The 122,819-nt window shown below is 46.6% G+C and overlaps 3 protein-coding genes and 1 long non-coding RNA gene across 8 annotated transcripts; 2 read left to right on the forward strand and 2 right to left on the reverse strand.

Moving 5' to 3' along the window:
* The first annotated feature begins 10,286 nt into the window (after positions 1-10,286).
* Positions 10,287-45,018, forward strand: FAM107A (family with sequence similarity 107 member A). 2 transcript variants are annotated; one of them, XM_080995922.1, is made up of 4 exons: positions 10,287-10,589; positions 31,151-31,325; positions 38,899-39,055; positions 42,514-45,018. In XM_080995922.1, the coding sequence occupies exons 1-4, from the start codon at positions 10,511-10,513 to the stop codon at positions 42,619-42,621; spliced, it is 519 nt and encodes a 172-aa protein (XP_080852048.1). In that variant the 5' UTR covers positions 10,287-10,510; the 3' UTR covers positions 42,622-45,018. The 2 variants fall into 2 exon arrangements, 1 of the variants encoding a protein (XP_080852048.1); XR_013983041.1 differs by lacking the exon at positions 10,287-10,589 and having other exon boundaries at positions 42,514-43,806; positions 43,943-45,018.
* On the reverse strand, positions 30,620-107,305 carry LOC308471670. The gene is made up of 5 exons (XR_013983052.1): positions 106,714-107,305; positions 40,601-42,344; positions 34,838-37,464; positions 32,670-32,796; positions 30,620-31,065 (listed from the first exon to the last, which is right to left on the reverse strand). It is a non-coding gene; the product is annotated as an uncharacterized lncRNA (long non-coding RNA).
* Positions 57,008-87,794, forward strand: ACOX2 (acyl-CoA oxidase 2). Of its 3 annotated transcripts, none has more exons than XM_080995737.1 (16): positions 57,008-57,222; positions 57,807-57,876; positions 59,756-59,916; positions 60,765-60,927; positions 63,662-63,813; positions 64,554-64,661; positions 66,951-67,070; positions 67,979-68,094; positions 68,559-68,731; positions 70,084-70,246; positions 71,824-72,014; positions 74,488-74,649; positions 76,279-76,384; positions 78,068-78,285; positions 81,395-81,527; positions 84,720-87,794. In XM_080995737.1, the coding sequence occupies exons 3-16, from the start codon at positions 59,757-59,759 to the stop codon at positions 84,780-84,782; spliced, it is 2,028 nt and encodes a 675-aa protein (XP_080851863.1). In that variant the 5' UTR covers positions 57,008-57,222; positions 57,807-57,876; position 59,756; the 3' UTR covers positions 84,783-87,794. The 3 variants fall into 3 exon arrangements, with proteins under 3 accessions (XP_080851863.1, XP_080851864.1, XP_080851862.1); XM_080995736.1 differs by having other exon boundaries at positions 57,009-57,222; positions 59,738-59,916; XM_080995738.1 differs by lacking the exon at positions 57,807-57,876 and having other exon boundaries at positions 59,738-59,916.
* KCTD6 (potassium channel tetramerization domain containing 6) lies at positions 89,436-111,202 on the reverse strand. 2 transcript variants are annotated; one of them, XM_080995910.1, is made up of 4 exons: positions 111,082-111,183; positions 98,291-98,437; positions 97,992-98,099; positions 89,436-92,076 (listed from the first exon to the last, which is right to left on the reverse strand). In XM_080995910.1, exons 3-4 carry the CDS (start codon positions 98,016-98,018, stop codon positions 91,390-91,392), a joined length of 714 nt encoding a protein of 237 aa, XP_080852036.1. In that variant the 5' UTR covers positions 98,019-98,099; positions 98,291-98,437; positions 111,082-111,183; the 3' UTR covers positions 89,436-91,389. The 2 variants fall into 2 exon arrangements, with proteins under 2 accessions (XP_080852036.1, XP_080852035.1); XM_080995909.1 differs by lacking the exon at positions 98,291-98,437 and having other exon boundaries at positions 111,082-111,202.
* Between the last annotated feature and the right edge of the window lie 11,617 nt (positions 111,203-122,819).

The following is a 122,819-nucleotide window of genomic DNA, read 5'->3' on the forward strand; positions in this document are numbered from 1 at the left end:
GAAACCAACAATGACCTCCCTTCTGAGATGTGTCTTACCACAGCACTGCTTCTGCTTCACCTACAAGTGAGGACACACCTTTCTGCCCAGGCTTTTGGGGTGGGTTCAGGTGCATGGATGGAATGAGAGCGTCTTGTTTGAAGAGTTTGGATTTGATATCCCGCTTTATCACTACCCGAAGGAGTCTCAAAGCGGCTAACATTCTCCTTTCCCTTCCTCCCCCACAACAAACACTCTGTGAGGTGAGTGAGGCTGAGGGACTTCAGAGAAGTGTGACTGGCCCAAGGTCACCCAGCAGCTGCATGTGGAGGAGCAGAGACGCGAACCCGGTTCACCAGATTACGAGTCCACCGTCCTTAACCACTACTTCTGATGCAGTTGCTTCATGGTGTTTTAATAATCTGCTGTTTCACTGCAGATTTTTACAATGGTACTCGCTTAATTTTGCATTTTTAAATTTTTTTTCTTTTGATGCACATGTGCTTCCTTCCTGGGACCATCAGGAGGAGAGTAGATAATAAACTCCTCAGGAGTGAGTGAGACTTGGGGTGTTGGCCCATCAGTTTCCACCTCCTTCTCAAAATGCCACTCTGGCAAAGAAAATAGTTACTGACCCTGGAAATTTTGAATTGAGAGGGATTGGATAGGAATGTTTTAACTAACTAAGTAGAAGCAAACAGGCAGGGAGCAAGTAAAGACACAAAGGAATTGCAGGATCAGGAAGGAGCTCACAGAAGAGGCAGGAGCAAGGCAAAGCCATGGAAAAAACAATCTGGGCAGATTCAGGATTATACCTTATATAGAGACAAGGTAGCATAGTGGTTAGAGTGTTGGACTAGGAATGGGGAGCCCAAGTTGAAACCTCCCCTCAACCATGAAAAATACTAGATTAAAAAGAATGGACCTTAAGTTCCTCATAAGAACAGTGGAATATAATGCAAGAGCAAGAGCGTCCAACCTAGGATGGCCGTGAGCCTATGCTAGAGAGGGGGGTCCTCTATTTGAAGGTCTGTCTAGTCCAAATATCAATCAAAGGACCATAAGAAGGAAGACAGAGATGCTGAAGCAACCAATCATCACTTAGCACCTGGACAGCGGACAGTGCAGTCACCTACTTATAGTCTTCCCCACTATGGTGAGATGCATTGTATTTCGATTTGAATTATAGTAATAATTTCTACATTTACTTCTATACTAGCACACACACAGGATTTATGCAAATTGGGGCTCTCAGTTTTTAGCGAAGCATCAGAAAAAAGAGTTATTTTATGGCAGTGCATAAGTGAGCATCACCCAAATGCCAACCTCTGCTTTCTAGTTCCTTTTACAGGTGTTTCCGGTGGGCAGGGGGTTTATTCCCAGGCCGTGCAGTTAGTTCCAGCCGTACTTAATCCAGCCTCAGAAGGAGAGGCCTCAGGCTTGAAGGAGCAGTGAGGGGGGGAATAAAGAGGGAGAGAGGAGGCGGTCGAGTGTTGAAACAAGCTAGGAACTGTCTTCCAGAGCTCCGCAACTGTCGAGGACCAGGTCTACCCATTTGCTTATCACATTTATAACACCACATTTGTCCTACAAGGAGCTCAGGGTAGTGTAAATGGTTCTCTCCCCCCATTTTGTCCTCACAACAACCCTGCGTGAGGTAGGTTTGGCTAAGAGAAAGTGATTGGCACAAGGTCCCTGAGTGGCGATTTGAACCCAGTCTGACACTCTTAACCAGGGGTCAGCAACCTTTTTCAGCCATGGGCCGGTCCACCGTCCCTCAGGCCATGTGGTGGACCGGACTATATTTTGGGGGGGAAAGTGAACGAATTCCTATGCCCTACAAATAACCCAGAGATGCATTTTAAATAAAAGGACACATTCTACTCATGTAAAAACACCAGGGAGGCCCCACAAATAACCCAGAGATGCATTTTAAATAAAAGGACACATTCTACTCATGTAAAAACATGCTGATTCCCGGACCATCCGTGGGCCAGATTGAGGAGGTGATCCAGCCCACAGGCCTTAGGTTGCCTACCCCTGCTCTTAACCAATGCACCACACTGCCTTTCCGGTGTGTGTTCCCTCACGCGGAAGTTACCTATGAGTTCCCTTCGTACCACCAGATAAGAAGAGCACTCTGCGCCTGTGACGTTAGCTTGCATAATTCCTCCGATTTGAAAAGAAACTTTTATGGAACGTTCCATGCCTGGCAAATCAGCAAGGAGAAAGGGGGGAGGGGAGTTTGGCCAAGGTTGCTGCTGCTGCCATCTTGGGACCAAGCAGTATTCATGTTACAGCGTCTCAAGATATCAAGTGCAAGAATCCCAGTCTCAAGTACTATCGCAGGAAGGAGAAGTCCTCTGACTATGAAAAGCATTGTCCGAAGGAGCAGCACCAGATAAATATCACCTAGCAACCAGCAGCGCTGACACACAGTAACCTTCAGGGAGCCCTGAAGAAACACAAAGGCTTTTTGTGCAGAAGCCTTTAAGAGCATAGGTTGGGATTATTTTCCTAATTTAGGTGCCAAATTGGGGTCTTAGCTCGCACAACTTCTGGGAAAAAAAACTGGTTTTTGATCTGGAAACCCACCCCTGTTAAACTCTCTGCTCAAGGTTAAACAGGTCGAGGTAACATTCCTCGCTTTGAAGTGGTTATCCCGTGTAAATAAGTAGAATTAATCCAGTGTATGGAAGGATGAGAATTAAAGCTTCCTCTTTCTCATGTTACTGACAGGGGCTGTGGGTGACCAACACATCTGGTGAGATCCAGATATTGTTCACGCCAGCTCCACACCCCAATAATCACATTTACAGGGGGACACACACACCACCACACACATTATAAATAGAAAGCCCTCCATTTGATAGTAAACTACTTTTGGGTTAAGCAAAGACTTCTTAGTACAAGAAGTTGGGCCTACAACAAAATACTGCAGCATGGAGTATGCCTGTTCGTTTCTTCTCAGCCAGCCAGTCCCTTTTTTCAGATCACTCCATTCCATTCCGCTATTCTGCCATCGCTGTTTTCTGTTCCTCTTCCTCCACAGAGACACACACATGTTCTGTGACTTCTGGACATGCTGATTCCCCATTGGGCTGTTGGGAGGGTTCCCCCCTGGGATTTTCTTTCCTCCCAAGACTTCTCTACTTCCCAAATACTTTCCTTGTGTGTGGATGGTGCAGTTTTGGCCATCTCATTGGGCCCAGGCTTTCCCTGCCCCATAAGGTTAGATGTTTCTGTACGTGTTTGATTAACCTGACTTTTATATGTTTCAAATGTGTATCTATATCGCTGTTTTACTGGTTTTCAGTTTTGTTTTTTGTTTCACTGTTAAATTGCTTGTTTTAAACTGTGCACTGCTTAGCTGTTTGGTTTTTTAAAAAAAAAATTTAAGAGGTATATGAAAGCTTTTAAGTAAAAAAAATGAAAGGCACATGGGAAATGAGTTTGTTGTCGGTATACATGACGGCAAACCAGCTGCAAGCTTCTCCCTAATATTTTGGTTCCATGCCAGGGAATTTTTGCAAAAATAAAAGCTACAATCCTAAACAAACTTGCTAGGCAGCAAGCCCCGTTGAACACTGCAAGATGTACTTCTGAGCAAACATGCATAGGATTGCACTATGAAGCTGTGATTCTCAACTCACCCATAGGAGACTAAACCGCACCGACCAGAGTGCAACCTCTGAGTCAACATATTTACTAATGCACTTTAACTCAGGTGCATAACTTCTATTCACAACTCGGAATTCACACTTAGCAGAGCAGATACATTATTTGTATACCTTAGGGCAGGGGTAATCAGTGTTGTGATCTCCAGATGTTGTTGAACCACAGTTCCCATCAGCCTCTGCCAGCATCAGTAATGCTAGCTGGGGCTGTTGAGAGTAGAAGTCCAACAGCTGGAGATCACTGTACTTACTACTCCTGAATTAGGGTTTCAACTTTTGATTTACTTGAATGAAAGCCCTGTAAAGCCCTACATGGCCCTGCAGATGTTAGAACCTGATTTAGAATAATGAAACACAAAAAAGCAATCATTAAAAAAACAATTAAACATTGATAGAATTAAAACTATATATATATAATCTATTAAAACCATACAAAACAGCATGGCACCAGTCCTTTCATTAAAAGCAGATAGTTCTCAAAAGCCTGATGGAATAAGAACAACTTTAGCTGCTGGTGCAAGGGCAACAAGGAGGGAGCCAGTCTAGCATCTCTAGGGAGGGAGTTACAAATCTGGGAGCAGCCACTGAGAAGGCCCTGTTCCTTGTCCCTACCAAGTGTGCCTACCAAGGCATACTCATTTGAGGGGATACGGTCTTTTAGGTAGCTTTCCTTTCCCCACCTCCCCATTACATCCCCCCAAAATTCTTAGATCTAGCAAGAACATCCTATAACATTTGGATCAAGCTCTTACCATAACAATGCAAGGAGGAGGCTACAATTCAAAGGTTTAAATAAATGTAAACTAAACAATAAAATTATTTCCCTTTTTCCTAGAAAGAATACTCCCTCCAGCCCAAGTGTCACAAGGAAAACGGGAATCATGTTATCAATGGCTCAGGTGAGTGTTTGAGATAAGTACGAGCCCAGGTAATGGGGACTGCTTCTGTAGCTGGGCCAAAATTTCTGAGACTTTTTCTTCACATAAGTGTCCTGCCCCCTTCAGAACTTTGGATGTGGTGTTATACTGAGCCAGACCATTGTTCCATCTAGCTGAGCATTGTCAACCCTGACTAGGAGTGGCCTCGCCAAGATTTGAGAACATAATGCTGAACTCAATCTCCGAATGGTGTGAGATTCTGGAGGTTCCAGGCGTGTACCCAGGGATCGATCTCCTTGGAATGAGGGACAGCAGAGACTGTGGTGTCTTTGGAATATCTGGTTTATTTATACCTATATGAAACCTGAAATATACTCAGAGTCCTGTAGTGATTTCATGCTCTTTATTGCAGCTTGTAAAACAGTGATTGATTTGCCCCCCCAAACCTCAGGCTTTTATATACATTATTTACACAATGAGTCCCGTCCGACTGGCTGATTCTGCTTCCCTCCTGGAGCCTGATTGGTCTTTTCGTGCAGGCCAATCGGATGTTGCATTCTACGATCCTACCAGCCTAATAGGCTGGTTAACTTAAGCTTGTTGCATTCTAGGATCTTACTTGCCTTACTTGCCTATTGTTCTAGGATCCAAGGTTAGTACATAACAGAACCTGAGCCTACAGTGGAGGGGCTCACAGCATTAACACCCCAAGAAGGCCCTGCTTCTCCCATAGCCACAATCTTGGATTCAAGCAACAATCAAGCATGTCTCCCTTCTCACGCTTCTGCCTGCGGCCTGCTTCCAGTTCAGCTCTCTCTCTCACACTGCCTTTTGTCTTTCTCACTACCAGCCAGGCGAGGGAGGGAGACCCACCCATTTGCCCTTCCTTTCTTATACCAGCGATCCATACACAGTGGGAAGGTAAACGGCGTTTCTGTGCGCTGCCCTGGTTCGCCAGAAGCGGCTTAGTCATGCTGGCCACATGACCCAGAAGCTGTACGCCGGCTCCCTCGGCCAATAAAGCGAGATGAGCGCCGCAACCCCAGAGTCGTCCACAACTGGACCTAATGGTCAGGGGTCCCTTTACCTTAGGTTAGTGGCTATCACTGCCTCCTGTGGAAACAAGTTCCATAGTTTAACTAGGTGCTGTGCATGAAGATGTGCTGTCTTTTATCTGCACTGAATCTTCTGGTGTTCGGCTTCAGAGCAGAGTGCAAGCAACCTCAGCAGAGCAGCCTTTCCAAAGTCAAAGTCTTCCATGATGTAAGATAGGCAACATTTTCATTTTCTGTTTCTTTCAACGTAGAGGCAAACACAGAAATGCCGGCAGTGGTTTAATCCCCAATGATGCAACAAGCTGATTGATACAGAAGTGCCTCACTGCCGATTAGCGCGAGAATAAACTCGCTTTCTATCTGAAAAGGCTGGCTGCATGCAGAAGGACCCAGGTTCCCCGGAAAAGTTCTCAGGTCTCAGGTGCTCTGAACTGCCTGAAACCCTGGAGCTGCTGCATGTCAGAACAGGCAATGGAACATTGGTAACTCGGAAAAGATGGCATCATCTCTTCATAGGCAACTACTGACTTTGCTGTGGAACATTAAATGTTGAGCTTTGGTGCTGGAAGTCCATTGGGGAGTTTCTTGAACCTTGTAGTATCATGACCTCACTCTGCCAACAAATGCTTCTGTTTATTTTAAGACATTTCAAGTTCTGCTTTTCTTGGAATGATCAATGAGGCTTGCACACATGCATAAAAGTAATGTCAACAACAATAAAGCCCCAGTAAGAAATCCACATTTTATCTTTTTTCAAAAAAACAAAACTACCCTCTTGAAATACAAATGGCGTTCAGTGTTTTCTAGAACAGGGAAGCCCAACTTTTCATATCAAGTAGGCCACAAGAATACTTTAACACAGAACCCGCAGGCTGAAGCCTGCCTTGTTGTGCAGTGGGTGGGAACGAGGGCAAAATTTGACATGCCGCCCCCAGCCCTGGAACTGCCTTGCCAAAGCCATCTAAGCACGGCGCCTAGCTTTGGGAAGGAGGCGCAAGGCTCTGGTGAGGCCCTAGAGCCCTCACCTCTCCTTTTCAAAGCTGGGAAAGCACTAACTAGGCTTTGGGACTAGCAATGACAAACCTAGACAGCGTCTTAAAAAGCAGAGAAATCACCTTGCCAACACAGGTCTGTATATTTAAGGCTATGGTTTTCCCAGTAGTGATGTATGGAAGTGAGAGCTGGACCATAAAGAAGGCTGATCGCTGAAGAATTGATGCTTTTGAATTATGGTGCTGGAGGAGACACTTGAGAGTCCCATGGACTGCAAGAAGATCAAACCTATCCATTCTGAAGGAAAGCAGCCCTGAGTGCTCCCTGAAAGGACAGATCCTGAAGCTGAGGCTCCAATACTTTGGCCACCTCATGAGAAGAGAAGACCCTGGAAAAGACCCTCCCAAATTGTTGGACTACAACTCCTATCAGCCCCAGCCAACATGACCAACAGACTGACTCGCCAGAGTGGTTTGTTCTCTAGTTATCTCCCGCTTGGACTACTTCAATGCGCTCTACATGGAGCTACCTTTGAAGGTGACTCGGAAACTGCAACTGGTGACTGGGAGCAGCCGCTGAGACGATATAACACCGGTCCTGAAAGACCTACATTGCCTCCCAGTACGTTTCCGAGCACAATTCCCAAGTGTTGGTGCTGACCTTTAAAGCCCTAAATGGCCTCAGCCCAGTATACCTGAATGAGCGTCTCCACCCCCATTGTTCAGCCCGGGCACTGAGGTCCAGCGCCGAGGGCCTTCTGGTGGTTCCCTCGCTGCGAGAAGTAAGGTTACAGGGAACCATGAAGAGGGCCTTCCTGGTAGTGGCACCCGCCCTATGGAATGCCCTCCCATCAGATGTCACGGCAGTAAGTAACTTATCTTACTTTTAAAAAACATCTGAAGGCAGCCCTAGTTTTTAATGTTTAATGCTGTATTGTGTTTTTAATATTCGGTTGGGAGCCACCCAGAGTAGCTGGGGAAACCCAGCCAGATGGGCAGGGTATAATAATAATAATAATAATAATAATAATAATAATGTAATGGATGATGGACACTGTAGTCCAGCAATATCTGGAGGCCACCAGCTGGGGAACGACTGCTTCACTCTCATAAGAACGATGGCAGCTAAACTTGGCGCCAGTTGCAGCTTCCAAATGTTTTTGTCAGTGAAGGGGGAATGAAGGATGCTTCCGTGTAGGAGCTGATCTTTAAATGTCCCTTGGCCATTCACATGGCATGTGAGGTATTGCAAAGCGTCATCTTCACTCGTAGGTGTAAATTAACAGAGAACATTATAAAAAGATCCATATTCAGCTCATCTCACTTCCACTCTGCAATGCAGCACCTTTGCAGCAGCTGTTAACACACTTCTTTTCAGGTTAAGTGGAGGGTAGTCATTGGTCCAGACCATGATGCTAAGCTACTGTTCAAGCTAAGAAGCAACACAGGAAGATACAGAGGGCTATGTAAGTCATTGCTAGCACCCAGAGGCACAAGGTTGCGCCCAACATTGGGGAGACCCATTGCACGTGTGTGACCTCACAAACTGGCGTATATGGCTATGGGAGAAACAAAGCCTTCTTGGGGTGTTAATGCTACAAGCCCCTCCTTTGTAGGCTCAGGTTGCATATAAACCATATATAAATAAATAAACCATGAATCCTAAAGACACCACTCAAAAAATGTGTACACAAGATGCTGATGAATTTTCACATGGACTGTAAGGAAGAAACAGAATGCCGACGGATGTGGAAAAATAGGAAACTGAGAGAAACCAAAATCGATTGATTAATCCATCCCTAGTTGTAAGTTACATTGCTTACTATTGCTACTAAACGGTGAAAGTTTGGGAAGAACCTGGAATTTGTACCCTGTACAACATGTGACCCAACAGGAGCTAAGGCAGAAAAGCGGGGTTGCCATATTCCAAAGCGCAAAAACCTGGACACATCTAAGGCACGCACCCCCCCCCACCATCCTGCATCTCCGTCGCTTGCCCCCTCCCTGCTGCTGACCCCTTCCTCGTCCGCCTGCTTGCGCCCTCCTCCCCTCCCCTCTCTTACCTTTGCTGTCTTTGCCCTCCTGCTCATGAGACACTGTGTCTCCAGATGATGGGAAGCCAGAGGCCCGTGCAAGGCCTGGCAGCCAGCGGAGTCATCACCAGACCTAGCGCAGCCCCCAAAATTTAAAAAGTTATTTAACGTAAAATACAAAAATCCACCCAGAGGGGCATGATGGGCCCCCAAAAGAAGCCATGTCCGGGAAAACCTGGATTTATGGCAACCCTAAGGAAAGGTCCTACCCTGCCCAATTACCTCAGTGATTGGGACCTAGCATCAGCCCACCACTTTCCTCACCTGTTGTTGTTGTTCTTGGTCGTTAATTAGCATTTATACCCTGCCCTTCTCCTATAAAGTACCCAGAGCAGCTTGCAGAAAAGAATAACCAGAAAAGTTAAGACGTTTAAAAAAATAAATAACGGATTTTGCTTACAGGTGACCAGACATGCTACACAATGCCCTCTTAATATGCCCAGAGGCACTTGTTTTACCTTTAACGGGCACATGAGGCAGCAGTTCTTGCCAAAGGATTGCAGGTAGGGCGGAGGGCCCAATCCAGGACACCAGACCTGGAAAATTCTGTCGGCACATAATTCCCAGTAAGCCTTGGCAGCCAGAGCTTGTCCCTCCCCCATTTATATATTTGCACATATAAATATAAATTATCACGTGTCACATTGTGTTAAGGTCCTGTGTATACCCAAACTCTTTTAAGCACCTAGCAGCACTCCACCTCAGTGGTGAGCGGGCTGTGACCCAGAAACAGGGACTCATCACCACTTAGCTTATTTTGACTGAGGACGGTAGGGAACCATCAGCTTCCAGTGTTGGGTCCCCAGCAGTTGTAGAACTACAACTCCCATCATCCCTGACCGCTGGCCCTGCTAGCTAGGGATGATGGGAGTGGTAGTCCAACCACAGTTGGGGGTTTGAGAAACACTGGAAAGGACTGCGGTTCAATGCCAAAGCACCTGTTTTGCGCGCAGAATGCCCCTTATTTACTTATACCCCAGCATCTCCAGATTGGCTCCTGCTATTTGCAGCCCTACAGAGCCACTGTCACTCAGTGTAGACAATAGTGAGCTTAGATGGGCCAGCAGCCTGAGTCAGGATGAGGCAAACTTCATGTGCTCCTATGGCTTTGCCCAACAACTTGATCTCTCTCTCTCTCTCTCTATCCTGAGGAACAGTCTTCAGAGTGCACCTGTAGAACAAAGCAGTCTCTGGCTGCTGTGACCTGGGTGCTAATTCTGACACTGGCACCTGCTATTCCAGGCGTAGGAGGAAAGCTGCAAACGTTCCTGTCTAAATTGCCATTCTAGCAACTCCTCAGCTCCTTGAAAGCCGGCTTCTATAACTCATTGTTTTGCACCACGCTACCCACTTGCTAATTTACTTTCCACCTCCCAATATGTGTGTGTGTATTTCCTGAAATAATAAACACAAAATATTCTATTTTAGCATTGAAGGCACTGACAAAGTTCACAGCATGGACAACAAACATAGTGCAAAAGGGAGTCTATAGTGGCCCCCTTCTTAAGAGGTGTGGGCTGATGTGCTTTCTCTTTTTTTGCACAGTAAGTAATGTAATATATTACAGGATCTGAGGGAAATGGTTTTTGTTAGAGCAGAATGTGCTTGTCAGCAGGGGAGGGCCGCAACTATAGAGCCGCTCGCAGGGTCACGTGACCGCTTATTCTCGTTGCCTCTGAAAAGGTCTTTGCAGAAGTGAAAGAGCTTAGCAGTATACTGCCAAAAAGTCATGCACGCTTAGAAACATGCCGAGGTGCGGGAAAGAGGGAGAGGCTTAAGGCAGTGCCAGTGAGCTGAGGGGGAGAGAGAGAGAGCGACCAAGATCTGAAAGCCTAAATGAGCCAGAGGATGGAAGACCAGGTGAGGATCCCACCTGGGGCGACGGGACTTTACAGAGCAATGCTAGTCAAATCAGGTAAGTGCAAACATGAGGGTGCTTTCTGAGCAGCACAGTGCAAGATATCTATATGGCACTGGGTTTGTAGCAGAGCAGGCACACACCCACACCTATTTTCTTTGACAACAGGGATTGTAGCTCTCACACTGCCTAGGAATTTCTCTCTTGGATTGCAGAATCCCTATTGTATACGAATGGGTCCCCCTTTTGTTTCTCGTCGTCCACTGAATTTCGCTATCCTGAGATGTCCGATTTTGGTGGCAGATTCTTTTAAATCTTTCTCAGCTGCAGAAGATTTCGCTGTGCATAGTTGTAGCTTGAAAACTTATCAATCTAATTGCATTTAGAAAGATATTTTCTTTCTTTCTTTCTTTCTTTCTTTCTTTCTGGAAGACTGCCAGCAAATAAACCCTTGCTGAACTTTCTGTGACAATTTGCTCTGCCCTGTCAGCTGGGGCTGAGGGAGTGAACCCTGTTTCTGCGAGGTGTCTAGTTAATTATCTAATTAATGATGACGCGATGATGCAAATCGGTAGTTTTTGTATTGTTCCCGGACAGCCGTCACCGCTTAGCAAAAGTAAATAGTTGTTTTGATCATTTAGATTACATAGTATTTCTTCATATTGAGTATATCGTATCAGCAGGACTGGAGAGATTTGTTTTATACTCTTTAGAGGTGGGGAATCAATATTGCTGCACTGCTTCGTTGCAGTTATATTTTTAGAAAAATATTGCTGGCTACTGGAGTGGTTTTGGTGAACAGTAGCATGCTTGACATTTCAGAGAGGCATTTAAAATCATTCGCTGTGTTAACTCATCAGGGGAAGGAGAAATATGTAACTTGGCGTGTTTATATGACTGCAGTCTTTTAGACCTTTCTTTTCCCAGAGAAGATGGAGCTCCGACTCACTTAAATAGGAAGTTGGATTGCACCTGTATTAGCTAAGGGTGGGTTCCCATGTGCATAAGCTGGTTTAGCCATGTGCAACAGAGTTTAATCTTCCTTTACCTCGAGATCTGATAAGGAGTAAGGACGATGACCCAAGATGAAGTCGGCCTCAGTTTCCAGACGCCTTGCTGCATTATGAATACGGGCAAATTAGATGTGGTTAATTATTTAATGTTTCACATGCGGACCACACAAAGGGGGCTTGGCCCTTCCTTCGGGAGCTTTTGTTCCTGAAAAAAAAGGGCATCGCCTGACATTCGGGTGAGTGACGGGAGAGCAAATGGTGTCCCGTCAAAAGTTATGCTCAGTTTTTTTGCTGGCAGATAACAGGCATGGTGTGGGAATCTCTGCACAAGCCAAACTCCCACAAGCTGCTGAAGCAAAAGCTCTGTGATTAAAGGAATAGTTCAGAGTCACTGTTGGCTTAAATGGGCATATCGTGCGAGAAGTTTGGAGATGATTGGATAGGCAATTAATTGCAGAGACAGTTGGTAGAAAAGAATTAAGGGTCACCAAGGTTTGCATCAGCCTACCTAATCCCCAAACTCATGCGACTCCATGCCTACAAGAAATTCCTTATTCAGGGAATTAGGAAGAGGAGTGAATGTACTTGCACAGGGCTGCCCTAGAATTGAAGTGGTCAGGGAAACCTAGGCATGTAGGAACTCTTCTGTACACACTGAAAAGCACGTAAAGCTTTGGCCTGGAGTCCATGTAGCTCAAGTTCACAAGCGTGGAATCTGGTTCCTCATTCAGTATCTGTCCGGAAAATCAAAGCTTTGGTTTTTTGTTTTGTTTTTTAAAAGAAAAAGAATCAAGGTCCTAGACCTCATGATTGCAAATAAATCTTGTGCATGGTACAGTGGTACCTCGGGTTAAGTACTTAATTCATTCCAGAGGTCCGTTCTTAACCTGAAACTGTTCTTAACCTGAAGCACCACTTTAGTAATGGGGCCTCCCGCTGTCGCTGCGCGATTTCTGTTCTCATCCTGAAGCAAAGTTCTTAACCCGAGGTACTATTTCTGGGTTAGCGGAGTCTGTAACCTGAAGCGTATGTAACCCGAGGTACCAACTGTATTTGATTAGCAAATACTCCAAAATTAGAGTAGGAATGTACCTTAGGAGACAAGGCATTAACAGTTTCTCCTAGTCCTTTATCAGGCTGAGTATACAAGGTACATTTAAAGCACATGTATCTCCCCCCCTTCAAAGAATCATGGGAGCTGTAGTTTATCCCTCGCAGAGCTACAACTCCGATCACCCTTAACAAACTCTCCCCATAGGTTATAGTGGCAAATTACCTCAGTCCTCATGCATTCATCCCATTGCTTTTCAAAATAAATAAAAAAGCTCAAAATGTTGGCTGTGCAACAAGGTAAGTAAACAAAAGAAGAAGTAAATTTATGCAAGTGTTCTTAATTTGCAAAATTTATTGGGGACAAAAACTCCAGGTTGCAATTCTGTTCGTCATCATCATCATTATTTATTAAATTTGTATACCACCTTTCTTCTGAAGATCAGAGGACAGTTTACAACATAAAAAAAAAAAAATACATAGCATAATAACAACAACCCCCACCCACAAACACATTTAAAAGGCCATATATGATTTAATCAGCCAAGGCCCTGCATGAAAAGCAGTATTTTCACCTGATGCCTAACTTTTCGTAACTTTTGAGCATTTGCAAACTCCTCCATGTTCACAGATTCTTTTGCTCGCAGAATACAACGGTTCCCCACCCGTGTTCCAAACCTCCTACCAGCTCCCTGCCTCTCTCCAGCACAACCCTGCGATCTTCTATATCTCCGTTTCCAAAACAGGACCACGGGGCATCCAGCTGCCAGAGGTCTGGTTGCAAAGGTTGCGTCCATTGCATGCAGCCTAATTAAGAGACTAAAAAGGGCCCCGTTTCTGGATCATACGAAAGGCCCATCAATTCCACCGTACAGTTCCCCACACGGTTGCCAATTAGATACCGCTGGGAAGCCCTCAAGCTCTTGCCGGCCATTGCTTCCCACTGAGTGATATACTAACTCTGAAAATGGAGGTTCCATTTTGCCACTGCGACTGACAGCCACCGATAGACCCATCCTCCTCCTCCACCACCACACATGTGTCTTATCCCCCTTTATAGCCATCCAAGCTAGTCACCAGCAGCAGCAAATTCTGTACATTAATTTGAAGGAAACAGGGCAACGTCAGATGTTGCCTTATAGCTCAATATTGCCCACGCTGACTGGCAGTGGGCATACCTGAAGGAGCGTCTCCACCCCCAACATTCAGCCCGGACACTGAGGTCTAGCGCCGAGGGCCTCCTGGCGGTTCCCTCATTGCGAGAAGTGAGGTTACAGGGAACCAGGCAGAGGGCCTTCTCGGTAGTAGCACCCGTCCTGTGGAACACCCTCCCTTCAGATGTGAAGGAAATAAACAGCTATCTTCTCTTTAAAAGACATCTGAAGGCAGCCCTGTTTAGGGAAGTTTTTAATATTTAATACTGTATTGTTTTTAACACTTGATTGGAAGCCGCCCAGAGTGGCTGGGGAAACTCAGCCAGATGGACGGGGTACCAATTATTATATTATTATTATTATTATTATTATTATTATTATTAGGCAGCTTTCCAGGGATCCAGCCAGGATTTCCCCAGACTTCCTCACCTGGAGATGCCAGGGACTGAACCTTTTTCATGCAAGGCAAATGCTGTACCACTGAGCCACACAGTCTCTATAAAATATTTCCACGTTAATAATAATAATAGTAATAATAATTTATTGGTACCCCGTCCATCTGGCTGGGATTCCCCAGCCACTCTGGGCAGCTTCCAACAAAGATTAAAAATACATTAAAATGTCACACATTAAAAACTTCCCTAAACAGGGCTGCCTTCAAATGTCTTCTAAAAGTCAGATAGTTGTTTATTTCCTTGACATCTGATGGGAGGGTGTTCCACAAGGCGGGTGCCACTACCAAGAAGGCCCTCTGCCTGGTTCCCTGTAGCTTTGCTTCTCATAGTGAGGGAACCGCCAGAAGGCCCTCGGAGCTGGACCTCAGTCTCTGGGATGAACAATGGGGGTGGAGATGCTTCTTCAGGTATAAGCGGCTCACCATGCAGATCAAGGGATATCTGCCATGTCACCCTAGGGATGGGGCTTTTATTGTTTTTGTTTGTTTGTTTTGCTACTTTTAATGATGTGGGGGGAATTGTCCCTTTTCCTCTGTATGTTAAGATCATGTTAAGACCTTCAGGTGGCAGCCCTAACCAGATAATGTGGTGATAAGCAGAAGTGGGGGGAGAGCAGGTTCAAGGAAAGGAGGCTGAGGCAGAATGTCTTGGCCTGTGGTGTGTGTTAGTTCCGCTGTTCAGTGCATTCGCCGTCTGAGGTAAAGAAACGCTGTTACTTATCCTCAGCCTTTGCTTTAAAAGGTCCACTGGTGCCATCCAGAGACTACAACTCCCATCATTCCTGAGCATTGGCCATGCTGGCAGGGGCTGATGGGAGCAGGGCCGTCTTAACCATTGGCACTTAGGGGTGCACAGCACCCAGGCGCCGGGCTCTCAGGGGCGCCAGGCTGAGAGTCTGGGGCTGAGCATTGCATTCCAGGGAAGAGCCACTGACAGCCGAGCAGAACCCGTCAGAGTGCCGCAGGCTCTTTTGCTGTGGGCTGCTCTTCCTCCAACACTCGCCCCCAAACTCACGCCAAGCCGCGCACAGCAGAAGAGCCCGCGGCGCTCCAACGGGCTCTGCTCCGCTCAGCTGTTGGCTCTTGCCCCAGCTGCATGACGGCTAACTGTTTCAGTGCAGTACCCAGAGCACTGTATAACGTTGTGGGCGCTGCATGGCGCATCCTGTTGCATGCGCCAAGCTGTGGGTTTCTTTGCTGGCTTTTCCGCTGTCGGCGCACTCTCCCAGCGCCACCCAACGTGGGGTGCCAGCGTGAGAATGCAAGTGGCAGCGGAGGAAACATCTCCAGACGGGATCTGCCGCACGCCAACAGTGCCGACGGCAGCAACAAATCCCGATGAATAGGAGCATGCGGATCCCGTCCAGAGATCTTTCCTCCACTGCCACTTGCATTCTGGGTGGTGCTGGGAGCATGCACAGACAGCAGAAAAGCCAGCAAAGGAACCCGCAGCTTGGCGCACACAACAGGATGCGTCTCAGAGTGCCCACAACGTTAAACGGCGCTCCGGGTGCTGTGTGCACAGCCGCAACAGCCGCCATGCAGCAGGGGGAGGGGGAGGCAGCGGTGAACCCCACCAAACAGCAACCTAGGGGCGCAGGGTGGATCTTTGCACCCCGGCGCCGCAAAAGCTTAAGACGGCTCTGGATGGGAGTTGAAGTTCAACGAAATCTGGAGGGCACCAGTTTGAAGAAGGCTGTGGCGCATTTCTGTTAGCATGCCTAAGACAGGTGTGTTACTGAGGCACTAAATGAAGCACAGAATATAAAGTATGTCTCTGGCAGCATACGCACCCTACCTTTAGAGCACATGGCTTCCCCCAAAGAACACTGGGAACTGTAGTTTAGTCCTCACAGAGCTACAATTCCCAACACCCTTAAAAAACTACAATTCCCAGGATACCTTGTGGAGATGCGCTTTAAATGTGCTTAAAAGTATGGTTTGTACACAGGTTCAATCTAACAATGAGGCTGGGCAGGAGGTTGCCTAGATTGCAGGTTATTTCACATTTCTCGCCTTCAGTATTCTCAAAAAGGCATTAATATTGAGGTTTGGGCATTATGCTAACTTTAAAAGCAAGGGGATTAATCGACTCTTCAGTTGGCAAACCACCCTAGCCCTAATCTTTCATTCAGAAATCCGACTCTCTTCTTTGCTGGTCTGCGAATACAATAAGGCTGCAATCCTAAACACGTTTTACTAGGCCGTAGGCCCCATTGTACAAAGCACGTTGGCTTGCACTGTGGAAACTGCAAAGCAGAACCTTCAGAAACAATGGGGGGGATTGTGTGCTGTGAGGTTTTGCCTCTTTTGTGTCGGCTTGCGGAATGGAAATGAAATAAATTATCAGCCACTCCTCGGCCGCATGAAAACTATCTCTTGGCATTTGGCTTTTTGACACAGTGGAATGTGTATCCTGTTTGCAGACTTGAAAACATGTCATAAGAGTCCAGATGCACTTGGTGCCCCCAAAATCATATGGGTTTTTATCACCAGCCCCCCACAGTAACCCACTTGCCTGACCACGAAATGTGGAATTAAGGACCAGGGTCCTGCCTTTGACCACATACTCAAAATTTGATTTTACAACCAAACTGGCCTCTTACCCAGTTGCAGCCTGTTATGTAAGGGCCTTGGCTCCATGGGGGGAAAGGCCTCTCCATCCTAGGCCGGGCTATTTGGGAATTCCCCCGACTGGCTGCAAAGGAGGGCAGGACAGCCCGCCATCAGTTGGAATTCAGGTTGGCCAATCATTGGCCAGAGAGGACAAGGCTTGGGTGACGGACCAGAATGAAATCCTCACCATCTTAATTTAAAAGGGGGGGAAACGGCCCTTTTTCATTTTGACCATCTCTGCCTTTATTCATTCATTAAATTTCCATCAAAGGATCCCAGGCTGGCAAACCTCAGAGCTGAAGGCAATTAAAACATAGTTAAAATAAAACATATTTAAAATATTTAGAACGTCTATGAACATTTAGAAACAATCACATACCCCCACCGTTACGAATTTCACAGTTGCCATGGCCTGTGTCTTATCAGCCGTCAAATGCCTGGGTAAACAGGAATGTTTTTAAAAACCACTTGGAGCCACTGCCAAGAAGACCCTGTCGCAGAGGAAATCCATCCAGGCCGTAACTTGAGGCATCACCACCAATAGGGCCTCTCCTGATAGTTGTAGGGCCTGAGGTGGTTGATATTTAAACAATCCAATTTGCTAATCTACTGCAAATCCTTTAGAGATCAGTCAGTAGATCCTGATCTACCCATACCATGGAGTGTGAGACTGAGCTGCTAACTAAACCAATTAGGAGTAAGCTCCATTGAATTTAATGGGATTTACTTCTAAGTATACATGGTTAGTTAGGATTGTGCTGTAAGTCAGCCATTCCCGATTGTACTGTAACTGAGTTGGGCTTCAGCAGACTTGTAAAACAGGGATATTCTCAAACACACACACACAAAAAAACAAGGTTCAACAATAAAAGAACAAAAAATATAACAATTAAAAACAATATCTCTTTTCCATTTCCGTTTTTTGATTACTTACTTTCTGGACTTCCTCATACCTCCCTCTTTTGTATTCCAATCCAAATTGTTTGTCCAGCAATTTCTTTTCCACTTTTTTAATCCCAATCTTTAGCTTTATTAAAATATTGAAATATATAACTTCAACTTCTTTAAACCTGATCTTTAGTCTTAGTATCATATAACATTAAAATTTTCCCTCTTAATATCAAATTTCCATTTCTTTAAACATCTTTAATCCTAATCTTTAATCTTAGTCTATCATTTAATATCATTTAACAGGGATATTCTTCTACACCTTCAAAATCTCCACAGTGCTTGGTATTCCTGCTTTTCAAGAGGAGGTGAGGCACTGTCCTTCATTCTCTCTCTCTCTTTTTAAGGCATTATTTCTAAAATCCATTTTATTTGGACAAGGCTTTTTTGACAGAGTTCGGAAAATATCAGATTTGGTCACCGAAACCTTGAAAAGGAGGAGGGAGAGTTCAAGTTGGCATGGAAACCCTTTTGTATTTAATATCTGTACTTTGGCAGGCAAAATGCTACTTTTGTTTAATGGCCCACTGTAATGTCAGCTTCTTGGAAACACCAACTGTGTTAGTCAAGGAGAAAAGATTCCAAGTCTCACTTCTCAGGGACGTATATTGTCTCTGTACTTGAAGTAATGCCCCTTTCTCTGAAAAGTAACCTGAGAGCTTCAGTTTGCTGTTAAAGGAGAACTGGGGCGGCTGTTTCAGAAAGCACTATTGCAAAGGGCTTTACGACAGCATCCGCACGCCCTTTTCAGCCTCCAGAGACTGAAACAGGAGCATGGGGAGTTGTCTTAAAGGCCTTAGCAAAAATGGTATTTGAAGCAGTCCCAGGCTTCTCCCTTAAGAGAGCAGGCAGGTACTGATGGTGGGGGAGAGAAGGCTCCTTTCTCCTCTCTTGTCACCCACCTACCCACTTGCTTAAAGCAGAGCTGCTTCAAAGAGTGCTTTTGCAAAGAGCTTTAACACCGATGAGTAGGGGTGTAAAATTCTGCTGCCTTGGCTGTTTCCTGCTGGGAACATGGTGTGCAGCTAATGCAGGACTAAACCCTGACCTCCCACCCATAAATTGACCAGTGATATCCGCTGGCGGGCAGGTGGGTGTGGTTTGGGGGAAATGGCCTTGCAGGCAAAATTGGACCCATTCTTGGGTAAGGACCGGCCTGTGGGATGATAGTTCCCCATCCCTAGTATACAGGATATCAGTGGAGGGACAGGGACTACTGGAGACATGAAAATAAACTAAAAATTAACGGACTGCATTCAAGAAGTTCATTGACAAAGTTGTGCAACAAGATTTTAAGGGGACCGACTTCCAATTTAAGTTATATCAAATGAAATGGTCTTGATTTTTGTCCAGTGGTGATGTATCGCCTCTCAGCGGGGGAAGTCCTTTTCCCTTTCTTTCTCTTCTTACAAATAATGGGGAAGATGCTCTGTCATAGCACTGTTTGCACTGGGTAATTCTGTTGGCAATGAGGAGCACCACAGCCCTGGCTACTTATTTTGGTTGCAGCTTTTTTTTAAGTAAGAAAAACTGTGAAATAGTCTGTTGTTTCATTTGATGTGGTAAATCCACTCCCTCCAATATGGTAATTCACTCCAACGTTAGAATTTCGCCTTTGAGGGCTACTTTTGCTTCACCCTCCTGAAGGCACTAAAAAATCGCTGTCCAATTACTTTAGTTTAGCGCTAATTTAAATTGTGGCTTCAGGCAACACAGCATATAGCGCTGAGTTACCCAGCAACACCCTACGCTGTGGCCAAAACCCTTCAGCATTGTTCAGTCACAAATAAGCTCTGTTCAGCCAAGGTCCCCTGAAAAATTAATTAATAGCTTCCTCTTTGTAGCTTCTTGCCATTCTGTTGCTTCCTGTTCAGTATGACTGTGAGGAATAATGATTAAGTGCCTCTTAATTAATAAGCTCCTCCACTCCGGTAGAGCTTTGACTACATCATCTTCCATTTCCCCCTTTTCTTAGGTAGCTAAAACAATATAATTTTGCTACAAAAGAAAGAAAACAAAATGGAATAAAAGAAAGCCAGCCGTTAAAGCTTTTCCCTGCAGTGAACAGAACCTGCCTAATTAAGGAGCAATTAGTCACTTATCGCCCAGCTATGCTGAACAGGAAACAATTAATGGAGCAGAAACCAAGCTTTTAACTAAAGAAAAGTCTGCCCTAAAAAATGTTAGCCTGAGAGACAAAGGATGAAATGGTGAAAACGGCAATGATCAATTGGGCTATAGATGTGGGCCACAAATATAGAGTTAGATTTGTGGGGGAAGCTACGGCGTGCTATGGCTCTTAAGGAAAATTATTGGGAAATGATTTACAGGTGGTACCTGTCGCCAAATGAATTAGCGAAAATGTATAAGTCAGACTCAGGTAAATATTGGAAGTGTACAGGTACAGATGGAACCTTTTGTCACATGTGGTGAACCTGTAGAGTACTTAAATAATATCGGGAAATGATATAAAATGAATTGAAAAAATTGTTTCGGAAGACCTTTCCAAAGATGCCATCCTGTTAGGAATAATGAGGTCCAAGGTACCAAGTAAACAAACAAATTTGTTTATGTATGCCACTACAGCAGCGAGAATACTATATGCACGAAAACGGAGAGAGGAGATCGTACCTACGAAGGAGGAGTGGCAGATGAAATGGAATATGCAGAATGAGCAAGAAGAGGAAAGATTTAAAGAGGAATGGAAGCCATTTGTAGACTACCTAAAATACCATTGTAAAGATGTTAGAGCTTTAGTCGGTTTGGAGTAAGCTCAGCAGTTATAGCTTATAGTGGTACCTCGGGTTAAGTACTTAATTCGTTCCGGAGGTCCGTACTTAACCTGAAACTGTTCTTAACCTGAAGCACCACTTTAGCTAATGGGGCCTCCTGCTGCTGCCGCGCCGCCGGAGCCCGATTTCTGTTCTCATCCTGAAGCAAAGTTCTTAACCTGAAGCACTATTTCTGGGTTAGCTGAGTCTGTAACCTGAAGCGTATGTTACCTGAGGTACCACTGTAATGAGAAGAATTTGAATGTTTAAATAGTTAGAAAAAATAGAATATGCAACAGGAATGGGAAACTTAGGGAGCCATGGAAGGATGGACAGGAAGTCGATGCAATAGAATAATGGATTGACGTAATGTATCTATTGTTTCTTCTCCAGTTCTATATTTTGTACTCTTATGAATTCATAAATAAATAAAACAGTCAGCAGCGCTTTGGTACTGGACAGACTGGGTTGCAATTACATTTTGTTGTGGGAGAAACATGGAAGGAAAGCATACACTGTGGGAAGAGCTGTAGCTCAGGGATAGAGCAGTTGCTTTGCATCCAGAAGGTCCCAGGTTCAATGCCCGGCTTCCTCAGGAAGGACTGGGAAGAAAGCTGCCAGTCAGTGTAGACCAGGCATCCCCAACCTTCGGCCCTCCAGATGTTTTGGACTACAATTCCCATCATCCCTGACTTCTGGTCCTGTTAGCTAATAATAATAATAATAATAATAATAATAATAATAATAAAATTTTATTTATACCATACCCTTGCTGGTTCAAAAACCGGGCTCAGGGCAGCTAACAACAAATTTAAAATACTTAATTATAAAAGCAGCATAAAACACAGTATAAAAACATGAATAACAATAAAATTCAAAAATCAATTTAGGGGAAATAAGCATTAGATAATCCCCAGGGCTAGCTGGCTGAATTGGTCCTACCTGGGCTAGCGAGGAGACCAGGGGAGAATTAGCTGTGGTGTCTCAGAGCAGGTGATCTTCATAAAAGGGGAGGGGGAGGGAAGGGAAGGGAAATAAAAGATCAGGCTGAATTCAAATTAAAGGCCAGGCGGAATAGCATTGTCTTACAGGCCCGATGGAAGGAGGTTGAATCCTGAAGGGCCCTAGTCTCATGGGACAGAGCATTCCACCAGGTCGGAGCCATCACTGAAAAGGCCCTGGCCCCGGTGAAGGATAGTCTGACTTCCTTAGGGCCCGGGACCTCTAAACTATGGTTATTCATGGACCCCCTAAGCCACAAATGGATCATGGGAGTTGTAGGCCAAAACATCTGGAGAACCGCAGGTTGGGGGTAGACAGTACTGAGCTAAAGGGATCGCCAGTATGACATAAGACAGCATCCTATGCTCCTAAAGCAGTGGAAATGCAATTTGACGGCCATGATGTGTTCTGGATTCTCCGTTAAAAAAGTTGAGTAAGCAAAATATAGCACTTCCAGAGTAAAGGTTAGTGTTGAAGCCACCTTCGTACCACAGTGCAAAATCCTGGTCGGCAGCACATTTCTAAAGATATTAGCAGAGCTGTCGGCAGTATGGTTTAATAGCTGAAAGTATCAGAGGAATTGATCGTCCTCCTAATTAAAAAAGATTTAAAGAAGTGGTGCTTTTAGCTTGGATAAAAAACATCTATTGATGGATATGAAAGATTTAGGAGATCAAGAATTAAATTCCCAGGTATCAGAAAAGGTTATTTATGTATGCAACAACTGTGGCCCGTGTTTCATTAGCCCCAAAATGGAAAATGAGCGAGGTCCCAACTAAAGAAGAATGGAAACTTCAAGTTGACAGAATATAGAATAAGAGAACAAGAAGAGCATACGTTTAAAGAAGATTGGAAAACGTTTATTGAATATATGGGAAATAATTGTGTACAGCTGAAAACGCTGGCAGCATTAAATTCAACAGTGTAAATAAGTTGTGTAATAATGGAAAACCAATTGGTATAGTTTTTGTAAAATATGCAGGGATATAAGATATGCAAAATGAACCATGGAAAGAGAAGAAGGGAGGTCATTGATATCTTAAGTATGTAAAAAAATTATCTGAAATTGTAAAACAGAAAATTTAATAAAAATTGTATTTATTTCTTTTAAAAAAGAATGGTGTAGAAAATTTGCTTAGGGAACATTTTTCATCCTCTGTCAAAGCACAAGAACTTGCGCTCACTTAATAGAATTAATAGGCAACAGCTTTAAGCAAATGACAATGCTTCTTTATGCAGCCTATTTTTATCTTGCCACAAAACATGGAAGTGGCCTTTTTAGAGTGATGCTTCTTTTTAGAAGGCTGGGGAAAAAATAGGTTCTAATTTTTTTATTTTTTTATTTTTAATTGAATTATCTGCTGCCAGTCTGCCATCAGCAGCATAGTATCCGGGGCTGTTCCTCACAACTGTGGAGAAGCAGTTGCTGTGACATCATCACTCATGGGTTGGGTTTGAGCACAACCCTTCTAATGCCTCAGTATATAAATATGTAGGGACGTGGGTGGCGCTGTGGTCTAAACCACTGAGCCTCTTGGGCTTGCTGATCGGAAGGTCGGCGGTTCGAATCCGTACGACGGAGTGAGCTACTCTGTCCCAGCTCCTGCCAACCTAGCAGTTCGAAATCACGCCAGTGCAAGTAGATAAATAGGTACCGCTCCAGCGGGAAGGTAAACGGTGTTTCTGTGCACTCTGGTTTCCGTCACAGTGTCCCGTTGCACCAGAAGTGGTTTAGTCATGCTGGCCACATGACCTGGAAAGCTGTCTGTGGACAAACACCGGCTCCCTTGGCCTGAAAGCGAAATGAGGGCTGCAACCCCATAGTCGCCTTTGACTGGACTTAACCATCCAGGCGTCCTTTACCTTTTTTACCTATATAAATATTTGTGTGGCAGCATGCAGAGGTTGAATTTGATTCAGGGCAGTGTGCAGCTGCCTTGCCATGGTCTGATTTTCCTGAAAACTCAGCACAGGCCAAAGACTCGGCCACACTGAGTGGTTCTTGACCAGAACACTTGGATGTGCACATGTGCTGAAAGAACCGCATTGGCCGCCAATCAGCTATTGGGCCATGTTCCGGGCCTTGTTGCTAACAAATAAAAGGCCCTGAACAGCTTTGGGACCAGGTTACCTGAAAGATTACCTGCCCCTGTATTGACCTGCATCAATCTGTATTAAGTCTGACCCTCCTTGTCAGATCTTCCTTCCCTAGCAGAGATCGTTCACATTTTAAAATGCTTCCCACCCCACCCCCACTTCTCCTCCAGTTGCCATGGAGTCTAAAACATTACCAAATACCCCAAACAGATTGTAAATGATTGCCAGTGTGACTAATCTAATTCTGTCAGATGTGGTCTTAAGACTAGTTTGAACTGCAATGGGTTTGGCTATCTCTCGGCATAGAGATCAGCATCGCCAGCTGCCCTGATTTTACTCTTGTGAGACAGGTGTGTAACAAGAAGGTGTTGCTGCCATCTTGGTCCGAGAGACCACGAGATGCCAAGTAAGAGAGGTCATTGATAGATCTGTTATTGGATTTAACATTCATTGGTGAAAAGGAAGGTAGGGCTGTTATATTAGGAAATAAGGGACTCGGCTATACAACTGCAAATGAAAAGTTTTGAATGCATTGTAAAGTGCAATATACAATTGTGGCACCAGATGGCGAATGTGAGTTATAGCAAATTCAATGAATTTTTCAAAACGGTTTTTAAAAAAAAAAACAAAAAACATTTCACAATGTTTTTAACGTGTGTGTAGATCCCACCCCAAACTGCGGAATGCTTTGTACACTGAAAAGTGCTGTAGTAGGAATAACGTTGCTCCTTTTGAAAAGCAAAAGTGAACGAGGGAACAACAAGGTTTTCAAGTTTGTCGGTAAGTGATCAGAAGAGGGGAAATCAGAGAAAGAGGAAAATAATCAAGCAGAGATTGGACGCAGGTTCCCTTTTCTTTGTTGGGCGTTCCTACTTCATGCTAGCTGTTTCTTTGCAAGATCGTCTGCATTCTAAAGCTAAACGTTGCATTTTATCAGCCCAAAGGTCGTGTGCTGAAGCTCATTATGTTTGCAAGCTGAACCGTCACTGAAATCAGTGAAGCTGACTTCAAGGGAGTTGTGCATAGGATTACAGCCACACTGATCCTAATAAATGGGGTATTATTATGTACTGCTACTCTTTGGTGTATGTGCGTACATATACATACAGTAGACCAACAGAGCTGGGGGAATTTCTGGACTCTCCTTGGGGACGTCATAATGAACTTCTGCACTTAAAAATGCCCCACTACTCCATGGCCTAATGATTTTGCCTTGTGGTTAAGGGCAGAAGCTATCAGGAGGAAGTTCCGGATCCAGGTGTAAGATTCAAAATGTTGATGACTACAAAAAAATGCCAAGATCCTAGTTACTGAGTACTATGTGTCCTGTTAGCTTTGCCACGTCAATATTCAGAAACTGTTCCCTTTGTTTCCAGAGAGAACCTTCCTTACGAAGTTCATGTTTCTGCAAGGTGAGGTCCAGCAAAAACCTGCTATACCTCTCCTTTTTGTAAATATTTGTCTGAAACTCACTCGGCTTGTTGAAGTATGTTCATGCTTCAGTCACTCTGAGCTCTGCACTGATCCATACAATCTTTCTGGCAATCCTTCTGAGCTGTCTCCAGGTCAAGATTCTGCTCTCCGTCAAGCCAGGCACCTGGTAACGTTTGCAAGTGCACCGTGCTCTGCGTGCTGCTCAGTGCCGGCCCTACTATCGGGCAGGATGAGGTGGCCACCTCAGGCAGCAGGTGTTGGGGAGCAGGGCAGTGTTGAGGGTGTTGGGGACCAGGTCTGTGTTTTCCACGCAGACTGTCTGCACCCTCTAAACCAGCCTGCTGCCCTCAGGTATGGTGGGAGATACGCTGTCCTGTTACCAGCATTGAAATAAGATTCAACCGGCCGTCCAGTCAGCTTCTGTACATGGAATAGGAGGAAGGGCGCCATCTTGCCTTTTGCCACAGGCGGCAAAATGTCTTGAGCCAGCCTTGGTACTGCTGCACAAGACAAAAGCCACTATTATTCTCATAGGCCGAGGTGGGAAACTTCTTTAGTCCAGCAAGCCTGATCCTTATCTGCCCCCCCCCCATAGGCCAGCTCTGGCAAATGGGCAGGACAATCCACCTGTCAATCACTTGATGTCATCACGATATTGGCAGGTGGTTTGTCCTATCAAAGCCCCTTGTTCGGCTCTCCCCAAGTGTCTGGCAGTGCCTTGGTTTTCGGGCACTTACGAACCATAGAGCAAGGAGATTTGACAGCCATCTGTCAGATGTTTGGGAAGCAGCATGCAAAGAGCACAGGAGTGGCTTTCTGCAAGTGTTGAAAAGTGCGCACTCTTTCACACAAGCCCTTGTACATGTGTAAAGACGGCTTGTGCCTGCATTCAGTGTAATGTGTGAACAAGCCTTTTGTTTCTGTTTGTGGCCAGAGCAAGGAGGAGCTCCCGACCTCAGTCTTGAGATACCTTCCTGTCCACTCATTGCCATCAATTTCTTTGGTTTCGAACATTCTGGGATGTCGGCAAATTAATTCAGCCTCTCTTTGTGAGAACAAAGTCCAGTCCTCTTCAGTGAGGAGCTCAGGGGTTACGTAAGAGTGAGAGGGATGAATAACAACCAGAGGCTGTTCCTTTCTCCTGACAGATTGCCCAGGAACTGGCGTCTCCCTGCTCCTCTCATTTTACACTCAAATATCCAAGTGGGAACACTTGTTTGTCACAAAGGCCGAGGGACCGCAAAACAAAAGGCTCTCCAGCTTCTCATTTTCCTTTACTTTAGAGGGCAAATTAAATAGGTTTTCAAGGTTGTTTCTTTCTTCCCCTGCCTCCAACGTTTCAAAAAATTCATTTCAATGTGACAAGTGGAGTTTTTTGGGGGAGTCAACAACCATTGGATATCAAAGCCAGTGTATGACTTCAGCAAGAGCATTTTATGTGGCAAAGGGACTTTCATAAACCAGAGAGGCAGTGTGGTGTAGTGATTGGTGCATCAGACTCTGACTGGCAGAAACTTGGTCCAGATCCCTACTCAGCCATGAAGCTCACTGAGCAACTTTGGCCCTATCACACCTCTCAACCCAACCTACCTCAGGGTGGGCATGAGGGTAAAAGTGAGGGGGGAGAGACTTAGGAACATAGGGAGCTGCCTTATGCTGAGTCAGACCATTAGTCCACCGACCCCAGTATTGTCTACACTGGCTGGCAGAGGCTCCGCAGGGTTTCAGACAGGGGTCTGTCTAAACCCCACCTGGAGATGCCAAGGACTAGACCTGGGACCTTTTGCTGATGCTCTGACCATGTGTGTCACCTTTTCCTTGGAACAAAGGTGGGATATAAATGTTTTAACCACATACAGTGATACTTAATTCGTTCTGGAGGTCCGTTCTGAACCTGAAACTGTTCTTAACCTGAGGCACCACTTCAGCTAATGGGGCCTCCCGCTGCCGCCGCATGATTTCTGTTCTCATCCTGAGGTAAAGTTCTTAACCCAAGGTACTATTTCTGGGTTAGCGGAGTCTGTAACCTGAAGCGTCTGTAACCTGAGGTACCACTGTATCGATCTGGCAACGAACAGGCTCTAGGTTCTTCCCTGGTTTTGTAGCAGCTCCCAACAAAATCCTCTGAGGGAAGAAAGTGGGACTGAGCTGCTTGATCTCACTGCACCCATGATGGAAACATCCTTCCCATAGAATCATAGTTGGAAGGGACTCTGAGGATCATCTAGTCCAAACCTCTGCAATGCAGGAATATGCAGCTGTCCTTTATGGGGAATTGAACCAGCGACCTTGGCATTATCAGCACCACACTCTAACCATCCAGGACCATTGCTGGCAACTTGGTAGTCATTTTGCAATCATTATCAAAACTTGTGGGGTAGGTCAATCTTATGGCCATCTTACAGATGAGAAACTCAGGCTGGAGATAACAATGTAATGCAGAAAGCAAGGTCTTGTGAATAATAATAATAATTTATTATTTATACCTCACCCATCTGGCTGGGTTTCCCCAGTCACTCTGGGAGGCTCCCAACAGAATATTAAAAACACGATAAAACATCAAACTTTAAAAACTTCCCTATACAGGGCTGCCTTCAGATATCTTCTAAAAGTCAGGTAGTTGTTTATTTCATTGACATCTGATGGGCGGGTGCCACCACCAAGAAGGCCCTCTACCTAGTTCCCTGTAACTTCGCTTCTCACAGTGAGGGAACCGCCAGAAGGCTCTTGGCACTGGATCTCAGTGTCTGGGCAGAACAATGGCGATGGAGACGCTCCTTCAGGTATACTGGGCTGAGGCCATTTAGGGCAGGCTTCCTGAAACTCGGCCCTCCAGATGTTTTTGGCCTACAACTCCCATGATCCCTAGCTAGCAGGACCAGTGGTCAGGGATGATGGGAATTGTAGTCTCAAAACATCTGAAGGGCCGAGTTTGAGGAAGCCTGGTTTAGGGCTTTAAAGGTCAGCACCAACATTTTGAATTGTGCTCAGAAACATACTGGGAGCCAATGTAGGTCTTTCAGGACCAGTCTCATGGAGCTCTCCCTCCACTACCTGGCTTGTAGTATTGCCATATAGCCTGCAAGGAAGCTTCCAGGTGACCTGTTCATTGAACATTCATCCTGAACTGTTTTGGCAGGAAGTTCAGATGAACTTGGCTATTCAGTGAACATCCATCCTGACTTGCTGGTGGAGATGTTAGACACCACTGCACCAAAGCAAGTTCATTTCCCCATTGCTTTGCTTGGAGAGCCAGTGTGGTGTAGTGGTTAAGAGCGGTAGTCTCGTAATCTGGGTAACCGGGTTCGCGTCTCTGCTCCTCCACATGCAGCTGCTGGGTGACCTTGGGCCAGTCACACTTCTTTGAAGTCTCTCAGCCCCACTCACCCCACAGAGTGTTTGTTGTGGGGGAGGAAGGGAAAGGAGAATGTTAGCCGCTTTGAGACTCCTGAAGGGGAGTGAAAGGCGGGATATCAAATCCAAACTCTTCTTCTTCTTCTTATCGCAAAAATGAAACGAAACCCAACCTTTTGGAGAAATTAGTTTGCTGTGCAAAACCTCCCAGTCAACCCAAATTTGCTGGCATGTGACTGAACCCCACCTGAAAATAGTGACAGTCTGGATTCTGGAATCACTCCAAGATTCTTGCTTCCAAAGCTGTGGAAGAAGCATTTAAAACCCACACACACTGTTTCTGAAAAAGTTGCACAAAGGAAAGAGCTGTTCCAACAAGGATCATTCTTAGATAGGGAGCTGCGCTTTTCTGAGTACAGCAGGTGTTTCTTGTTTCGTAAGAGGCCAGGGTGAGCCGCAGGTCTGTGTCTCAACAACGGTGGTCAAGCTAGACAAAACTAGCCAGCCTCTCTTTCCCTGCTAGCCGAATGGGGTTTGTGACTGCTGCAAAATAATTTGGTGCACGGAGCGGCTGGATCCGCTACCCTGCAGCGTTTAATTGCAGCATTGAACTTTTAGCCCCAATTATGCTGATGTAATCAGTTGTGATCTGTTTTTCTCCCCTTCCCTTGACCCCCCTGCCCCACCCCGGTGGGACGCTAGCCCAGTTAGCATGCGATGTAGCAGGAAGCCGCTTCAACACTGTGAATTCTGCTTTTTTACCTATATGGGTTTTATCAGGTTGTAATTCACTTAACGCTGCCCTGCTTCTTCTTCTCTGATCTCACTCTGACATTTCCAACGTTTGGTACAAGCATGCCCGGCAATATCACTATGGCATGCAGGGCGTAGACAGTCACAGAAGTGGGGGAATGGGGCAGAAAGGTGGGGGGAAATGGAGTTCGAGCTGAATATTTTAGGCAGCACAGCCCAATGGTCAAGGATGAAGGGAGTCGTCGGGGCTGCCATGCATCCGGATTTTTCCAGACATTGCCGGGATGTCAAAGGCGGAAGTGACATCCGGGGAAATTTCTGGAAAGCTCAACAATTTCGGGGTGTTTTAAGCTCAGCAATTCTGGGTTCTTACTAATGAAGAGCTCGACAACTTTCAGGGTGTCCTGGTTTTTTACTTTTTGAAAGATGGCAGCCCTAGGAGTTGTAGCCCCAGCATTTGCAGGGTACCATGTCGTTGCCTGGACGCAGGTGGCGCAGTGGGTTAAACCACAGAGCCTAGGACTTGCCGATCAGAAGGTTGGCGGTTCGAATACCCGCGACGGGATGAGCTCCCATTGCTCGGTCCCTGCTCCTGCCACCCTAGCAGTTCGAAAGCACGTCAAAGTGCAAGTAGATAAATAGGTACTGCTCCGGCGGGAAGGTAAACGGCGTTTCCGTGCGCTGCTCTGGTTCGCCAGAAGCGGCTTAGTCATGGTGGCCACATGACCCGGAAGCTGTACGCCGGCTCCCTCGGCCAGTAAAACGAGATGAGTGCCGCAACCCCGGAGTTGGCCACGACTGGACCTAATGGTCAGGGGTCCCTTTACTATGCCGTTGCCTACCTTGCTGGAGGGTCACTCAAAGGACCACCACTCATGCATTGAAGAAGGGAGTGGCACTGAGCCCGCCAGACCCACTCCCGCAGCACCCACATTGCCAACCAGCTCTAGGGATATGGGGCCCAGTGCACACAAGCTGAGAGCAGGAGGACCTAAGAACGTAAGAAGACCTCTTCTGGATCAGGTCAATATCGAGCATCCTGTTCTCCTGTGTCTGTGGGAAGTCAGGGAGCAGGGCATGAGCTCAACAGCCCTCTGCCTGCCTGCAATTCCCAGCCACTGGCCTTTAGAAGCGAATTACCTCTGACCAGTGGAACATAGCCATCATGGCTAGTAGCCACGGATAAATCTCTTCCATGCAAGGGGGAATCCTGGACCAATCAGGATTCCCATACCCTTGTATGGGGGGGGGGTGGAGCTCTATGCGAAGGGATGGTTGGTGAGCAATGTGGCTCATGTGTGCAATGCCGGGATACACAGCAATTATATATCACACACAGAGAGAGAGGAGAGAGGGAGCTTTTTTCCCAGCCAGAACTCAGTTCTGGCACCTCTCAGGTGGACGCCATTGCCATTATAAGAGAACAAGGGAGGTGTTCGTAGTGAGTTCCGGCACATTCTTTCAAGAGCTGAGGGGATCTGTGTGGAACTCTCCACACACAGAGTCAAAACATGAGTTAGTCCTCCGAAAGCTTAGAGAGCTCAGTTCAAACGCCATGTAAGAGGTCCAGTGGAAACTGCTTACAGTGGTACCTCTGGTTAAGAACTTAATTCGTTCTGGAAGTCCGTTCTTAAGCTGAAACTGTTCTTAACCTGAAGCACCACTTTAGCTAACGGGGCCTCCTGCTGCCGCCACACGATTTCTGTTCTCATCCTGAAGCAAAGTTCTTAACCCGAGGTAATATTTATGGGTTAGCGGAGTCTGTAACCTGAAGCGTCTGTAACCCGAGGTACCACTGTACTTACTGTCATGGAATGACATTGCTCAGGTAGTCTTTGTAATCCGGAAGGGCACAGACTTGAGATGATTCATATATACAGTATATATCTGGAAGAAGAAGAAATAATAATAATAATCCAGAGGCCTTCTTTCTTTCTTTCTCTCCTCCCCCCTCTTTCCCCCTCTCTCCTAGCATCTATGTATACTGAAATACAGAGAGAGAGGCCAGATATTGGGAATATCATGACTCATCCAGATTACATTGACGGAAACCCTGACCTTATCAAACCTAAAAAGCTGCTCAACCCTGTAAGAGCCTCGAAAAGCCATCAAGAACTTCACAGGGAGCTGCTTATGAATCACAAGAGGTGAGGAAAAAGATCCAGCACAGCTGTTTACTGCACCCTAACCTCAAAGTGAGTAGAATGATGAACTAGGAAGAAGCAGCAGGTCCCGTGTCTATGCACAGTTGTACCGCTGACCTGCATAGTTGATTCCACTTGTGAAAACTGGAATATGCCATGTCCTTCCACATCCCAAACTATGGATTTTTTTTCCTGTCAGGCCTTTGGCCTGTGAGCTGGGGGTTGGGGGGGATAGATTTTAAGAGTCTTTCTTAGAGCCTTATTTTTTTGTAAAAAAAATAATTGCAGAATAGAGGCCAGGAGTCATAATAAAGGGCAGGGATTGGTGTGAAGCAAATAGATCCTTCCCTCCAATTAGCCTGAGTCTCATTGGGAAATGGCACCTTTTGTAGCTTTTTTCCCCACAAGCCGCGAGGACTATGAAGTTGCTCTGTTGAATGAAAAAGAAAGCTGACATTTTAAGCACAGAAGCCTCCACGCACCCACATCCGTGCTAGAACAGAGCTATATAGTCATTTTGAACAGTTGTTGTTGTTGTTATTTTATTTTATTTATTTGTACCCCGCCCATCTGGCTGGGTCTCCCCAGCCACTCTGGGCGGCTTCCAACAAAGATTAAAAATACATTAAAATGTCACACATTAAAAACTTCCCTGAAGAGGGCTGCCTTCAGATGTCTTCTAAATGTCAGGTAGTTGTTTGTCTCTTTGACATCTGCTGGAAGGGCGTTCCACAGGGCAGGCGCCACTACCGAGAAGGCCCTCTGCCTGCTTCCCTGTAGCTTTGCTTCTCACAGTGAGGGAACTGCCAGAAGGCCCTCGGCGCTGGACCTCAGCGTCCGGGCAGAACAATGGGGGTGGAGACGCTCCTTCAGGTATATTGGGAGCAATTAGGGTAGTAGACCATAGCTGAGCAGTAGGGCATGTGCTTTATAATGTTTATATGAAGAAATTCCCTGGCGCCCCCGCTTTAAAGGATCAGGTAGCAAGTGGCTCCTCCACAGACCCTGGTCTGCCCTTGCTAGTCATGGAGCAAGATGGGGAAATAGATGCACCTGCCAGGATTCTGATAATCCATGCCAGATTCTGGAATTCTAGCCCTGGAATCAATGTGAATGTCTCCATAACTATTCCAATTAGCACAGGTGGGCCTTTCCTTTTAAAATTCATCCATCCTTACTCTTTCGTTTCCCCCCTTTTAACATTCACCTGCTGATTCAATGCACTACAATGTCCACAGCTCTTTTGTTTCTCTTAAAAAAATAAATAAATCATTATTTAAAATCACAAAGTCTGAGTGGACATGCACTCCTACACCAGAGGATGTAGGACACGTTTCGTAATCTCGCCTTGGGTTCTTGCAGCGTCAATAGAGCCAGAAGAACGTCAGCTCCCGCCCGAGATTTCCCCAAACTCTCCGAAGAGGTACATATATTTATAGATGAAAGGAAGACAGGGTTGCTTGCAAAGGTCCTCCTAGATAAAAGGAAGCAGAAGAGCTGGTAAATATCCTGTCCGCTTCCAAGCCACATCCGCTAGCATTGTTTGTTTTATGAAGCATGAATCTTGTTTGAAAAGTGCAGGCAGGGGGCAGTTAGGCTATGGAGTGAGCTGTTCAGATTGGATAATTAGCATATGTATTTATTCATGCATTCGTCCATTTATAAATTTGTATTCCACCTTTCAGGGCAAAAAAACAACAACACCCTCCTTAGCTGGCTTAGAACTAAAACAATCATTTGTGGTGGGTGGGTGTAGCTTAGAGGCAGTGGGTAGTAGCTTAGAGCTGTAGCTTAGAGGCAGTGGGTCTGCTTTGAATGCAGAAGATTCCTGGTTCTGTCCCTGACATTCCTGCCTAAAACTCTGGAGAGCTGCTGGCAGTCAATGTAGGCAAAGTATTGAGCTAGATTATCAGGGCCGTCTTACCCATAGGCACTAGGGGTGCAGGGCACCCGGGCGCCGGGCTCTCAGGGCATAGCTGTCAACTTACAGATTTGAAAATAAGGGACCAGCAGCCTCGAAACTAAGGGATCAGCAGCCAAAATAAAGGATTTTCAGGGCACAGGTATGTTCAACTTCTGAGCCCCTCCAAGCCAAAGGCAGAAAGCCCAGCCAGCAGCCAAACGAAGCCTCAAGCGGTGGTTCCCACAGCGCAGCAACCCAGCAAAGGGGGTGCAGCAAGGAAAACCACCGTCACCTCTCTGCTGGGAAGCGCTGAGCAAAGGTGAGTCCCCAGGCAACGAGGCCGATTTGATCGGCACAAGACATGCAAGCTCCACCCCCCAGTCGTTCTTAGACTCCTTATTGGGTGAGCAACGCAGCCAAGCAACACAGTTGGAGCCTCCCTGGCCGCAGGGAGGGAGGGAGAGGAGCTGCTTCCTTTCAAACCCAGGAAATTTAAGGGACATCATCAATAAGGGACAGCAGCGGGACATGGCGCTGGGATAAGGGACTTTCCCGCCAAATAAGGGACGGTTGACAGCTATGTCTCAGGGGCACCAGGCTGAGAGTCCAGGGCCCAAAAGTTGAGTCTGGGGAAGAGCCCACCCGTCGGTTGGGGCACCGCGGTGGGCTCAAACTCTGCACCACGAGTTTGGGGGTGACCGAGCCAGCGAGATGCTGAGGCGGCCGGCCAGCTCCTCCCTCCTGCGTGCCTGCGACTGGGGAACCTGGGGAGGGGCACCAGGCGGATCTTTGCACCCCGGCACCGCATATACTTAAGACAGCCCTGTAGATGATGGACCAATGGCCTGGCTCAGTTTAAGGCAGCTTCCTATGTTCCTCTGTAGATTTAAGACAGCCCCCAAACCCAGATAATAATGGCAGCAGCTAACAACCAGCATGCTTACCTGTGGAGCTGGGAGCTCTTTTTATTCCATGCTGTGTGTATCCTGCCTGCTTCCATCTGACAAGATTAGGATCCGCAACAGAATTCATCATCTTCACAATCTTAATACCTACCTACCTGTGCTGGAAGCGTATTGGTTTGAATACCAGTTTAATTGTCGCAACATCTTCGAAACGGTCTCAGGCCTGAAGCATGTTTAGTGCCCATCTAAATACAGCAGAGATCTTGGAGATCTGCAGTTGCCTCAGCAGGCAACATACCAGATCTGAAGGAATCTGCAGATCTGAAGGAATCTGATTCCTATCTCCAGGTTGAAAATCCAAGGCAAGTTATTGAGTGCCCTCTACTTAGGAGCAGATTTTTGCTCTCCTCTTCTGTGGGTCTTCAGCACTTGCTTTTAGCTGTACAGTGGTACCTTGGTTCTCAAACTTAATCCGTTCCGGAAGTGCGTTCCAAAACCAAGGCACGCTTTCCCATAGAAAGTAATGCAAAATGGATTAATCCGTTCCAGACTTTTAAAAACAACCCCTAAAACAGCAATTTAACATGAATTTTACTATCTAACGAGACCATTGATCCATAAAATGAAAGCAATAATCAATGTGCTGTACTATAAAATAAGTAAGATAGTATTGTAGATGATAAAAATTACAGGTTTTTTTCCCTTGCCTGTACTGATGATAGTCATTGTTTGGATGGGTTTTTTTATCCATTTCCACAGACACACAATCAATCAAACGGTAGCTGAACTGGGTTCCACACAGTCACAAAAACAAAATTTGAGGAAAAGCCTCAAAAACAAAAACGCAAAATAAATAGCAAAAACAAAAGCACCAAACTTAATCCGTTCCGGAAGTCCGTTTGACATCCAAAATGTTCAAAAACCAAGGCTCAGCTTCTGATTGGTGCAGGTGCCCTGGAAACAACAGCCGCATCGGATGTTCAGCTTCCAAAAAATGTTTGAAAACCGGAACACTTACTTCCGGGCTTTTGGTGTTTGAGAACCAAGGTGTTTGAAAACCAAGGTACCACTGTATATATTTGTTTCACAAGCTTGGACATAGAAGGGGGCGTCTCTAAGAATCCCATCTACACTATACTTTAAAAACCGTATCATACCTCTTTATCCAGTCAGGGCTTTCTCCGAAGAATCCTGGCATCTGTCATTTGTTAAGGGTGCTGTGAGTTTGCCTGTTTGCCTCACAGAGTTGCAGTGGTTTAACAGTCAACTCATCTTCCTAGGGAACAAACCACTATCCCCAGGGTTAGTTGTGGAGCGGGGAGGAGGCACGACTATAGGGTGCAGATGTTGCCTTATACAGAGAGACCATTGGTCCCTCCAGTCCAGACATGATTGACCATGTTCTCCAAGCTCTCTTCATTTCCATGCCAGTTCATTTGATGTTTGTTGTTGTTGTTGTTAAAAACAGTCAAGATCTTGATAAGCTTCAAGGGACGTCATCTGAGCAGGGTGACCAAAAGGTCAAAGAATGTAAACAGTAGCATTAGAGCAAAAAACCCATTCAAACACACCACACTGACTAAGGCCACACATCCGCACCATGCAGTTATAGCACTCTTATGCCACATTAACAGCCATTGAATCCTGACCCAACTTTGCTCAAGTCAGTATGAAGGGCAGTGGCCACTGCTCACAGTACTGAACTTAGGAGCAGATCAATTTGTGCAGGAACTATTTGCAGCAAAAACTGCCAGAGGTATTCTGGTGTAAGATTATTGGTTGAATTACTCCCCCTGCTGGTAGATGGTAAAGTGGCTGAGATTTATTATTATTTTTTTAAGTTGGTCAAACTTGGAAATGTCATGCTTAATTAAAACATTTCTTTTTACACTTTTTCCATACAATTTTAAGGGTACACCCAGTTGATCACAGAGAGTAGCGGGGCAGGGGATAATTTTGGATAAAGCTTTTGCGCTGATGCATGATTTGTCATACATAAAGTTGCCTCACTGATCAAATATTCTCAAATATTTTCCATTGTCATGAAGTGGGACCTCCAGGAATCTGTAACTTTCCTTTTCCCATTCATTCATTTATTATATTTCTATGCCGCTTTTAACTCTCATTAGTCACAAAGTGGCTTACATACGATAAATAACAACATAGCAGAACATCGCAATTGCAACACAGATGATATACAAATTGCCAAGTCATCAATAAAGTGACCACCTCCTATAAAACATTAACAAAACAACGTTAAAAAAATAGATAACAGCCCAACCACGAGAAAAGTCATATTATAAAGTTCACAAAGTGCTTACAATCCACAAAACAGTACAGTGGTACCTCTGGTTAAGAACTTAATTCGTTCTGGAGGTCTGTTCTTAACCTGAAACTGTTCTTAACCTGAGGTACCACTTTAGCTAATGGGGCCTACCGCTGCTGCCGTGCCGCCGTCATGTGGTTTCTGTTCTCATCCTGAGGTAAAGTTCTTAACCCGAGGTACTATTTCTGGGTTAGCGGAGTCTGTAACCTGAAGCATCTGTAACCTGAAGCGTCTGTAACCCGAGGTGCCACTGTATTAACAACAATATTAACAAACAAACAAGCAAAAAACAAACTAAGCAGTGCTGAATTCACACACACTCTCTCTCCCCCCCCCCCACCTCCCCATGACTCATAGTCTTCTACTCAGTTCATCAAAAAGCAGATTCACATTATGGTCACGGTAGCAACCTCCTTCTGAAATCTCTGAGGGCTCCGAAGGCTGGAGGGTGGGGCAAGGCAAGTGGGAAAAGCCCTTGCCTGGTGGCCAGCACAGAGTCTCCTTCCCCTTCCCATCCATGCTGCAGTTGGGTCATTTTTAGACTCTGAACTTAGCAGTCTTATGGGGTTGGGGAATGCCCTTTAGATGGCCATGTGCATTGCCTTGCTTACTCTAAAAAGTGGCAAGCCAGCCCTCCTCTGTCTTGGGGGTGGGGGCTCCTGCTTATTCTACTTGGTGGGGAAACGGTACCTTCTGTCTTAACCCCCTGCCCTGCCAGCAACCACAAATTCCCAGCACTTTCTTTCTGGCCAGTGGAACTGTTCCTGTGCCCAGTTACTCAGGAAGACGCCACCAGACACCTCCTGTCGTATCCTTGGCTGAGAGGAAGGCACAGCACATGGTTGACCACACCACTAACCCGCTACCATTCCTCCCCCCTCTTTTTTTTTAGGGTGGCCAAATTGTAAAAAGGACAGGTTTTTGTAGCACCTTTAAGCAACACCTGTTGAAATTCTAAGATACAGATAGATAGGTTGCCTCTCATCATCTTCGATTTCAGACCGCGTGCTGCACAAAAGAAAACAATATAATAAAACAAAAGAACTGAGCTAAAGCAGCAGGTTGGAGACAGCTGCATAATCAGCAAAGGGAAGAAATGTTTTCTTAAATTTCTGGGTAAATAACAATGTTTGTGCGGCACCTGAAGGGCATTAGGTGACTCTCTTTATGGAAATGATTCCATAGCTGGGGCACCTTTGTCCATAATCATTATACCTAAGTAGTTTTTAATAATAATAATAATAATAATAATAATAATAATAATAATAATAATAATTTTTATTTATATCCCGCCCTCCCCAGCCGAAGCCGGGCTCAGGGCGACTAACAACAGTAAAATGATAAAGCATTCTAAAATCATTTCATTATAAAATTAATTCAAATCAGATTAATGGCAACCAATTGGGCTAGAGTTCTGTGAGGATTGCCAAAGGAGGGAGTCAGGCTGTGCCCTGGCCAAAGGCCTGGCAGAACAGCTCCGTCTTGCAGGCCCTGCGGAAAGATGTCAAGTCCCGCAGGGCCCTAGTCTCTTGTGACAGAGCGTTCCACCAGATCAGAGCCACAGCCGAAAAAGCCCTGGCTCTGGTTGAGGCCAGCCTAACCTCTCTGTGGCCTGGGACCTCCAAGATGTTTTTGTTTGAAGACCGTAAATTCCTCTGTGGGACATACCAGGAGAGGCGGTCCCGTAGGTACGAGGGTCCTAGGCCGTATAGGGCTTTAAAGGTTAAAACCAGCACCTTAAACCTGATCCTGTACTCCACCGGGAGCCAGTGCAGCTGGTATAGCACCGGGTGAATGTGATCTTGCAGCGAGTACCCCGTAAGGAGTCTCGCTGCAGCATTCTGCACCCGCTGGAGTTTCTGGGTCAGTCTCAAGGGTAGCCCCACGTAGAGCGAGTTACAATAATCCAGTCTGGAGGTGACCATCACGTGGATCACAGTGGCTAGGTCAGGGTGAGAGAGGTAAGGAGCCAACTGCTTAGCTTGGCGGAGATGAAAAAATGCCGCCTTTGTTATAGCTGCAATCTGCGCCTCCATGGAAAGGGAGGTGTCGAAGATTACACCCAAACTCTTAACGGACGGTGCTGGCACTAATTGTGCCCCCACAAGAGATGGGAGTTGCCCCCCCAATCCCATATCGACCCAAGCCAGCCAAAGGACCTCTGTCTTCAAAGGATTTAACTTCAACTGGCAGTCCTTTACACACCTACCTGGGAGTAAGTCCCATTGAACTCAATGCGATGTCCTTCTTAGCAGTAGACATGTGTAGGATTGCAACACAAGGATGCAATTCTTTGCCCACTTTTCTTGTAGTAAGCACCATTGAATTCTGGGGATTACTTTTGAGCAGGGTTGCCCTGTTTGTTTCCCTCCAGAATGCAACCATTTGCACTTGGCAGCTCAGCTTTAATTAACCTGCCCCTTTTCCCTCCTCGTTTCACAGAGGCTTGGGAGTCGAGAGCAAACCAGAACTGCAGCGAGTTCTGGAGCATCGGCGGCGGAACCAGCTGATCAGGCAGAGGAAAGAAGAGGAAGAGGCGAAGAAGTTGAAATCTCCCTTCGAGCAAGAGCTCCTGAAGAGGCAACAGAAGCTGGATCAGGTAGGACGCAGTTCTGAAATCTTGTTGCAATAAACCGCATCAGAAGTGCAGAGAAATCCACCCTGTACTTACTCTAAACAATCACATGGCGCTCTTCAGTCTTTTCACAAGCAACTCTGCATTGGTAGGTTAGGGGAAAGATTTGTGGGTTTTTATGTGCAGTGCTGCTGTCGAGCTTCATACCAGAGCAGGTAAACCATCAGCAACTAATGTTTTGTGACCAGAGGGCTGTTTCCATCCTTAGCCATCCCTCTGGGCACCCCAGGCCAGCATTGGGTGTGGCCAAAAGTGGGCGCGACCATGTCACGTCTCACATGCATGCCCACACAAGACACGCAGAGGCATGCAGCCAACCCATGTCTCCCTCCCCACTCATCAAACGATCGATTAGATCGGTGGCTCCCGAACATGTTTGGTCCACCACCCCCTTTGTTCCATAAACTCATCCCCAGTGGCCCCAACCCTACAAGAAGTGCTATTCAGAACAGCAGCCTGCATGACCCGCTCAGGAAAAGGCTTACACAATAAGAATTTAAATCAGTAACAAATAAGTGAGAATTTATGCAGTATCCACTTAAAACGATTTAGTTTAACTGATTCAACAAAAATGGATGATTCAGTCATTTGCACCTCCAGTGCCCCCCTGCCATGCCTTTGATTCTTAGCACCCCACTACCTAATCCCACTGCCTGCCCCCTGGAGGCTTATACCACCCAGATTGGGAACCACAGAATTAGATCAGAGAAGTGAGGTTACAGGGAACCAGGCAGAGGGCCTTCTCGGTAGTGGCACCTGCCCTGTGGAACGCCCTCCCAGCAGATGTCAAGGCAATAAACAACAATTTTACTGTATTGTTTTTAATGTTTGGTTGGAAGCCGCCCAGAGTGGCTGGGGAAACCCAGCCAGATGGGTGGGGTATAAATAATAAATTATTATTACTATTATTACTATTATTGTTAATTTTTATTGGCTTTATTATTATATTTGTACCCCACTTTTTCCTCCACGGAGCTTAAGGTGGCTCCTTTGTATGCTCCCTACCCCACACTTTAACTGAACGGGCTGCCAAGATTGAACTGTGTTTTGCCACCAATCGAATCCATTTTTATTCTTAAACAAGCACCCAGCACTCAGCTCTTTGCCTTGTTGTTGTGCTGGGATGCACGCCAGCCCCTTTTGCAAAAGCAAGGGGAGCAGCCCAGACTCCCAACCAACAGTAGGATAACAACCAATGAGTTTGCCAGGTGACACTTTTCATGGCATGGGAAGATCAGTGTTATCACCTGTGAAGTTCAGTCTGCAAATCTTGTTGTCGGAGCCAATGGCAAGCGGACCCAGCTAATTCTAGTTTTGTGCCTTTGCTGAGACTAAGCAGGAGGAAGCAGAAAGGTCATGCCCTCTGTTACTTTGTAAGTAAGAAGACTGACAGAGAGGGCAGTCTGGGGTTGGTGTGGCAGGGGGCCCGTTCACTCGAGCAACTGGCCTTCATTGGCAAAGGGCCAAACCCCTACTCCCCAGTCCTTGACTTGACATCGTGCAATTTACCTTTGCTCAGGACTCACAGGAATATGCCTCAAGCTTTCACCTGATGATCTGGATAAACCCTTTCGATCCAGGTTCTGCCGTCCGTAATGGGATTGCAGCCACCAGGCCGCCTAAGCCTCCTGCCCCAGCAGCAGAGCAGCTGCTTTTCTATCCTGGCTTTAATCCCCAGATTTTAACACCACTTACAAGCCCTTCAATCCCCTTGAAGTCACTGAGAGCTCTAAGCTTGTAAACACCAGTTCAGGATTTCAAAATTTTTAAACCAGCCTGGCAAAACAGGGAAGGCAACCAAAACATTGCGCGTTGCACTCTTACCGGATAGAGATCTTAATTAAATTTTCGGCAGAGCGCCGCACACATCTCTTGAAGGCACAATTATCAACATGTTGCCATGTTCATCCTTCTTGTTTTCATTAACACAGGCTGCTCCCTTCTCTCACGCTAGCTGGTAATTGCAGACATCGCTTAGTGGATGTTCCATGGCTTGGAAAACGCGTAGCGTGAGCTTAGCTGGAAATCTGCTGTAATTAAGCTCTTTTATTTTTTATTTTTTTTTAAAAAAAACACATACCCCAATACAATTTAAACGAAATACTCTCCTCCTCAAGCATTTAATTAAGAGTGCTTAACTCCTTTTATTTTATTTTAAAGCCTCCTGATTATTATGATTATTAATTACTATTGTCTCAACTCAACCTGATTTCAGCAATTTCCTAATTATTCTGGCTTATTTGCGATTAAGGCTATTTGCTAGACAGGCAAAATACATGATCCGAGCATCCCTTTTTTCCCTCCACTTAAAGCTTTTAGCAGCTGGCTTTCATTAGAAAAAGGGGGGGGGAGTGTAGGTGGTGCAACAGCAGGACTTTCAATGGGAGGAGATCAAAATGCATTCTCCCCGTACCTTAGCGGTACAGCATCTGCTATACTTGCAGAAGGTCCAATGGTCAGTCCCTGGCATCACCAGGTAGGGCAGAGAGAGACCCTAGTCTGATCCCTAGGCTGGAGAGGGTCTGCCAGTGAGCGTATACAGTACTAAGCAAGGTGGACCAATGGGTCTGATTCCGTATAAGGAGACTTCCTATGTTTCCCCCGCTAGAAGTGTGGCAACATTCCAAGGAGGTTCGTGCTGCTAATCAGCCTTCCTTCCCATTCTACATCCTGTCTTTCTCAAACCAGAGAAGGGGATTATTTTGGCATAGGGTGGCAAGGAGGGCCACCCCTGCAAAGCCATCCCCCACTCCCCACCAATGAACCTCCTGTTTGTAGAAACCTCCGACTGGAATGTAGCCTGCTTGTACAGTGACCCCATGGACCAGAGCACACCAGGCACTCCTGTCTTCCACTGCCTCCCGCAGTTTGGTCAAACTCATGTTGGTAGCTTCGAGAACACTGTCCAACCATCTCGTCCTCTGTCGTCCCCTTCTCCTTCTTCCCTCAATGTTTCCCACCATCAGGATCTGTCCTTCCAGTGAGCACTCAGGGCTGATTTCCTTAAGAATGGATGCGTTTGATCTTCTTGCAGTCCATGGGACTCTCAAGAGTCTCCTCCAGCACCATAATTGAAAAGCATCCATTCTTCGGCGATCAGCCTTCTTTATGGTCCGGCTCTCACTTCCATACCTCACTACTGGGAAAACCATAGCTTTAACTATACGGACCTTTGTCGGCAAGGTGATGTCTCTGCTTTTTAAGGTATGCTGCTCTGCAAATCTTTTTTGGATGAAGAGTGGGATTAAAATATCTTTAAATAGATAATAATAGAGAGAGTGCTGGGGCCCTGATGGAGAGACACGGAGAGCCGCATTTCCACCATCCCAGCCTGAGGTCTCCCTCCCCTCCCCCTCTCTCTCAAGACACAAACACATACACAGTTTATTCACGTATATATCCTTCCTTTCTTCTCCCATCAGTTGGAGAGGGAGCAAGAGAAGCAAGAAGAAAACGCGCCAGAGTTTATTAAAGTAAAAGAGAACCTGAGGAGGACATCAACACTAACTGGGGCGGAGAAGGTCGCCTAGCAGATGGGAGCAGCTGAGACCAGAATGGAAGAGGAAGACCTTCTCTGCTCGCTTGAATACCTACATGCTGACATCTTCTTATATGGTGGACATTCACAGTTACGTCTTTGGGGCTGCTTACTGTTTATTAACGCTTGCTCCGGTAGAAACTCCCAAACATGGGCTTTTGCTGTACATCTGGGAAGGAATAACATCGGTGTGTGGGGGGCTGGGAAAGTTTGTGATGCTATGCTAGTAGAAGCGCTTGGGTGGGGAGTAATAATAATGGCCTGAGCCTTCCTCTCGAGTAAACAGGCAATGTTGATGCCCTATTCCATCCCTTGTTACCTCTGGGCTTAAACCTTGGAGATGCAACATGTGGGCGATGGTCTATGAAGACTAGGCCGCCATATCAATGCCAGGGCTTCAAGACGCTCAGCAGCAGAAACTAATGGTTGTAATAAATTTCATGTTCAGTCGAGCTAATCTTTGGAGTAGCTTGCTGGAAAACCAGAGAAGGGGGGGCAAAAAACAAAAGAAACGAAAAAGGGAAGAGGCTATCAGCGCCAGCTAACCGCTAGAGCTCACTCAGCTACGCTTTTGTCACTTTCTGCTGTGTCGAAGCAACACCCACCCAGAAAACGCAACCATGTCAATAAGCGTGTGAGTTTCTGTACTTCACTTGAAGTTCGTGAAAGGCTCCCAGGTCAAAACCCCCACTTGAAACCTCAGAAAGCCACGGCTGGCCTGTGTAGACAGTACTGAGTGACAAGCCAATGGTCTGACTCACAATAAGGCAAGCCTCCTATGTATTGCACCACTGAGATGGGGCGGGGGGGGGCAGATGTGGTGTCTCTTTGTGTCTATGAGGACGTATTGGTCGTCTCTTAGATTCAGTCGTAAAATAGCACTCGCGTTTCTTTCTGCAACTTAACATGTTACTACGGAAAGAGGAGGCCCAGGTTATATCATGCGGTCGGATGCAAAAACTTCTCAACCCTCGTGCTCTGACATGGGGAGCAGGGGTCGTATTCCAGAAGGGGCCTTTAGGAGCTGTGTGGAAGGAATAAGAAACCATGCCTACAAATGCGTGGCTTTCAGTATATGGAGGAAGAAAATGGCGGTCTCAGAGAGACGGGAAGTGGTGGCCTAATAAGAATCACATCAGCTGCATAGAGAGGGTGATGGGGCCACACAGAGGCTTGTGTGTGGACTCAGGTCAATGGCCTAACTCAGGCATGGCCAAACTTGGCCCTCCAGCTGTTTGGGGACTACAATTCCCATCATCCCTGACCATTGGTCCTGTTAGCTAGGGATGATGGGAGTTGTAGTCCCCAAACAGCTGGAGGGCCAAATTTGGCCATGCCTGCCCTAACTAGTCCAGCACCCTGTTCTCACAGTGGCCAATCAGATGCCTTAGGCAGGACCCGAGTTCAAGAGCGCTCTCCTCTCCCGTGGTTTCCCCGCCACAGACTTTCAGGAGCCGTACTGCCTCAGACCGTGGAGACAGATAGCTATTGTGGCTTGTAGCCTTCACCACGAATCTGCTGGATCCTCTTTTAAAAGCTTCTGAGTTAGTGGCTGTTGCTGACTCCCGTGTGAGGGAGCTTCATGGCTTAACTGCACTGCATGAAGAAGGAGCAGTTCTATTGCACATAAAAGTAATTCCCTTATCTTTATTTCTTTGTTTTAAAAAAGTAGGTCCCTTCCAGCTGTCAGATCGTAGTTCCTTTCCCCCTCAGTGGTACAATGTGAATTGGGTGGGGAATTCTTCTTAAAGCAAGAAACAAAAGTTGAGAAATATTTCCCCCATGGAAAAATTTAGAATAGTAATGAGAAGTTGGTTCAAAGAGAGCCTCAAAGTGCCTTCACACAGGAAGGCTTGGCTTGGGACCAATTAATCCATAATACAACCTCCTGGTAGATATTAGGAATTTGCGTGTGTAAACACTGGGGCTCGCCATTCCAAATGTTCTGGAACAAGCCAGGGGCACCACGTCTGAACGCTATGCAGAGATCTTTCTTGGGTAGTGTTTTAACAGCTCCTAGGGATCTTGTACTATATGAGTCATAATTCAGCCTATACAGAGGTACCGGAAACTGTGCTTCCCAAAATGTCTGTTACTTTTCCTCGAAAGCACATATTCTTATTTTTACCCCAAAGAAACTCATTCTGTACCCTACTTAGGTATACTGTGCTATATAAACATAGTGATATCTGTGCACCTGCTGCATGTATATTATTGCACATGTTCATATTAACAACTTAACTGCCACCATTGCTTTCTTGGGGAGAGAACATTTTATCAAGAAAAAAACCAGAACAAAACCTGAATTGATGAGTAATTGTATATTTTGCTAGATATTCTATGAATGAAAACAGCCGGCTACCAAAATAAACTGATTTCGTTTTTCTAAGGAATGGGTGATCTTTTAAATCTACAACTTCAGGCTTAATCAAGGCAGGTGCTTCAACTTTTGTGGTCTTCCCCCCAGGTGACCTCCTTTTAATTAAGAGTTGCACACTGGGATCTCCCTCCCAGGACCCATCTAGGAAGAAAGAAAGCATAGAGAAGGAGACCAGGAACCACATTCCTTTCTGGGCAATGTTCTGCTGGCGGTGGACACAATCAGAGAAGAAAGTGGACAGAGCAAAAATGTAGCTTTTATCTTCATATAGTTGGCTAATTTCTATGCAGCAGGGCCCCTGTGCTCCTCACAGAGCTACAATTACCGGAGTGTAATCAATCAATGCATCTTCAAGAGGAAATCTGAGAACTGTAGCCTCTGTGAGGGAAAGAGGGGCTTCTAACCAACTCTAACCAAGGGCAGCTTAACAAACTACAGCTCCCAGAATTCTGTGCGGAAAAGCCACAAATTTTTAAAGTTGTTGTTGTTATTTATTCCCCAGCCACTCTGGGCGGCTTCCAACAGAATATTAAAATACAATAGTCTATTAAACATTAAAAGCTTCCCTAAACAGGGCTGCCTTCAGATGCCTTCTAAAAGTCTGGTAGTTGTTTTTCTCCCTCTATTGGGAGGGCGTTCCACAGGGCGGGTGCCACTACCAAGAAGACCCTCTGCCTGGCTCCCTGTAACTTGGCTTCTTGCAGCGAGGGAACCGCCGGAAGGCCCTCGGCACTGGACTTCAGTGTCCGGACAGAACGATGGGGGTGGAGATGCTCCTTCAGGTATTCTGGACCGAGGCCGTTTAGGGCTTTAAAGGTCAGCACCAACACTTTGAATTGTGCTCAGAAAGTGGCTTTCAATGTGTGGTGTAAAAGCAGCCTTTGTCTAATTCCCTTTCTGTTTGTGTGTGTGTGCGAGGCAGAAAGAGAGGCTGCATCTACACAGCTCTTTTTAAAAAAAAATGCTCTAGAGAAAACCATTTTAAAGCTCGCAATGGAAAATTTCATAGCGTTCTTATTTCAGCTCTACACCACCACCTGGTGTTAAAACACATTTATAACTTCTTTTTCTTTTACTGTGCTAATGTAGCTTGAGCTTGAGCCCAAAGATCATTCTTCGAGAGAACCCATATACTGTTGCTGGAAAGATGCTAAACCCAGACAAACAGCTGCCCTCATTACTCTGGTCAGGTATATTAGCCTCTAGTCACTTATGGGTCAGGTTCAGGTCAGCAACATTGTGGAGCTACTTCCAAGGCCCCAGCCCTGCAAAGAATTCACAAAGCAATGCCACCTTCGCTATTTCCAAGTCGCTCGGTGGAAATCGTGAAATCTATTAGAGTACTTCACAATCCAAGGATGTATAATGCAGCCAGCTGTCTGGAACGAAACAGCAGGTCTGGATTTGGCCAACGTCTGGATAAAAAAGTGCCTGGGGACCTCATGAACGCTTCCACCTTGCTTTTCAGAAGCAAGATAGGATACAAATGCATTAATAATGATGGTGATGACATTTAGAATCTTTGAACGATGCAGAATCTCAAAAGGAGAATAAGGTCGCGAGATTAAGCTGATTCACTTCCCCATTATTAATTTTGGGAGGGAAAATCCTTTGATGTGTCTCACCTGTTCGTTGTTCACAATACAGTGGTACCTCGGGTTAAGTACTTAATTCGTTCCGGAGGTCCGTACTTAACCTGAAACTGTTCTTAACCTGAAGCACCACTTTAGCTAATGGAGCTTCATTAACGGAGCACTATTTCTGTTCTCATCCTGAAGCAAAGTTCTTAACCTGAAGCAATATTTCTGGGTTAGTGGAGTCTGTAACCTGAAGCGTATGTAACCTGAATCATATGTAACCCGAGGTACCACTGTATTCCCCCTGTGGCTGAGATACTTAATTAATGGGGTCCCATGAATACCTGAGAGCGTTGGCGATCCTTGCTCAATCCGGCCTCATTTCATAACAGCCATTTGGCAAGGATGCCAATTATCCTTAGAACACCTTGTCTTGGCAAAGAAGACAAAAGCAAATCCTGCCCTGGAGCAAAGAGGTTTCAACATCCCCAGGCAAGCCTGCCCTGTGTACAAGTTGCATATCGATGCCCACAGCCCAAGCCCTCCCACTTCAACCCACCTTCACCTGAACAGGTAAATGAACCACGAGGAAGCTAGTTTAGCACAGCATCCAAACCCAGGATCATGGTTTGTTTTGCACTCTTGCACCAAGGACAAGTTCTAGTGTCGCTGCTGCCAGAACTGCTTCGGGTCTGCTGTCTTCTAGTGTTTGGCTATAGCAAGTGCACCTGCAATTAATTTAACTTGTGGGTGAACATATCAGACGACACAGCGATTCTTCAAACAGCTCTTGTTTATTCACAGGCCAGAACAGAACTGAGCTGAAGGGTTCAGCCAGCCTGCTTATATAGAGCTCTACTACAATGCAACAGTAACCACTTTCTGTAACTATCCAATCACTGAACGTCACTTTCAATTCCTTATTTGCATATGTGGACCTGAGTGAAAACTATCTACAGGGTGAAAACTTCAGTACGTAACAGTTAATACAAGTATAGTTACATTCGCAGCGCTTCAGTGTGAAGTTGCACAAGGCTTTGGTCTAGACTGAGCCTGACAAAAATGTTTAAACCACTAAACACATTGGTTGGCATCCATCTGTCTCGGGAGACAATGGAGGGATGAGTTGAACTGTTGGAAGGTTGCAACGTCTGCTGTGGCTATAAAGATCAATAAGGGAGAGACATGTTTTGTTGCAGCTAGGGCAGATGAAGGTTTCTGGTTGTGCTACTGCAGCTGCACCATGGCATTTCTTCTCTCTGCACTCCTCCCAGAAGTCATTCCTACCTTGGTCAAGGCTGTGGATAAACGTCCTGGCTGGCTGTCTCTAGGCACTGCGGTCGTCTGCAAGGTATTCCCACATAGTGAGGTCGATGCTGCCCATAGCTGTCAACCGTCCTTTATTTGGTGGGAAACTCCCTTATCCCAGCGCCGTGTCCTGCTGCTGTCCCTTATTGATGATGTCCCTTAAATTTCCTGGGTTTCAAAGGAAGCAGCTCCCCTCCCTCCATCCCTGCCAGCCAGGGAGGAGGGAGGTTCCAACTGTGTTGCTTGGCTGCCCGGCCCGCCCCCCTCCAGCCTCCTCTCACCAGCCTCGGCCCCCAGGAGCCCCTCCCCACCGGGACTGGCAGGAGCCTCGGGCCCTTCCGCCACCATCGTCCTCACGGCCGCCAAACTGAGCGTCTCTGCCTGGGGCCTCCCCTCTGCCCATCACCGGCGCTCCTGCTAGGCTGTACTGCGGCTGCACCGCCGAAGGACCCAAATGAGATGGGCAGCCTGGCACGGCCTATGAATTGATGAGGAGCCTTGAGAGGAGAGCGAGGGCAACCATAGAGAAAGCAGTTCAGAGAGAGGAGGAGGAGGCGGAGGCAGAGGCACAGGCGCGGGCAGGTGTTCCAAGGGCTAACCATAGAGGGAGACAGCTGAGGAAGGACTGCAAGCGCTTCTCCCATAGATTTGTAGTAGTAGAAGAGCATAGATGGTCTGATCTACGGGTTTACTTCAGGCGCTATTTCCCCCCCCTTCCTCCCGCCCCGCCTGATGGAACTGAGAGCTGCAGATGGAGCACGAGAGAAAAGATACAGAACTGCAGCAGCATCTTCGTAGCTTGGACTTCGTTTTGCACGAAAAGTGGTCGCTGCTTGTAGTTATTTAATTACAGTGTTTCATCAGCTGGTGTCTTGAGCAGCAACCTCTGGAAACGAAGGGCTAAAAACCGGCGCTGCTCTCCAAAATTATCTGGTCCCTTTTAACTTTGTATTTCAGCTGGTTGTCTAAAATCCCTTATTTTGGCTGCTGATCCCTTATTTTCAAATCTGTAAGTTGACAGCTATGATGCTGCCAGACATAACCTATCATTTTCTAAGGGGGGAGGAATTTAAATCCCATTATATATAATTTACAGGCATAGACAAATCTGGTCCAGAACTGGGAGCCATCTTCCAAAGGTAGGAGCCAGGATCAATAATGGACAAAAGTATTCCCCTTGTCAGGATTTCCTGCTCTCTCTGTGTGTCTGGATTGGCTAAAAAAACCCCACAAGATTCTCCCACCTTCTATTTACACTTTGTGGCACTAGCTGGTGTTCAGGCTAGCTCTGCTCCAGTAGTGATAAAATAGCCCTACAATATTTCCACCCTGTTGAATGAGTCTGAGAAACAGACACAGACACATAACTTACCTGAGCTGTGCATATGTTCAGACATGACTCCCTTCCTTCTGAAAGGCTCATCCTTACTTCAGTTGTCAGTTTGCTCCTACCACCCCCTCAACTTTACAATGGTACTGGGATGTTTCATTTATTTGACAAGCAGATCCCATTAACTCAAAGGGACTGAGTAACTTTATATATATATATATATATATATATATATATATATATATTCACTGCACTAATCTCAATGAACTATAACTTCCCGCCCGACCACCAGTTCACACATGCACACAATTCCCAGCTCTCTTAACTTCCCTGTCCTAACTTCTTGACTAGACCCAAAAATACCCTTATTCTTTGGACCTACATTCACATTTGGAAATCTGTCATAGACAACAATACAAGAAAGCTGCTCCCCTATTTGTTGTTTTATTGTTTCCAGGTGGCGCTGTGGGTTAAACCACAGAGCCTAGGGCTTGCCGATCAGAAGGTCGGCGGTTCGAATCCCTGCAACGGGGTGAGCTCCCGTTGCTCGGTCCCTGCTCCTGCCAACCTAGCAGTTCGAAAGCACGTCAGAGTGCAAGTAGATAAATAGGTACCGCTCCAGTGGGAAGGTAAACGGGGTTTCCATGCGCTGCTCTGGTTCACCAGAAGCAGCTTAGTCATGCTGGCCACATGACCCGGAGGCTGTACGCCAGCTCCCTGTGTTGGGTTGAAATCACGACAGACGAGTGGTAGGTGTCATATGAGAGGCGTCTGCCGGGGCGAGCCCTGGGAACTCTCTTTTATTGAATATTACAAACATTGCCACAGGTGTGCTTGTGGCTGATTGGTTGATACAAACACAAAGCATCTTGTTGCTGATTGGTTAACATAGGTACAAGGCGGGAATTACATACAACCATTTATCACTGATAGATCAAAGGATGAGAAATGGAGCTAGAACTAGACAGGCATGAATCCTCCTAATTAAATTATAACTAAAGATTAATATAACATGACTAAAACAATTACTAATGATTGATCATAACATGAAAGAATATAATAATCAAGTTCCGTAGATGTGGTCAGCTATGCATTAAGAACAGACCAGAACAGACCATATTGTTTTGGTCATTGGTGTGTTAGGCTTGGTGTGTTTGGAACAGTATGTGCAGAAGCAGAAGCGAGACTTCCCAGAATGCAAGAGAAAAGAAGCAATAGTTCTAATAGCAAGACTTCCCACAATGCCACACAGTTATGTGCAGTAAGAGAACTGCAGAAAGAGAACTTCCCTTTATCCCTGGGCCAGTAAAGCGAGATGAGCGCCGCAACCCCAGAGTTGGCCACGACTGGACCTAATGGTCAGGGGTTCCTTTACCTTTACCTAAAATTTATACACTGCTTGATTGTAAAACAAACAAACACCTCAAAGTGGTTTATGACCCATGCCATAGAGAATAATACCAAAAAAGAGAAAGAAAGATTCCCAAAGGGTTAGGGTGCCCCCTGCCCCCCCCCCATCAAATCTTTTTTTTAATTAACTCTCAACCCAGCCTTTTTCCCTCTGCTCCCCTGGTACACTGCAAAGCACCATGCTCAAAAATGGCACAGAATATACTAATAAATATGTCAACTTACATCCAGTATCCACCTACTGCAGGCTCAGAAACATAATTTCACCACTGGGGGGTGCTTTTATACAATATTCTGAGAAGAAGTAGCACAAAGTTTACTCTAGCTCAGGGTTGAGAAACCTGCGGGCCTACATATGTTGTCGGACTACTGTCCTATTGCCAGTGTGGCCAGTGAGCATGGATGATGGGCATTGTAGTCCATCAGTATTCCAAGGGTTGCAGGCTTCCCACCCTTGCTCCAAAATACGCATGTAAATTCATCCCCGGTACAGGTATGGGGAAACTTTGGCCCTCCAGGTGTCGGTGAACCACACCTCCCACCTGCTCCAGCGAGCATGGCCAATGGCCGGGGAAGTTGAGTGTTGCTACACATGCCCCAATACATGTGGCCTGCATAACTCAGAAGTGAGCTGTCATTTTGCTTGGGAAACTGCAATTCCTGCAACCAGCTTAAGAGGGTGGAGAGGTGGAATGTCTTAAACCTAATCTGAGAAACACCTGGACAATCCTTGCAGAACACGCAATAAAGGATTTACCTTAATCTCAGCATTAAGGTGCCGATGGTGGAGGAGGAGGAGGATATTAAAGTAGTAGGGCATCACGGTGTTTTAAACATACGGTCCACGTCAAACGATTTCTGCATCTAACCCAGTATTTCCCACCAGGGCTGGCAGCAACTCTGTGGAGTCTCAGGCAGAGGTCTCTCCCATCAACTGCTGCCTGATCTGTTCTTGTTTTTTGCTGGAAAAGCTGGGTATTACAGCATGTGCTCTGCCACTGAAGTTTGATCTTTCCCCAGCACAACACACACCCAAGAAAATCCACAGATGCTGATTATTGATTATTGGCCAGTGAACTTCATTTAGGTGGTGTGCAACATGTTTCCTGATTTGCGGTTGAAGGCAGGTTGATGGCACATTAAATATGTCTATTGGTTTTTAACTGCGTTTTTATTGCTTCTTTTATTTCTTACATTGTCTTGCAATTTGAATTCTACAATGAAATGCAAGAAATAATAAAAGAAGCAGTAAAAATGCCATTAAAAATCATGCGGCAACTAGCACAGTGCATTATAGTGGCTACAGCAGGCAGAAGAATCGCTAAGTGGTCTAGCAAGACCCTTAGCGATCTCCCCTGATGGGGGGAGTTTGGAAACCACTTGCCTAGAAGCAACTTCCATTTAAGCTGGTTCATAAAGATTTTATAGCAGGTTTTTAACAGGTGAAAGTTATGGTGCTATGGGCAGAGTTCAGAAACTATTAACCACGCTTTCTGTCCTTGCTGAGCCTGATAATTAAAGGGCATTTGTTTCCACTTGCCTTCATCCAAATCCAGTTATAAAACAGTATCAATCCTTTGCCTTCTTATGAAGTGGGTTAGATTACCCGTGTAGAAAAAAATTGTCTCAAGAAAGGAGTAATGTTTCCCTTCCCTCTGTGTTGAAACTGTACCTAAGGGGAAACGAAGGCCTTGCGAAAGTGGGTGTCGCTGAAGGGCCATCCAATTTGTATAAACCGATCTTAGGGAAACTAGCAGGAATTTGCAGTGTTTGTCGACCTTCCTTTGTCAGCCAGTGTGGTGTAATGATACCACTCAGAAGGGTGGTGGGAATGGGAGATTGGCAGATAGCTGAGATGAGCCTGCGGACGACTCTTAACGACTGTAATAGGTCTTACAGGAAAAGGCAAGGGGCTTATGCAATCAGGAAAAGGCAAGGGGCTTGCCTTCTCACCCCTTGCCTTTTCCTGTAAGACCTATTACAGTCGTTAAGAGTCGTCAGCAGGCTCATCTCAGCTATCTGCCAATCTCCCATTCCCACCACCCTTCTGAGTAATACCCCTCCCCACCTTCTCACTATATAGAAGGATCTGGCAACTTCTGTTTCAGTGTATCTGAAGAAGTGTGCTTGCACACGAAAGCTCATACCAAGAACTAACTTAGTTGGTCTTAAAGGTGCTACTGGAAGGATTTTTTTTATTTTGACTATGGCAGACCAACACGGCTACCTATCTGTAACTACCTCACCCAGTTGTTGCGAGGATGAAATGGGGAGCAGGAGAACCATGTATGCCACCTTGAGCTCCTTGAGAAGAAAATGTGGCAGGTATATCAATGTGAAACTGAATCAGAGAATTGTAGGGTTGGAAGGGACCCCCTAGGGTCATCTAGTCCAACCCTCTGCAATGCTTGAACCCTGAGATTAAGTTCTTCATGCTCTTCCAACTGAGCTACCCAGCAATAAACCTCCACGCTGTTAAGGAACTTCAGCACACTGCTGCTGCTCCAGTTTCCGGGATGATAAAGCAGTCACATGCCCAAAGTCCAAACTGTTACAACCTTTCTTTAACCCCTCTCTCCCCGAGCTGGGTCTCTGGAACAACTGCACGACAGGCAAAAAATTCAGCGGTGCATCTTTTTCCTAACATGGGGGTGCAATGGTGGGGATTGCATAAGCAATTCCCATCTGATCCCAGGCATATGCTGATTGTTAAGCCCAGACACTGAGGTCCAGCTCCGAGGGGCTTCTGGCGGTTCCCTCCCTGTGTGATAGGAATTTTGAGGTCTAAGATATATGGCAATGTTGATAAGCGTACCAACCAAGCACGTACATAGATCAGCACAGGAAGACCAACCTGGAACCATTTTGATTCCTAAACTGACCAAATGTTTTCTCTGCAAGGTCAAAGTGGGAAACCTCCCATTGTCTCTTTCCTCACAAATCCTGTCTTAGGGGCACATTTAAGATATGAATAGGGTGTGAGCCTGTGACCTGGTCCAGGAACAAAGTATTTATCCTTGCAAAAGACTGGCCAGGCTCCCCAGGCAATCCAATAAAGTAACCTGCCAGATAGGAGATAAACAATGACAGGAGAAAAACAACATTCAAATTTCTATTTTAGACTGCCTTTTCTGTGATGTAGGTGCGATGTATCTGAGGGGTGGTCTTAGGTTACGCCCCTTCTTTGATGTATGTATGATGTTTCTGGGGGTGGTCTTGATCTACAGGGTGGCAATTTCAAAAGTCTTTATAAGGCCTTGCGTGCCATTGTTCTGGGTTCCTCCTCCTCTCCTGCGGGTGAGGGGAGCACCCTGTTGCAACAGATCAATAAAGATCAAGCTTACTAGCTTCTTTGCTTCTCAATATTCTCTGGTTGGCCTCTGTTATTTTCTCCTACCAATAGGAAACCTATGTAAGGACTCTATATGGGTTCTTGGATACCCCATAAAGGAAAAGGGCAATTTTTGTTTACAACACCTGCAAGAAGTGAGGTTACAGGGAACCAGGCAGAGGGCCTTCTCGGTGGTGGCGCCCGCCCTGTGGAACACCCTCCCATCAAATGTCAAGGAAATAAACAACTATCTGACTTTTAGAGGACATCTGAAGGCAGCCCTGTTTAGGGAAGTTTTTAATGTTTGAAGTTTTATTCTGTTCTTAGTGTTCTGTCGGGAGCCGCCCAGAGCGGCTGGGGAAACCTAGCCAGATGGATGGGGTATAAATAATAAAATTATTACAATTATTATTATTACAATTATTATTATCATCATCATCATTCGCATTTCAGATATGAGATGGAAGGCCACTAGAGGACAGGGCTTTCTCTTATTGCAGAATGCCCTCTGCAAGCATATTTGCCTTCTATAATCCTTGAAGGCCTAGTTCTTCCAAGATTCTGGTGGGATGCAATTGCGGAACAGTCCAAATAGTTTACCTGCTCCTCATGTTGATCAATCCTAGAGTTGGAAGGGATCTTAAATGTAACCTTGTCCAGCCTTTGAAGGAAATATTTTGATTCTGGCCCTGCTCATATGTCCCTCCAGACATTGCCTACCCTCAGGGTGAAAAGGGTTCCACGCTCCTATTCTGCACCTATTAACGGGTGAAAGATCCCTGGCCCTTTTAAAAGAAAAATCTGGCCAATCTGTTTCCAGCCCCACTCGAAGAAGCAAGGAATTGATTTGGGGCGGCGGCAGGGCAGTTCTGTGAAAAACATGTGATTTACCACTGAGCTATATAGTCTTTCCCTCAAGGACAATAGCCTAAGGCGCAATTTCACATACTCCAGCTGCTGAGGTATATGTTTTGAACCGCTGTTGATGCCTTATTGTTTTCCCAGTGCAACTTAAAACCCCAAGGAACATCACCCTCTCGTCTTTTGAAGTGAGCAGAGAACGAATGAATCCAAACACGCACACAAACCCAATAAAAACCACTTTTTAAAAACACACACGGATGAATCCAACAGCAGGTGGATTTAAAAAGAAACTCTTCAGTAACACGTAATTTTTATTTTTTTAAAAAAAATGTGTTTCCCCCCCCAATATTGGTTTTTCAATAAAAAGGGGTTTAACAGGAAAACAGAACTAGAGTCCAGTCTGCAGATTACAACGGCAATGGTACAGCTTAATTTGGTACAATAATGCATCCATGGTTGTGCATAAGCAAATCACAAATTCACAAATCCTCTCCAGAAACCTTCTTGTGCCTCAGGTGCAACGAGGATCGTTTTGCCTCTTTTTATATATGAAATAAATGGAAACCACGAATTCCATCGAATGTGCCTTTCTCTGTGAGTCTTTATATTACCTTCTGCATCTCGTGAGTCGCCCTGATGGTACTCATTCCAATATAGGGAAACGTTTTGCTTTGTTTTTTAAAAAACTACTGCAAGCTGCCCTGAGCAACAATTTTGCAGTGGAAAGGTAGGGTGTGAATAATAATAATAATAATAATAATAATAATAATAAATAGTGGAGCTGATGAAAGTTCTTAATGTTTGATGTTTTTCCGTATTTTTAATATTCTGTTGGGAGCCACCCAGAGTGGCTGGAGAAACCCAGCCAGATGGACATGGTATAAATAATAAATTATTCTTATTCTTATTATTCATACAGTATTCTTAATATTAAAAAAAAAAATGTAGTTGGAAGGGTCCCTTGAGGGTCATCTAGTCCAGACATCTCAACACGTGGCCCTTGGGTGAGAGCCAGGGCCAGATTGAGGTTTGATGAGGCCCTAAGCTACTGAAGGTAATGTGGCCCTTTGTATGTCCAGCTGTCCTTTGTCAACAACAAATTGTCGCTGAATATATGCTATATGGTAATTTATAGACCTAATAGGTATCTAAAACCATTTGCACATATTGCCATGCAACCAGTCCATGCAGAATATAGGCACCCTATATATAGAAATCAGCAAATCAGTGATATTTTAGGGAGCAAGCTAGCAGGCGGGGCCCATGACTTACATCCTAGGAGCCTACACAATACAAAACACTGTTGCTGTATATAGGTTTTATTTTATTGTTTTTTATTTTATATTTTGGAAATGTACATCCAGGTTTTTTTCCTTTAATTTTTTGGGGAGACCCCAAGAGAGTGGGGCCCTAAGCCATAGCTTGTTTAGCTTATACTGAGGTCCAGCTCCGAGGGCCTTCTGGCGGTTCTCTCACTGCGAGAAGCCAAGTTACAGGGAACCAGGCAGAGGGCCTTCTCAGTAGTGGCACCCACACTGTGGAACACCCTCCCTTCAGATGTCAAAGAGAACAACTACCAGACTTTTAGAAGACATCTGAAGGCAGCCCTGCTTAGGGAAGCTTTTAATGTATTTATTGTATTTTAATACAGTGGTACCTCGGGTTACAGACGCTTCAGGTTACAGACGCTTCAGGTTACAGACTCCGCTAACCCAGAAATAGTACCTCGGGTTAAGAACTTTGCTTCAGGATGAGAACAGAAATCGTGCTCTGGCGGCGCGGCGGCAGCGGGAGGCCCCATTAGCTAAAGCGGTACCTCAGGTTAAGAACAGTTTCAGGTTAAGAACAGACCTCCAGAACGAATTAAGTACTTAACCCGAGGTACCACTGTATTCTGTTGGAAGCCGCCCAGAGTGGCTGGGGAAACCCAGATGGAAGGGGTATAAATAAATAATAATAATAATTGTTATTATTATTATTATTATTATTATGTGTAATCTGGCACTGCTTGGTTGAGAGCATTTAGGAGAGGATAGAGTTAAGCATAAAGCCTTGATTTCATCATCTGTTACATGAGGATGAACTCTGATCCTGTTAACAGAGACAACCCCTCTGATCTGAGAAGGCAAAAAGAAAGAGAGAGCTTTCTTGGCCTTCTTCCTCTGTTCCCGGGAGCAGCTCGGCATTCCGGCCAGGAGAAGGCGGTGGCGACACGCGTCTGCCCGCTCAGCCAGTACGATAGAGACGGAGGAGAAAACACCATAGACGCGCATATGCAAAGAAGGGGAAAAAAGAGCATTCAAACTTAAGCAAGGCGCTCGGCAGTGGAAGTCTTTCCGTCCGCCGCTCGGATCAGGAAATAGCCTTGCGAGGGTTCCCCTTTGCGAAGGGCGGTAAGTCACTTTGCACGACCCACGTGTGCGGGGGGGGGGGGGGACGGGACCAGAGCTGTCAACCTTTCCCTTTCTAAAAGGGAAATTCCCTTATTCCGAATAGGATTCCTCGCAAGAAAAGTTGACAGCTATGAGGGGGACCTGACTGAAGCTGGACTCGCTTTCCCGGGAGTTAAACCCACACCCCACACCCCAATTCAGTGGGACTTTAACTTCTAGGTAGACTCTCCCGGCTGAGTTCACTTTGCCCGTCGGAAACAGCAGAGGTTTCACGGGAGGTTTTTAAGCATCTGTCACGGGTGCTGTAGTTGAGATGCATGCATTGCAGGGGGCTGGACTAGATGACCGCTAGGGTCCCCCCCTCCAACTGTACCCTTCTATTAATTTCTGATTGTGAGCGTGAATGGCCACACAGTGATCACCGCCCGTACTTTTCCGCGCTACATTTCCTCCCTGCCTCCCTGTTTACAACCCAGCAACGCTCAAAAACCCACACCTGCAACTGGGGATACGTTGCATGCATCTGATGGAGGGCGATTTAGTCCAGGGATGCCTATACAGTATAAATTTGTTCAACTTTAAAGGTGCCACGAGGGTCTTCGCTGGATATCGCCCGGGTTGTTCCTGTCTGAGACGTTTCTTTTGAGATCAGAGGTAGGGAAATTCCCCTATCAGCTTTATAGAAAGTGCGATTTTAAGGAAAGGCTTACTATTGCAAAATAATAATTCGCAGCTTTGAAAATGTTTAACCCATGTTCGGCGTGCGCAGAAGGAAAAACACGTACCTTGGGATGTGCAAGCACAGGCATTGAATTTGTTGTGCAAGAGGGTACAGTGTGAGATCTACAGCTGCAATCAGCACAAAGTTTGAGGTTTTGCAATAACTCCTGTGTCCGTAGGTACAAAGCAGAGGTTTAACGTACCGTGCCAAGGAAATGGAGGGGCGGGGGAGGGAGGCAAAGTAAGTACACTTGGCTTCATAAAGAGGACAGATCTCCCCAGCCCCCAGGAACAATTAATTCACAACAGCTTAAAATAGGGTTTGCAGAAAGTAGATTGTGATCTACTGGCAGATCTTTGGTTTGCAATAGATCAGCGAGGATTCTGACTGCCAATCGTTTAATAGCTGCAACAGCAAAAATCTCCCCCCCCCCCAAAAAAAAAGGTTGATGAAATGAAGGTTGTGGACCAGTAATCATTTTTTGTGTGTGAGAGGACTGGAAAATCAGTTCCAGTTCTGAAAACAAATTCCTGGGCTGAACATATGCTCAGAGGCACCGTGGTACTCAAGTCTCTCTCTCCTTGCCACTGTTTTGCACCTGGTACCAGTTGTTGGATCTTTGAGTTCTGTTATTCTCCAGCAGATGGTATTGAGAGGCATGGAGGCCTATGATCCCAGTGGTGGCATATTTAATAATAAGAATATTATTATTATTATTATTATTATTATTATTATCAACAACAACAATTTTATTATTTATACCCCGCCCACCTGGCTGGGTTTCCCCAACCACTCTGTGCAGCTCCCAACAGAATATTAAAACACGATAAACTTTATAACTACCAGCTGCCAGTACCAATGAATTTTTCCGATCCCTTTTCAAACCTAGTGGCCAGTAGCTCATTGGTGATTTCTGCAGTTGGGCACACGTTCAAGGGATCTCAGTGTTTCAGCCAATGATTATAATCAGGGGTCAGCAAACTTTTTCAGCAGGGGGCATTCCACTGTCCCTCAGACCTTGTGGGGGGCCAGACTGTATTTTTTTGGGGGGGGGAAATGAACGAATTCCTATGCCCCACAAATAACCTAGAGATGCATTTTAAATTTAATAACACATTCTACTAATGTAAAAACATGCTGATTCCCAGACTGTCCGCGGGCCGACCCCCCAGGCCTTAGTTTGCCTACCCATGATTATAATTATGAGCAGGCTCTTCCCAGATTAGCATATTCTCAAGGTGGTGCCAATTGATTTAAAGATTTGCTCACAGAGCGCAATCCTGTGCACATTTACTCAGAAGTAAAGTGCACATTCAAGGGCTGTCTTAAAGCAGCTTCAGTTCTGCAGACAAAAATATAAAACCCCACAACTTCATTATAAAGGTAAAGGTAAAGAGACCCCTGACCATTAGGTCCAGTCGCGGACGACTCTGGGGTTGCGGCACTCATCTTGCTTTACTGGCCGAGGGAGCCGGCGTACAGCTCCCGGGTCATGTGGCCAGCATGACTAAGCCGCTTCTGGCGAACCAGAGCAGCGCACGGAAACGCCATTAACCTTCCCGCCGGAGCGGTACCTATTTATATACTTGCACTTTGATGTGCTTTCAAACTGCTAGGTTGGCAGGAGCAGGGACTGAGCAACGGGAGCTCACCCCGTCACGGGGATTTCAACCGCCGACCTTCTGATCGGCAAGTCCTAGGCTCTGTGGTTTAACCCACAGTGCCACCCGCGTCCTCAACTTCATTATAAGACTTCTGCAAATGCTCAGTAACTAATATCCTCTGTCTCTTCAGCATTCCACCAACATTTAGAATGGCATCGTGGAATGCAAATAAAAACATCCAGAATTCCACTAGACAAATTGTGAACCCTGACCTTGACATTGAAAGAAAAACGGCCTCCTTCAGTGTTGAACGACTGACCAATATACTGGATGGAGGTGCTGAAAAGACACAGATGCGGAGGACAGTGGGTAAGTCGTCCACATGGAAATAAGTACCGGTATTTGTGTTATTTTGAACGTTGATGATACGCTATTTTAAATGCTTCCCCAACTATGCAACGTTTGCCTTTTGGTGTATCCTCCTTCGCAGCGCTTAAAAACAATTTTTGGAGCTGGATAATTTTGTTTGCAACAAAAGGCGTAGCCAAACCAATTGTATTTTTTGCAGTCTTCAGAAACTGGACAGGTGAGACGATTGATTTTAAAGAGGCTCTTCCAGAATGACTTGTTCGTCGCACATTCATCCTGATTAAGTTTGTGCAAAAGCTAAAACAGTGGTTGTGCAAGAACCTTGAACCTGGTCCAGTAATGTATGAACAGCTAGCACAAGCTTTTAAGCGCTGGAATTAACATGCTGGCAGTAGTCTGTCCCCCATCAACTTGTATGCATTAAATGATGGTGGATTTCATACAAGTTGTCAGCAGGCTGGACTAAGATGGCCTCTTTTGGGTCACCCCCGACTCAGTGATTCGGTGAAAAAGAACCTTAGGCTAATGTGAATGGCCTGGAGGTTTCTACTGCGTTGTAAAATGCTATAGATCAGGCTTCCTCACCCTCGGGCCCTCCAGATGTTTTGAGACTACAATTCCCATCATCCCTGATGACCACTGGTCCTGCTAGCTAGGGATCATGGGAGTTGTAGGCCAAAAACATCTGGAGGGCCAAGGTTGAGGAAGCCTGCTATAGATGCTTCACTGCCAGAACTGCATTTTCTTCTGTAAATCTCGTGGTGAACATCAGTGTAATTGCAGCTTGGTTTTCCTGTGTGTGATTCCTGTGCCTCGGCCTGCTTAAAGGATCATTGTGTACTCTGCAGAAACCATAATCCAGAGTGATCCGGTGTTCAGCCTAGAAAACCAGTACTTCATGAGCCAGAATGAAAGATACGAAGATGCTGTCAGGAAGTCCGTTCACCTCTCAAAGATGGCGGCCAAAATGGGATGGGCAACAGGCGGACCTGAACTGGCTTACTGCCACAGGTGATTTGAAAACAATAAAATGCTGCTAGAATTGTATTTTAGCTGTCTTAAAAAAGTGCCTGCTTTCACCTAAGCTAGGTGAGGTGGCCTGCTGCAGCCAAGGGAAATCTCTGGCTTCTGAGAGAGTGTGCAAATATGTGGCAGACAGAATTGCCTGTTGTGGATCCTATAACTTTTCAGAGTTGAGAGGACGCCACCTCTGATTTGAAAATTTACCTATAGTTTTATTATTTTTGTAAGCTGCTGCGAGGTTTCGTTCGGTTACAATCAAGCAACGTGTCAATGTTTCTAAATACACAAAGGAGCAGTTATGACCATATTGCCTCATTCTGGGCAGCCGTAGAATGTGAAAGGGTTTGGATTCAGGTTCAAAAAGCACAGGGGGAAAGGAGATGTATGGGGGGAGAGCTTGAGCACAGTAGTTCAGGCACCTGTGACTTCAACATCGGCATCGTGCGATGTAGGGATTCCTTTGCACTTGATCTGGAAACGGCAATTAGTGTAGAAAGTGAGCGAGAGTGAGACCCTGTCAACATGTCACCTGGCTGTTCAGAAAACTGCACTGGATGCTGATTGGTTACTGGGCCGGGTTCAAGGTGTTAGTATTAGCATATAAAGGCCATAGCAGCTTAGGATCAGCTTACTTGATGGGTCACCTTAACCCATATAAGCCCACTGGACCCCTTCATTCCTCAGAATGGGCACTGTTGCAGGTTCTATGCAATATTAGACCTATGCTTGCAATAAGTCTATCTCCTTGCGTGGCTGCACCTGCACATTGGAACTCCCTGCCAGTTGAACATCAGGCAGCCTCCTTCACTGTATCCTTTTCGGTGTTTGCTAAGGACATTTTTGTTCAGGCAAGCCTATCTGGACACCTAAAAGCTGACATGTTCTTCAATCTATATTTAGCTTAATTATTGATTTTAAGTCTATTTAATTCTTTTTTTTTTAAGAAAACACCTGCTTTTACTTCATTACCGTTTTGTTTTTCGTAAACCGCTTAGAGGTTCTAGTTGCAATCAGGGTGGTGTATAAATTTAAGCACATGAACAGAAAGTAAGGTTGCAGCCTTAATTTTGCTTACTTGGAAGTACACCTTGTTGAATTAAATAGGGACTTACCATACTTTTGAGTACACATGGTTAGTTAGGGATGGGAAACCCAAAGGACACCTTCCAGCCCTCCCTCTCTAACAACAACAACAACCACAACAACAACTTTATATGCCACTTTATATGAGTGGCTTCCGACAAACCATAAAACCACAGTAAAACATCAAACATTAAAAACCTCCCTTTACAGGGATGGCTTCAAGTGTCTTCTAAAAGTCAGATACAGTGGACGCTCAGGTTGCGAACGTGATCCATGCGGGAAGCACGTTCGCAACCCGCAGCATCCACAACCCGCAGCGACGCATCTGCGCACGCACGGGTCACGATTTGGCGCTTCTGTGCATGCGCAAAGCGCGATTTAGCGCTTCTGTGCATGCGTGACCGCCGAAAGCCGGAAGTAACCCGTTCTGGTACTTCCGGGTTTCAGCAGTCTGTAACCTGAAAAAACACAACCTGAAACATCTGTTACGCAAGGTATGACTGTAGTTGCTTGTCTGTTTGACAGCTGACAGGAGGGTGTTCCACAGGGCGGGGGACACCACTAACAAGAAGGCCCTCTGCTGGGTTCCCTGCAACCACACTTCTTGCGGTGAGGGAACCGCTCGGAGGTGGACCCTCAGTATCTGGGCTGAACGATGGGGATGGAGGTGCTCCTTCACGTATACAAGGCCAAAACTCCCCCCTTCCCTGCTCTTGGGATTTTCCCTAGCCCGCCCGCCTCACTGACTCTGCTCCATACCTTCTGTGGTTGCCAGGTTAGAACATGTCCTTGAACTTTGCTAATACCTCTTAATTGCCTTTACTGGTTGTAAAGAGCTCAGACATCTGCATAATTGGCATGTAGCCTACTGCATACAGGTGAAAGTTCCATCCACTGCTCCACCCATTGTGTGTGTGTGTGTGTGTGTGTGTGTGTTGCTGGCAATGCTCACCACTGGCACCTAACCCTCAAGCTGAAAAAAGCCCCTGTCCCCTTTCTGTGCACACTTACTATAAGTCCCGTTTGCATTGGACGGCAGTGTAGAACTGTACTGTAGAAGCCAGTGAGGTCAAATATATATTGTTCCATATTTGTGGGAGCCCCTTGGATTTATACTGCAGGAGGGAAAGGGCAGAAGCCGCTGTGGGAGTGAGTTAGCGAGGGTTGTCAATGGCTTTTGTGGGCAAACCGAACGAACGAGTAATGTTAGGCCATGTTGACTGGCTATTTCAAAATGTGCTTTTCTGACTTGATCTAAAAAAGCTAGATAAAGAAATCTTACAGAGTAAACAAAAAATGTATAAATTATTAAATAATATACAAACAGGTCAAGAAATTAAAAGTAAGAATATGTTAAGGTGGGAACAAGATTTAGGTTATGAAATTGAATACAAAGATTGGGTTACCAAGATTTTGGACCAAATGTGCTTTTCATCAGCCGTATCTACCAGGGAGCAGTACGGCACAAGGAGGAAGACGGGTGTCATGCCCCTGTTGTGAAGTTAAATGCCCCACTGAAATGTCACGTCCTCCATTGATGTAATTGCCCAGCGCTTTGCAATTTTGCATTTCTGCGCAGGGATCATACACTTAGGGACTAATGTCAAGGAGATGACAGGAATTGTATATCCTTTTGCAGGGCTCTTCATGCCAACCTAGCGTTCAACGTCCATGTGGTCTTTGTTAAGAGCCTTATGGGGTTGGCCACTGACGAACAGCTTGCCAAGTGGCTCCCTTTGGCAGAAAAATTTTACATCGTAGGGACCTATGCCCAGACCGAACTGGGTCACGGTAAGTTTCCCAGCTTATTGTGGCTCTTAGGGCCAGAATCCATCCAAATACCACAATGTCAAATTCCACTGTGCCAATGGGGCCCTAATGTAGCAATTGCTCCAGAGCAGTTGTGGGGAACTTTTGCTGTCAACCCCCCAGGTCTGAGTCCAGGCAGCTCCAGCTGGCATTTTACCTTGCAGCAGAGTGGGCAGCCCAGAGGACTCCGACCATTGGCAATTGTCTGGCAGTGCTTTAGGGGCTCTGGTCCCTGAAGGCCACAAGAAGAAGATGGCTGGTAGTCTAAAACTGTCAAGTTCAACACCTGAGTTTTGATTGCAGGGAAGAGCCCTATTTTTTGTTTTCATTTTTTGAAAGACAGCTGGAGAATAGAGGTCATGGGGAAATGGGGTTAGCCACACTCAGGGCTTTGTTTCCCCAGCCGGAACTTGCCGGAACTCGGATCCGGCAACCCTCAGTTGGGCGCAATTGCCATTATAAGAGAACAAGGAAGGCGTTCATGGTGATTTCTGGCACCTGTTTTTCTAGAAAAATACCACCGGCTGTACTGACCATGAGTCAAGGAAGCCCCAAATTAAAAAATTGAGATGCCTGTGAGGGTGGATCTTGCTTACAAAAAAGGAGAAGTTGGACCCAGTCTTGAGAACAGCACGGCTGGGATTTGTGGGCCTGACTAGTGAATGTTTAATCTGCTGGTGGTCTTGCGATGCTCTGAGAAACCATGTTCTTTGTTATTAAAGGAACTTACCTTCGGGGACTGGAGACAACAGCCACCTTTGATGCTGCGACTCAGGAGTTTGTTCTCAACACGCCAAGCATATCTGCCATGAAGTGGTGGCCGGGAGATTGTAGGTAGCAAACACACTCAGGGGTGGGGCCTTTTCATTCGTTCTGTGCTTTAGTTGTTTCCGAAATCTTTAAAGGGTGTGTTATAGCTGAGTGTTTTAAAAGTGTAAGTGGAACACTATGAATGAATCCACTTGGGAAACGTACAGAGGAAAACCCGCTTGACATTTGCTGCATTTCAGCAGGAAAACACTGGTTTTCCTGGGGTAAACGCTGGGACAGAAAACAAAACAAAAAACCATTGCTCGGGCACAGAACTTTAAATCCCGGATTTGTGTCTAGACATGCAGGAAGTCCAGATGAACCCAGAGTCCCTTCCCAAACCCCTGGTTACTTGTCTTCCCAATCTGCATTTTTAATTGCAGCTTTGAATATGGTCAATGCAGGAATATAAAGGTATCATAGTACCATTATACAGATCTATGGTGCAACCGCACTTGGAATACTGTGTATGATTCCAGTCACCCTACCTGAAAAAGGAGATTGTGAGCGTTAAAATCAAGATGTGAAAAATATGGAAACAACAAGAAGAGGCAGGACTGAGATTTGGAGATACAGTGGTACCTCAGGTTACATACGCTTCAGGTTACATACGCTTCAGGTTACATATGCTTCAGGTTACAGACTCCGCTAACCCAGAAATAGTACCTCGGGTTAAGAACTTTGCTTCAGGATGAGAACAGAAATTGTGCTCCAGTGGCGCAGCAGCGGCAGGAGGTCCCATTAGCTAAAGTGGTGCTTCAGGTTAAGAACAGTTTCAGGTTAAGAATGGACCTCCGGAATGAATTAAGTTCTTAACCTGAGGTACCACTGTATACCACTTCACCATAAATAAAACCTCTAAGTGGTTGGATGTTTTTATATCCTATCTAGGCTTGGTAGGCTTGCCTAAAGAAAAAGGTTTTCAGTAGTACAGTCGTATCTTGGAAGTCTAACGGAATCCGTTCCGGAAGTCCATTCGACTTCCAAAACGTTCGGAAACCAAGACGCGGCTTCTGATTGGCTGCTGGAAGGTCCTGCAGCCAATCAGAACCTGTGGAAACCACGTCGGACATCCGGGTTCCAAAGAACGCTCGCAAACCGGAACAATCACTTCCAGCTTTGCAGTCTTTGGGAGCCAAAACGTTTGAGTCGTAAGGCGTTCGTCAACCAAGGTACAACTGTGTAGTGAAGGCAACTGACTGATGAACAGAAATCGTGCTCCAGTGGCGCAGCAGCGGCAAGAGGCCCCATTAGCTAAAGTGGTGCTTCAGGTTAAGAACAGTTTCAGGTTAAGAGCGGATTTCCAGAACGAATTAAGTACTTAACCTGAGGTACCACTGTATGCTTCAAGGTCTAGATTATGGGAAGTCCCAAAAATTTAATAATTATAATTTGGATGATAATTTGGTCTTTTTTGTTTTAGCTTTTTTAGTTTAATCGGATTATGATTTGATATGTTAATTGGATGTTTTTTTATTGGAAAATAATAAAAATGATTTAACAACAACAACAAAAAGGAGATTGTGTAGCTGGAAAGGGCAACCAAAATGATTGGGGGGAAGGGAGCAGGTTTTCCTGTGAGGAAAAGTTGCAACATTTTTAGTTTAGAAAGAAATCAAATAGCAGGGGGAAGCCTAGCTGTGCGTAACATTATGTATAATGTGGAGAAAGCAGATAAGAGAAAAGTTTTCTCTTTAAGAGAGGTTTAGAGAAATTCATGGAGAATAAGACTCTCAGTGGTTCCTAGCTACATAGGCTATGTTCTCATGTCACTGTAGCTGGGAATGGCAGGTGAGGAGAATTGCTCTTGAGCTCACAGGCCTTTGGCCTCATCCAATAATAATATTATTTATACCCCACCCATCCTGCTGGGCCTCCCCAGCTACTCTGGACGGTTTCCAACAGAACATTAAAAGCATAACAAAACATCAAACGTTAAAAACTTCCCTAAACAGGGCTTCCTTCAGATGTCTTCTAAAAGTCAGATAGTTGTTTATCTCCTTGACAACTGATGGGAGGGTGTTCCACAGGGCAGGTGCCACCACCGAGAAGGCCCTCTGCCTGGTTCCCCGTAACCTCGCTTCTCACAGTGAGGGAAGCTCCAGAAGGCCCTCAGAGCTGGACCTCTGTGTCCGGGCTGAATGATGGGGGTGGAGACGCTCCTTCAGGTATACAGGGCCAAGGCTGTTTAGGGCTTTAAAGGTCAGCACCAACACTTTGAACAGGGCTGTTCTTATGTTCTGAAAATGCTGCTTAACTTTTTGAAGAATTGGTGACTTATTTTTCTCACCCTCCATTCACCCTTACAGTAGGACGAACGGCGACTCACGCTGTGGTCTTTGCTCAGCTTTACCTGAAAGGAAAGTCGTATGGCATGCATCCCTTCATGGTGCAGATCCGCAGCCTCCGAGATCATTCTCTGGAACCAGGTGACTTACTCCAGAGGGTCCCGAGACAATTCTACTGGGTGGTGTTTTTTTATCTGTTTCAAGCCCGCCAATGCTGGGCTTCGACCGTCAGAAACAGGGGTGCCTTGAAATCAGTGGTGCCATCAGGGCAGGCTTGGGAGATAGAAACATAGAACTGGAGAGTTGAAAGGGATCCTAAGGTTCAATCTAGTTCAACTCCTTGCAATTGCAATCTTGGGCCCCTCTCATCAGAATGAGCAAAGGGGCCTCTAAATGCAAAAATAAATCTGGCTTCCAACATTATTTTTAAGCTCAGAAAAATGCTTTCATGTTGTCATATTCATCACTTTTGGGGCTGTGCCATAATAATAATAATAATAATAATAATAATAATAATAATAATAATAGAGAGAAGAATAGCAGAGTTCATCAGACACCATTACATACAGAAATACATTAGCCAATCTATTAAAGTATTAAAATATTATTGACAGGTGCAAAAAATGAGGGGGTGCAAAGGAGGTGGACAGAATAAGGAATAACATTTAGGGGGAAAGGGTGTCCGGCTTACCACCATTTGAAGGTAATGTCTGTAGTCCTATACATGCTTACTTGGGAGTAAAGCCCCATTTGTCTCAATGGGGTATTCTGCTGAGTAGCACTGTAAGTGAAGTAGTACATACTGCCGTCTAATTTGGGGGGATTAATAAAAAAGAGTTCATAGATTTTTCAGTGCTTTCTGTTGGGCAGAAGAAACGTCTGCTTTCAGTGGTGGGCATAAGACCATTATGTCCAGAGTCTATTGTTACCTAACCACATCACTGTGCAGAATGCTGGGTTATATATCCTGATTTCCAAAAGAGACTTCAGTCTGCACAATCTTTTAAACCTATGTGTCTGTCTGAATCCTTGCTTGTTTTGCTCCGTAGGAGTAACGGCAGGGGATATTGGTCCCAAAATGAGCTTTGAAAATGTTGACAATGGCTTTCTCTTGCTGAAGAATGTTCGGATTCCGAGGGAAAACATGCTGGCCAAATTCTCTCAGGTAAACTTAGCTGTGGATATCAAACAGGTTTCATCAGTTGCACCATAGCAAAGGCCTCTAGTTATTCTCTCATGTGTGGAATTCCATATGGAATCTATCAGGTGGTAAAGACAGAATGTCAAGAATCTCCATGAACTTTCATTCTCTTATTTCATTTTTTTCAAGAGAATAGAAATGGTGATTGAGGAATATTTGAAAACAGTGCTTTTCAGGGTTGTTGTTGTTTTTTTTAAAAAAATGAGGGGCCAGTATTTTGATAAAAGTGCTGTGGGCGATAGCACAAAATGGCTGCCATGGGCAGCAAAAAAAGAGGTGACAGAGAAACCAGTGACAGGAAGGGGACAAAACCACTGTCTGAAAGACATTCGCAGAGTCTGTAAATGCTTCAGAGTTCTGAGTCCTGGACTTAAATTTTGCTTCTGCTAACACACACCTCCTTTTTTTATTTATTTCACAATTTCCAGGTCCTGCCAGATGGTCGGTATATGAAAAAAGGATCTGCACAAATTAACTACCTTACTATGATTGTGGTCCGTGTCCTCATGCTTCAGAATGAAGTTGTCCCCAATCTGATGAAGGCATGCACTATTGCGATCCGATATTCCGCAGTGCGCCGGCAGTCTGAGTTAAAGCCCGGGTATGGCGGGAATTGAGGGCTTGGCTCCAGGCAGGGATGCATTAAATGTCCTGCTCCTCTGTTGACTATTTTTATTATTGCTTTCCTCTTTTCACACCAACTCTCGGTGTTCCGGCCCCTAATCCCCACCCCTTGTTTTCTTGATACAGCTACTTAAACTATTAAGCAAGCAGATGAATTTGCAAATGTTGAAGAGGCAGTGAAGCTGATGGAGCCAGGAGTGGGGTGGGGACCGGAAAAAGGGGGGTTGGGAAACTAGTGTGAGGGACCAGGTGCCCCAAGGGTCCTGAAAGACCTACATTGGCTCCCAGTACGTTTCCGAGCACAATTCAAAGCGTTGGTGCTGACCTTTAAAGCCCGAAACGGCCTCGGCCTAGTATATCTGAAGGAGCGTCTCCACCCCCATTGCTCAGCCTGGACACTGAGGTCCAGCTCCAAGGGCCTTATGGAGGTTCCCTCACTGCGAGAATCCAAGTTACAGGGAACCAGGCAGAGGGCCTTCTTGGTAGTGGCACCCTCCCTGTGGAACACCCTTCCTTCAGATGTCAAGGAGATAAATAACGAAACGACTTTTAGAAGACACCTGAAGGCAGCCCTGTTTCGGGAAGTTTTTAATGTGTGACATTTTAAGGTATTTTTAATTTTTGTTGGAAGCTGCCCAGAGTGGCTGGGGAGACCCAGCCAGGTAGGCAGGGTACAATATTATTACTTTGGAAGGGGACGTTGTTTCCCAAACAGTTGGGGTGACCGTGTCTCTTTGTCTCAATATGTTCTTCCTCCTTCTGTGACCACAGATACCTGGCTGTGTGTTCATGCTGGCTCAGAATTTATTTCAGGTCAGGAAAGACACAAACATAGAGGGAACCCTGGATTCTGTGTGTGTACATTAAGGCTATCGAAAACAGCCTCTGTTTCAATCTGGTTCACTACCATTATCTTTATTTTAAAGGTGTTAGAATGTCCATGTGCAGACTTCAAGTGACCTCCATGTATTTTGACAAGGGATGTTTTCTGGAATGGGACTCGTGTCTGTGGCTTCCACTAGGGCAAAAACTTACTTGAATCAGCCCCTCTACCTGCCACATGGCCACCGCTGGCCCCCTAAGCTAGGCAGGTGGAAAATGCTGTCCTGTTAACATTGGAATAACATCTCACTGCTAAGCCGGTCACCACCTGTGAGTGGATGGTTTTGGGGCATGTGATTGGGTCAGTTCGTGAGACAGAAATTGGCCGCTCTGTGCTGGCTTCCCAGAATGAAAGAGGAAATGCAAAATGGAAACCCCTTCGGGTAATTGGAGGCTATTCATTTGCCGTTCGTTTTGGATAATCTGCAACATTTTCTCCCCCCTCAGTGACCGGGAGGCAAAGATTCTTGACTATCAGACCCAGCAACAGAAGCTTCTCCCTCAGTTGGCAACCGCCTATGCCTTTTATTTCGTTGCAAAATATCTGCGGGACTTCTTTGACAGGGGCTACATGGAAACCAAAGAAGGAAAGTTTGACTTGCTCCCTGAGGTAACGTGAAGAAAGATAAGCAATATCCCTTCAAGCCTTCCTTTAGAAACCTTTAAACTTTGAAAGGTGTGTAATAAAACAAACAAATGATCAGAAGAAGAAACTCAGAAGATTTTGAAATATTTTTAAAAAAAGAAAAGAAGTATCAGGAAGAGGGCTACTTCAGACATATATCCGCATTGCTTGATTTGCAATCAGATGTGTGAGGTGATATTTATCTACGTTTACAGTGGTACCTCGGGTTAAGACCTTAATTCATTCCGGAGGTCCGTTCTTAACCTGAAACTGTTCTTAACCTGAAGCACCACTTTAGCTAATGGGGCCTCCTGCTGCTGCCGCACCGCTGGAGCACGATTTCTGTTCTTATCCTGAAGCAAAGTTCTTAACCTGAAGCACTATTTCTGGGTTAGCGGAGTCTGTAACCTGAAGCGTATGTAACCCGAGGTACCACTGTACTTTAAAAATATTTACATGCAAAGCCCATCCAAAGCCGCTTACAACAATAAAAACTCTCCCCCTCCTTATAGAATATTAGTAAAACAATGCTAAAAACAATCCACAAGAATAAAACAGACTAAGAAAAAGTAACAGTTTATTTTAAAAGTGACACAAGTGGTGTGGCTGCTGCAGGATTTCCCTCCTAAACTGACGTATTTTTCCCCCTCAACTGACAAACCTGCTTGTAAAAACCTGGCTGTTGAAGCTGATTTTAGATATGCAGGAAAGGCAAGTGTTACATTCCCTTCAAACTGTGCTGTTTCAAGCTCTGGGTGGTGGCAAAGCCGAGTGCCTCTCCCACATTTCCAAAAACAACACTTGCTAGACGTGGAAAGCTAGACGGAAACCTTTGCTCCTGAGGTACTTCCCTTTTCACATGCAGGGTTCATTCAGACATGCGTCACCACATTAAAAAAACACTTTCGCCATCTTGAAATGGTCGAGTTTCAGTGGAGCATGTACTCGGTGCCGTCCTCCTGACTGAATTACCTGTTAAGTGAATTTTACCTTTGTGGGAATCTGCAGTTTCAGGGTTTAGTTCAGGGACAGTCATTGCGATGCCCTCCAGATGCCGTTGGACATTCCTGACCATTGACCATGCTGTCTGGGTCTGAGGGGAGCCAGAATCCACCAACATCCAGAGGCCGCCATGTTGGATATTCCCAGTATCATTGATAATGTGGCTAATTCCATAAACACAAACCAGAGTTTCTGACGTTGCACACAATCCAGTCAAAATCCAGCACTTTTAAGGGCTCACTGGTGTCCAGTAAAAGGTCTTAATTGGTTTTAACTGACTCTCACAGGAATCAACAAAACTTGCTCTAGCCGCTGTAGAGCATTGTCATGCTTATGCTTTGGCAAATAAGTTTTGTAACCTATCCCAAGAATTTAGGACAGGTAACACTCCCGCGGCCATAAAAGATGACCTATGAATTTAAGCTGAGGAGGAGGATAATAGGAAAGGATATAAACCGACAGACATTTCATATGTCACTGGTCCAGAGATGCTGTTCTGTAGAATGGGAAATGCAGAAGCGGTCCTCTCTTAACACTGTTCTTTCTGCCTTAATTCACAGCTTCATGCTCTTGCTGCAGGAATTAAAGTCATCGCTACAGACTACTGCTCGGCCGGAGTCGAGATTTGTCGGAAGGCTTGTGGGGGGCACGGCTACTCTCTTCTCAGCGGCCTGCCTTCCTTATTCACCAGGCAGGTGGCTGGTTGCACCTATGAGGGGGAAAACACTGTCCTCCTCCTACAGACAGCCAGGTAGCTGCACTGAAAACCTATCCAAATCTGTCTTCCATCTTGCTTCCAAGGCCCGTGCCAAAGCCACTTTAGATATCAGAAGCTTTTCCACGATACGTTTCACGTTTTATTTTCATGATTAAAACCTTTTATACAGGGGGGTCTGAACTATGAGTTAGACCTTAATTGTTTAATCTGATTATTTGTATTTTGTCTGTTACTTTGTAAGGTAAAGGTAAAGGGACCCCTGACCATTAGGTCCATTCATGACCGATTCTGGGGTTGCGGCGCTCATCTTGCTTTATTGGCCGAGGGAGCCGGCGTACAGCTTCTGGGTCATGTGGCCAGCATGACTAAGCCGCTTCTGGCGAACCAGAGCAGCGCACGGAAACGCCGTTTACCTTCCCGCCGGAGCAGTACCTATTTATCTACTTGCACTTTGACGTGCTTTTGATCTGCTAGGTTGGCAGGAGCAGGGACAGCAACGGGAGCTCACCCCGTCATGGGGATTCAAACCCCCGACCTTCTGATTGGAAAGTCCTAGGCTCTGTGGTTTAACCCACAGTGCCACCCGCATCCATCCCAATCTCCTTGTATTTGTATTGTTACTTTGCACTGTACCTTTAAACTCTACCACAGAGTACAGACATTTCATATGTCACTGGTCCATTTTCTGAAATTTGGAAAGTACAGTTCTCTACATGAGAACTGAAAACACCTAAAAAAACCTACTTGAAACTAGGCAGCCAAAGTTGTTGTGTCCCAAGCAACTTTATGCGGATTTATTTAAGGGAGTGCTTGACACTCCAAAATTCTGAAACAACAAGCTCCAAATTCGACAACTGGGAAAAACTGACATGTGTTGCATCCTTTTTTAGGTGTTTAACAGTTCTCATGTAGAGAACCTTACATTCCAATTCAGGGCACATTCCAATTGCTCAGCAGTCAATGCTATTGAAGCGTATTTTGCAGCCAACCTTCTGTGAGGGAAGGGAAAGTTGTCATTTTGGCCAGAACTAAAACCTCTTGCAGGCTCAAGAAACAGGATTTCCAAATTTCAGAAAATGGAAGGATTACATAATTTGGTTGTTGTTGTTGTGCCTGGGGACTAAGATAAGGATTAAGGAAATATAGAGGTGTGTGAGATGTTATGGGCCGAAAATCAGAATATGCAGTGCTCAAGTGTGCCAGTGTAACTCTTTTCTGTTCTGCAGACTCTGACTGGCAGAAGAATGAGTGGAAGAATGATTGACAGTGGAGGAATTGAGTCAAATGTTGGGTGGAGCTACAAGTGAGTGATAGGCAGATAACAACACTCTAGGATTATTTTTAATGAAGAGTGGGATTAGAAATCACTTAAGCGAATTGAGCGTTGATTGGAAAATGACAGTTGACTGACTGCAAGAGACAGAAAGAAATGGAGAATGAGATGAAAGAGATAGGAAGACAGAGAGCAAGCAACTGTAAAAGAGGATAGCTGTTTTTGAAATACCATTGAATATTCTGTATGCAATAACTGCTTGTTCTGGATGTTGTGTTCCTTAATCAATTGTCTGCTTAGCATTTAAACTGTGTTCTGGTCTGGGTGGATTCTAAGGTCCATACGTCTCATCCCATGTGGCTTGTGCAGATGTATTTGGGTAAGAATATAAAGGGAGAGGCCTGCTGGTGGCAGCAGGTATTTTGTGGGAAGTCTGTACTCAGTGGAGTCTTTGAGTGACTAATCTAGTGACCTCCTGGGGGTGGGCCTTTTAGGAGACTCTGGAATAGTGATCCTGACAAATATATTTTTTGTGTTTTCTCTGCAACAAGTAGGGTTGCAAACCCAGCACACTTAAGAATGCAAGATAGGAATTGCTGAGGATTCTGCAGCAGAGTCAATATCCTAAGATATAGCCATGATGCATGTTCTTAAATGGGACACGGGTGGCACTGTGGGTTAAACCACAGAGCCTAGGACTTGCCGATCAGAAGGTCGGCGGTTCGAATCCCCGCAATGGGGTGAGCTCCTGTTGCTCAGTCCCTGCTCCTGCCAACCTAGCAGTTCAAAAGCACCTCAAAGTGCAAGTAGATAAATAGGTACCACTCTGGCAGGAAGGTAAACGGCATTTCCGTGCGTTGCTATGGTTCGCCAGAAGTGGCTTAGTCATGCTGGCCACATGACCCGGAAAAAATGTCTGCGGACGAACGTCAGCTCCCTCGGCCAGTAAAGCGAGATGAGCGCCGCAACCCCAGAGTCAGCCACGACTGGACCTAATGGTCAGGGGTCCCATTACCTTTACCTTTATGTTCTTAAATATCTTTCTCCCCCTGGCCTGCCTATTAACTATCCTGTTTTCCAGTTATTTGTATCATGAGTCGTACAGGAACGTTGCCTTATCTGTGGCCTTGCTTTTTAACCGCTGAAAAATAAGTGTTTGGAAACAAGTCGTGTAGTTCAGCAAATGCCTCTGGGATGAGGATGTGGCTCAGTTTTCATTTTCTTTGTCATTAGGTTTCTGATCAAGTGCCTTGGGATGGCACAAAGCGGCCAGCCTCTTCCTTCATCAGTTGCTTACCTGACTTCTGAAAGCTTTGGAAAATGCCAAGCCCAGGAAAAGAGAGACTTCCTCAATCCTGACGTTTACACTGAAGCTTACAGGCACAGAGCATTCAGGTTGGCACAGAGATGCTGGAACCCAACAGTTTTGCTTGGGTGGTGTTTTTGTTTTTGTTTTTTTTTGGGGGGGGATTTCTTGCATGTCTCATCTTAAAGGCACAGGATGATAAACAACAGGAGATCAAATAAGGTGTATTCGTGATCAGGGAAGGCTGTGGGCTGTGGGCCAAGTTGTATCAGTCTAACCTACCTCACGGGGTTGTTTGGTGATCTTACAATTGCTCCCCCAAACTCCCTTGATGAAGGGCTGATTACATAAGCCCTATCTGAAGGCTGAAAGATACTGTTCCCCGTGACCCTGAAATTACTAGTTGAATGTGTTAACTGCTTTTAGAATGCTTTTTAAAATAGTTTATATCAGGAATTCTCGAACTGTAGTCTGTGCACCACAGTGAACTGCGAGTTTCATTCAGGCAGTTTGTGTCATGACTGCATTAAAAACATTTTTTTTAATTGTATTTTTATTGCTTCTTTTGTTTCTTATGTTGTATTTTATCTTGTTACAATTTCAAATCTATGGGGTGCAAACGGGTAATGCAATAAAATGCAATTTAAGAGCAAGATGCAAATGTTCTGAACGCAGGATAAATTCATCATATAACAGGGGACTTATTTGTACCGTATTTTTCGCTCTATAAGACGCACCAGACCATAAGACGCACCTAGTTTTTGGAGGAGGAAAACAAGAAAAAAATTATTCTGAATCCCAGCAGCCAGAACAGCAAGAGGGATCGCTGTGCAGTGAAAGCAGCGATCCCTCTTGCTGTTCTGGCTTCAGTGATAGCTGCGCAGCCTGCATTCGCTCCATAAGACGCACACACATTGCCCCTTACTTTTTAGGAGGGGGAAAAGTGCATCTTATAGAGCGAAAAATACAGTAATCTAGAAGCGGGGTAAGAGCTTCTGTGGAGAGAGGCTGGTACATGGGCATATTGCCCAAGCTATACATTCATCAAAACAGGGTGGTAGAGTTCTTAGGTAGTAGGGATTGCCATCACTTTAGGCCACATGACTTTTTGAAAAGAAAAGCTCCAACATTTTTTTCTAAGAGCTGTTTTAATTTGCATGGAGTTGTTTTTGTGCTTTGCATCATGGACCATTCAAAACTGTTGAAGACACCTGCGTGATACAGCCCAGATTTCTCTCACCTTCATTCTCCCCCATGTGCAGACCAGACCTTTGTTTCTGCTATTTAGGTGCATTTTTTTTAAAATAGCCATAAATATTTGCAAAATTGTTGACAGTTTTTTGGGTGTCTATAATAGTTACTGAAGGAGCGTCTCCACCCCCATCATTCAGCCCAGACACGGAGGTCCAGCACCGAGGGCCTTCTGGCGGTTCCCTCACTGCGAGAAGTGAGGTTACAGGGAACCAGGCAGAGGGCCTTCTCGGTGGTGGCGCTCGACCTGTGAAATGCCCTCCCATCAGATTTCAAGGAAATAAACAACTATCTGACTTTTAGAAGACACCTGAAGGAAGCCCTGTTTAGGGAAGCTTTTAATGTTTGATGTTTTGTCGTGTTTTTAATATTCTGTTGGGAGCCGCCCAGAGTGGCTGGGGAAACCCAGCCAGATGGGCGGGGTACAAATAATAAATTACTATTATTATTTTAATCTTTCCCTATAGAGTTGCAAGAAACGCAGCTGTCAAACTCCAGGGTTTGGTTCAGCAGGGAATGGCACAGCACGACGCTTGGAACAGGTGCTCTGTCCAACTTGCCCAGGCTGCCATGGTTGGTAAAAACTTTGTAGCTTCACCCACTACTGGCTCTTCTGCCAGGAATCCTGTCTCGTAAACTGCACTTGAAAAACTAAGCCAATAATCATCATCATCATCATCATCATCAGTACAGTGGTACCTCAGGTTAAGTACTTAATTCGATCCGGAGGTCCGTACTTAACCTGAAACTGTTCTTAACCTGAAGCACCACTTTAACTAATGGGGCCTCCTGCTGCTGCCTCGCTGCCGGAGCATGATTTCTGTTCTCATCCTGAAGCAAAGTTCTTAACCTGAAGCACTATTTCTGGGTTAGCGGAGTCTGTAACCTGAAGCATATGTAACCTGAAGCGTATGTAACCTGAGGTACCACTGTACTGATGTGTTGTGTTGCTTTTTTTTTAAAAGCCCTGTTTTGTATAAGAACATGATACTGATGTTTCTAGATCTAAAAAGCACCTTGTTAAAGGAGGAGTGGCTAACCTTTGACCCTCAAGATCTTGCTGGACTTCATCTCCCATAATCCCTGGCAACTGATCATTCTGGCCGGGACTGATAGGAGTTAGAATCCAGCAAATTCTGGAGGAGTCTTTTCGTAAACCGCTTTGAGGGTTTTTTATTTTTTAACAATCCAGTAGTCTATACATTTTATGAAACGGATAAATAAAAATAACCTTGCCTGGAGATGCCAAGGATTGAAGCTGGGGCCCTCAGATGATCTTCCCCTGAGCTACAACTTTCCCTAAATGGGTGTGTGTGATGATGAACAGTAGAAAGAACTGACGAGAGATCATTTTGTCTCACTGTAAATCATTTCGGGACTTTCTGCTGTGGGGAGCGACGCATAAATTCAGTCCACCTAACCCAGCTCAGGATTTCTTTTAAGAGTTGTGGAAGCAAGACCCCATAATAGACAGAGTAGTGGAGTGGAGGTTTTGGAAAAGGAGTGAGGAACGGATTTGCAGGCTTATGCCTTTGCTGTGGAAACACAGGCATGCCAGACACAGCCCCCAGTCATGTAGGAGCACACTAGAGAGAATCAGCTCCCACTCAGCTGGGGGCTGAGTCTGAAAGGCACTGCGGTCACCTTGATGTTGGGGTCATATCCGCACCAGGCATTTAAAGCCCTCTTCCCACAAACAAACCTGGGATCTGTCGTATGCTGAGAGTTGTTAGGAGACCTCTCACAGAACCATGTTCGAATCCCCACGATGGGGTGAGCTCCCATTGCTCTGTCCCAGTTCCTGCCAACCTAGCAGTTTGAAAGCACACCAGTGGAAGTAGATAAGTAGGTACTGCTGCGGCGGGAAGGTAAATGGCATTTCCATGCGTTCTGGTTTCCGTCACGGAGTCCCGTTGTGCCAGAAGCAGTTCAGTCATGCTGGCCACATGACCTGGAAACCTGTCTGTGGACAAACACCGGCTCCCTCAGCCTGAAAGCAAGATGAGCGCCTCACCCCATAGTCACCTTTGACTGGACTTAACCATCCAGGGAATCTTAACCTTTTTTACCTTTATAACGGTGCTGTGACCTCTAACAATTAGGCTGGAGACAATTCCTGGCAGCTGTGACCTTGAAATGAGAAACCACATAGCCCAGGAGTGGAACCCGGTTCCACAATGCCAACACTTCCCCCCCAAGGCGAGTTATCGCGCAGAGGTGAGTGGTGCTTGCTTCTAGCTGTTTTTACTTTGCCAGGCTCACAGCCAATACATCGTGGTGGAAAAATTTGTCAAAGCGCTGGAGACATTTGGAAAAGAGGCTGCCATCCAGAGGGTCCTTAAGCATCTCTGCGACCTCTATGCCCTGCATGGGATCTTTTCGGACTTGGGAGACTTTGTGCAGGATGGCTACCTTTCTACAAAGCAATCTGACATGGTGACCGAATCATACCTGGATCTCCTGGCTGTCGTTCGGTGAGGTTATCCTCTTTTTCTGCTAAGGGCTTAATGCCCTTAATGTTTGGAACATACGTTGTGTTGTAACAGTCATTAAACAATGCTGTATATGAAACTAGCAAGCTGCCCATCTTTAGGATGGGTGAAGAAGGAGACTCACAGAACTACAATTCCCAGAGTTCCTGGGAAGAGGGATGGAATGCTTAACCATGCTGAGAATTGCAGCTCCGTGAAGGGAATAGGGGTCTTCCTAACATCTGTCAGCATCCTTAATAAACTACACTTCCCAGGATTCTTTGAGGCTCAAGTGGTTTAGGATTGCTTTAAATGTATGTGGCCTTTGTCAATTTGGTATGCTTGAATGGCATTGAAGCTACAAAGCCATTATTCACCCGTCAAATAGAAAATGTCTCTTTGACCTTTTGGTCAGTTTCCTACTCCGATGACGTCTCTTGTGGCTTATTGAGATCTTGTCTGTTTTTAATAAAAACAATCAGATAAAAATATTGCAATAAGCGTTGGCGTTCCTGCTGGTTCTGAAATTTTGAAAAGCGCAGAAGCCGCGACCTCTCCGTTTCCCAACGGAAGCGGATGCCTCAGCACCATCGGGTGGTTTTGATTCAAAATCAGCTACGTGGGCTTTTTAAAGAAGTCAGAAATATTTACTCTAAAGACTTTTATCAAATCGCTTCCAATAAGGAGGGTGACTATGATGTCATGACTTCACCACGAAGCGTAAAAGCATTAAAAGATAAAGCTATCGTTTGCATGCCATTAACGGATTATCTTCGGGGTTTACCTTGGTGGATTGAAATTAAAGAGACACAATCTGTAACCGATAGATGGTAAAGTAAATTGTTCTGCTGGCTTCCCTGTGAAACTTACATTTTCTTATTATTTTCAATTATCCCATGTGTATCCCCTTTCATTTGTCTGGGATCACAATATATCTACCCAGCATAGAATAACACTACAGGGTTTATTCTGGGTTATAAAACCCAAAGCAACGGGTGCCCCTAGATATCAAAATAGTATCTTCCATACCTAGCTCTGAGAACAGATTTATTTGTGCAGTCAATAGACAAATTGATTATCTAGCGATGGAGGTAGATATAGCCAAAAGATGTAAATAAGAAGGCAGTAAAGACAGTCTCCTGTCAGACCACCCAACCTACCAGATATTTTGGCGTACAATTACTGTACTTTTCCATGTATAAGACTAGGGTTTTTTACTTTAAAATTATGTGAAAAACTGTGGGTTGTCTTATACAAGGGGCAATCTCCCCCCCTATTTTCTTAAATTGGAGTCCCTAAAAATAGGGGGTGTCTTATACATGGGGGCGTCTTATACACGGGAAAATACGGTAGTTCATTTATGAGAGGGGTAGGAAACTTATAGCCATCCTGCTGTGGCTGAATCACAGTTCCTATTATCCCAAACCATTGGCCCTCCTAGCTGGAGCTGATAGGAACTGGGAGCCCAACAACAACTGGCAGGCCACAGACCTGTGCTCCCTGATTGACAATGCCATTTGATCTAGGCTACCGCAATGCGCTTTACATGGAACAGCCCTTGAATCATAGAATCATAGAGTTGGAAGAGACCACAAGGGCCATCGAGTCCAACCCCCTGCCAAGCAGGAAACACCATCAGAGCACTCCTGACATATGGTTGTCAAGCCTCTGCTTAAAGACCTCCAAAGAAGGAGACTCCACCACACTCCTTGGCAGCAAATTCCACTGTCGAACAGCTCTTACTGTCAGGAAGTTCTTCCTAATGTTTAGGTGGAATCTTCTTTCTTGTAGTTTGGATCCATTGCTCCGTGTCCGCTTCTCTGGAGCAGCAGAAAACAACCTTTCTCCCTCCTCTATGTGACATCCTTTTATAGGCTGTTTGAAGGCTGTTTGAAAACTTCACTCAGGTAGCCAGCACAGGGCCACCCGGATTTTACAGACTACAAGCTTACCTTTGTGCTAAATGACTATGGGAACAAAAGAGAAAGCACCTCGCTCCAGTTTTGGCTGACTTGCACTGACGGCCAATTTGCCTGCAGTCCAGTTCAGGATCTTGGCACTTCCTTCAAAGCTGTAAATGTTCTAGGTCCTGCTTTAAAAAGAGGGCTCCTTCTGTCTTTGTCTTCATTAGCCAAATTATCAGCGTTGCAGCCCTGCTCGTGCTGTAGTAGGATATTGCTAGAATCCTAGAACTGTGGAGTTGGAAGGGACGTCATGGGACATCTAGTCCAAGCCCTTGAAATGCAGGAATCTCAGCTAGATCATGCATGACAGATGGCCATCCAACCTCTGGTTAAAAACCTCCAAGGAAGGAGAGTCCACCACCTCCTGAGGGAAACTGTTCCACTGTTGAACAGCTCTTACTGTCAGAAAGTTCTTCGTGATGTTTAAACGGAACCTCCTTCCTTGTAACTTGAATCCTTTGGTTGAGGTTCTCCAGAGAGGAGAAAACAAGCTTGCTCCATCTTCCATGTGACAGCCCTTTAGATATTTGTAGATGGCCATCATATCCCATTCTGCCAGGACACTGAGGTCCAGCACTGAGGGCCTTCTGACAGTTCCCTCGCTGCGAGAAGCCAAGTTACAGGGAACCAGGCAGAGGGCCTTCTCAGTAGTGGCGCCCGCCCTGTGGAACGCCCTCCCACCAGATGTCAAAGAGAAAAACAACTACCAGACTTTTAGAAGACATCTGAAGCCAGTGCTGTTTAGGGAAGCTTTTAATGTTTGGTGGACTATTGTATTTTAATATTCTGTTGGAAGCCGCCCAGAGTGGCTGGGGTATAAATAATAAATTATAATAATATTATTATTATTATTATCACCTCTCAGTCTCCTCTTTTCCAGGCTAAATATGCCCAGCTCCTTCAACCGTTTCTCATTGATCAATTTGGTCACCCTGCTCTACACACATTGCAGCATTTCAATATCCTCCTTAAATTGTGGTGCCCAGAACTGGACAGAGTTAATGTTTATGCTGCAGAAGGAACAAAAAAAAACCTTTCTGGCACTTCTAGGGTACAGAGCAAGTATTAGGGGTTTTATTTGGTTTTTATGGAATAGAAATTGTGACTCGTATATTGGGGCTCATTAAGATTCCTTTGCTCTTTTTCAGGAAAGATGCTGTGCCCTTAGTGGATGCATTTGATTTCTCAGACGCAAATTTAAATTCAGCCCTTGGCTGCTATGATGGTCAAGCCTATCAGAGGCTTTACGAGTGGGCCAAGAAGTCACCAACCAACCATCAGGTGAGAACAGCGCATGCCAAAGTCAACAAGCAGCCAGACAACTTAAAGGAGAGGCCTATCAGTGCTTCCCCGTTTAACGTGAATTAATTGTCATGCTGCACTAAAGGTAATTGGACCACTGACCATTAGGTCCAGTCGTGGACAACTCTGGGGTTGCGGCGCTCATCTCGCTTTATTGGCCGAGGGAGCTGGCGTACAGCTTCCGGGTCATGTGGCCAGCATGACTGAGCTGCTTCTGGCGAACCAGAGCAGCACACGGAAATGCTGTTTACCTTCCCGCCGGAGCGGCACCTACTGTATTTTTCGCTCTATAAGACGCACCAGACCACAAGACGCACCTAGTTTTTGGAGGAGGAAAACAAAAAAAAAAATATTCTGAATATCCCTCTTGCTGTTCTGGCTTCTGTGATAGCTGCGCAGCCTGCATTCGCTCCATAAGACGCACACACATTTCCCCTTACTTTTTAGGAGGGAAAAAGTGAGTCTTATAGAGCAAAAAATACAGTATTTATCAACTTGCACTTTGACGTGCTTTCTAACTGCTAGGTTGGCAGGAGCAGGGACCGAGCAACGGGAGCTCACCCCGTCGCGGGATTCGAACCGCCGACCTTCTGATCGGCAAGTCCTAGGCTCTGTGGTTTAACCCACAGTGCCACCCGCGTCCCCTGTCATGCTGCACTAGAGCAGGGCTAAGCCTGCTTTCCATACTGAGCCGAAATAAAATTTAATTATGGGAAGCACATTTGTGTTTAATCTATGCAGACTGAGCACAAATTAAACATTTGCGTTCAATTTGCATAACTTAATGCATATTAGCATTCCACAATGCATAGTTTGGATTCGCACGGTGCAGAATTCTGGACTGTTGTGACAGATTTAGCCCAAAATACAAGCAGCCCTGAGCATCGTAAACAGTAGATGGAACAGGGCAGGGAAGTGTTAACTGGAGCCAAAAAGTGCAGGGGGGGAAATGAGTTTGGGGTGGTTCGGGGCAAGCTTTATTTTTAGGGGGGGGGGCTGGCTGGAGCTTTGGAGAAGGCGGGGGAAATAAGGAGAGTTGAGGGGTGATATGGCATTAGCCACAAAAAAAGAGCAGTGAGTGAAAAGAACACAGATCATCTAACACAGAGAAAGATGGAGAAACAGGAAGAGAGTCAAGGCACATTTATATAAAGAGTTGTGTGTGCTCCACAATGCTGTGCAAAAAGGTGAGGGGGCACACCAAATTTGCTATGGGGCACATTTATTTTTAGGAAAGGCAATTTTCTACCTCTGGCGACTGCAGCGAGAAGCATGAAAGTACATTGTCAGCATCTAACAATCTTCAGCGCCGCAGTGGGAGCTTAATAGGACTCCCAGCAGCCAACAGGGTGAGCTGTTCCTTGGATTTCTCCCCAAGCAGCAAAACCAGAATCACAGGGAAGCCAAAGAGGGGCACAGCTCTTGATTAAAATCAGAGGGAGAAATGGGGCAGCAGTTGTGGGTTTCCTGAAACCATGATTCAAGAACTTGAGGATACATTCTGCAAAATAGGGAAATCATCTGCACGATTTGCTTAACTGTGCACTTAATAGAATCCAGGTTTTATTGCTGCAGAGTTTGGGCACAGGTATTAGTAATGTCGGTAAAATGCAGGCATGTTTCTCTCTTGCATATCTGCAAGGGAGAATGAGACAGCTCAGTGCAGAGCCCTGCTTATATGCAAGGCTCAGGAGCCTGACCCTGATGCAGTTGAAAGCTCCTGAGGGCCTTAGGAGGACACAGGTGACATGCTCCTAGTGGCAGAAAGAGGAGATAGAGCAGGAAGAGGCATCAGTAGTCTAAAAGAGCACCGTTTGAGAGCTTCAGTGTGGTGTAGTGGTTCGAGTGCTGGACTAGGACCTGGGAGACCAGGGTTCAAATCCCCACTTGGCCACGAAGCTCACTGGGTGACCTTGGGAGTCAGTCACCGCCTCTCAGCCTAACCTACCTCACAGGGGTGTTGTGGGGGATTAGATGAGGAGGAGCTCCTTAAGAGAAAAGCAGCAAATAAGTAATAGGCAATTGCTTTGCTAGCAGGTACAGGAAGGGCTGGTCTTGGCAAAATAATGCTCAGCACTTTGTTGTTATTTAGTTGTTTAGTCATGTCCGGCTCTTCCGGCTGTTGTTGTTTAGTCGTTTAGTCGTGTCTGACTCTTCGTGACCCCATGGACCAGAGCACGCCAGGCACTCCTGTCTTCCACTGCCTCCTGCAGTTTGGTCAGACTCATGCTGGTAGCTTTGAGAACACTGTCCAACCATCTCGTCCTCTGTCGTCCCCTTCTTCTTGTGCCCTCCATCTTTCCCAACATCAGGGTCTTTTCCAGGGAGTCTTCTCTTCTCATGAGGTGGCCAAAGTCTTGGAGCCTCAGCTTCAGGATCTGTCCTTCCAGTGAGCACTCAGGGCTGATTTCCTTCAGAATGGATAGGTTTGATCTTCTTGCAGTCTATGGGACTCTCAAGAGTCTCCTCCAGCACCATAGTTCAAAAGCGTCAATTCTTCGGCGATCAGCCTTCTTCATGGTCCAGCTCTCACTTCCATACATCACTCCTGGGAAAACCATAGCTTTAACTATACGGACCTTTGTTGGCAAGGTCTCTGCTTTTTAAGATGCTGTCTAGGTTTGTCATCACTTTTCTCCCAAGAAGCAGGCATCTTTTAATTTCGTGACTGCTGTCACCACCTGCTTTGATCATGGAACCCAAGAAAGTAAAATCTCTCACTGCCTCCATTTCTTCACCTTCTAATTGCCAGGAGGTGATGGGACCAGTGGCCATGATCTAGGCTTTTTTGATGTTGAGCTTCAGACCATATTTTGCGCTCTCCTCTTTCACCTTCATTAAGAGGTTCTTTAATTCCTCCTCAGCACTTATTTGCAAGGCTTTATTAGGTGATGTATGTGGCCTGCATCTCAGCCACTGCAGGAACACACTGCGCATAAGCACGTCTCCTACAGCGCCTTTTCCAAACATGACCTTCATACTGGTTCCGTTGCTGAACTCTGCAGCTGGGCAAGAGCCCATAAGCCATGCCTTTACCCTGTTCGGTCTTGACGCTAAAGAAGGAAGCACAGGGTTAGACAGGAAATTGACTCCTCCACAATGGCTTCTGTTTTCTGCCCTGAGTAGCTGACTGTCTATGTGATTGACACTCACTTTCTGTCTCCCCAACAGGACAACCGGATTTTTGAGACGTATTTGAAGCCGCTTTTCCGGAACGCCCTCTCCAAGCTGTGAAAGGAGGAAATGAAGCAGAGAGGCAGGTCCTCCGCCCCCCCCCCCCCCGCTGCTCTCAAAGCAACACCAACGTTTATTGATTAATGTAAACCCATAAAATGTAGTGGCCGACTGCCTTTTGAGTTTTGTCCATCAAAACATTCTCTTGAGTTTTCCTGGCAAGCGGAAGGAAGCCAGCGAATCTGAACAATTTGCTTTGGCGGTGGGGAGATGCCTTTTAACTTCACCAAATAAGCCAAGTTTTATTTTATTTCGCTGTTCACAGCAGCCCTTGCTGACATGTATGTGCCAGCTCAGTCCACCGGAATTACTGCCATGAGATCAGTCCACCAGCCGTTTTCGGGCTGGGATTGGGGAACCTGTGGCCCTGCAGATACAGCTGAATTACAGCTCCCATCATCCTTGACCATTGGTCATGCTGACCAGAACTAGGAGGAGCGTCACAATTCCCTCCCTTGCTTTAGGATCCGGACCAGGACCAAGGGGGTAACAGTTATACAGAACCCCCAGAGAGTCGGTGTGGTGTAGTGGTTAAGAGCAGTGGACTCGTAATCTGGTGAACCGGGTTTGATTCCCCGCTCCTCCACATGCAGCTGCTGGGTGACCTTGGGCTAGTCACACTTTTGAAGTCTCTCAGCCTCACTCACCTCACAGAGTGTTTGTTGTGGGGGAGGAAGGGAAAGGAGAATGTTAGCCGCTTTGAGACTCCTTCGGGTGGTGATAAAGCGGGATATCAAATCCAAACTCTTCTTCTTCCCTATAGCAACTTTATTGATGGCAGAATTCTGGTGATGGCAGAAGGGATTGCTATGGCTCTTCTCAGGGCCTGGCCACACCCACCTGTCACTCACTTGATGTCATATGACCTCAGGTGAAGCCGCGACTGCAAAGGAGCAACTGGGAGCATTAGATTGGGGCTCCCAGTTCCTTTTGCAAGCAGGGCTTGCAATGTAAATCTGGAGCAGAATGCAAGCTGCACCATTTCAGCCAGGTCAGATCCACTTGATGTCATGATTTCAGGTGACTGGCAGGGGGACCTGCTTGCCCACCTAGGACTGGGTGCAACTTGAGCCAATCAAAAATGATTCCGCCCCCTTTTCTTACACACACGTTTCCTGCGTGGAAATTTGCCTGCACTAATGTAAGAAGAGGCATGGAATGGTCCATAATGAAGATTCTTGTTTTTAATACTTTCAGGGAAACGTACCTATTCTCCAAGTGCCTAACCAGTAAAAAAAAGAAACTCGGCAAGATGCCTTTAAGAACCACCAGACCCTTAGGATGTAATTGTAGGTCTCTCAAACCCACCTCGCAACCTCTAATTTAAAATCTCACTGTGGTGACAGAGCTTGCACTAAATTAAAGATCCTGCACAGGAAAGACAGGGGTATAGATGTTTTAAATTAATTTCACACAGGCACCAGGCTGGCAGAAGCACACAAGCTGAAATTAAGCTAATGATCAAGTTCCATTTAATCAGCTTGCAAGTGTGCAATTTAGGAAGAGCACTTTTAAGCAAATAAATTGCAATTCAGATGCTTCGAAGTGGGGAAGGGATGCAAGTTCGTCCCCTGCCTAAAAAAGGAACAATGGCCTCATCCACGGGCACCTCTGCTAACCTACCAGTGAATTGTTGAGGATAAAATGTGAGGAAAGCTATGTATGCCATGTGAAGCTCCTTGGAGGACGCAGGGGATACATATGTATCTCGCCCCTTTTTTTTTAGTGATAGACTGCTACAATGCACCCCATGTGGGGCTTACCTTGAAGACTGTGCAAAAGCTGACACTACTGCTGCTGCCAGGTAAACACATGGGGCAGCAAGAGGGGCTCGTGTGTCACCAATCCTTAAAGCGCTGCACAGTCTGCCTATGAGCTAACTGTGCCCGATTCAAGGGATCAGTACAAAACCCCAAGTGGCTTGATACTCAAGTACTTAAACCAAGTGCCTTCTTCAGTTTCTGTCAGTTGGGGCTTTGAGATGGCGAAGCTGTGCTTGTAGTCCCTTGGAGAGACATGGGTCGTGGGGCCATGATGCAAAGCAGAGACTTCTCGGTGGTGTCTCCCTGGTTGTGGAATTCCATCCTGGTGGAAAGCTGGCTCCCCCCCCACACACACACACACTGTTATCATTCTTGAAAACTTAGAACATACTTTAGTACAGAGCTGGACTGGAGTTCAGCAGTCTAGGTATCGCCGTCTGTTGAACTGTATTTCATTGCTGATAAGGGTTTTATGGTTTTATGCATATTTTATTTTTATGATTATTGTGCAGCACTTTGAGCTTCTACAAGAGGGGGGAAGGCTGAGGAACAAAGAGCAATAAATAATGATCTTGTGAATAAATTAAAGGAGCACTGTAAAGGAATGGGGGAATCCTCTGCTGGCGTTTAAAGTTTAAGAGCAAGAGGCTGCATGTGCAACTGTGGTTGGAACGTGAAAACTAGGACTGAGGAGTCTTGGATTCAAATCTACACTCAGCTATGAAGCTCATTTGGTGGTCCTTGAGCTGTCACCTTCCCTCATCCTAAACTGCCTCATTTGTTGTTGTTAGGATAAAGTGCAAAGGGGGTGGAGGCAAAGAACCATGGAGTCCCGGAGGAAAGGCACATAATAAAAAGGTAATACCCTCAAGCTGAGGTGAAGATGAAGGAGGGATCGTAACAGCTTGACAAAGGCCACCTAATGAGTTTGTAATCAAGCTACAAGTTGAATAGAGGATTTGTTTCCTCACACTTAAGTCACTTTGCTGTATCTGTAGCTCATTAATGCACTACGTCAATGTAGCTCCATGGCGTCATTGAGATGAGTACTTTAAACAAAAAGAAAGTGTCATTTGCAAGTGAAGCTGTTGCCCTTGTATAGTTTCCTTCGGAATCCAAGAGGTGATGGGTCTATCTTCCCCACACAATGTTGTTCTATTTTTAAATGGTGCCGCTTATTTTTTTTTTAGATTCTGCTATTCGTACGTTGAACAATTCTAGCCATTGCAAATAAAAACATGTAATGCCACGTTGTCTTATTGAAATGATTGGTGTTGTTGGTTTGTCAATGGAGACATATATGAGGAGAGAACAGCTTTTGGGGAGGGGTGCAGGATTTATTGGTGCTGGAACCCTCCAAATCTACTGCTAACCCAGACTGAAATACTGGAAAGGGTTTGAGTAAAGAATTAAGCGAACCTTGGATGAAGCTAGCAGGGCCTCTGCTTGATGTTTAGAAATGTTTTTAGTCTTGAGTTAAATTTTGCAGGCCTCCGTTGTCTTCAAATTCCACATTCCCCCTTCTTGCATTCTGTCTTCTGGGATTATTTTATTTGGGAGAGTTTGGTAAAACGGCCAGCTAATACAGGTCCACTGAAGCAGCCTCTTACTTATTGAAGTCGTCTCACAAAATTAATGAGCCTATTTGTAGTAACCAGGCAGCTGTTGCAAAGCAGAGGGACAAGCAAGCTATTTCGCTTTAGTAGTGAAATACAGTGGTACCTCGGGTTACATACACTTCAGGTTACATACGCTTCAGGTTACAGACTCCCCTAACCCAGAAATAGTACCTCGGGTTAAGAAATTTACCTCAGGATGAGAACAGAAATTGTGCTCCAGCAGCGCGGCAGCAGCGGGAGGCCCCATTAGCTAAAGTGGTGCTTCAGGTTAAGAACAGCTTCAGGTTAAGAACGGACCTCTGGAACGAATTAAGTATGTAACCAGAGGTACCACTGTACATTAACAACCCTCTGCCGCTATTCCAGCAACTCCTGCATCCAAGCTGGTGCCAAATGTATTGCTCTGCTTTCCTTTGGACCACATCAGTGAGGACGAGAGGGCGGTCTTGTTGTCTGGGCAGCCCAAGACCTCCCTACACACTGCCCATTATCATTTATCACCCCCCCTTCACTCTAAGGCTGCAGGATGGGTTACAACACTTGAACACAATACTGAAAACAGCTGAGAACATAACCAATTTTAAAAAACCTCTTATACCTAAACTTTCCCGAAGTTTTTAGCAAACTTTATTGAACTTTTTTGTGCTTTTACTGCTTTCATATACCGTATTTTTCGCCCTTTAGGACGCACTTTTTCCCCTCCAAAAATGAAGGGGAAATGTGTGTGCATCCTATGGGGTGAATGCAGGCTTTCGCTGAAGCCCGGAGAGCGAGAGGGGTCGGTGCGCACCGACCCCTCTAGTTCTCCAGGCTTCAGGAGAGCCCCACCGCCAGCCCCACAAGTTCGGGGGACAGCGGGGAGGCGCAGCGCGCCATCCCGCTGTCTCCCGACGTGGTTTGGAGGCTGGCGGAGGGCTTCCCCCTCCCCCAGCCGCGCAAACTCCCAGAGCGATGCTGAAGCTGCCCGCAGCTTCGGCATCGCTCTGGCTCCTGTTCTGGGGGCTGGGGTCGGGGGAAGCTCGGGCTTCCCCCGCCCCAGCCCCGCGCCTGGGGGGGGGAAATAATTTTTTCCCCTTTATTTCCCCCCCCCCATAGGGCGAAAAATACGGTAATAGGCTGCTTAGATTTCTTTCTCTCTTTTTTGGTCTTTAACTGAGCAAAAAACAAACAAACAAACACTGTAGGGGAAAACACGCTGGCGCAAGCCTCCTTTATCTGCCTGAGGCAGAAACCTCCCTCCCTCCCTCTGACATCACTAAAGAAGCAAAAGCAAGACTTAATGACTTTTTAATTAAAAACCCTTCAGGCCGTTCGCAAGCAAGGTTGCAACAATTATTGAATGAATAGGTACGCACACAAACACACACACCTGAATGCCATGTTCCAGAACTGCTTTCTGTGCGAGCTCTAAAACATGACCTTAAAGGCATCTTATGTTGTAATATTTATAATACTGTTTCTCTCACGTTTCTTGACCTCGTGTATTTCATCGTATAAGGGTCATATCTGTGTTACTACAAGCCCCATGCACAAACACAAAGCGAGAGAGACTGCTGCAATTGTACATTTCTAAATGCTTTAAAAAAACCGTTTATCTGCATCCACGAGAAACAAGCTTTTTGTTTGTTTTAATGGCAGAGAAGGTCGGCTCCTGTGTTCTTAAGAGAACCCTCTGTTGTCCCGAGTGCTCATCTGGAGGCTGGAGAATGCAAAGGGTGTTCTGGCATCTATTAGCGCTAAGCAGACGCAGAACACAAGCGCTCAGATGGTATGAGGTCATAAGCCTGGGAGGGGTGGGAAGGCTTCGTGAAAGATCCCCGAATGACGGGAGATCAGCAGTGGCATTTGTGCATCTCCACAATGCAAATGCAACAGCAATACAATAAAATGCATAGGAAACATATGTGCAGACTCACTACTACTTCCCCTTACAAGCAAAATTGTAAAGCAAGATTTGTTTTTTAACCCCATTCAAAAAGCATTTGGTAGGGCCTCAGAGGACCAGATCAAATTGTTTCAAGGGCTAGATCTGGCCTGCAGCATGCCAGCTGGCCTTCTTTATTCTACGGGAAGATGCAATTCTTCACAATTATATTCCTCTTGCCCAGCCCAGCTGCCCTGTGTAATATAGATCCCTAAATCCTGACGAAGTTCACTGCAGCGCTGTCATTATTTTGCTTAGAAAATTCCAACCAGTGATTCTAAAAAGTTTTCTTTCTTCATTTTCATTTACTCCTATGTATCTTGGAATAATTTCGAGAGAGCAAAAAAAAAAACCCCAAATCTGTAATTTCCATTTTTTTTTATTAGCTTCTTGCTGGCAAGCATTACACCTGGGAATAATACTGTACCAGGCATTTTTTTTTTAAATTCTGCCACAGGTATTATTATTATTTCATTCCAAATCCAATGAAAATATTTCTAACTGTATTTTTATCGCCGTGGGTAATATTTGGTTGCTTGTTTTATAATGCATAGAAAGAAAGAGTTCTCATAACTGTAAAATGCTGTACTGCTGACAATAAAACCAGGGGCAGAAGAAGCCTGATGGTACCTCAATTATTTTAATACTGCTTGCTTACCGATTTATGAAAACTAGGTTAGATTACATGATGGTAGCTTTTCCTCTCCCCAGCTGCACTTTAACAAATCTGGGTACAGCCCAGAGAGAACATCTCCTACACAAACTTCTCTTGTACTGTTTCTTATTCGTTTTGGTGTAGCTTACGCATGAGATAATTCACACTGGACTGGAGCCTCTGGAGTGGTTTGTAATAGCACTGGACGGGTTAAACACAGGTTAAAAACCAGGAGACAATTTTTAGCACTTTACATTGTACGGTGTGAACACCACGGAAAACGTGTCCTAAATGTAATTATTCCACAGTCCTTCCAAAGATGCCCTCTTGCTTCATCCTTTGAGAAAATAAAAAAATAAAAGTTTCTTTGATGGAAGGAGCAGGAACATGCAAACATTTCCTCACGACATGACGGAAGATTAGAGGCCGGAGCATGCCCATTCTCCGGTCCTTAGGAATCCATAATAAATATTTAAAACCAATATATATATATATAATCTATGTATATATGGAGAAAGGGAGAGATGCAGAGATTTTCTCCAATGTTGTTTAATTGGAAGCCAGTCTCCAGTCTCTTAATACCTTGTCCTGAGAAGCTGCTACATAGCTTCTGGACGGTAAACAAACGGGGAAAGAAGGGGTGAAATCAGTCGTCCGTTTTCTGTGCCAGTCTACAGAAAGTCCAGTTGTGTTCCACCGTATTTTCATTGGCTCGTTCGCTCATGTGGTGGACCCTGGTGTTTCGGATGGTGAAGCCTTGCTTTGTGATGTACTCCATCAGGTGGACCCGAAGGGAGACTTCTTGGTGGTAATCGCAGGGCCCAAACGTGAAAGAAACTTGGCAGTCCCTCGTGTCCATCATATGCTTGTTCCACTTTGTGAAATAGTTGGAGATCCCTTCCAGCAACGAGTGGACCTTGGTCGTGATGGTCAGCTGCGTTATGATCACCGCTACCGGGTTGGAATATTTCGAGAGTTTGCGAGTGCTGGAAAGCTCCACCACTTCCTCAAAGGTATCCACGGGATACAGAGGTTTGGGCTCGTTAAGACACTGTATCAAAGGTTCGATCTGGTAGAAGTCCGCTTCTTTACGAAGCAGGTCAAATTCCTTGAAGTCCAGAGGCAGAGTCAGCTCTGATGTCCGTAAAAAGTTGAGGACATACCGGAAAAGCGGCCCGTCCCGGTCAATGAAATAGTTGCCCTGGGAGTCCCTGGCGGTGGGGAAGCCTCCCCGGAACATGGCTCCCAGCATGGAATCGGGGTACCTCGTGAGCGTGGTGAGCGACGTCGTATACAAATGTCCACCCACATTCAGAGTGACCGGCTCAGTCATCTGCGGAAGGGGAGAGGAGAAGTTTCAGAGCTCTCACAAGCCAACATATGAATACCCCGTATGTACCTTAAACAACCATTTAAAAAACCACTGCTTGTACAAACAAACAAGCAAGCAAGCAATAAGAACTGCACTTTCCCCCTGTATGACTTAGCATGGGGCATTATTATCCAAAGTTAATTAGGGTAGAGCCCAACTTGCACTCACGGAAGGGGTTGTGATCCAGAAGAACAGAAATGGAGGGGAGTTTTGCCCTTCCACCTGCAGCCATAGCTGTCAACTTACAGATTTGAAAATAAGGGACCAGCAGCCAAAATAAGGGATTTTCCAAGCACAGGTATGTTCAACTTCTGAGCCCGTCCGAGCCAAAGGCAGAAAGCCCAGCCAGCAGCCAAACGAAGCCTCAAGCAGTTGTTCCCACAGCGCAGCAACCCGGCAAAGGGGATGCAGCAAGGAAAACCACCATCACCTCTCCACTGGGAATCGCTGAGCAAAGGCGAGTCCCCAGGCAATGCGGCTGATTTGATCGGCACATGGCATGCAAGCCCAGTCGTTCTTAGACTCCTTATTGGGTGAGCAACGCAGCCAAGCAACACAGTTGGAGCCTCCCTCCTCTCTGGCCAGCAGGGAGGGAGGGAGAGGAGCTGCTTCCTTTGAAACCCAGGAAATGTAAGGGACATAATCAATAAGGGACAGCAGCGGGACATGGGGCTGGGATAAGGGAGTTTCCCGCCAAATAAGGGACGGTTGACAGCTATGCCTGCAGCTCGCCCTCTTGCCACCTGCCACCCTGTTCTGGAGGGTCCCTAGCTCAATTTTTAGGTGGCACAAAGAGGGAGCAGGGGAGAGAGGACAACCCCCCCCCCAAAAAAATTGCCTGTCCTCTTAGTAGAGGCACCGCCTGAATCAAAAGCCCCTCGTCTGAGCCCAAAGCCATCAACTGGATTCCTCCCCGATAAGGCAGAACAGTATTTATAATCTGCCTTTCAATTCCATCTGGAACACAACTATACCATCCTCTGGGAAGCATTCATCTAGCCATATAATTAGCTGCTCTCTTGGGCCGCGGAACAATTGCCGACGGGTGACCAAACGCAGCCACCTATCAGTGGCGCAGCATCTGACTCATCCCACATCGCCCTGGCTCTGCATCCCGTTCTCTCCTGGCCTGCCATTTCCTTTTGAGATCACAGTGCAGACCCTGCCGCTCATGCAGTTATTCTACTGTGCCGTCACCCCTGCGCACAAGTGTCCCCACCTCTTGTCCAAAGTGGAAAGGAAGGTGGGCAACCAGGTGAAGGGAGGCGTGACTGCCTCTTTATCCTTAATTTACAAAGCTGAAAAAAGTAAGAGGTGCGAGAAAGGTACCCCAGGGTCAGTCGCAAACCACTGTTCCCTGTGGCACTCCTGGCACACACGCTACATTGGTTTGCACCCAATGTTAGCTCTGCCCAGAGCAGAGCCATTGAAATCCACGGTCATGGCTAGCTTAGACTCATTCATTTCAACTGGTCTACTATTAACCCCACTGGGCTTTATACAATTATGGTACCCCCCTGGAGGCTGCACTAATTGGCTCCATGAAGCCAATTTCACCCAAGAATGAGCTCACTTATGCACCCCATGTGCCTTTGTCCACAATGCTGCACAACTCTTTTGGAGATTTTTTGTGTGAAAATGTGTCTGGAAGGGAGGGAACCTGCTTAGCCTTTACAGTGTAGCCCAGCAGGCTACAGAGTCTGAATTCAAGCACAATGCCTCTCCTTACTCTATGCACATTCAACATATACTAGGCAGAAATAGCTCAGCCGAACAAAAAAGAAACCAATGCCGAGAGGACCAGCGACACCAGACTTGAGTAAGGATCTCTTTTAGGTCGAAATAAAAGAGCGACATAACAAATGAACTGCTGAAATGAAGAGCCAATTAGGAGAAATGCGTGATTTGCCCAGAGAAGCCCCCCAGGATGAGTCAATAGAAATAGCAAAATAAGGCTCCTTTAAAATATTATACTAAAGCTGGAGATAAAACTTTCTGGCTGCAAACATCAATGACTTCTTGACCACTGCACTGGAAAAAACAAGGCAGATTCACTTCTGGGCCAGGTGGCATATTCATAAGCGAGCTAGCAGGACATAGAGTGCTTTTGAGTCAAGGTGAGATGCTCATCTAATTCTTCCGTAGCCTGCGGGATGGTTTTTAGAAAAGGATGCTTGGCATTAGGAGATTCACCTGTGCAGGCCTTATTAAGTGGGATTTCAGCTGTTCTTGTGCATTAGGAGCTATTGACAGATGCTGCCCATTCTTTCAAAGGAAAAGAGGAAGAGGTGAAAACTTTCTCAGATACGAATATAGTCTCTAGGATGTAGGCAAAGGACACCTGGGGTTTGCAGTATCCTGCGCACCCCCCTGCAAAAACCAGGATCTTTCTACCTACCTGTGTGAAAGACCCTGATGACTTAATATAACATTATGTATTGTTTTAAAATGTAAATGTTACTTATAAGCAGCCTTGGGAGGCTTTGTACCCTGAAAGGCAAAATATAAATACAGTTGTTACCTTGGTTTTCAAACAGCTTAGTTCTCGAAAGTTTTGGCTCCCAAACGCCGCAAACCTGGAAGTGACAGTTCCAGTTTGCAAACTATTTTTGGAAGCCGAACGTCCGACAGGGCTTCCACAGCTTCTGACTGGCTGCAGGAGCTTCCTGCAGCCAATGAGAAGCCGTGCTTTGGGTTCCGAACGTTTTGGAAGTTGAGTGGACTTCTGGAATGGATTCCATTCGACTTCCAAGGTATGGCTGTAACTGTAATCAGTAATACTACATGGGTGTTGTTGTTCTTTAGTTGTTTAGTCGTGTCCGACTCTTCATGACCCCATGGACCAGAGCACGCCAGGCACTCCATGGGTAGGAAGCTGTTAGAAGAGTACCAACAACAAAGATCCTTGTGACATAAATTCAGCATAGCATAAATTCCCATGGAGTCACCTGCTTTGTCAGACGGATGAGAAAGATCAGGTTCACCATACCTCCTGCAATGCAGGAATCTCAACTAAAGCATTCATGACAGATGGCTACCCAACCTCTGCTTAAAAGCTGTGTTCGAAATTAGCCAGGCGCATTTTGCACCTGGCTACAAACCATTTGCGACCAAGTAAAGGTGCCTTGGCCTCAGGACAGCGCTTGACATCTCCACCATCTGGAGGTGCAAGCCTGGGGATCATTGGATCTTTACTGTTTCCACACATTAATAACACATCCTGTAGGATCCTATCAGTTACCGTATTTTTCGCTCTATAGGACGCACTTTTTTCCCTTCAAAAATGAAGGGAAAATGTGTGTGCATCCTATGGAGCGAAGACGCCATAGCCTCGTGACCCTCTCCCGGCTGGAGAGGTGACGCGCGGCTATGGCAGGAGCCTCTACAGCCCCGCGTCACCTCTCCAGCCGGGAGAGCGCGCGCGGGGCTAAAGAAGCACCCCGCGACCCTCTCCCGGCTGGAGAGGTGACGCGCAGCTATTGAGGCTCTTGCCATAGCTGCCCATCACCTCTCCAGCCGGGAGAGCGCGCGCGGGGCTAAAGAAGCACCCCGCGACCCTCTCCCGGCTGGAGAGGTGACGCGCAGCTATTGAGGCTCTTGCCATAGCTGCCCATCACCTCTCCAGCCGGGAGAGCGAGCGCGGGGCTAAAGAAGCACCCCGCGACCCTCTCCCGGCTGGAGAGGTGACGCGCGGCTATTGAGGCTCTTGCCATAGCCGCCCGTCACCTCTCCAGCTGGGAGAGCGCGCGCGGGGCTAAAGCAGCCCCCCGCGACCCTCTCCCGGCTGGAGAGGTGACGCGCGGCTATTGAGGCTCCTGCCATAGCCGTGCGTCACCTCTCCATCCGGGAGAGCGCGCGCGGGGTAAAGCAGCCCCCCGTGACCCTCTCCCGGCTGGAGAGGTGACGGGCGGCTATGGCAGGAGCTTCTATAGCCGCCCGTCACCTCTTCAGCCGGGAGAGCGCGCGCGGAGCTAAAGAAGCACCCCGCGACCCTCTCCAGGCTGGAGAGGTGACGCGCGGCTATTGAGGCTCTTGCCATAGCCGCCCGTCACCTCTCCAGCCGGGAGAGCGCGCGCGGGGCTAAAGCAGCCCCCCGTGACCCTCTCCCGGCTGGAGAGGTGACGGGCAGCTATGGCAGGAGCTTCTATCGCCGCCCGTCACCTCTCCAGCCGGGAGAGCGCGCGCGGGGCTAAAGCAGCCCCCCGTGACCCTCTCCCGGCTGGAGAGGTGACGCGCGGCTATTGAGGCTCTTGCCATAGCCGCCCGTCACCTCTCCAGCCGGGAGAGCGAGCGCAGGGCTAAAGCAGCCCCCCACGACCCTCTCCCGGCTGGAGAGGTGACGCGCGGCTATTGAGGCTCCTGCCATAGCCGTGTGTCACCTCTCCAGGCGGGAGAGCGCGCGCGGGGCTAAAGAAGCCATAGCCCTGCGACCCTCTCCCGGCTGGAGAGGTGACGCACGGCTATGGCAGGAGCCTCTCCGCTGCGCCTTTCCGCTGCTCCCTGAACTGCTCTTTGGGGCTGGTGGTGGGCTTCCCCCCGCCAGCCCCAAAGAGCAGGTCGAAAGGAACCTGAAGCCTGGAGAGCGAGAGGGGTCAGTGCACACCGACCCCTCTCGCTCTCCAGGCTTCCAAGGTAGCCGCCTGAACGCACCTTAAACGGCACCTTGTTTTAGAGCGGGAAAACAAGAGGGGGAAAGTTCTCCCCCTCTCTGCACAGCGCCTCCTGCCACTTCGCTGAAGGGGCGCTGGGCAGAGAGGGGGAGATTTTTTTTTTCTTGTTCTCCCCCCTCTAAAACAAAGTGCGTCCTATTGTCCGGTGCGTCCTATGGTGCGAAAAATACGGTATATTTTATCTGCACAATTGGAATGAATTTCAGGAACCAAATGCTTTTTCTGTGCAGCCTGAGTAGGAGCAGTCACCATTAAGAAAAATAGGTCAGAATAGGCCAATATATATATATATATGTGGCCTGTCCCTGGATCAAGCCACTTTTCTTCTTTAAGTTCTCAAAGCTCTTATCCTAGCTCAAGGTTGTCATCTGAACCAGCCAGATGTTTAATTGATGATCAATCACAGTCAGTTCACCCTTTGAAAAATAAGACTTTAGAGCAGTCTTACCCAAAATGGCAACAAAGCATTCCATTTAGGCAGCTGTAATCTTGCTTTTTAGTGGGACGCGGGTGGCACTGTGGTATAACCCACTAAGCCTCTTTGGCTTGCCGATCAGAAGGTCGGCGGTTCGAATCCCCGCGACGGGGTGAGCTCCCGTTGCTCAGTCCCAGCTCCTGCCAACCTAGCAGTTTGAAAGCACGCCAAAATTGCAAGTAGATAAATAGGTACCGCACTGGTGAGAAGGTAAACGGCGTTTCCGTGCACTGCTCTGGTTTCGGTGTTCCATTGTGCCAGAATGCTGGCCACATGACCCGGAAAAACTGCCTGCGGACAAACGCCGGCTCCCTCAGCCTGTAAAGCGAGATGAGTGCCGCAACCCCAGAGTTGTCTACGACTGGACTTAACTGTCAGGGGTCCTTAACCTTTAATCTTGCTTAAGGAGCCATTTGGCGCCTAGCTTATATTATCTGAGTCCCTAACACTGCTTAAAAGCCTCCAATGAATGTGATCTTCAGGCTGGAAGAAGGTTCTCCACCCTTGCCTGCAGCTGACAGAGGAAATCTACTGGCCAAATCTTTGGCTGTAGGTCTGTAGCCAACAACACATACAGGGTATTACGACTGGAAGAAATGGAGCATTTGCATGGGGCCAGCTGTCTGGTAAAGGAGCACAGGAGGGCAGATTTAAACACATGTGCGCAGCAGACACACACAGAACCCCTGGGAGAATTTGCCATGCCCCCACAGCCCAGCCGGCATACTTACTATATATCCCCAGTCTCCATTATCCATCTGTTCCAATGCGCGAGCTGCGTGAGCCTGGATTTATTGGAAGTCTTTTGAAAGTTTATGCAATTCACGGCTTATTCCTCCCTGGTGGGGGTGGGAGAGAGGAAAAAAGCAGAGCAGATTGTGAGCACTTTCAAGATGGAGAAGAGCAAGAACAAGCGAGCGGTGTTTCTACCCCTTCAAAAGGCAGGCTCTTTGCCTGCGCCTCCGATTCCAGCTACAAAGAAACTCAAGGACAATCACCTGCAAAATAAAATTACCTTCCCGCCACTGACCTTCTTGCATCCTTTGCAGGTGTAGAGAGCCGCTGAGCCTCGCAGGGGGAAAAAAGATAATCATTACGCAGCCGCCTGAGTTAAAATAATGGGCACTTCGTCTCTGAAGGTGATCCACACTTTTAAAAAATGGTCCGCATATTTTATCTGGGAGAAAGGAGACGGTTTTCAAAGGTTGCCCTATACAAACATATGCCAAGGGAATCCTTCGCTCTGGACATGTGAATCAATGACGTGGATGTACCTCAAAATCCACCTGCCCCAAGCTTGGGTCTCCAGCTGTTTTTGGACTACAACTCCCATCACCCCTAGCTAGCAGGACCAGGGGGTCAGGGATGATGGGAATTGTAGTCCAAAACCAGTTGGAGACCCATGTTTGGGAAACCCTGATCTAGATGTTTTGGACTACAACAACCATCATGCCCAGCCAGCACGGACAATGGTCAGGGATTGAAGGGAGGCAACCCAGCCAGATGGCCAGGGTATAAATAATAAAATTATTATTATGTAAGTCCAGCAACATCTGAAAGGTTCCAGGATGGGGGAGGGTTTGCCATTAACCCATGTGTGTCCTGTACAGGAGCTCATCAAAGTAAGGAAACTGGAAATGAGCCAACACTGAAAATCAAACAGCAATAGCCACAGCCATGGGCTAGACACAAAACAACACATAACCATTAGCCAATAAGCTTCAAAAACTTTTATTATTTATTACCACCCAGACTTCGCCAGCAGGTCCCAGGGCCGATTACAACCATTAAGAAAGGAGAATTAAAAAGTTAAAACATAAATTATGTTCACAGTAACAGGGTGAGGTGCTGAAAACACATCTCAGGTGTCAGAGGCCAGGATAAAGTCTTCAGCATTCTCCAAAAGCTGTACAGTGGTACCCCGGCTTCAGGTTACAGACGCTTCAGGTTACAGACTCCGCTAACCCAGAAATAGTACGTTGGGTTAAGAACTTTACCTCAGGATGAGAACGGAAATCGTGTGCCGGAGGCGCGGCAGGAGGCCCCATTAGCTAAAGTGGTGCTTCAGGTTAAGAACAGTTTCAGGTTCAGAACGGACTTCCAGAACGAATTAAGTTCTTAACCCGAGGTACTACTGTACAGTGAAGAAGCCAGACACACTGCCATGGGAAGGGGGCCTTCCGCAACTTAGGGGCTGCCACAGAAAATGCCCACTTGCTAAGCCACCTACCCACACAGTTTCTGAGGGTGGTGGAACAACCATGAGGGCCTCCTTTGCTGATCTTAACACACAGCCCAGGCTTTGTATTTGGGGCAAATTGATAGTCCCCACTCCCACCGATTTGGCATTAAAAACATTTTTTTCAATCTGATCTCTTCCTACTCTCTAGTCATGCAGCAAAGATTAAAAAAAACACACCACAACAATACCACGGTTTTGTCCTTGGAGCCTTTCGTAACTATGGGGAGCTCAGAACCGGAAAAGCATTTGCTCTTCAGCTTCAATGGACGGCAAACTGGGATCCTTGCAAGTGCTGTGGAAGAATGCGGCTTCCAGTACAATTGCTCTCAGCTTCTTTGCAAGGTCTGTGATCTCACAGGAACGGCTAACTACAAACCGCTCCAAACGGCGACCCACATTTCCACAGGCAAACGTGAACTCTCCACAGTAAAAACAAAACAAAACAAAACAATGCAAGGCTTGGCTTGGCTGAAAACAGCAGGGCTGCTGCCGCCCTCTGCAAAAATCCATCTCGTTAGTTGGAACAATATTTCTTTCCAGCTTTGAAATAACTGGCTCACCATTCTTTCATAGGCAGATAGGTTTGGGGGGGGGGCAGAGAGAGAGAGAGAAAATGGAAGCAGCTAAAATAGGGGCAGTTGACCATTTTTGGCCAGAGGAGCACATACAAAACACACACAATACACTCTCCTCTAGAGAATCTGTGTAAATCAGTTAAGAGAAAAGTAATTGGCCCCTCTCTACTCATCAAACGATTGATCTGATGACTGGTGATTTGCATACACATCACAGCACTGTATCTACTTTTAACCACCACCCCTTTCTTTTTCTGCTGCCACCCATATTGGGGGTGCTAAGGAAGACCAGAAAATAAATGTTTGGAAGGAGGGGAGGTGTCCAGATCAGGCCGGGGCTAAGCCACCCCAAGCTAAGACTAACATCACAAAATGGCATTCCAGCGCAGTAGCTTTGCCCACAATCTGTGTGTCATATTCAAATCGGATCATGCCATTGGTCGTACCTACGTAGGACTGAAAACACGCAGAAGTTGTGTCAACATCAGAAAATGTTTATTTTATTTATTTAACAAAACACGTACAGTGGTACCTTGGGTTACATTCGCTTCAGGTTACAGACTCCGCTAACCCAGAAATAGTACCTCGGGTTAAGAACTTTGCTTCAGGATGAGAACAGAAATCGTGTTCCGGCGGCGCGGCGGCAGCAGGAGGCCCCATTAGCTAAAGTGGTGCTTCAGGTTAAGAACAGTTTCAGGTTAAGAACGAACCTCCGGAACAAATAAAGTTCTTAACCCAAGGTACCACTGTATACCACTTCACCATAAATAAAACCTCTAAGTGATTGGCTGTTTTTATATCCTATCTAGGCTTGGTAGGCTTGCCTAAAGAAAAAGGTTTTCAGTAGTACAGTCGTATCTTGGAAGTCTAACGGAATCCGTTCCGGAAGTCCATTCGACTTCCAAAACGTTCGGAAACCAAGGCGCGGCTTCTGATTGGCTGCTGGAAGGTCCTGCAGCCAATCAGAACCTGTGGAAACCACGTCGGACATCCGGGTTCCAAAGAACGCTCGCAAACCGGAACAATCACTTCCAGCTTTGCAGTCTTTGGGAGCCAAAACGTTTGAGTCGTAAGGCGTTCGTCAACCAAGGTACAACTGTGTAGTGAAGGCAACTGACTGATGTCAACTCCTTGATTAATTTGTCACAGCCAGACTCTCCTCTAGATTTGGGAATTGAGTTCTCCAGTCTGTTAACAAGGCAAGCGCAGATGCCTTGGTTCCTCAGTTCCTTACAAGAGCTCTGAGGCTTAAGCAACACACGGACTCCCAACCCTGTGTGACTGAGAACCCGGACCATGCAACGTTGCATATTATAAGATCACCTGGTATGTACAGAGAGGGGCTCCCAGCTGCATCCGTACCTTCAGACCCGAGAGCAACTGTTTTTTAGAAAGCTAAAGGGGGAGCAAACATGAGGGTGTGGAGCTAATGGATTTCACAGAGAGATCTCCATCTTCGCCCACCGTAATCCAAGCACCTTGTCTTTAAAGTCTACCAGTACTTGTAAGAATCTATTATTCCTCTTTTTCCCACTAAGACCTCACGTTGAGAAGGGGGTGGAGGGAGGAAACAGCTTGAAGGTTTAAGCAAGCTTTTTATCCAAAGCCATGTTTTCTGAGGTCCGTATAGTTCCGTATAGTTAAAGCCATGGTTTTCCTAGTAGTGATGTATGGAAGTGAGAGCTGGACCATAAAGAAGGCTGATCGCCGAAGTATTGATGCTTTTGAATTATGGTGCTGGAGGAGACTCTTGAGAGTCCCATGGACTGCAAGAAGATCAGACCTCTCCATTTTTAAGGAAATCAGCCCTGAGTGCTCACTGGAAGGACAGATCATGAAGCTGAGGCTCCAATACTTTGGCCACCTCAGGAGAAGAGAAGACTCCCTGGAAAAGACCCTGATGTTGGGAAAGATGGAGGGCACAAGGAGAAGGGGACGGCAGAGGACGAGATGGTTGGACAGTGTTCTCGAAGCTACCAGCATGAGTTTGACCAAAATGCGGGAGGCAGTGGAAGACTGGCGTTCTCTGGTCCATGGGGTCACGAAGAGTCGGACACGACTAAACGACGTTTCCTCAGAACACAGCTTATGGCGAAACCATCAACTGTGGGAAACAAAACTGAAAGTTTTTGATGAATTCACTGTAGGTGAAAGTTTACTGCGGGCAAGAGGGGGAGATAAATAACTATCCCATTGGAAATTAACCACAGTCAGATGTTGCAGGCATTTTTCTCCAGTCTCCGAAGTGCAGTGACACCCAATGGATGTCCGTCTCTTGCTTTGAGAAAGGAAGAGCAGTAAGTCAATCGGCATCAACCAGCTCAGCTTTTGTGACCAATTTCCATTCCCTTTATTGACCCCGTAGGCCTTAAAAGATGCCTAAATCACTGCTCTTTGCAGGGGAAGGAAGATTTACATCTTCTTGTCTCCTCCGCAGGCAAAAGAGACAGCATTTGATCGCCAGCCTGCTGCGTAGCACCAGAATGAATAATTTATCAAAGCAATTAGTTCAGGCAAGCCTCTTCCCATCCGTTTGCACGGGCAAAAAGGAGGCGCAGACAGCAGATGCCTCACTGATTTGGTGTAGGTTTCCAGGACCGCTAACAATCTAGAAATCTGGTTAGAAAACATTAACACTTCAAGGAAGGAACAAAGTTATGCACAGTGACAGACTATCTCAAGCAGTTAGAACATCACCTTTTCTTTTTTTAAACAAGCTGACTCCATCAAACAACTTTAGCCTGGAAACTGTAGGGCTGTATTTCGATGGAACCACAAAACACGCACCCTGATTTATTTCATGCGCCCGAGCGCATAAGCTTTCTGGGGGCAACAATAGGAGGCTCGGCCATTGTCCTCCACGTTTCCTTGCAAGAAATAACAGGATGGCAATTCCCAGGGCAGAAGAGCAGGAACAGAGAAGCTGGTGCAAACTGGGGCAATATTACGCCACGCACAAAACTCAGAAGCAAAGTGAGCGTCCCAAGCGTGGCTGGAAAGATCTCAGGTGCCTCAAAAAGCAACGCTGTGGCACCTAAAACATTATTTGACATCTTTCCCTACCCATGTCCAGGTTTGGCTTCATAGATGCTGATGCTGGATCCTGTTTTATTTATTTTTTAATTGCAACCAGAGATCATTTTTCCTGCTCTGACCATGGCAGCACCTTCGGTCGCCCCACCAACCTGCACAGCTCTTCAACTAGGTTCATTTTTTTAAATGCTGATGACCAGATGTTATATGTTCTATAGCAGGGATGTCCAACCTGTCGACCGCGATGAACAGGTTCTCGGGCTCCCTCTCAATCGGCGCTGGTGATAAGCAAGTCTGCGAGTGAAAGCCCCCGCCCCCCCGGCCGTGGCTCTGTTCCCCCCAAAAGGTCAAGAACTTTCATCTTTCCCCTCTCTCCCTAAAAAAAGCTCAACAACCTTGGCTTGGTCCCCCCTAAAAAAAGGTGAAACAACTTTGGCTTCCCACCCCCTTCATGGGTAGATCACTTCCAGAATTTTTATACTGGGAGTAGATCACAGTCTCTTGTGTGTTGGACATGCCTGTTCTATAGAAATGGCTTGTTATTATTAGTAGTAGTAGTACTGTTTTTATTTTACTATTTTCAGAAAGTTGTGCTCACTTTGCTCAGTGGGCAAAATAAGATTATCCAGGAACAGGATGAATATCTACTACTTCTTTCTTTTTTTTTACTACCCCTAACAGCAACCCTGAAAACAAAGCCACAAAACCGGGATGGGGGGGCGGGTCACTGCCTTCCTGCCCCAGGATCAAATGTTTCTCCTGCTTCCCAAGAGGTCCACCAATTTTGATGGCAGCGGGTGAGGGGCGAGAAATGTAAATCAAGCACAGTGCTAAGGGTACAAATCGTCCTCTTCCTGATCATCGGATTGATTATCTGATGCGAGAGAACGATGACCCCATAGATCTACGCAGATCAGCTGGGAGGGGGCAGACGAACTGTGTGCTTTTGTGCATGACAGCGTATGGAGGACCAGCTATTTGCAATGCACAGATGGCCTGAAATTGGGGGGGGGGGGGAGGAGAGAGAGAGCATGTAGATTGTGAGCAGCCTGAATCTGGCATTACAAGCCCGCCAAGCAAGTATCCCACCCTGGACACAGGACGCTGTAGAGGTGCACGGAGAAAACTGCAAGCATGGAAATTGCCATGGGGGAAAAAGCCCTACTGCTCCCCAAAGCAACCAGCGTACCTATACCGAACCCTAAAAGGAAGGAGGGAAGATGAGTCCTGGAAGATGGAAATACGGCTGGTCAATCCTGACCAGCTGTCGACTAAATAATTTTAAGCTCACGTCTAGAAATCTGAGCTGGTGCTTCGCTTTGTTTTCAAAGGGAAAGGTTGGAGGATACATGGGTAAGCTTAGCAATGGTATTATGCCTCTGCAACGATCCCCTAAAGTGATACCTATGTGGTTTTCATTATGTAAGGCCCAGCTTGTGTAAATGTCAGCTAATGATTCACACGCCGCTGCAAAACCTTTCGACAGGATAAAAAAGAATGAAAACAGAATTAGAGTGATCAGTTCTGTTAGTTAGAGACAGAGACAGAGATAGAGCACAGCATTATACTGAGTCAAACCACTGGTCCACCCAGCCCAGGGGTAGGGAACCTGTGGCCTTCCGGGTGTATCATCAACCTCTGAGAGTTGCAGTTCAGCAACATCCAGCTCACGGTCTTTTACCTAAGATCCTTTTAACTGGTGGCACCAGAGGCTGAGCCTAAGAAAAAGTCACGTGTCCTAACACTGTGTGTGTGGGCTGCTCCCAAATTATTGCAACTGGCTGATGTTCTACCCGTGTGAACAACTACTCAGAGGTAAAGGTAAAGGGACCCCTGACCATTAGGTCCAGTCGCGGACGACTCTGGGGTTGCGGTGCTCATCTCGCTTTATTGGCCGAGGGAGCCGGCGTACAGCTTCCGGGTCATGTGGCCAGCATGACGAAGCCGCTTCTGGTGAACCAGAACAGCGCAGGGAAACGCTGTTTACCTTCCCGCCGGAGCGGTACCTATTTATCTACTTGCACTTGGATGTGCTTTTGAACTGCTAGGTTGGCAGGAGCTGGGACTGAGCAACGGGAGCTCACCCCGTCGCGGGGATTCGAACCGCCGACCTTCTGATCGGCAAGCCCTAGGCTCTGTGGTTTAACCCACAGCGCCACCCGCGTCCCACTCAGAGGTACCATGGCTTTTTAAAACCTTGAAGATTTTACAGACAATACAAAAATTGGAATTTGAAAGGGCTTTTAAAAAAAATTAACTAAAAAGGAGGCTGTAATTTTCCTTGCACAACTCCATGCTGTCAGTCTTTCAAGCTGTTTGCAGAATGACAATTGCATCCCATTATACTAAGATCCCTGCCTCTGGCACCAAGATATTTTATATATGTAACAGATGGAGTATGTGTCCCAGCTCCAAGGAGAACTACAGCGGCATTTCTGCTGAATCTCCCTGTCTGAAACATGTAAAGAATTGAGCATGAGCATTTTTGTTTTTAAAAAGGAAAGGAAAATGTTCAGAAAAATTAGAGTTACAAAGGAACCTAGGCAGCATAAGAAGTCAGAAAGCATTTAAAATACAGCAACAAAATGATACCAATTAATGAGCGGTCTTTAAATGCAAGTTTTTCAATGACCCACCTCTTGGCTATTTAGAACTACAGTACAGCCTCCACTTACTATCATAATCCGTTCCAGAGGCCTGTCTGCTGGGCAAAACCGGATGCTACTAGAGGCGCCGTTGTGCGTGTGCGCATTCTTCGACGGCGGTTCACTTCTGTGCATGTGTAGAGGCGGCAGCCACTTGTGCACATGCGCAGATGGCAGAAGCCGCTTCCGCGCATGTATGAATCGCGGCAAACCCAGTGTTTACTTCTGGGTTTGCCGCGGTCGCAACTTGGAACATCCGTGAGAAGAGGCGGATGTAGGTCGAGGTTCCACTGTACTCTAGTATTGATTATTTTTAAGCACATGCCCTCAATTTGTTTACCTAACCCCCTTTATGGTGATAACTGCTGTACTACAATCTCATCCCGTTTCAGACTGATGGGCTGCGTTGGTGTTTTCACAAAGAAGCTGGAAGGGTAGCTACTTTCCCTGCACGGTTTTCTCCCTTATGTCGCAGGCTGAACATCAGTTAGGGCTGGTTTTCAACATTATATCATCACCAGCTAAACATCACGATATACTGATATATCACAATGTCTGAAATAAGGATGGAGCTATGTAGAGGCTTTGGCTGGCTTCATGCTTTTCCCCACATTGTGATTTTTTTCATAGTGCACACCCACACAAACTAAATTCACAATATGTTGCTATGTCAAAAACTATGAAACCGACATCACAATATGGACTTTGAACAGGTTATATCGATATATTGCCCTGTCCTACTGAGTATGTGGGCAGGGTTCAGATATTACTCTAGTGGTATTCAGCTAAGTTTTACTCATTACTGAAAGTAATGAACCTAGCTTAGACATGGAGGACGATGATGATTAGAATTTATATACCTCCCTAACCCTGCAGGATGCTTTAGCTGAGATTCCTGCATTGCAGGGGGTTGGACTAGATGACCCTTGGGTCCCTTCCAAACTGAAGATTCTATTACTGTGGTACCTCGAGTTAAGTACTTAATTCGTTCCGGAGGTCTGTTCTTAACCTGAAACTGTTCTTAATCTGAAGCACCACTTTAGCTAATGCGGCCTCCCGCTGCCACCGCACTGCCGGAGCACGATTTCTGTTCTCATCCTGAAGCAAAGTTCTTAACCCGAGGTACTATTTCTGGTTTAGTAACCTGGTCTGTAACCTGAAGCATATGTAACTTGAAACATATGTAACCCGAGGTACCACTGTATTCTATGTTCATTAACTTCAGTGCAATCCTATACTTACCCAGGACTTACTTCCTGCTAAATGTGTACAGTCTTGCACTGCAAGTGGGTTTTACCCTGTTCCACAAGGGTTCTTTAAAAACAAAAGCCACATTCCCATCTACCCACCAAAACAGGGAAAGCTTGAAATGTTCAGAATTCCAGACTCAGGCCATATGCTGGCATTTGCATCATGATACTACTATGGAGACCAGGAGTTGGCAAACTTTTTCGGCGGCAGGCCGGATCGCCCGCACGCAGGAGCGCGTGGGCACCCTCATGGGAGCGCGCACACTCGTGCGCATGTGCACATGCCCACTGGCTTTTGGAGCCATGGCGGGGGAGGAGGCGGTGTCTGCGGCTTCCTATTGGCTGCAGGAGCTTCCTGCAGCCAATAGGAAGCCGTGGCTGCGCACCACGCCGGTTTAGCTCTGCGCGGGGGCTGACCGAGTGGGCGGCAAGGGCCAGGGGCCGGTTTAACGACCCCCTCAGGCCGTATCCAGCCCGCGGACCGTAGTTTGCCAACCCCTGATGTAGACCATCCGAAGACTCTAATGAACGGAGGATGAGAAGCTGCAGTGTTCTGTGGACGGTGCCTTGCCCCTCCCAAATGCTATGGGGTCTGATTTACTAGCCATTGCAGTCTACCGCGGCTAAGCCAACACGGTGCCTTCAAGATGTCTTTGGACTCTAACTCCCAACAGCCCCTGTCAGCTTGGACAATGGTCAGGGATGATGCAAGCTGTAGTCCACCTGGAGGATGCCACTTTGATTACCCCAAATATATAAATAGGTAGAACTAATTTGGTGGCTACATAGAAAATCCACCTGCTGTCTAATGCAGCAGGTATCAGTCCATCACAACATATATGGACACAATCTTAACATGAGTCAACAGTGTGATAGATTAGCAAAAATAAGCTAATGCTATTCTAGGCTGCATCAAGAGAAGTCTAGTGTCCCGATCAAAGGAAGTCATAGTGTCGCTCTATTCTGCCTTGGTCAGACCACACTTGGGAGTATTGTGTCCAGTTCTGGGCAGCACAATTTAAGAAGGATACTGACAAACTGGAACATGTGAAGAGGAAGGCAACCAAGATGATCAAGGGTCTGGAAACCAGGCCTTATGAGGAACGGTTGAAGGAGCTGGGTACGTTTAGCCTGAAAAAGAGGAAACTAAGAGGACATGTGCTAACCACCTTCAAATATCTAAGGGCATGGAGGATGGAGCAAGCTTGGTTTTTTTCCTGCTCCGGAAGTTGGGACCCAAACCAATGGATTCAAGTACAAGAAAGGAGATTTTGACTAAACATCAGGAAGAGCTTTCTGACAGTAAGAGTTGTCTGACGGTGGAACTGTCTCCCTCTGGAGGTGGTGGACTCTCCTTCCTTGGAGGTTTTTAAGCAGAGGTTGGATGGCCACCTGTCATGTATGATCTAGTTGAGATTCCTGCATTTCAAGGGCTTGGACTAGATGTCCCTCGGGGTCCCTTCCAACTCTGCAATTCTATGAATCAATGAATATCCTACTACAGAGCAAGCAGGGCTGCAAAGCTGATAATTTGGCTAATGAAGACAAAGACAGAGGGAGCCCCCTTAGTTAAGCAGGACCTAGAATAACTATTTGATGAAACAGCAATCTCCAGCCAATTCAATCCACATCTATTAACTAAAGTAGACATCCCCAAACTCGGCCATCCAGATGTTTTGGGACTACAACTCCCATCATCCCTAGCTAACAGGACCAGTGGTCAGCAATGATGAGAATTGTAGTCCCAAAATATCTGGAGGGCCGAGTTTGCCCATGCCTGACCTAGAACATTTACAGCTTAGAAGGAAAGTACCAGGATCTTGAACTGGACTGCAGGAAAATGTCATGTATGATCTAGCTGAGATTCCTGCATTGCGACACAGTTTGTTTTTACCTCTGAAAGCATTTGCTACTCACCTGGGTCCCAAAGATCAGCTTTCCATTCTTGCCAGCATTTCTTTGATATACCCCTTAACCCTTCATCAGGACATACCCTCCAAATTCTGATGGCAGAGCTACTTGAAGAGCGTCCAGCAACAGAACCCACTAACCTAATACTTTCTATTCCTGTCACCATGGGAAGTTTGTGCACAACCGACCACAAGATGCAGTGCATCTGCTTTTAACACAGGGAATAAGGCTATCCGTGGATACCAGCTAGCCCTGAAGGCTGCATAAAAGCTTCCAGTGTTGAAAGCAGGATGCCTCTGAACAGTTGTTGCTGGTGAGCACAAGTAAAAAGAAAGTGTTGCTGTGCTTATGTCCTTGCAGGGTTCCCATAGGTATCTGGTTGGCCACTGTGAGAACAAGGCCATCAAATTATCAGTTATTTGGCTTATTATAATTCACACCCCAGGCTGCCACAGGCCTCAAAATCTCTTGGTCTGTTTCTTGACTGGAAGCGGTCTTTTTTGACAGCAGTTCCCCCTGTGGAATTATGTGACCATGTGCAAAACAGACTGACTGGCACAGACTATCATTTGGACTTCTGCTTATACGAAACAATGCATCTGAGCTAGCTAAACCAAATTCCAAGAACCAAAAGTGACATGGTTGCCATAGGTTATAATCCAGGAGGACCTGATTTGGTTAAAGTTGGTGCACATGTTGATTATTTCACTAACAGCAGAAGGGCACCGCACAATTACAGAACAGAAAGTGAAAGATATATACAGTAGAACAGTATTTTCAGCCCTGGATTGTGGGTGGATTACTGGCAAGGATGAAAACACATTGTGCCGGAACCAGCAAAAGACCAAACAAGAAACCCTATTAAAAATTCCTCCCCAGCCTTCAATCTAAATAAGGATCCTCTTCACCTTCATTTCCAAACACTACTACCTTCAGAGGGGGAAAGCCATAGAGCCACAACACAGAGAGGTTCTTACTCAGGTACCCCAATGGGCTGGCAGAATCATCGTACTGAATTTAAAAAACGAAAACAGCACAGGGACCTTTCTTCAACACATGCTTTCCTCCACCTTTCAGGGGAATAACCCCACCAAAAAACAGAGGTCCTGGCTATGCTTCAAACTGTCACACATAATACCAAGAATGCCATCTTCCTACAGAAACTACAGAAGGATCCAAGAATCCTGGCAGCACACACATGAAAACAAAAAACAGGTAATTCTGGAAATCATCCATCCTTCAAAGCCAACACACACAGAGAGAACTTTAGGTATTTTGCACTCTAATCCCAAGCATGTTTTGCTCAGTGGGACTAATTTCCCGGTAAGTGTAATTAGGTTTGCAGCCTTAATGACATAATTCACATGCGCCTGCAAAAACAAAAAACCCCCGAAATAAAACAAAGTCCAATATCCAGACTCTGTACCATGAGATCGCTAACACAGAAAAGTATGCCCATGTTACCCATTAGCATGTACTGTACTGCAATAGCCAAGAGGATCACTCTTTAACCGCCGTTCCGTGAGGAGGACTGTGTAATATTTATGTGGTAGCTGCCCAATGTCGAATGATCCAGTATGGCCCTTCGGACACATCCTGATTACTCCCTTAATAAGAAGCCAGGCATCCTGACAAATTTCTAAACACACACACACACACACACACACACACACACCAGGTGTCCTGTTTTCACTCTCCTTTCCCTCCTGAAAAGGGACCCTGCCTCCTCTCCTAAAAAGGGACCCAGGCGTCCTGCCTGCCTCTTCTCCTGAAAAGGGACCCAGGCGTCCTGCCTGCCTCTTCTCCTGAAAAGGGACCCAGGTGTCCTGTTTTCACTCATCTTTCCCTCCTGAAAAGGGACCCTGCCGCATCTCCTGAAAAGGGACCCAAGCATCCTTCCAGTTTACATATCCTGCTGCTGCTCCTCTCCTGAACAGGAACCCAGGAGTCCGGGCTGCATCTCCCACCGCTTCTTTGTAAGAAGCCCGGGCGTTCCGGTCTCCCTCCCTCCTCCCCTTCGCCGCCGCCGCCGCGACGAGGAAGCCAGGCGTCCCGAGGGTGCAACAACCGCGGCGCAGCCGTCCACTGGGCAGCCCTCCTGGAGGTGTCCCCCCGCCGGCGCCTTCCCGCCATTTTATGATGCCCCGACCTCCGCCGCTACTCACTCGGGAACAGGCGCGCCTCGGGGAAGCTCCCTCCGTCTCTCGGCTTGTCGCGCGCGCTCTGCGCTGCTCCCGGGCCGGCGGCGTCGCTGGCTCCTCCCCGGCGCCGGCGCCGCCTGCTCCTCCTGCAGGGCCTGCCTTGCTCCGCGAGGCTTCGTGCAAGGGGCGGGGAGAAGCCTTCCTAAGGGAAGGGCTGGAGATCAAAAGGAGGAGCGGAGCCTGGTGAGGCCTAGGCTGGAGGAGAGTCAGTCTCTCCGAAGCGAGCCAAGAGCAAATTATCCCCGTCCTCCCAAGCCTACTGATTCGGATGCAAGTCCCGCCGAGTTCAGTGCATGCATGGAGGACCGGGGCTGTAGAGATGAATTATTCTGTTATTATTATTATTATTATTATTATTACTATTGTTGTTGATGCTATATATTTATTTATATCCAGTGCTTTTTAATAAAAAAAAAAAGGCGCTGGTACTCCCACGCTTTTAACATCTGAGTGCTAGTATTGCATATCCTTGAGTACCCCCAGAAAAAAAGCGCTTTTATTACCCTGCTCTGATCCTAAACCTCTGCTGCCTTGCAGGATATAGTACTTTGTAATAATTTTGTTATTTGTACCCCACCCATCTGACTGGGTTGCCCAGATGGCTTCTTCGGGAGAGGAAAAGGCTAAGGAGTAAATCTGGAATTGGATGGCGCCTTGTACACTCCAACGACTCCTGATGCCGAGCTGGTGCCAAATGTATTGCTCTTCTTTGCTTTGGACCACATCAGTGTGGCCAAGAAGGGGGTCTTTTTCTGGGCAGCCCAGGACCTCCATACACACTGCCCAGGCTTGAACCCCAGGGAGGTCACTTTGGTGTTGCTAAAGCAGTGGTTTGAATCCACGCACCCCAGAGATGGATGTTAACAACAAATTATACCTGGCCTCCCCCCCCCAGCTTCCAAAAAAAAGGGAAAAAACAATTAAAAAAACCTGAACAATGATGGAATTAAAATTATATACCTTTACAAAATTATTAAAGCCATACCAAGAATTATAGAAAAAGCAGCACGGCACCAGCCCTTTCATTAAAAGCAGTCAGTTTCCCAAGGTCTATTGGATCAAGAAAGTATTCACCTGCAGGCAGAAGGACAAGGAGGGAGCCAGTCTTAACTTCTAAACCCTTCATTCATCTGGCTCATCCTTCACATTTTTGAGAATAAGTATCTTTGATAGGGCTGCTCATAAATGCTTGAATAGACAATGCAAAGGTTGGGAACCTTTAGCACTCCAGATATTTGCTGAACTACAACTCCCATCAACCCCAGTAAGCTAGGTCAATGGGCAAGGATGGTGTGAGCTGTAGTTCAGCAGCATTCTGGTGGGCATCCGTCAGTCTTGGATTGACGATGGAGGAGTGAACCTTTGGGGGTAAAGAGAGTTACAGCGCCTCCTGTGGCTGTAGAGACCAGTACAGCAGAGACATGTTGTGGGGCAGATGAAGGTGTCCGGTTGTGCTGTTGCAGGTGTACCATGGTGTTTCTGTGCTCCCAGCGGTCATTCCTCTTCTGGTCACGGCTGGTCAGCAACATTGTTGTTGATTTCTTAAACAGAGGGCCAAAGATTCCCCACCTTTGGGCCACTGATTTAAGCCTGAGGCTGAAATTCTACTCAGGGAGTAGGCTCACCCTCTGAGTAGATGCATATATGATTGCACAGCAAGGCCCTGATCTTTAGACATACCCACCTGAACACTTTATCCTGCCCTCCTTCCAAGGAGCTCAGTGCAGTGTACAAGATCCTCTCGCCACCCATTAAGCCCTCAACAATGCTGAGACCTAGCTTGGGCTGAGAGATAAGAGACTGGCCCAATATCACCCACTGAGCTTCACGGCTGAGTAGGAATTTGAAGCTTAGGCCCTCTGGCCCTGATTTGGAATGTTAACCATTTTGTCAAACAGGCTCCACATTGATTTGCAGTAACTCAGATGTAACTTGTAATATACAGTATATTTTTCCACAAGTGGGAGAGATGGAAAGCAGGCCTCATTCCATCAGTTTTGCTGAAAGTCCAGTTCCTTACCCCTGAACTATGCAAGCTTGTCATTATAAAAACAATTACTTAAGGATTGCCTGAGTAAGATTTTCTCTCCTTTATTCCTTTCCCCTTTTGTGTAATGGGGATTTTTTTTATTGGTTATAAGCCTGTGGGCAGGGGCTGCCTTGTTTAAGTTGGTTGTATGTGAGCCACTCTGAGAACCTTTTTATTTATTTTTTTGCTAAGGAATAGGGGACAAATGCTCTAAATAAATAGATAGCTGACTCTGCCACAAATTGGCAAAGTGCCCTGCTCCAGCCCAGGGAAAAAAGAAATGGGGAAAAGTAGATCCTACAAGCCTTCAATCTGCCCATGCCTATTTTATGCCACTAGAATGTTACCATTTTCAAATACACAGTGAATGGCATCTATAATTTTAGTTCACGTGTGAGTTTATATTTAGCTAATAACCTCTCCAATAAGGTCATTGCAATTTGCTCTTCAAGTATTACGTGTTCACAATATGTACAAATTGCACTTGACTATTAGCTGTGCTAATGAGCCCACTTAGAATAATCTAATCATAAAAAACAAAGTGCGAGACTGGCTTCATTATTTTCAGATAATGGAGGCATTTAAATTGGACAAGAAAATTGGCTTCCAGGTGGAAAGATCAAAATTAGAAACCGAACTGTTAGAACCCAAAACCAAGAATTTGTCAAGAATGTATAACTTGCGGCTGAAATGGAACACTCAGGATGAAACGGTAAAATCGGCTATGATTAAATGGGCACAAGACGTTGGACATAACATTATGTTTGTCGACTGGGAACAGTTGTGGACCACAGGTATGAAATTTACGGCATGTAATGCCTTAAGAGAGAATATTATGAAAATGATATACAGGTGGTACATAACCCCAGTCAAGCTTGCAAAAATCTATCACTTGCCCGATAATAAATGTTGGAAATGTAAAGAAATTGAAGGTACATTTTTTCACCTTTGGTGGACGTGCCCAAAGATTAAGGCTTTCTGGGAAATGATATATAATGAATTAAAAAAGGTTTTCAAATATACCTTCCCCAAGAAACCAGAGGCCTTTCTCTTGGGCATGGTCGGCCAAATGGTGATAAAAAAGGATAGAACTTTCTTTATGTATGCAACAACAGCAGCAAGAATACTCATCGCAAAGTATTGGAAGACACAAGAACTTCCCACGCTGGAGGAATGGCAGATGAAACTGATGGACTATATGGAACTGGTGGAAATGACTGGTAGAATCCGTGACCAGGGAGAAGAGTCGGTGGAGGAAGATTGGAAGAAATTCAAAGATTATTTACAGAAACACTGCAAAATTAAAGAATGCTAGAGTGATGTTGGATTGAAAATAAGTGGTTTCCAGCTGTACAGGATTTAAAGTTATAGATAGACTAAGATTAAAGATTAGGATCAAAGAAGTTTAAGGAAATGGAAATTTGGTATTTAAGAGGTAAAATTTTAATGCTATATTATATTAAGATTAAAGATTGGGATTAAAAAAGTGGGAGAGAAATTGCTGGACAAACAATTTGAACTGGAATACAAAAGAGGGAGGTATGAGGAGGTCCAGAAAATAAGTAAATTTAAAAACGGAAATGAAAAGGTGATATTGTTTTTAAATGTTCTGTTTCTTTCTTTTTTTTTGTTTTTTGTTTTTTGTGCTTGTTTCTTTTTTGGATTATGTATTGTGTATTTGTGTATTTCTTTATTATGTTTTTCTGTTTAACTTTCTACTGAAACCTTAATAAAAATCATTAAAAAAAAAAAAGAATAATCTAATCATTAGCTATTTGCATGCCTTTAAAAAAAGGTATTTCAGCTGCTTTCCTCTTCCTTTCCTTCCCCCTTTCAAGCCAAATTCAAAAGATAAAAATGAAGTCACTACTCCTTTCGACAGCATAATGCAAAATTCTAACATACATTTCCAAGAAAGAAAGAAAGAAAGAAAGAGTGCCAACCAGCCATCCTCAAGATTGACCCACCCATTTATTTAAGCTCATAATAATTTATTGGGTCTCACAGTAAACTCTTATAGAAAAGGGGTTAGGCATTAAGTCCTATGACATGTTTTTCATTCAATTGCTTCAAAACGTAATAACTACATTTTCACTGTCTGAAAGCTGTCTTGTTCTGGCATCTTAACTGGTGCTCAGATTTATCTTTCTGCATAGTCCCACTGTTTTCAAAGGTCCACAGCCCACTCGAATGCATATTTACACAGAAGTAAGTCCCTTGTGTTCAGTTGGAGTTAGTCCCAAATGGCTGTGCACATGATAGCAGCAAGCTTTCTTCTGTTCCTAAAGAGAAACTACTTGAGAATGTGAGGGTGTCACTCTGAACAGACAGCATAAGGTGGTTCCTGGTGTAAGAAGTCACCAAGCAACAGCCCAGCAGAGAGCCTGCCACCACCGGAGAGGCCTTTTGAATTGATAGGTGCATGAATGATCCACCCTGATGTAATGTTAACAGTCTGCAGGATAGTTCTGCTTGGAAACCTATGATAGTTACAAGTATTCGGTTGTTCAAATCTTCTACATTATTGTTGACTCTTTGTATGGTTGCATTTTTTATTAATGAATAGTCTCTTGTGGATTCCCATGGAACATGCTGTTTTCCCCCATTTGATTCCTTTAATGAGTATTTTGAAAGGTATTTTAAAAATGTGGGGTTTCTGGTTTAGAAAAAAATCAAAGACAGAAAAAGAAGACTTTCCTTACCAGCCTATTTATTTTAATTTTTCTCATGTTTTTTCTTGTGGTGTATCAACTGCAGTCCACCTATGCCTCAGAAGATGTGAAACAATGACTGGAATGTGGATTTTGTGCAAATTTCCTGTGTCAGCAGTGTATCTAGTCTATTGGCTGGTGAACTGGGCTGGTTTGGCTTCTTTAGTAGTTGATGCTGTTTTCTAGCAACACCACTGATTGCCTGAAAATAACAATAGAATGTGGGTTCTGTAGAAATATTGTAATTTAACACATCATTCCTGTCAGGGGTTCAGGAGCAGAGGCAAGGGCAAGGGAGGAAACAGAGAGCGAGGGAGAGGAGGCAGAAGAAAAGATGAGTGATGACGACGACCCGAGATCTCCGAGTCTTTCCAGTGAATCAGAAGATTCACAGAAAGGAGCACCAGTGGCCAGGGCAAGGGGGGAGCCTAGGGGGACTCCCCAGGAAGATAGAGCCAGAGGGGACTCAGAGGGGAGCAGTTGGAAATCAGGACCAGCGTCACCGCCAGAGAGCAGGGAAGAGGAAGGGCGCCAGGGATCAAGCGCTGGCAGCTCACAACAGGGGGGAGGGCACGAGTCAGGAGTGGCCACACCTCCATCGGGGAGCGAAGAAACGGTCAGACGGAAGGTGGAAGGTTGGGCGCGCGTGCCAAGTTCAAATGCACAGGAAGGTGGCGCAGTAGGCAGCCCGGAAAGGGAGCCAGGTCCTAAAGCCCGCCGAAAGGAGGGAGAAGAGTCAGGGGGGTCAGCGTCAGCGTCAGAGGAATCCCGGAAGGAAGAGACCCCGGGGGGCAGAGGGACCCAGAGAAGAACAGTCAGGCGGAAAAGGTGGAGCAAGGCTAGGATATTAAGTTGGTGTACAAGGGGCGGAGACTCAGATGGAGCTTCGCCGATCTAACCATGAGACGTAGAGTTGCACGCAGCAGCTTGAGAATGGAAACTGTAACTCAATAAAGACTTTTATTTAATGATCGCTGGCTAGCGTGATCCTCTGTGAGCTAGGATCTGGAAGCAGCTCTGACAGTAAGCTCCATCTCTAGATTGTGGGCATCTACGTCCTCGCGGAGAGGAGAGAAAGCGGGTGCCTACTAGCGAGCTCACGAACGGCAGACAACATGACGGCCGAACAGCAGATAGTGGAACTCAGAGAAGCAGTGACACGACTGAATGCCGAGGCTCTTGCATCCAGGAAGAGAGAGGAGGACGCAGCTGCCGCCTACAGGGATCTCCAGGTCAGGTTGGAAGTGCTTACGAAGCAAGGGCAACTGACACCCAAACCGGAGGGGATTGGGTTGGGGAGACGAACAGGCGGTCTGGTCTCTCACTTCGATGGGAATTTGCAACAGTACCCCAACTTTAGAGCAGATGTAATGTGTGCACTGCAACTGCTGAACAAAGACTTTAGAGATGAGCAAGAGAAGGTGGGATTCATCATGTCCCATTTGCATGGAGATGCTAAAGCATGGCTGCGCAATTTATGGAGAGATAAGGATCCGGCGCTCCAAAATGCGGATGCCTTTATTAAAGCGATGGATGGGTGCTTTTTATCAAGCATTGACGTGGATCTTGCTCGGCAGCAGATACATGGACTGAAGCAAGGGAGGGCCAGCGTAAGGCAGTACCATGCCCGCTTTTTCGCTTTGGTCAGTGCCCTGGAATGGGACAGAGATTCGGCTCCTGTAAGAGACCTGTTTTGGGAGGGATTGCACGGCTCGGTTAAAGATGAAATTGCGAGGGGGGAGAGACCCCGGACCACGCAGGAGATCGTTCAGAGGGCGCTGGCGGTGGGGGTGCGGCTGGAAGGACGTCCGTGGAGCAGGGACGAAGGGCGTGGAGGGCGCGAACCAGCCAGGGGCTCCTCCTTCCTTCCCAGAGAAGCAGCGCGTGCGCAATCCACGCCTCCGCCAGGAGGAGGAGCGGAACCTATGGAGGTTGGAGGTGCAAGGGCTCAGTCAGCAGCCAGAGCCCTAGCACCGGCAGCAGTGAAAGCGAAGCCTCCTAGAGGGAACAGGAAGTGTTACATCTGCGATGATCCACAGCATATGGCGAAAGAGTGTCCCCAGAGGCTCCACAAGCACACTGCAGCCTCAGCAATGGTAACTGCAGCAACGCAGCAAGGACAACCACAGCAGGGAAACGAAGGAGTCTGGTTGGAGGAAGAGGCACTGGGGCCCAGCCAGACGTGTCAGTGAAGCAGTCCCCAGAGATTTTACAGCCCATGGACCCCCTCCCGCCCAAACCGGTAGTGAGGCTCACCGCGTCGCTCCAGCTGCCCAATGGAATCACCATGGACGTGCCAATCACCATTGACTCCGGAAGCAATGCGGACTTTATAGGGCAGGACTTTGTCGACCGGCACGCTATACAGTTGCTGCCTGCCACGCTGCCCCTGCAGGTTGTCACGGTGGATGGCAGGGAGCTGCTAGGGGGGCAAGTGGTGAAGCAGACGCCACCAATGGTGATGCGACTTGGGAATCACAGGGAAATCATCAGCTTCAATGTCACTCAACTATCGGACACGCCCATTGTATTGGGCATGAGTTGGCTGGACAAGCACAGCCCGACGCTGGCTTGGTACCAGAGGCAGCTGACCTTCGGCTCTTCCTTTTGCGCTGAACACTGCATCGTGCCCAGGCAGGAAGGAGGGGAAGAGGAGTCACAGCTGCAGCTAGGCACGCTGCAAGCGGTTCCCCACAAGTACGCAGAATTTTTGGAAGTTTTCTGCGAGAAAGAGGCAGACAGGCTACCCCCCCACAGACCATATGACTGCAAAATTGACCTGCTGCCGGGGGCGGCGCTGCCCAAAGGGAAGCTGTATTCCATGTCTGAGGACGAACTGCAGGAACTCAAAGAGTTCATAGATCATAATTTGGAGCGCGGTTTCATCCGAGAGTCCAAGGCAGCGGGAGGCAGTCCTGTATTCTTTGTTAAGAAGTGGGACACGCCCCAAAAAAGACTTGTAGTGGACTTTCGCATCTTGAACAGTGTGACCAAGCCATCGGACTTCCCCATGCCCCGAATCGACGACCTCCTCGCAAAGGTACGGAAGGGCAGAGTGTTCACCAAGTTGGACCTACGAGGGGCATACAACCTCATTCGCATGCGGGAAGGAGATGAGTGGAAGACAGCCATGTTCACGCCCCTGGGCACCTACGAATATAGAGTTATGCCTTTTGGATTGCAAAATGGCTCCCACGTTTTTCAAGCTTTCATGCATCACGTGTTGGCGGGGCTCCTCTACAAGACGTGCGTCTGTTTCTTGGATGACATCCTGATCTTTTCGGAATCGCAGCAGGAGCATGACAGACACGTCAAGGAAGTGCTGAGCAGGCTACAGCAACATAGGCTTTACGCCAAGCTGGAGAAGTGCCAATTCGACGTGACCGAGGTGGATTTCCTGGGCTACAAGTTGTCTGATAAAGGGCTCGCCATGGACAGCGCCAAGGTCCGAGCAGTGTTGGATTGGAAAAGCCCACGCAACCGGAAGGAGGTCCAACGGTTTGTCGGCTTCGCGAACTTCTATCGCAAGTTTATCAAAGGCTTTGCGATGCAGACAGCGGCCATCACGGACACGCTCAGCTCCAAGAAAAAGAAGTTCATCTGGACAGAGCAGGCGGAGCAGTCCTTTCAGGCACTCAAGCGTCTCTTCGCGTCGGAAGAGCAGCTGCTTCATGTCAACCCCAGCAGGCCGATGAGGGTGGAGACAGACGCTTCGGACAGAGCCGTGGGAGCAGTCCTGCTGCAGAAAGACCCGCAGGGGGTTTGGAGGCCGGGAGCGTTTTACTCAAGGAAGCTCAGCAAGTCCGAACAGAACTACACCATCTGGGACAGGGAGTTGCTGGCCATTCATGCAGCGTTCAAAGCGTGGAGGCACTTCCTGATCGGCGCCAAGCACACGGTGCAGGTCTGCACGGACCACAAGAATCTAGAGCACTGGCGCACGGCACAGTTCCTGAACCAGAGGCAGATACGTTGGGCTGAGTTCTTTGCGAATTTCGACTTCCGAATAGAGTATGTCCCGGGGGACACCAACATCATGGCGGATGCTCTCTCCCGTAAGCCACAGTATCTGGAGGAGGCAACGCCAGCGGCCGCCATGCACATCTTCGCACTGACAGTGTGGGCGTGCGCGGCGGCGACAGTTGACCTGGATGCGGTGCGACGAGCGTTGCAGGATGACTCCTTCGCGCAAGCAAAGATGGCAGAGGTGCACAGGGGCACGGCAGCGACCGACGAGTTCCAGCTGCGAGATGGTTTGCTCATCCGTAAAGGGGCCATCTACGTGCCGGGAGACGAACTTCGCGCCAAGGTACTGCAGCAGCTGCACGACGCGCCCACTGCCGGGCACTTTGGCAAGGAGAAGACGGTGGAATTAGTAGCCAGAGACTTCTGGTGGCCCGGAATGAGAGGGGAAGTCGCGGACTACGTGGCGAGGTGTGACACCTGCCAGAGGTCCAAACCAGTGCACAGACCGCCGGCCGGACTGCTGGAACCGCTGCAAACTCCGTTCGAACCATGGGAGAGAGTGGCCCTGGACTTTGTCACGGATCTGCCCAGCTCGAGGGGCAAGACGGCTGTGCTGGTGGTGGTGGATTTGTTCTCCAAGATGGCACATTTCATTCCGTGTGCGAAGGTGGCCACGGCGGAACAAACCGCCAAACTGTTCATAGACCACGTGTTCAAGGTTCACGGTCTGCCGCGGTCTATTCTGTCCGACCGAGGGCGACAGTTCATCTCAAACTTCTGGCAGAGGCTGATGGGCTTCCTGAACGTCAAGATCAACCTGGCGTCGGCTAGACACCCGCAGACCAACGGGCAAGCGGAGCGGGTCAATGCCATCATGCAGCAGTACCTGAGATGTTATGCGAATCAACAGCCTGCGACGTGGGTGGATTACCTGCCTCTCGCCGAGTTCGCCTACAACAACACGAAGCACGTGTCCACGGGGGTCACGCCGTTCTTCGCCAACAACGGGAGGCACCCTAGAACCTTCCCGGGACTGGAAAGAATGGGGGAGGGGGAGCCGCAGACAGCAGATGCGTTCGCGTCGGAGTTGCAGGAGGTCCACGATCAGCTGCGGCGGCACCTGGAGCTGGCTAAACACGCATACAAGGTACAAGCGGACAAACACAGAAGGGTTGGCGAAGAGATCCATGTGGGAGACTGGGTCTGGTTAGCAGCCCACGCAGTGCCGGCCAGGTCGTTGGCGAAGAAGAAACTAGGGCATAAACAACTGGGGCCCTACCAAGTCGACGAACAGGTCAACCCGGTGGCTTTCAGGCTGGCTCTTCCGGAGGGTTCCAGAATGCATCCGGTGTTCCACAGATCGGTGCTCACTCCCTACAAGGCACCTCACAGGTTTCAGGAACCAGGAACGGCACCGGGTCCGCTCCGAGAGAGAACCGGGCAAGGGGGAGTGGCACAGGAGGAGCGCATCAACGAAGTCACGGAGATTTTGGACTCCAGATGGGGGGAAGAGGGGGTAGAATACCTTCTCGCCAAGGAGGGCACCCCGGCCAGTGCCAACAGCTGGGTGCCGGGCTACGCTTTAGACGAACCTCTGCTCAAAGAAGAGTTTCATGCCCTCTTCTCACATAGGCCAATGCCAGCAGACTTTTTCGACGACTGGCTTTTCACGCCCACGCTTTCAGCCAGCACGTTCCGGGGGTTCGACTCGGACGAGGAACCGACACGAGACGCCCGTTCCCCAGAGGGGTCACCCTCGGGATCTGCTTCAGAACCCTCGTATTGGTGGGATGATCGACCAGAGGAGCAGTTCCGCAGAAGGTGGCTGGAGGGTCCAGGACGAGCAACGTCTCCAGAAGGCAACGAGGGAGAGACGGACATGGACGTTTTCGGGGACGACCCGGGTTTCGAGCACGGCGGCACAGAGATGGAAGCGGAGGTGACCGTCGTCAACGAGAGCAGGGAGGAAGAACCGGAAGACTTCGGATGGCGGCCCGCCACGGGAAGCGAACTGTATCCGACATTCGTCCCCCTGACACGGCAGCACCCAGATCCCGCACCGGAAGGAGGGGAGGGGGGAAGAGGGGGCTTCGAGGGGGGGATGGATGTCAGGGGTTCAGGAGCAGAGGCAAGGGCAAGGGAGGAAACAGAGAGCGAGGGAGAGGAGGCAGAAGAAAAGATGAGTGATGACGACGACCCGAGATCTCCGAGTCTTTCCAGTGAATCAGAAGATTCACAGAAAGGAGCACCAGTGGCCAGGGCAAGGGGGGAGCCTAGGGGGACTCCCCAGGAAGATAGAGCCAGAGGGGACTCAGAGGGGAGCAGTTGGAAATCAGGACCAGCGTCACCGCCAGAGAGGAGGGAAGAGGAAGGGCGCCAGGGATCAAGCGCTGGCAGCTCACAACAGGGGGGAGGGCACGAGTCAGGAGTGGCCACACCTCCATCGGGGAGCGAAGAAACGGTCAGACGGAAGGTGGAAGGTTGGGCGCGCGTGCCAAGTTCAAATGCACAGGAAGGTGGCGCAGTAGGCAGCCCGGAAAGGGAGCCAGGTCCTAAAGCCCGCCGAAAGGAGGGAGAAGAGTCAGGGGGGTCAGCGTCAGCGTCAGAGGAATCCCGGAAGGAAGAGACCCCGGGGGGCAGAGGGACCCAGAGAAGAACAGTCAGGCGGAAAAGGTGGAGCAAGGCTAGGATATTAAGTTGGTGTACAAGGGGCGGAGACTCAGATGGAGCTTCGCCGATCTAACCATGAGACGTAGAGTTGCACGCAGCAGCTTGAGAATGGAAACTGTAACTCAATAAAGACTTTTATTTAATGATCGCTGGCTAGCGTGATCCTCTGTGAGCTAGGATCTGGAAGCAGCTCTGACAATTCCCATCTTACTTAGTTGTAATGTTGACCTTGGAAGTAGACACTCCAAAGTGTTTTTCTGGAAAAGTGTTTATTGCCTGGAACAGGTAGTTTATGGGTGTGAGGGTGTTAATAAAAGTATAATACA

The sequence above is a fragment of the Podarcis pityusensis genome, assembly GCF_964106645.2.
Source record: "Podarcis pityusensis genome assembly, chromosome: 2".
NCBI lineage: Eukaryota > Metazoa > Chordata > Lepidosauria > Squamata > Lacertidae > Podarcis > Podarcis pityusensis.

Coding starts and splice junctions, on each gene's coding strand:
- FAM107A (XM_080995922.1), top strand. CDS start 10,511: ATGAGCCAGAGGATGGAAGACCAGGTGAGGATCCCACCTGGGGCGACG. Junction 10,590..31,150: donor AGCAATGCTAGTCAAATCAG/GTAAGTGCAAAC, acceptor CCTCTCTCCTAG/CATCTATGTATACTGAAATA. Junction 39,056..42,513: donor GGCAACAGAAGCTGGATCAG/GTAGGACGCAGT, acceptor TTCTCCCATCAG/TTGGAGAGGGAGCAAGAGAA.
- KCTD6 (XM_080995909.1), bottom strand. CDS start 98,018: ATGGATAATGGAGACTGGGGATATATA. Junction 92,077..97,991: donor ATGGAGACTGGGGATATATA/GTAAGTATGCCG, acceptor CCCCTTCCGCAG/ATGACTGAGCCGGTCACTCT.
- ACOX2 (XM_080995737.1), top strand. CDS start 59,757: ATGGCATCGTGGAATGCAAATAAAAACATCCAGAATTCCACTAGACAA. Junction 74,650..76,278: donor TACAGGCACAGAGCATTCAG/GTTGGCACAGAG, acceptor CTTTCCCTATAG/AGTTGCAAGAAACGCAGCTG. Junction 81,528..84,719: donor AGTCACCAACCAACCATCAG/GTGAGAACAGCG, acceptor TCTCCCCAACAG/GACAACCGGATTTTTGAGAC.